This window comes from Heptranchias perlo, chromosome 19, assembly GCF_035084215.1.
Source record: "Heptranchias perlo isolate sHepPer1 chromosome 19, sHepPer1.hap1, whole genome shotgun sequence".
NCBI classification, from domain to species: Eukaryota; Metazoa; Chordata; class Chondrichthyes; order Hexanchiformes; family Hexanchidae; genus Heptranchias; species Heptranchias perlo.
Window position 1 is genome coordinate 30,419,972 of NC_090343.1, and position 128,204 is coordinate 30,548,175.

General features: G+C 43.4%; 1 protein-coding gene across 1 annotated transcript; it reads right to left on the reverse strand.

Annotated features, from left to right (window-relative positions):
* Window positions 1–24,675: 24,675 nt before the first annotated feature.
* On the reverse strand, window positions 24,676–96,724 carry LOC137335348 (cadherin-like protein 26). The gene is made up of 20 exons (XM_068000681.1): window positions 96,676–96,724; window positions 91,453–91,535; window positions 83,753–83,875; window positions 81,226–81,384; window positions 78,323–78,470; window positions 76,128–76,294; window positions 71,669–71,797; window positions 70,144–70,329; window positions 68,560–68,828; window positions 62,270–62,412; window positions 56,823–57,056; window positions 56,096–56,317; window positions 52,545–52,669; window positions 47,848–47,922; window positions 47,137–47,208; window positions 44,903–44,992; window positions 43,472–43,543; window positions 36,748–36,837; window positions 35,320–35,409; window positions 24,676–26,061 (listed from the first exon to the last, which is right to left on the reverse strand). The coding sequence occupies exons 1-20, from the start codon at window positions 96,722–96,724 to the stop codon at window positions 25,870–25,872; spliced, it is 2,718 nt and encodes a 905-aa protein (XP_067856782.1). The 3' UTR covers window positions 24,676–25,869.
* Window positions 96,725–128,204: the final 31,480 nt, after the last annotated feature.

Below are 128,204 nucleotides of genomic sequence, written 5' to 3' on the forward strand. Positions count from 1 at the left end.
GACTAAACACCCACGAGCTTTTGGACGGGATTGGGAGACATGTATGCACGTTCAGCACAGGATACTGGATAGCATTCACAGGTGGGAACAGTGGCCAATATCTCACTTCTGATCGATATCCAATGACTGTACATGCATGAGGTTAAAGTTCAGCTGTGATCTGTTAAGTTATCTGTTGACTTACCTGTTGACACTGTCTGTTTCAGCTCACATGTGATCAATAGGCACTTGAGTGAGCTACCAGAACTGCATGTGAAACCATAGCACAACAGGGAGAAATGGGAAAAAGCAGTTTAAACCATAGCAAAAACACTCTTTGGACACACTGGGGGAGATTTTCCTGTCCATAATAGTTAGTTCATGGGGCGTTACAGAAAAGAGAAAGGAGACCCATAATGCTGCAAGTGACGTGTATTTCCTGCAGACCAAAGGAACGGGTGCAGGAAGTTCCATTTAAAACAGGTGGGAATTTCATTATTATATGCTAATGATGTGGAGGTGTTGTTATGACAGGCCTGTGTCTTTTTGCGGTCTGTATGCTGGGCCACTTCTACAGGATGCCCAAATAAATGGGCCTCTTGGGTTGCCAGGCATTGGGGAGTACATGGAGGGTAAGTTTAAAATGCCAGAAACATGAGTAATTGAGCAATTTTGAGGCTGTTTCATGTCCATTTTTTCTCTCTCATGCCTCTTAGATTCACATAAGCTTTTGTGCTAATTGATTTTTATAAAATTCTCACCAGCACCATTGCGTAAATCAATTGATTTCCCATTGGGAATCCCCATACCCGAGGTGCTTGGAATAAGACAAGGATCATCAAAGGGATGCCAAGCAGGTTGGGCTGCACTAGTGGTGCTCTGTGTCCACCCACTGGTACCTGCATGCCTGCCTTTGCAAACAGAGGTGGCCAGACCTCACTTTGGCAGATGATTAGTGTATGTGGAGACTCCAACTCTGAGGGTAGGTTATGCAGCAGACCCAAGGGCAGAGATACTTGTGATGGTCTGACTAATTGTTATGCGAGATGGTTTTTCAGAAGCAGCTCAATCACAGGATGTCATGTTTTATGTGATACTGCATGAAAGAAGGCATGTCAAGTTAATCACCAGTCAGCAAAGTCTGATTGACAGCACCCAACACCTGCCAAGCTGCCACTAACCGCATTTGCAGCTATTGTCGGGCGGGGTGGGCGGCCATTCCTCCACCGCCTGATTAAGGCCCCTTGCTGAGGTGGAAAGTTTTGCCCATAATTTACAGCAGTAGACAAAAATCCACCCCATTACCTCTGAGGCACAAGAGTCCAAAGTGGGCAACTGAATATACTCCTTTGTGATGTTTGATTTATGAAACTGATAAAGTTAGTGTTTTTTCTCTGCTTCCTCAATTTTACTTCAAGATATATTGATAGAATCTGGCATCTAAAGTGCATCAGCAGGAGGGGACAGAAGGTACTGAAGTGGGAACTGCAAAATTTTTATTTAGATTTAAAATCATATTCCAAATTAAATCATCTACATTTATTTTTTCGATTCTGATTTCAAAGTAATATTGAATTAGCCTTTGATTCAAAAAACTGATACTCTCTAACGTCTTCCAGTGCTGATGAGTGTTTCCAGCATTTTCAGTTTTTATTACATGCTTCTATTCTACTGTGCCTGTGTACATTAGTCTCTTTCAACAATGTGTGATATACATTCTATTTGTATAACAATGCCTCCTCTATAAAAAGCCAACAGTTCCTAATATATCAAGGTAATTATACATAAACCATGTGCTTTCCAGTTTTACATATTTCTAATTCACTGAGTCACAAACAGAACACCCTCCTAAATTAAACAGCAAACTGCAGATAAATGCTAGAAATATTAGCTTCTATGCTAAACAATTTTAAATGGATTATCAATCACTCAAAGTAACTAATAACAAATAACTATTTAGCTATAATCAGTTTTTTATGATAACAACACTTCCTCAAAACTTTGACCACGAAATTCCCTGAAGTAAAACATATATCTTAATTTTTAGAATCAAGCAAACTCAAGGCTGCCTGCTTTCACTGTGATGCAGTCAAGCATGCAGTGACATTAGGAAGGGCCTCTTTAATCTAATTCAAGTATTAAATGCTGCAGGTGGAAAGAGATTGCACCCACTATTTAATAACCCATGGTGTATAGTTTGTGGGACAGTAATGTTTGATTAATCCCCTTCTTTGCTGCAGGTGATTATTCTTATTTGACAGGTGAGGCTGGTTAGGTGTCAGCCTTGGTTCAATGGTAGCATTCTCACTTCTGAGTTAGAAGGTTGTGTGTTCAAGCCCCACTCCTGAGACTTATGCATATAATTCAGGCTGATAGTTCAGTGTAGTACTGAGGGAGTGCTGCAGTGTTGGAGGTGCTGACTTCTGGATGAGATGTTAAACTGACGCCTCATCTGCCCTCTCAGGTGGATTTAAAAGATCCCATGGCACCATTCGAGGGAGGTGTCCTGGCCAATATTTATCCCTCAACCAACATCACTAAAACGATTATCTGGTCATGTATATCATTGCTGTTTCTGGGACTTTGCCGTGCGCTAATTGGCTGCTGTATTTCCCTACATTATAACAGTGGCTACACTTCAAAAAAAAGTATTTAATTAGCTGTAAAGCACTTTGGAATGTCCTGAGGTTGTGAAAGGCACTATATAAATGCAAGTCCTTTCTTTTGGGTAGAAGACATGGATTGAGCCTGCGAGTAGGAGTAAGAATAATTATTCTTTAATGGCTGGCTGTTTCCAATTACAGGCTTATATTGGGCTACCTATACTGAGCTCATCAGTCAATCTGTAGTCAACAGAAAAACAGGGCTGGGTGTGATTTGCACTGTTGCAGTGATGCATTATGTTGAGTTGCCTGGTGGTATTACTCAAGAAATGTGAATGAAACCCATTTTGGTTTCAGTGGACTTGTCAGGGTCTACTAAGTCTAACTGGAAGGCACGTATTTTATACTTTTATTCTTGATGTTGAAAGGAATAGGCTTGTAAGATGCACATCCATTTGGGTCTTTGTCTTCATTGCATAACAATGTGATTGTGGCTAATTTGAAGGATTTAGTAGGGTATATCTCAAGCACATGGTGAAGGAGAATCACTACCAGTTGTGTGTGTTTAGGGAATAACACTTTGTAGAATTCAGCAGTGTTTCACCATGTAAGAAGTGATCATTTGCTATTAAGGCTTAAAGTATGCTGAGAGCTAACTCAGAGAGAAGTATTGTTATTGTTTTGATGTATAGCGAGGTAGTCAGGTTTTTAATTACTGTTTTGCGCTGAATACTTTTCATGTACCTGTTCCATGTTAAATATATTATCTGTTGGTTTATATCCTGACTCTCGATCTCATAGAGTGTATATTAAATAACACTACTGAAGATGAGGAGAATCATGTAGCAGGACATGATACATTCTAGTATGTCGGTGTACAATACCAAAGGTACTCTGTTCAATCCCTGAGTCTCACAATCATTTACCTGGATATTAGATCCATTTATAGGAATGGTTGGTGACAGTGAATGAGAATAGAATTTCTAGCACAAAACCAAAACATGTAACAGATAGCCAGCCACCTGTAAAAGCCGAGGTGCAAATTTCATAGATTGAGGTTGCTGAGGGAGGGAGTGCATTCACCCCCACCCACTGAAGCTGGGAGCAACTGAGGGAAAACTTTCAGTACCATCAGAAGTGCCAAGATGAGTATAGGCACCATTGTATAAATGTATACTCTTCCTTCATATAAAGCATGGACCGATTGTATGCATTTTTGTCTGCTGCATGCGCAAGGAGATGACCTGTGAAGCAAGCACACAGCATTGACCTTTTTTGCAACAAACCTTCTTTCCACAGATGTGTATTTTCAGTGGTGGACAAAAGTACCATGTACATAGCCCTTCACAGTGGTGATCAATAGTGCCATGTACATAACCCTTCACAGTAGTGATCAATAGAACCATGTACATGGTCCTTTACAGTGGTGGACAGTAGTACCATGTACATAACCCTTTACAGTGATGGACAGTAATACCATGTACATAACTCTTTACAGTGATGGACAGTAGTACCACATGTGCAAGGAGATAACCTGCGAAGCAAGCACACACCTCTTCAGCAAAAGTGTGCTGGCAGAAAAGTTCTATGCAAGGTCACGTGAGAAGGCCTGGCACAGGGAGGGAGCTGGTTGGGTTGCTCAGGCATTTTATAAACATTTTCATAAACATGTGCTACTCACTACCATTGCATGAGCACCGGGAGTTGTTGAGAGCTGAAGCAGCTAACAGAGCTAGAACAGAGTTGTTAGTTTATGCAAGCTTTGCTAACAGTGATTGTGTAAATGAATAAGATGGTGAGTGAAGGAATGATAAGTGATGTGCTAACCCTTAGCTGGAGCATTCCTTCTGCTGCTGCAAGTCTCATCCCCGGACTTGGAGGGCCTGTTCCTCGAGCAGGTTCAGAGGATGCAATGTGACTGGACCTCATCCTATAGACATCCTCTCCCTCTTGTTATTTGCTGCTTTCTCCTACAAAAGCATTAGCATGCACTGATTAGCGGACGTTGACAGTGTGGAATCTCCCTAAACCCATGTGTCGGGATGATCTCCACCAGTGCAGAAATGTGCAATATGCAATTGCTGGTCCTGGAAGGAGTTTACAGTTGGTTAACCTGTGCAGCCTTTTACTGAAGGAGTAGATGCTGGGCAAGACAGGGAAGTGCACAATGCAGTAATTCACCCCCTGGAAATGCAAAAACAAAGTGAAGGAAAGCATAGGTAAGAGAGCAATTCATGATAGTAATACTTGATGCAGTGTATAAAATTTGATGATGCAGTCCCCTACCATGTGCCTCCTGACGAGGTCATTGAATTTCTTATGACGCTGCAGCCACAAACTCTGCATAATGCTTTTGCATTGCCACCTCCTGCCCCACAGTCTTGCTGACCTGATATCCATCTCAGAGCAACAGATGGTCCCTCCTGAGCTGCATGTACTGCAGCAAGATTTCTGTGGTCTCGTTATTAAAGTAGGATGCACTGTTTCTCTATACATTGTTACCAGTTATGTTTTCAGCTACACAGCTTGCTTATGCAGTCAATATTGTAAAGTTCCATTCCCTCTTTATGAATTCTTCCTTCCCTCTATTGGGCAAGAACCTAAATTCAGGCACTAGGCCCATCTGGTACTCCACCCACAATGGGCAGGCAGGTTCTAGTTGGTTGAAATCAGAAGGGTTCCAGCAGCACACTGCTCAAATTGTGCTGCGACATGCCTCTTTGGCAACAAACTGTGGAGAAACCAGTTCCTCTGGTGTCTCTAGGTAAAGGGCAAGCATAAGAAATAAAAACAAAAAATGCTGGGAACGCTTAGCATGTCAGACAGCATCTGTGGAGAGAGAAAGAGTTAATGATTCAGGTCGATAACCTTTCATCAGAACTGGAAGAAGTTAGAGATTTAATAGTTTATAAGCAAGTACAGAGCCAGGGAAAAGTGTGTGGGGGTGGGGTGGGGGTGGGGGTGGGGAGGAAAGAACAAAGGGGAAGGTCTGTGATAGGGTGGAGGGTAGGAGTGATTAAATGTCAAAAGGGATGATGGTGCAAGACAAAAGGGGGTGGTAATGGAACAATACCCTAATTGATGAACTGTTTTTATTGTTTTTAAAAAATTATTTAACTGTTATCCTGTGTGATATTGCTAGATGTGATTAAGATGTGTGGTCATTTTAACAGAACTGTTCATTCCTTCCCCCTCCCCTCACCCCTTTTCCCTGGCTCTGTACTTGCTTATAAACATTTAAATCTCTAACTTCTTCCAGTTCTGATGAAAGGTCATTGACTGAAACGTTGGAGGTGCTGCACTTTGCACAAGAAGGCAGAACCTGATACTGACACATTCCAGTACAACTACGATGATTAAACAAGCAAAATCACCACAAATGTTCAAAATTTTTAAGAACAGTATTCATGCTCTCCGATATTCTACACAGCTGCAAACATATCAATTGCACTCAACATTAACTCCTTATCCACCTCAAATTATTGAGTCCTTGCATGGGTGAGAAATTCAAAAGTGCCAATTTTTTTAGATGTGATAATCTCATGTCCAGAATTATAGAGACTTTCATATAGTTTACAATAACCAGAATTTCATTGTGGCCTAATAAAGGTCTGGTTTTCACAATTTAATAGGATAGTTTACCTCAATAACTCTAATTTAATTCAGACCAATACCTTAAACTAAACACAATCCAGAACAGATAAAATTAACAAAATGGCACGTACCTACAAAAACCTAGTAAATTACATTATCTTTCTTTTTGATCCTTCTTCAGGCGCTTTTCCAAATGACTGTATAAATACTTAATGGGCCGGAAATTGCTTTTAAAATAACGGTGAGCTTACCAGCGCTCACCGTTATTAATGGCAAAATCGAAGAGCAAGTTCCGGTGACCGCACATGCGCAGTTAAATACGAAAATCCTGAACCTGATCTCCCTGGTTCGCCGACGATCTGAAAGCTTTGCATTAAAGGGACCTCGCCGGCTGCAATCAATGGGCCAGCATCAACTTGCTCCAAAAAATACTTTTTTTACTTTGTTTTCCTGCCTCTTTTATCTCAGTCTTTTAATTTTATCCTCTCTATTTCACTTTCTCTATCGGATTTTATAGTACATTTACTAATCTTGTCTGGCACTTCCTGGTTCTTAGTCTGTGCAGTTTGTGAATGAGCTTCACTTCCTGGTTCTCACAGCGTGGCTTGCTTCAAGCTGATTGGTGGAGGGGACAGAGAGATCCTTTCCTCCTCTCACAGCTCAGAGAAGCCCGGGACCTTCTTGCAGCTCTCAATTAAAGCAAATTGACGCCCAGAAGAGTGCAAAAAAGTTTGTGGGTGAGTTTGTTACTTGCCAGTGGCGGGCAACGTGTATTCGCGCTCGGAGTAATTTCCAGCCCATTATAATTGAAGAGAAAGTTATCCTTCACAGTTAAAGGAAATCTTTGTAACATTCTTACACCAAGGGGAAAAAGAGGGCAAAGCCACAACAGTGGCACTGAAACATTCACACAGGCTTTTTCAAGAGATAGTATGCTGAAAACAAAAGAACTTCTGTATTTTGTAACTAGAAAAGAGATAGGATCTTCCTGTTTCTCCTTCTTTATTCCATCATAGAATAATTTATCCTTTTTCACTTAAACCAATTTTCAATTTCTGATATTTCCTACTTAACCCCATTCTGTACTGATTCAACGCCTTAAGCTCACGGCTCGTGTATTTCCCTCCAGTCCCTCCAAACTGTCTAACCACATTCACCATACCGCGATGTGACTTAAGCTGTTGTCTAAGTTTCTGGATTTATTTGTGGCATTTATCATGGTTACGTCCCTTTTGACTGTCCTCTCTCGCCTTTTTCGTAAAGTCAGCCTTCTAGCGGCCGCCATCAGTTCATTTATTTTAGTTTTTGTTTATTCCTATTTATATCTAAACTCCTCCGTTTCTGCCCTCTTTTCTATGGCTTTATGAATCTTGCTCACAATTTGTGTCTGCAGGTATGCCACTGAACTGTGCAACATGTCACTATGTTGTTTACCCTCTGTCTCCTTTTTATTCCTCTTTTCTTCCTTATCTTTCAACCTACCCTTCAGAACTTCAACTTCCTCTGTCAACCACCCTAACTCTTGTAGTTGAAACAACAAGACTCCCGCTTTCCAATCATCCTCTTTAATTTTCTTCTCCATTACCAATTCCATCATCTTGTCCTCAACCTCACACAAAATCTGATAGTTTTTAATCAATAAAGCAAAAGTTCCTAATTTCTCCTGGATATACCTCTTTGTTTTATCCACCAGAGTTTATTGGCTTTCCTCCTATCTTCCCACAACTATTAATCGCATCTGCCCTGGCTAAACACACTGCTTATTTTTAAAATCATGAGTCCACGCGAGGATATAATCTCTCGCCACATTAAACAAGCCATTGGTACCGTCCCTGGACAATTACACAGGTCTCTCACGACCCAAAACTCAGAATGCCAATTTTGCCCATTTAACAGGTACAACAACTTAAATACTTATACTTATACTTATACTTCATTCATAACTACACATCCTGCCCCTTGTGGCGCCAAACGTGAGCAATCTGTTAAAGATTTGGTCCCTTGCACAAAGAGACTAGAGGGTCTTTTGTTCCAAAGTATAAAGCTTTTATTAAGAAGTTACAATACAAGAGTACAATTGTAACATACTAAATAAGACTTTGAGATACAACCTGGCAAAGATGAACACCAACAAGGTTCCGAGGTGACCACTCTCAAAGGTCCTTGTGATAACACTTGAGCCGTCCCGTCTCATTCCGACAACATTCTCACATGTACGCTTTACGTCCCAGTTTATATACACACAATCACACATTAGTTATGGACCTTGAGCCCCCCGCCCCTTGGGCCAGCACATCAATCATTCTCTCTATCTTCGGACTAAGCTTACTCCTATACATTCCACAAGAAGGCAGGACCTGATACAGACTCATTCTTTAAACATTTGTTATTCACATTAATTGACTCCTTATCAGAACTGCTCAGGGTCTGTGTGTACACAAACTCCCTGTATGTTGACATGCCCATATGCTCAATGTTGTCTTTATCTTGTCTGAACAATGTTCGAAACCTGTAATGTAAGAAGCTTTCAGCATCACCTCACTCAGCCTGCCCTTCTGTATTCTGAGTATGTTTTAATATGGCCATTTCATGATCCTTAGCTACTATCCTACAATTCCTAGCTATCTTATGTTTATAAGCTTGTGCTGTTTATGCATTAAGATGCCTAACCTAAACACAAGTGAAACCTGAGACCTTCTGGTTTATATGGCCTCGTATTATACTAGATGTTGCCATCAGACAAGTCCAGCAAGTGCTTAATTCTGATTTAAATACTTAATTATTGTTTACCAGTTGAAGGAGTGGGAGGGAGGACTGATAGATTGAATTGCTTTCTGGATAGAATGGGCTCAATTTTAAAAGTAAAAAAACGGGTGGGTTGGGGGCGGGGGGCATTGAAAATTGCCACCATTTCAGACCTGTCCCCGACCCGCTTCCAACCCATCCATTTCCGGTTTTCACGGGGGCTGGACGAGGGCCGGGTGGCTAACCCAATCCCACAAGGCGAGTAGGGCCTTAAAACCTTTCAAGGAGGCTTCAGGTCTCCATTTTTAACTAATTTCCCATTTCAACCCGGGGGGGTGGGCCAGGATTCCTGGGCCTTCTGTTTTACACCTCGTGTAAGGAGGCGAGAAGTCCCGAGACTGCTGGTAAGTGCCTAGAAAGGCACAGCTTGTGTGCCCAGAGGAGCAGGAGTGCTTGCCCCAGGCCCAACAACCCTACTTGCACCGACCAGCCCCCCGATCGCCACCCTCCACCCCCCCGATTGCGGACCCCCGAATCCCAAACCTCTGACCCAGACCCCGATCCTCCGACCCCAACCCCGACCCTCTGACCCCCTCAAAGATCGCGGACCTTTGCGATGACCCTCAATCCTGCTGCCCCCCCCCCTCTGTGGCTGACCCCTGATCCCATCCCCCATGACTCTTGACCCCTGTGCCCACCTATGCCCACCTGTGGCCTGTGCCCACCCATGCCCCCCCCCCCATCCATGCAAACAAAGACTTACCTGCAGACATCCTCTCCCTGGCTGGTCTCCCATCCGACTGATACCAGCCTGTCAATCAGTCAATTAATCGGACGGGAAACCCTGACGTCAAAATCGTACGTATGTCCGGGAAACCCGTACTAATGGATTTCCCGACCTCAAATTGACCCCCCGCCCCCTTCCCGGCTCCATTAATCTCTCGCCATATTAAACAAGCCACTAGTACCGCTGCTGGACTATTACACGGGTCCCTCACAACCCAAAACTCAGAATGCCAATTTTGCTCATTTAACAGGTACAACAACTCAAGTACTTATTCTTATACTTCATACATCACTACACCTCCTGCCCCTCGTTGCGGTGCCAAACGTGAGTAATCTGTTAAAGGTTCGGACCCTTGCACAAAGAGACTAGAGGGTTTTTTGGTCCAAAGTATAAAGCTTTTATTAAGAAGTTACAATACAAGAGTACAATTGTAACATACTAAATAAGACTTTGAGATACAACCTGGCAAAGATGAACACCAACAAGGTTCCGAGGTGACCACTCTCAAAGGTCCTTGTGATAACACTTGAGCCGTCCCGTCTCACTCCGACAACATTCTCACATGTACGCTTTACGTCCCAGCTTATATACACACAATCACACATTAGTTCTGGACCTTGAGCCCCCCACCCCTTGGGCCAGCACATCAATCATTCTCTCTATCTTCGGGCTATGCTTACTCCTATACATTCCACAAGAAGGCAGGACCTGATACAGACTCATTCTTTAAACATTTGTTATTCACATTAATTGACTCCTTATCAGAACTGCTCAGGGTCTGTGTGTACACAAACTCCCTGTATCTTGACATGCCCATATGCTCAATGTCGTCTTTATCTTGTCTGAACAATGCTTGAAACCTGTAATTTAAGAAGCTTTCAGCATCACCTCACTCAGTCTGTCCTTCTGTATTCTGAGTATGTTTTAATATGGCCATTTCATGATCCTTAGCTACTATCCTACAATTCCTAGCTATCTTATGTTTATAAGCTTGTGCTGTTTATGCATTAAGATGCCTAACCTAAACATATGTAAGGAATCTTACAACACCAGGGTATAGTCCAACAATTTTATTTTTAAATCACAAGCTTTCGGAGATTATCCCCTTCGTCAGGTGAGTGAATTTTGACTGACATGACGAAGGGGATAATCTCCGAAAGTTTGTGATTTTAAAATAAAATTGTTGGACTATAACCTGGTGCTGTAAGATTCCTTACATTTGTCCACCCCAGTCCATCACCGGCATCTCCACATCTAACCTAAACATGAGTGCCTTATATATTCAGCAGAAAGCCTGCAGAATGCTTTTCTTACATTATCTTTTCCCCTTTCTAGCCAGTGGCATTGAGGCCAACTGCAGTATCTGAGATTAGCTAACTCAACACAGACTGGGTGTGAAACCTAAGACCTTCTGGTTTATATGGCCTTGTATTATTCTAGATGTTGCCATCAGACAAGTCCAGCAAGTAGCTTAATTCTGATTTAAATACTTAATTATTGTTTACCAGTTGAAGGAGTGGGAGGGAGGACTAATAGATTGAATTACTTTCTAAATAGAATGGGCTCAATTTTAAAAGTTAAAAAAACGGGTGGGTTGGGGGTGGGGGGCATTGAAAATTGCCACCATTTCAGACCTGGTCCCCAACCCGCTTCCAACCCATCCATTTCCAGTTTTCACGGGGGCGGGACGAGGGCCGGGTGGACAACGCAATCCCACAAGGCGAGTAGGGCCTTAAAATCTTTCAAGGAGGCTTCAGGTCTCCATTTTTAACGAATTTTCCATTTCAACCCGGGGGGGCCAGGATTCCTGGGCCTTCTGTTTTATGCCTCGAGAAAGGAGGCGAGAACGCACGAGACTGCTGGTAAGTGCCTAGAAAAGCACAGCTTGTGGGCCCAGAGGAGTAGGAGTGCTTGCCCCAGGCCCAACAAGCCTACCTGCACCGACCACCTCCACGATTGCGGACCCCCAGCCTCCCGATTGCGGACCCCCGACCCCAATCCTTCCCCCCCAAAACCCGATCCTCCGACCCTTACCTCAATCCTCCATCCCAGACCCTGATCCAACGACCCCGACCCTGATCCTCTGACCCTGATCCTCCGACCCCAACCCCGATCCTCCGACCCCCAACCCTCCCCCTTAACGATTGCGGACCCCTGCAATGATCCCTGATCCAGCCCACACCCGCCCGCCCCCCCCCCCCCCCCCGCCCCGGTGACTGACCCCGGATCCCATCCCCCATGACTCTCGATTCCCGCTGCCCACCCGTGCCCCCGTGCCCATCCAAGGCCACCTCCCATCCATGCAAATAGAGACTTACCTGCAGATATCCTCTCCCTGGCTGGTCTCCCATCCGACTGTCAATCAACTGGTCAATCAGACAGGAAACCGATTTTTAAAAAAATAAAAGACTTCCTTACGTCAAACTCGTAAGGATGTCTGGGAAACCCGTACTAATGGATTTCCCGACCTCAAATTGACCCCCTGACCCGTTCCTGGCTCCGTATCAAAATTGAGCCCAATGTGTGCAATCAGATATCAATTGAAACAAACATTGCTTACTGGCTTTTTTTTATTCGTTCATGGGATGTGGGCGTCGCTGACGAGGCCGCAATTTATTGCCCATCTCTAATTGCCCTTGAGAAGGTGGTGGTGAGCCGCCTTCTTGAACCGCTGCAGTCCGTGTGGTGACGGATCTCCCACAGTGCTGTTAGGAAGGGAGTTCCAGGATTTTGACCCAGCGACGATGAAGGAATGGCGATATATTTCCAAGTCGGGATGGTGTGTGACTTGGAGGGGAACGTGCAGGTTGTGTTGTTCCCATGTGCCTGCTGCTCTTGTCTTTCTAGGTGGTAGAGGTCGCGGGTTTGGGAGGTGCTGTCGAAGAAGCCTTGGCGAGTTGCTGCATTGCATCCTGTGGATGGTACACACTGCAGCCACTGTGCGCCGGTGGTGAAGGGAGTGAATGTTTAGGGTGGTGGATGGGGTGCCAATCAAGTGGGTTGCTTTGTCCTGATGGTGTCGAGCTTCTTGAGTGATGTTGGAGCTGCACTCATCCAGGCAAGTGGAGAGTATTCCATCACACTCCTGACTTGTGCCTTGTAGATAGTGGAAAGGCTTTGGGGAGTCAGGAGGTGAGTCACTCACCACAGAATACCCAGCCTCTGACCTGCTCTTGTAGCCACTGTATTTATGTGGCTGGTCCAGTTAAGTTTCTGGTCAATGGTGACCCCCAGGATGTTGATGGTGGGGGATTCGGCGATGGTAATGCCGTTGAATGTCAAGGGGAGGTGGTTAGACTCTCTCTCTTGTTGGAGATGGTCATTGCCTGGCATTTGTTTGGTGCGAATGTTACTTGCCACTTATGAGCCCAAGCCTGGATGTTGTCCAGGTCTTGCTGCATGCGGGCTCAGACTGCTTCATTATATGAGGGGTTGCAAATGGAACTGAACACTGTGCAATCATCAGCGAACATTCCCATTTCTGACCTTATGATGGAGGGAAGGTCATTGATGAAGCAGCTGAAGATGGTCAGGCCTAGGACACTGCCTTGAGGAACTCCTGCAGCAATGTTCTGTGGCTGAGATGATTGGCCACCAACAACCACTATCATCTTCCTTTGTGCTAGGTATGACTCCAGCCACTGGAGAGTTTTCCCCCTGATTCCCATTGACTTCAATTTTACTAGGGCTCCTTGGTGCCACACCCAGTCAAATGCTGTCTTGATGTCAAGAGCAGTCACTCTCACCTCACCTCTGGAATTCAGCTCTTTTGTCCATGTTTGGTCCAAGGCTGTAATGAGGTCTGGAGCCGAGTGGTCCTGGCGGAACCCAAACTGAGCATCGGTGAGCAGGTTATTGGTGAGTAAGTGCCGCTTGATAGCACTGTCGATGACACCTTCCATCACTTTGCTGATGATTGAGAGTAGACTGATGGGGCGGTAATTGGCCGGATTGGATTTGTCCTGCTTTTTGTGGACAGGACATACCTGGGCAATTTTCCACATTGTCGAGTAGATGCCAGTGTTGTAGCTGTACTGGAACAGCTTGGCTAGAGGCACAGCTAGTTCTGGAGCACAAGCCTTCAGCACTACAGCCGGGATGTTGTCGGGGCCCATAGCCTTTGCTGTATCCAGTGCACTCAGCTGTTTCTTTATATCACATGGGGTGAATCGAATTGGCTGAAGACTGGCTTCTTTGATGGTGGAGATATTGGGAGGCGGCCGAGATGGATCATCCACTCGGCACTTCTGGCTGAAGATGGTTGCAATCGCTTCAGCCTTGTCCTTTGCACTCACGTGCTGGACTCCGCCATCGTTGAGGATGGGGATGTTTACAGAGCCTTCTCCCGTTAGTTGTTTAATTGTCCACCACCATTCATGACTGGATGTGACAGGACTGCAGAGCTTTGATCTGATCCGTTGGTTGTGGAATCGCTTAGCTCTGTTTTATAGCATGTTGCTTCCGCTGTTTAGCATGCACGTAGTCCTGAGTTGTAGCTTCACCAGGTTGGCAACTCATTTTTCGTTACGCCTGGTGCTGCTCCTGGCATGCTTTTCTGCACTCCTCATTGAACCAGGGTTGATCCCCTGGCTTGTTGGTAATGGTAGAGTGAGGAATATGCCGGACCATGAGGTTACAGATTGTGCTGGAATACAATTCTGCTGCTGCTGATGGCCCACAGCGCCTCATGGATGCCCAGTTTTGAGCTGCTAGATCTGTTCTGAATCTATCCCATTGAGCATGGTGGTAGTGCCACACAACACGTTGGATGGTGTCCTCAGTGCGAAGACGGGACTTCATCTCCACGAGGACTGTGCGGTGGTTACTCCTATCAATACTGTCATGGACAGATGCATCTGCGACAGGTCGATTGGTGAGGATGAGGTCAAGTAGGTTTTTCCCTCGTGTTGGTTCGCTCACCACCGGCCGCAGGCCCAGTCTGGCAGCTATGTCCTTCAGGACTCGGCCAGCTCTGTCAGTAGTGGTGCTACCGAGCCACTCTTGGTGATGGACATTGAAGTCCCCCACCCAGAGTACATTCTGTGCCCTTGCTACCCTCAATGCTTCCTCCATGTGGTGTTCAACATGGAGGAGGACTGATTCATCAGCTGAGGGAGGGCAGTAGGTGGTAATCAGCAGGAGATTTCATTACCCATGTTTGACATGATGCCATGAGATTTCATGGGGTCCAGAGTCAAAGTTGAGGACTCCCAGGGCCACTTCCTCCTGACTGTGTATTACTGTACCGCCACCTCTGGTCGGTCTGTCCTGCCGGTGGGACAGGACATACCCAGGGATGGTGATGGAAGAGTCTGGGATGTTGGCTGAAAGGTATGATTCTGTGAGTATGGCTATGTCAGGCTGTTGCTTGACTGGTCTGTGGGACAGCTCTCCCAATTTTGGTACAATTCCCCAGATGTTAGTGAGGAGGACTTTGCAGGGTCGACTGGGCTTGGTTTGCCTTTGTTGTGTCCGGTGCCTAGTGGTCCATCCGGTTTTATTCTTATTATGACTTTTTTTCGTGAGATTTTACAACTGAGTGGCTTGATAGGTCATTTCAGAATCAACCACATTGCTGTGGGTCTGGAGTCACATATAGGCCAGACCGGGTAAGGACGGCAGGTTTCCTTCCCTCAAGGACATTAGTGAACCAGATGGGTTTTTACGACAATCTGGTAGTTTCATAGCCAGCATTACTGATACTAGTATTTTAATTCCAGATTTTAATTAATTGAATTTAAATTCCCCAACTGCCATGGCAGGATTTGAACTTATGACTCCGGATTACTAGTCCAGTAACATAACCACTATGCTACTGTACCCATGTTGTTTTGGGTGGTGCAGATGTTTAAACAATATGTGTTATCAAAGGAGAGGTCGGATTGGCTACTGAGTTGTTAGTTTTAGTGAAACAAAAATAGTTTTGTTGATTTCTACAATTAGTATCATCACAAGATTAAGTATCGGTGATTATAGTAAAAGTAACCTGACGCTTTGGCCAACTTTACAGGCAAGTCCATCCTAACAAATATATCATTATTAGAGGTATTCTGAAAGAGCTAACTAATTAGGCCCACTCCCCTGCTCTTTTCCCATAGCCCTGTAATTTTTTTCCCTTCAATTATTTATCTAATTCCATTTTGAAAGTTACTACTGAACTTGCTTTCACCACCCTTTCAGGCAGGGCATTCCAGATCATTACAACTCACTGCTTAAAAAAATGTTTCCTCATGTCGCCTCTGGCTCTTTTGCTAATCACCGTAAATCTTGTCCTCTGATTACCAACCCTTCTGCAACTTGAAACAGTTTCTCCTTATTTACTCTAACAAAATCGTGCATTATTTTGAACACCTCTACTAAATCTCCCCTTAACCTTTTCTGTTCTAAGGAGAACAACCCCAGCTTCTCCAGTCTCCACATAACTGAAGTCCCTCATCCCTAGTAAATTTCTTCTGCAACTTCTCTAAAGCCTTGATATCCTTCCTAAAGTGTGATGCCCAGAATTGAACACAATACTCCAGCTGACACCTAACCAATGTTTCGTAAAGGTTTAACATAACTTCTTTGCTTTTGTATCCTATGCCTCTATATTAATAAATCCCAGGATCACATCTGCTTTTTAACAGCCTTCTGTGTAATGTGGGGAAATGTGAGGTTATTCACTTTGATAGGAAAAATTGAAAAACAGAATACTTTTTAAATGTTGAGGAACTCTTAAATGTTGGTGTTCAAAGGAATTTGGTTGTCCTTGTACATTAAACACAGAAAGTTAACATGCAGGTACAGCGAGCAATTAGGAAGGCAAATTGTCGGTCGGCCTTTATTACAAGGTGGTTGGAGTACAAGAGTAAGGAAGTTTTGCTGCAATTGTACAGGGCTATCGTGAGACCACACCTGGAGTACTGCGTACAGTTTTGGTCTCCTTACCTAAGGAAGGATATACTTGCTTTAGAAGCAATGCAACAAAGGTTCACTAGATTGATTCCTGGGATGAGAGGGTTGTCCTATGAGGAAAGATTGAGTAGAATGGACCTATACTTTCTGGAGTTTAGAAGAATGCGAGCTGATCTCATTGAAGCATATAAGATTCTAAGGGGGCTTAACAGGTTAGATGCTGAGAGGATGTTTCCCCTGACTGGAGAGTATAGAACTAGGGGACATAGTCTCAAGATAAGGGGTCGGCTATTTAGGACTGAGGTGAGGAGGAATTTCTTCATAGAATCATTAAAAAATTACGGCACAGAAGGAGGACATTTGGCCCAGCGTGTCTGCGCTGGCCGAAAATGAGCCACCCAGCCTAATCCCACTTTCCAGCACTTAGTCTGTAGCCTTTTGGGTTATGGCATTTCAAGTTCATATCCAAGCATTTTTAAAATGTGATGAGGATTTCTACCTCTACCACCCTTTCAGGCAGTGAGTTCGAGACCCCCACCACCCTCTGGGTGAAAAAGGTTTTCCTCAGCATCCCTCTAATCCTTCTACCAATCACTTTAAATCTATGCCCCCTGGTTATTGACCTCTCTGCTAAGGGAAATAGGTCCTTCCTATCCACTCTATCTAGGCCCCTCATAATTTTGTACACCTCAATTAAATCATCCCTCAGCCTCCTCTGTTCCAAAGGAAACAACCCCAACCTATCCAATCTTTCCTCATAGCTAAAATTATCCAGTCCTGGCAACATCCTCGGAAATCTCCTCTGTACCCTTTCTAGTGCAACACATCCTTCCTGTAATGTGGTGACCAGACTGTCCTCAGTTCTCAAGCTGTGGCCTAACTAATGTTTTATACAGTTCTAGAATAACCTCCCTGCACTTATATTCTATGCCTCGGCTAATAAAGGAAAGTATCCTGTATGCCTTGTTAACCACCTTATCGACCTGTCCTGCTACCTTTAGGGCTCTGTGGACATGCACTCCAAGGTCCCTCTGTTCCTCTACGCTGCTCAGTATCCTCCCATTTATTATGTACTCCCTTGCCTTGTTTGCCCTCCCCAAATGCATTACCTCACACTTCTCTGGATTGAATTCCCTTTGCCACTTTTCTGCCCACCTGACCAGTCCATTGATACCTTCCTGTAGACTACAGCTTTCCTCCTTACTATCAACCCCATGGCCAATTTTTGTATCATCTGCAAACTTTTTAATCATGCCCCCTTCATTTAAGTCCAACTGATTTATATATACCACAAAAAGCAAAGGACCTAGTACTGAGCTCTGCGGAACCCCAATGGAAACAGCCTTCCAGTCACAAAAACACCCGTCGACCATTACCCTTTGCTTCCTGTCACTGAGCCAATTTTGGATCCAACTTGCCACTTTCCCTTGGATCCCATGGGCTTGTACCTTTTTGACCAATCTGCCAAGTGGGACCTTGTCAAAAGCCTTGCTAAAATCCATGTAGACTACATCAAATGCACTCATCGACCCTCCTTATTACCTCCTCAAAAAATTCAATCAAATTAGTCAGACACGACCTTCCCTTAACAAATCCTTGCTGACTGTCCTCGATTACTCAGTGCCTTTCTAAGTGACGGTTTAACCTGTCCCTCAGAATTGATTCCAATAAGTTGCCCACCACCGAGATTAGAGTGACTGGCCTGTAATTACTCAGTTTATCTCTTTCGCCCTTTTTAAACAACGGTACAATGTTAGCAGTCCTCCAATCCTCCGGCACCACACCTGTATCCAGGGAGGATTGGAAAATGATGGTCAGAGCCTCCGCCTGGTTACAGCCTGGGATACGTTTCATCTGGGCCTGGTAATTTATCTACTTTCAAAGATGCTAATATTTCATACTCCTCCTTCTTAATTACAATGTCCGTATCGTCCCTCTCTTTTGTGAAGACAGACGCAAAGTATTCATTAAGAACCATACCAACTGTCCCAAATTCACTGAGGGTTGTGAATATTTGGAATTCTCTACCCCAGAGGGTTGTAGATGCTCAGTCGTTGAGTTTACTTAAGACTGAGATGGATAGATTTTTAGACTCTAAGGGAATCAAGGGATATGGGGATCGGGTGGGAAAGTGGAGTTGAGATAGAAGATCAGCCATGATCTTATTGAATGGCGGAGCAGGCTCAAGGGGCCGTAGGGCCCACTCTTGTTCCTATTTCTTATGTTCTCTACTAAATGCATTGTTAAAGGGACATTAACTTCATGAAAAGATTATTTTTATAAAATTTGACTTGTTTACTGACACATAATCCATTGATAAATCCTATCAATCTGCATCACTAAGTCATTGCCTGTAAGAATGGATAAGCATTGCTACCATGAGTTTCAGGAGATGGAGAAGGGTGTGGAAGCTTGTGACTGTGTGCTTTTACAGTGTAGTTGTTATTATAACCCAATCCATCCAGAGGGAACGGCCCATGCCTGGGTACTTATCACACCATTCCCTAACTTCGTCTTAACTGATGATTTTTCACATTTGGGATAGGTGCCTGTCCTAGACAAGCGGGGGCCTCATTAACATTGAAAATTTGCATTCCGATGACACCATCGGGACTCTGACACGATTTTAACTGAAAATCGTGGAAGCCCTGCCCAGTGCCATACCTGACGATAAAACCTGGCGGGATTGGTGTGAGAGCTACTGCAGATGTATAAAAAGGGACTCTCAGCTGCAGCTCACGAGACTGTCTGGTTTGCCAGGAGACTTTCCAGCTTCCAGAGTGCCATTTTCACTTTTTTTTTTGCCTCACTACCCTTAGTAAGCTTTCTGTCCTTATTATCAATTCAATTATTGCCACTTTATTTTGGATGGAGGAAGAATGGAATAATGAACAGCAGCAGCAGCCTCAGTAACCTCAGCAAGCAAAATCTGCTATAGCTGGGCCTCTCAGAAGATACCAGGTGAGGGGGGCTACTCGCAGGAAGCCATACCCAGCACACTGGGTGTACAGGGCAAGAATCACCTTATTGAACCTAACTGAAGAGCAGTGCAGGAGGAGGCTGCAGGCCTCCAAACAGGCTGTTGCAGACCTCTGCAGCTTCCCGCAACCGGACCTGCTGCAGGAGGTCAGGCTTTGCCAGTGGCCCTCTAAGCCATCACAGCCCTGAATTTCTTCGCCACTGGATCCTTTCAGGCTGCTACGGGGGATATTGGCTGCATATCACAGTCTGCAGTACAGAAGCTGCATTAAGCAAGTCACTGTCATCTGTGTTCTCCAGGGTTGAGCAGTACATCACCACCTCCGTTAATCTCAGCAGTCAAGACGAGAGAGCTCGGGGCTTTGCAACAGTGGCTGGGGGCTTCCCCCGCGTGCAGGGCATCATAGAGGGGAATTTTAACCCCCAAGAATGGGTGGGTTGGGGGCTGGTGGGTAGTTAAAATAATTGATTTTTGCAGCACGACCGCAGCCCGGCTCCAACGCGTCCACTTATGGGTTCAACCGAGGCGTGTTTGGATGCATGTGAGTAAACTGCTCGCTGGAGGTGGGACTGTAATTATCTAAGCAGGCAGGTAGTTAATGGACTAATTAATATGATTATGAGGTATTTAAGTAGGTGCTTTTAAGTTGAATTTAAGACACCATCGAATTTGACGCCTCCAGCATGGGTTTTCTGGGCTGCGGGAATCACGGCAGGTAAAAGGAGGCAAGAAGAGCTGGATCCTTGAGGTAAGTGCCTTTATTGCACTGTTTTTTTCTTATTTGTTCATGAGATGTGGGCGTCGCTGGCAAGGCCAGCATTTATTGCCCATCCCTAATTGCCCTTGAGAAGGTAGTGGTGAGCTGCCTTCTTGAACCGCTGCAGTCCGTGTGGTGAAGGTTCTCCCACAGTGCTGTTAGGAAGGGAGTTCCAGGATTGTGACCCAGCGACAATGAGGGAACGGCAATGTATTTCCAAGTCAGGATGGTGTGTGACTTGGAGGGGAACTTGCAGGTGGTGTTGTTCCCATGTGCCTGCTGTTCTTGTCCTTCTAGGTGGTAGATGTCGCAGGTTTGGGAGGTGCTGTCGAAGAAGCCTTGGCTAATTGCTGTAGTGCATCCTGTGGATGGTGCACACTGCAGCCACTGTGCGCCGGTGGTGAAGGGATTGAATGTTTAGGGTGGTGGATGAGGTGCCAATCAAGCGGGCTGCTTTATCTTGGATGGTGTTGAGCTTCTTGAGTGTTGTTGGAGCTGCACTCATCCAGGCAAGTGGAGAGTATTCCATCACACTCCTGACTTGTGCCTTGTAGATGGTGGAAAGGCTTTGGGGAGTCAGGAGGTGAGTCACTCGCCGCAGAATACCCAGCCTCTGGCCTGCTCTTGTAGCCACAGTATTTATATGGCTGGTCCAGTTAAGTTTCTGGTCAATGGTGACTCCCAGGATGTTGATGGTGGGGGATTCGGTGATGGTAATGCTGTTGAATGTCAAGGGGTGGTGGTTAGACTCTCTCTTGTTGGAGATGGTCATTGCCTGGCACTTGTCTGGCGCGAATGTTACTTGCCACTTATGAGCCCAAGCCTGGATGTTGTCCAGGTCTTGCTGCATGCGGGCTCGGACTGCTTCATTATTTGAGGGGTTGCGAATGGAACTGAACACTGTGCAATCATCAGCTAACATCCCCATTTCTGACCTTATGATGGAGGGAAGGTCATTGATGAAGCAGCTGAAGATCGTTGGGCCTAGGGCACTGCCCTGAGGAACGCCTGCAGCAATGTCCTGGGGCTGAGATGATTGGCCTCCAACAACCAGTACCATCTTCCTTTGTGCTAGGTATGACTCCAGTCACTGGAGAGTTTTCCCCCTGATTCCCATTGACTTCAATTTTACTAGGGCTCCTTGGTGCCACACTCGGTCAAATGCTGCCTTGATGTCAAGAGCAGTCACTCTCACCTCACTTCTGGAATTCAGCTCTTTTGTCTATGTTTGGACCAAGTCTGTAATGAGGTCTGGAGCCGAGTGGTCCTGACGGAACCCAAACTGAGCATCGGTGAGCAGGTTATTGGTGAGTAAGTGCTGCTCGATAGCACTGTCGATGACACCTTCCATCACTTTGCTGATGATTGAGATAGACTGATGGGGCGGTAATTGGCCGGATTGGATTTGTCCTGCTTTTTGTGGACAGGACATACCTGGGCAATTTTCCATATTGTCGGGCAGATGCCAGTGTTGTAGCTGTACTGGAACAGCTTGGCTAGAGGCGCAGCTAGTTCTGGAGCACAAGTCTGGGATGTTGTCGGGGCCCATAGCCTTTGCTGTATCCAGAGCACTCAGCCGTTTCTTGATATCACGTGGAGTGAATCGAATTGGCTGAAGACTGGCCTCTGTGATGGTGGGGATATCGGGAGGAGGCCGGAATGGATCATTCACTGTTCGTGGGCCAGGAGAAGCAGGAGTGCTTCCCTGCGGCTCACCAAGCTTACCTGTTGCAATCGGATCCCCGCGATCGGCCGATCCCTCTCCCCGCTGACCACCCCCCTCCCTACCTCCGATGCCCGACTCTCCTCGCGACCTCCGATGCCCGACTCTCCTCGCGACCTCCGATGCCCGACTCTCCTCGCGACCTCCGATGCCCGACTCTCCTCGCGACCTCCGATGCCCGACTCTCCTCGCGACCTCCGATGCCCGACTCTCCTCGCGACCTCCGATGCCCGACTCTCCTCGCGACCTCCGATGCCCGACTCTCCTCGCGACCTCCGATGCCCGACTCTCCTCGCCAATCTCCTTCCGGCATCAGACCACCCCCCCATCTCCACCTCCCGGCCTGCGATCTTCTCCTCAACACACCCCCGCCCCCCATGTACTCCACATCCCACAGTCTCTCCCTCTCTCACTCCTATCCTCCTCTCCAAACCTTGGCTGGACAACCAGCCAGCCTCTCAATCTGACTGGCTGCAGGTGGGAAACCGATTTGAAAAATTTAAAACAGGTCCTATCAATAAATTCAACAGGATCTGTGGGAAAATCTTACTTCCAGGTTTCCCGTTCGCAGCAGCAACCCACGCCCCCCCTCCCCCCCCCACCGGTCACTTCCTGGCTCCAAGTTAAAATCCAGGCCATTGACTCCACTGAATAGAAAAGGCTACCCTTCCATCAATGTGCCACTAGTGACTGATCACAGAAACACCATCATGCAAGTCTGTGCAAGATACCCGGGGAGCTGCCCTGATTCTTATATCCTGAGATAATCCACCAAACCCCCCAATATTCAACCTTGAGAGGAATGTGAGAAGAATGTGCTGCTGGGGGACAAGGGTTGCCCCCTACAGACATGCCAGTCCTGGACAACCCCATTATGCCCAAGCAGCACAGCTATAACCAAAGCCAGGGACCATCAGGATCTTTACGGAACATACCATTGGGATATGGAAGCAGAGGTTCAGGTGTCTCGACCAGTCGGTGGGGGCTTCCTACAATATGCCCAGACAGAGTCTTCTGCATTGTGGGGGTGTGATGCATACTGAATAACCTCGCATTATAGAGAGGCCTGCATTTGGAGGAGGTGGAAGAGTAGCAACAACAAAATTGGGTGGAGATCCAACTTTTCCAATAAAGTGTTGGCAATCTAAGGTGTCTTACATTTTGATCAAAAGTAACTTCTGTTTTAAAATGGTGTACCACTGCTGTTCTGTACCTTTAGTAAATAACCAGCAGAACTCAGGACTTTAAAGAACATATAGTATGTTTTATATTCCACCATATTCATGTAAATAATGTCCATAATTTGTAAACAAATATTAAGTCAGAAATGTTTTCAAAGTTACGAACTTAAAAACCAAAGCCAAAATAACCAATTCTTAAAATGTAGCTATTTTTCAAAAGAATTGTTCTTCAAAATAGCTAAAGATGTATCATCGTATCTTGTACATTGTCTTCTAACCACCTCATTTATGAGAATCGTTACACACAGCATTTACATACAAACAGCAATTACAGTTTATCCAATGCACAATCCCTAGAATCTACCATTTTATACCCTGATTCAAGCTTAGCAAAGAAATTCTGGGCTGGGTTTCTTTCTTGTTGGTGGAGTAATGACGGGGTGGGACTTCCACCCGCCACTTTGACCTTGCCATAATCCCAATTTATTTTCTTGGCTTGGAACTCATCATGCAGGTTGGGCACCTGGTAGGATCCCTCTCACCAAGGGAGAGCTCAATACTACCGGAAAGGAAAATTCTGGTGGTGAAGTGATGGGACCATTTAACGGGGCAGAGGAGGTCTGACGATCCAGGAGGAATTTAGAGTTTTTAGGCATTTGACTGTGCAGAGGCCTAGAAAGGTATGGATCCAAGGCATAATGAAAGGGAGAGGTTCCCATTACTGTGCCCTTTCCCTCCTAAAGGGGCATCAGTCTGCCGCCCCAGGGAGTAATAGTACCCCTCTCCTGGTGGTCCCCAAGATTAGCATTGGTAGGGGTGAAGGGTAGGGAAATTGAGTGGCTTCGCAAGCCCACCTGCCCTGCTGTAATTTACATCCAGTGAGCATGCAAGGAGTGACTAGCAGCTGTCCTGGCGGGGTCTGGGTGGGAGGGAATTGTGGTCAGAGCAGGAACGGATGGTTGGCATCTCTACCCGGTTTTGCCCTGTTTTTCACTGCCATCCTGTCTGATGGCAAAGGAAAATCTAGCCCTCTTTTCAATGCTGCAGATTCTCTGAAGGAAAAAATAGGTTTTAACATAATTGAATGTTCTTTTATATTACAAAAGACTTTCAAAGTAATGCTTCTTATTGCTAAATCTCTGCATTTTTTCACCTGTCCACAGCTTTCACCTTGCTTTACTAAAATGTTTTCAGCCAGTTAAAGCAGTTTGGTGATATGTTTGTATTCTTATTTCATTTGAATAATAATGGACTGAACTCAATAAAGCTATAAAATAACATAATTGTCCTCAGGAGCTTTAAAAAAATTATGAAACACTTGTTATTTGCATATTCTTAACGAAATGCACAACACTGGGTCTTTATTTTGATTTATAAAAAAAGAGAATTGTGGAGTTGAATTTCCATGGGGATTCTCTTGATTGTTTGCTGTAGCTGCAGCAGAAAATCCACAAAAATCCTGGAGAAACGAAGTAAACATTAATTATGCTGTTTCTCCGGGGTTTCCTTGGATCTTGCGTCAAAGTTATGCTGGACAATTGAGAAAACTCTAATGGAAATTCAACCCCTGTATTTTTTGGCTATTCCACTTAAGTATATGATATAAGGCAAACCATTTATATAGAAATCAGAAGGGAATAACAATAGTTACATCGAAACAACAACACAGAAACAGGCCATTTGGTCCAACTGTTCTATGCTGGCAATCATGCTGCACATGAACTTCCTCCCTCCCTACTTAATCTAACCCTATCAGCATACACTTCTATTCCTTTCTCTCTCGTGTTTATTTAGCTTCCCCTTAAATGCATCTATGCTAGTCGCCTCAACTACTCCTTGTGGTAGCGAGTTCCACATTCTTACCACTCTTTGGGAAAAGAATTTTCTCCTGAATTTCCTATTGGATTTATTAGCAACTATTTTATATTGATGACCCCCACAAGTGGAAACAGTTTATCTACATCTACCCTAACAAACCCTTTCATTATCTTAAAGACCTCTATCTTTTTCAGCCTTCTCTTTTCTAGAGAAAAGAGCCCCAAGCCTGTTTAATCTTTCCTGATAAGTGTATCCTCTCAGTTCTGGTATCATCCTTGTGAATCTTTTTTGCGCCCTCTCCAATGCCTCTATATCCTTCTATAATATGGAGACCAGAACTGTGCACAGTACTCCAAGTATGGTTTAACCAAGGTTCTATACTGGTTGAACATAACTTCTCTGCTTTTCAATTCTATCCCTCAAGAAATGAACCCCATTGCTTGATTTGCCTTTTTTTATGGCCTTATAAACCTGTGTCGTTGCTTTTAGTGATTTTTGTATCTGTACCCCTAGATCCCTTTGCTCCTCTATCCCATTTACATTCTTATTATTAGGGTGATTTTTTTCTACAGTTTAACATGCAACACCAATGTCCGGGCTTTTTTTTAAACTTAAAGCTCTCTTACTGATGTTACTAATTTAGTTACAACATAATTATTTCATAAATGAGTTATGCCTAATATCAAACTTTGGGAAAATAGATGTATCCATTATGCAAATGTCACAATTAGAAAGTATCAAAGATAATTTGGGCAATATGTAAACAGCTGTCATTAATGTTCATAGTCACTTTCCATTACCGTTGACCTTACTGTGGATAGTTCTGCTGACAAACTCTTGCTAGTGGTATAAACTTTGGCCCCAAGTCATTCAAGTAGTCAGAATCAGTGCCATCTTCATGTATGCTGATGGGATCAAGAGATGATGCACACAGCTCTTCTCCTTCATAGCTATATACATGAGGCTTATTACTAACTTCTACATCATCTGTATCCAGTCCCTGAAAATACAAGTTGAAGCAATAATGATCAACATAGATATGCTGTTATTCATAGTTTGACCTGACATTCTATTAAAATGACAGCCAAACATCAATCAGTTTCAGTTGTTCAGTTAAAATCTAAACGTCATTTTGTTCCAATTTTTGCAACCTAATTCCCAGATAAATGTCATACAGCCAGTATTTTAAAAGTAAGAAATATAGGAGAAATGATCGTATATTTGACAATAATCACTGACCTGCTGACCTGAAGAGACACTGGGGGTTTGTCCTCTGCGGGGCAGAGTTCTTTCGGGCCAATGCAACCAAGGAAATGCCACTGCAGCACCATAAAGAGTGGTGTGAAAACTTAAAGGGGCAGGTGTCCCAAAGCTTTGAATCAAGGCTGCCACTGAAGGCCTTCAGCTGGGCCTGACTTGGACGGCAAAGCCCTCCACTTCCATTGTGGAAACTCGAGGCCTTTACCGCAGCTTCCTAGGGCCTATTGCCACATCTTACACGGTCGTGACCAAGGCAGATGTGGGGGAAATCCATCAGCGACCCGGACACCACCCCTCACCATCATTTGCATGCGGTGGGTGAGGAAGGTGCAGCCAATGGTGGGCGGGGGGAGGGAAATCCTAGTCGGGGAGGTGAGGTGGAGGTAAAAGTAAGCCTCACAACTCAAATTTTCCCTCATTCTCTGCTGCGATCCAGACCAGTTTTGAGCAGGGTCCTGGAAGAAAATTCACTCCACTGTGTAGAAGAAGACAGAGGCCTTTGTAAGGTTAAGCCTTTTACATGATATTTTTCCAGTATATAAAACTTATGTTTTGTATGGGTGTTTTTAACATATAAAACATATAAACCATTCACTTTTGGATTAGGCATTCTAATATATATAGCCAGCTTGGGCTTATAGAAATTAGTTTAAGCATTAACACATTAACAGTTAAAAAGACAAAAATGGTCAAATTAAACTATCCATATGGAAGAAGGATTTTGCTAACAAAGGATGCTTCTGAAACTTGTTTTTATAGCAGTCTGTTCCAAGGATGAGAAACAAGGCTTCAAGAGAATTTGGACACTGATAAAGGAGGCCTAAGCATTCCACAGTCTGGAACAAAAGAGATAAAAGACATGCAGCTGTGGACAACCCACTCAAGTGTACATAGAGTCATAGAAAGGTTACAGCATGGAAGAAGGCCATTTGGCCCATCAAGTTTGTGCCGGCTCTATACAAGAGCAATCCAGCTAGTCTCACACCCCTGCCTTATCCCCATAGCCAAGCAATTTTTTTCCTTTCAAGTACTTATTCAGTTCCCTTTTGAAAGCCATGATTGAATCTGACTCCGCCACCCACTCTGGCAGTGCATTCCAGATCCTAACCACTCATAGCAACATAGGAAAAGGAGTAGGCCATTCAGCCCCTCGAGCCCACTCCGCCATTTGATAAGATCATGGCTGATCTGTGATCTAACTCAATATACCTGCCTTTGGCCCATATCCCTTAATACCTTTGATTGGCAAAAAGCTATCTATCTCAGATTTAAAATTAGCAATTGAGCTAGCATCAATTGCCATTTGCGGAAGAGAGTTCAGAACTTCTATCACCCTTTGTGTGTAGAAGTGTTTTCTAATCTCACTCCTGAAAGGTCTGGCTCTAATTTTTAGACTGTGCCCCCTAGTCCTAGAATCCCCAACCAGCGGAAATAGTTTCCCTCTATCCACCCTATCTGTCCCCCTTAATATCTTATAAACTTCGATCAGATCACCCCTTAACCTTAAAAACTCCAGAGAATACAACCCCAATTTGTGTAATCCCTCCTCGTAACTTAACCCTTGAAGTCTGGGATCTAATAAACCTACGCTGCACTCCCTCCAAGGCCAATATGTCCTTCCGAAGGTGCGGTGCCCAGAACTGCTCACAGTACTCCAGGTACGGTCTAACCAGGGTTATGTATAGCTGCAGCATAACTTCTGCCCTCTTGTACTCTTGTCCTCCAGATATAAAGGTCAGCATTCTATTAGCCTTACTGATTATTTTCTGCACCTGTTCATGACACTTCAATGATCTATGTACCTAAGTCCCTTTGGGCATCCACTGTTTTTAACTTTTTACCATTTAGAAAGTACCCTGTTCTATCCTTTTTTGGTCCAAAGTGGATGACCTCACATTTGCCTACATTGAATTCCATTTACCACAGTTTTGCCCATTCACCTAATCTATCAATATCCCTTTGTAATTTTATGTTTTCATCTACACTGCTTACAATGCCACCAATCTTTGTGTCATCGGCAAACTTAGATATGAGACTTTCTATGCCTTCATCTAAGTCGTTAATAAATATTGTGAATAATTGAGGCCCCAAGACAGATCCCTGTGGGACTCCATTAGTCACATCCTGCCAATGTGAGTACCTACCCATTATCCCTACTCTCTGTCGCCTTTCGCTCAGCTAACTTCCTAAGCAAGTCCGTACTTTTCCCTCGATTCCATGGGCTTCTATCTTAGCTAACAGTCTTTTATGTGGGACTTTATCAAATGCCTTCTGGAAGTCCATATAAATAACATCCATTGACATTCCCCTGTCCACTACTTTAGTCACCTCTTCAAAAAATTCAATCAGGTTTGTCAGGCACGACCTACCTTTTACAAATCCATGCTGGCTCTCTCTGATTAACTGAAAATTTTCGAGGTGTTCAGTCACCCTATCCTTAATTATAGACTCCAGCATTTTCCCCACAACAGATGTTAGGCTAACTGGTCTATAATTCCCTGGTTTCCCTCTCTCTCCTTTCATAAAAAGAGGAGTGACATGTGCAATTTTCCAATCTAGAGGAACAGTTCCTGAATCTAGAGAACTTTGAAAGATTATAATTAGGGCATTTGCAATGTGCTCACCTACTTCCTTTAAAACCCTGGGATGGAAACTATCTGGTCCTGGGGATTTGTCACTCTTTAGTGCTATTATTTTCTTCATTACTGTTGTTTTACTTATGTTAATTTTATTGAGTCCCTGTCCCCGATTCAATATTAGTTTTCTTGGGATTTCCAGCATGCTATCCTCTTTTTCGACTGTAAATACTGACGCAAAGTAATTGTTCAACATGTCCGCCATTTCCTCATTGTCAATGACAATATCTCCATTTTCAGTTTTTAAGGGGCCAACACTGCTCCTGACCACCCTCTTTTTCCTAATATAACTATAAAAGTTCTTTGTATTGTTTTTGATATCACTTGCAAGTTTCTTTTCATACTCTCTTTTTGTAGCTCTTACTGTCTGTATGTGACCCTTTGTTGATCTTTGTATCTTTCCCATTCGCCAGTATCTGTGCCATTTTTTGCCTTTTTGTATGCCCTTTCCTTATGTCTTATACTGTCCCTTATCTCTTTAGATGTCCAGGGCTGTTTTTTTTTGGCAAGTAGAGTTCTTGCCCCTCAGGGGTATAAACCGGTTCTGTATCACTCGCTGTGTAAAAAAGTTTTTCCACATGTTGCCTTTGGTTCTTTTCCCAATCACCTTAAATCTATGTCTTCTGGTTCTTGACCCTTCTACCAATGGGAACTGTTTCTCTTTACCTACTCTGTCTGGACCCTTCATGATTTTGAATACCTCTATCAAATCTCCTCTCAACCTTCTCTGTTCCAAGGAGAACAACTCCAGTTTCTCCAGTCTATCCACGTAACTGAAGTCCCTCATCCCTGGAATCATTCTAGTAAATCTCTTTTGCACCTTCTCTAAGGCCTTCACATCTTTCCTAAAGTGCGGTGCCCAGAACTGAACACAATACTCCAGTTGTGGCTGAACCAATGTTTTATAAAGGTTCATCATGACTTCCTTGCTTTTGTACTCTATGCCTCTATTTATAAAGCCTTGGATCCCATATGCTTTTTTAACCGCTTTCTCAACCTGCCCTACCACCTTCAATGATTTGTGCACATACACCCCCAGATCTCTCTGTTTCTGTACCCCTTTTAGAATTGTGTCCTTCAGTTTATATTGCCTCTCCTCATTCTTCCTACCGAAATGTATCACTTCGCATGTTTCCGTGTTAAATTATATCAGCCAAGTGTCCGCCCATGCCTCCAGCCTGCTTATATCCTCTTGAAGTCTATCACTATCCTCCTCACTGTTCACTACACTTCCAAGTTTTGTGTCATCTGTAAATTTTGAAATTGAGCCCTGTACACCCAAGTCCAAGTATTTAACATATATCAAGAAAAGCAGTGGTCCTAGTACCGACCCCTGGGGCACACCACTGTATACCTTCCTCCAGTCCGAAGAACAACCGTTCACCACGACTCTCTGTTTCCTGTTACTTAGCCAATTCTGTATTCATGCTGCTACTGCCCCATTTATTCCATGGGCATCAATTTTGATGACAAGCTTATTATGCAGCACTTTATCAAATGCCTTTTGAAAGTCCATGTACACCACATCAACTGCATTGCCCTCATCAACCCTTTCTGTTACCTCATTAAAAAACTCAATCAAATTAGTTAAACACGATTTGCCTTTAACAAATCCGTGCTGACTTTCCCTAATCAATCCACACTTGTCCAAGTGACTGCTAATTCTCTCCCGGATTATCTTTTCTAAAGGTTTCCCCACCACCGAAGTTAAACTGACTGGCTTGTTGTTGCTGGGTTTATCCTTATACCCTTTTTTGAACAAGGGTGTAACATTTGCAATTCTCCACTCCTCTGGCACCACCCCCGTATCTAAGGCTGATTAGAAGATTATGGCCACTACCTCCGCAATTTCCACCCTTACTTCCCTCAGCAACCTAGGATGCATCCCAGCCGGACCGGGTGACTTATCTACTTTAAGTACAGCTATCCTTTCTAGTACATCCTCTTGATCAATTTTTAGCCCATCCAGTAGCTCAACTACATCTTCCTTTACTGAGACTCTGGGAGCATCTTCTTCCTTGGTAAAGACAGATGCAAAGTATTCATTTAGTACCTTGGCCATCCCCTCGGTCTCCATGAGTAGATCTGCTTTTTGGTCCCTAATTGGCCCCAGTCCTCCTCTTACTATCCATTTACTGTTTACAAGCCTATAGAAGACTTTTGGATTCCCTTTTATGTTGGCCGCCAGTTTATTCTCATATTCTCTCTTATTTCCTTTTTCACTTTCCCTCTGAACTTTCTATATTCAGCCTGGTTCTCACTTGTGATATCAACCTGACATCTGCCATACACCCCTTTTTTCTGCTTCATCTTACTCTCTATTTTTTGTCATCCAGGAAGCTCTGGCTTTAGTTGCCCTACCTTTCTCCCTCGTAAGAATGTACCTAGACTGTACCCGAACCATCTTCTCGTTAAAGGCCGCCCCCCATTATTCAATTACAATTTTGCCTGCCAATCTTTGACAGGCTTATTATGAGACAGTGTGTTTTAAAACTCTAAAATTCTTGTAGAGACCCCAGATGTGAATCCATGAGGAGAACAGGGTAATGTTGGCCCAGAAATTGCTTCTAAAATAATGGTGAGCTCAACAGCGCTCATCGTTAATAGTGGCGAAATTGAAGAGCAAGTTCTGGTATCTGCAAATGCGCAGTCAATCACGGAAATACGGAACTTGCTCTCCCTGGCTCGCCGCGATATGCCAGACTCGCGTGAAAGGGATATCGCCAGCTGGAATCACTGGAATCAATGGACCAACGCCAAATTGCTCTCCTGCTCAGCTGGAAACTAAGTAATATCATCACAAGAAAGCTACGCTCAAAAATATCAGCTCTAAACTAAGATTTTATGGTGTGGTATGTCTTAAAGACTGCCAAACAACCTCTCTGACACTGAAAATTAAATCTAAAAAATATGGAGTCTCATTAATTGTGATTTTAAGAGTTGTTGGACAGTTAAAAAGAAATTGTTTCAATATTTTTACTTTATCTTTCTGTCTCTTTTATCTCTATCCTTTAATTCAATATTTCTTACCCTCTCTTTATTTCGCGGTCTCTAACTGTTTTTACAATGTTTTTCATTTTTTACCTTTCACTTCCTGGTTTTGACTCACTGACTCTTCACGGCTCCTCTCATCACTTGCATGGTCTCTTTGGAGTTAACACTGGACTCTTTACAGCTTTGAATTAGAGGAACTTCACACAGTAAAGACACGCAGTGAGTTTGTGGGTGAGAATAAATCTATGGACCGGCGAGCGCCGTTCGGAACAATTTCTGGACCATTGCTTCTTTCTTTATTATACTATTATTGGAATAGATCAATGTTAAGACTCGTTCTCACATAATAAACAGACCTGTTGCAACCATTTGGTGTCAGATTCGAATTCTCTTACAATTGGTGTCTGGTGGCAGAATCTGACGAGCGACATTCCTGCTTGTACCTGGGTGGATCGGGACGAGTTTGTTTAGGAAGGAAACCGATTTGGCGGGGGTGCGCGGTTAATTCCCTCCAACAATAATAGTAACCGTTAATACAGTAACAAAAGCTTTAGACGAGAAGCAGAACAATGTAGTCGGTATAAAGGAGCTGATCCCTGAGATAATCGAGATGATTCGCAATGGCGAGATCCTACATAGAGAAGTTGGTAGATGACAAAAAAATGAAAATGAAACTTGCAAGACGGTTGTTACAGTATGCGGCTTACTTCTGTGCACAGAGAAGTGAGGCCAAAGTGAGTGATCCAGGAAAAGCACACCCACTCTTTTCAGAAACCACATTAAGGTAAGTAAAAAAACAAAAACTGTTCTTCATGTGGCCTCCAGCAGCCCCTTTTAAGGACCTTTGCTTACTGGTTAGACTGCTGTAGACCCGGAAAACCTAAGTGGAGCATATGCGGTGCATGCTCCGGCCAGTTTTTGCTTAAGCGTCCTAAAACATGACCCTGATTAGCATTTACAAGGGGCTTAATGCTTGTTTTAGGAGGGGGCCCTGAGTTCTTGGAAGGTGCAGGCTGTTGATTTGGCACTTCCAGGGTGGATCGCACTTGGAAATTGGTCCCACCAACTCCTATTTTTCGCTGAGAAACTAGACACAACGGAGACTAATTTCTCCTCCTATATAACAGTTTAATATATGTAAGGTGCCAGCCAGATAAAAGGAAAACCAATTTGCCAATGAACCAAAGATTAGGAGTATTGCAGATCACTCGCTGAAGGTGAAACAGGCGCATCACAAGACTTATCAGAAGAAGATGCAGTTCCTTCCTGGTGGTGTGGAATTTCCACCAGACAAACATCTTAAATCATAACTATACAAACTTAAAAGATTTGGAGATAGAATTTCCACGGGATTCCCAAACTGCTGCTATAATTTTGATGGAAGATTGGCAGAAACCTTGGAAAAACAGCATAAACTTAACTTCCTTAGTTTCTGTTCATCACTCAATGATCTAAAACTAGGAATCATAGGAATATAGGAAAATAAGCACAGGAGTGGGCCATTTAGTCCCTCAAGCCTTTTCCACCATTTAATGAGTTCACAGGTGATCTGTGACCCAACTCCATGTACGCGCCTTAGCCCCACATCCCTTAAAACCTTTGGTTAACAGGGTTCAACAGGATAGATGCAAGGAGGATGTTTCCCCTGGCTGGGGAATCTAGAACCAAGGGTTACAGTCTCAGAATAAGGGGTAGGCCATTTAGGACTGAGATGAGGAGAAATTTCTTCACTCAGAGGGTGTTGAATCTTTGGAATTCTCTACCCCAGAGGGCTGTGGAGGCTCAGTCATTGAATACATTCAAAACAGAGATCGATAGATTTCTAGATATTAAAGGCATCAAGGAAATGGGGATGGTGTAGGAAAAAGGCGTTGAGGTAGAAGATCAGCCATGATTTAGTTGAATGGTGGAGCAGGCTCGAGGGGTCGGATGGCTTACTCCTGCTCCTATTTCTTAGATTTTTGTTAAGAACATAAGAACATATCAATCTCAGATTTAAAATTAACAATTGAGCTAGCCTCAACTGCCGTTTGCGGAAGAGAGTTCCAAACTTCTACCACCCTTTACGTGTAGAAGTGTTTCCTAACTTAACTCCTGAAAGTCCTGGTTCTAATTTTTAGGCTATGTCCCCTAGTCCTAGACTCACCAACCAACAGAAATAGTTTCTATCAACCTACCCTATCAGTTCCCCTTAATATCTTGAAATCTTGGATCGAATCACCCCTTAATCTTCTATATTCCAGGAAAAACAACTCTAGTTTGTGTAATCTCTCCTTGTAATATAACCCTTGGAGTCCATGTATCAGTCTAGTAAATCCATGCTGCACTCCCTCCAAGACCAATATATCCTTCCTAAGGTGCAATGTCCTGAACTGAACACGGTACTCCAAGTGTGGTCTAACCAGGGCTTTGTATAGCTGTAGCTTAACTTTGTCCTCCTCGTATTCTAGATATAAAGGCCAGCATTCCATTAGGTTTTTTGATTATTTTATGTACCTGTCCATGACATTTTAATGATTTATGAACCTGGACCCCTGGGTCTCTTTGGACCTCCATTGTTTCGAGCTTTTCACCATTTAGAAAGTACTCTGATCTATCTTTTTTAGGTCCAAAGTGGATGACCTCACACTTGCCTACATTGAAATCCATTTGCCACAGTTTTGCCCATTCACCTAATCTATTAATATTTCTCTGTAATCCTCTTGAATCATCACGGTTACCCTTTTGAATCTTTTCTGCTGCCATTTTTTCTTATGTATGGTGACCTTAGATGCCATAATTCATGAGTTATCTCACTAATGATTTATAAAATATTGGTCATATATCCATAGATTTTTTTTTTTACAATCTACTTACAAAACTCTGGTAACAATCTTCAGAGATGTAACAATGCACTGTGGAGACACTTTCAATGACTGCATGAAGATCTTTTCTTGACTTACTTTATTTAATAATATACACTTCACTTTGTAATTAGATTTGCCATTTTGGGACTAATATGTATTATCTCAGACCAGAAACTTCCTCATAGCTCCGCTGTCGTATCTTCATCGGAAGTGTGGCGCATACCCTGTTTAGATGCGTAAACATACTTCTGGCAAAGCTATGGCAGAGGAGTTGGAGCAGCTCTGAGGACATTCCCGACCTTACAATGCAACAGACAACTTTGCCAGATATAGTTATCTGCTTACGTCATCACTGGCAACTTCTGCTGTATTTTCTGTGTCCTACAGAGAGATGTTGTAGCTCTTGATAAAATATTGTGACGTGTGCATACAGTCAGATCTCCTACCCACCCATAGTGAACAAAATGTCTCTGTGGTAACTGACATTTAATTTCAATATATTTCATTTTCATTTGTTCTTACCAAATAGAGCCTTTTAGCCCAAGCTTTGGAGCCATGCCCTTGTGATGTGTTGATTGGTCTCAATGTGCCACCACCATATGGAAAAATATCCTGAAAAGAGAAATTAATATTCCTCAATGAATTCAACTGCACCAAAAACTAAAAGCAATCAGATTAAATAAAGGACTGCATTTCTGGAGATTTACAAGTTATGATATATCTCTATGGGTAGCTATAATTTTCTGCTATTGTTTTTGCTTCCTGATGTGATTATACCAGTTGTAATTGACAAAGCCAAGAAGAGAGGGAAGGAAGGATTAGCATTTATATAGTGCCTTTACTGACCTCAGGATGTCCCACAGCACTTCACAGCCAATTAAGTACTTGTTTTTTTAAGTGTAGTCACTATTGTAATGTCAGGAAATGTGGTCTGTTTACGCTTGAAAACAGGACAGTAGTGGGACCAAAATCAAGTGGCGGGTAGTGGCGCTGACTTACTGCTGTGTTGATGTGTCTGCCCGTTTTTTGGAGCTCCTGTTGGAAACAGGCGGGAGCCTCCTACATATATGTAAGTCAGGGTCAAATGGTGCAGTTAAGATCACGCTACCATTTTTGTCTCTGCCACGTGTATCACTTCGTGCCCAACCAACCATGGCTGGTAGAAGTCAGGAAGTGGCTATTTCCAGTGATGACTAAAGGATCCTCAGCTGCTGTCAGGAAAAGCTGAATGGAGCTCTTGGTGCATTTTCCAATGTAATGAAGTTGCTGCTGTAGGTTCTGCACACATGTAGCGTGCTGCTCCAAAGTCCTGTTTTGCTGTATTCCTGATGCTGAATACACCTGCTCTTTTAGGTGCTGGTGCAGGCCCTTCACAAGCTGCCACCCCAACGGATTTCCCGCCTCCAGATTGACGAGCTGCCTAATGGGGAGCGTGTTTTGTGCTGGCAGCTCGCCAACCACATTATAATGAGGGCCACGGGCCAAAATCGATTGGGTGCTATGCTAACTCCTCCAGGGTGGCCTCTGTATACGCCCCACTCACCACCCTCCTGATTAATGTACGACGTGAAAATTGGCCCCATTTCCTTAACAATCAGTATCTGACCACTATTCCATTCGTAACCAGTTTGAGGCAGGCTGACCCAGCCAGACCACATAAGATGGAGTTTTCTAGCAAAGGCTGAACTGCCGTATATAATGTTTCTTAATTTAATAAAGTTATTCCCTTTCATTCAATCTTCAATTCTAAAGAATGTATAGCAATATAAACTCATTGAACCGTTTGCCATAATTTTTTAAAAAGCAGTAAAATGCGATGCATACTGAAAGAGTGATGTCTCACCTTTTAGAGGTTATTGTTGAAAAGTTTAGGGTTTTTCTGTCCTACATTAGGGATTCTAGGGTTGAAAGGGATGCTGTAGTTAGTGAAATAAATAGATTTATTCTTACCGAATACTTTCTGGTACCTTGAGTTTTTGAGCCATAATTGCAAAAAGTGTTGTTTGATCTGAATACAACACCTTCATGTGATGAACTTCCCTACAATGAAAATAAGTCATGAATTCTGAATTAATTTAACTGCTCCAAAAACTAAAACCATTCAGATTAAATGAACTGTTACTTTTTCCTAAAAAGCAATAAAATATTCACTGCTTGTAAATATAGTTTATTTCCTCATTACAAATTTCTGTTATACTTTATGTTCCACCAGCCCTCTCTGCATATATTTTTTTTTTTTATTCATTCATGGGATGTGGGCGTCGCTGACGAGGCCAGCATTTATTGCCCATCCCTAATTGCCCTCGAGAAGGTGGTGGTGAGCCGCCTTCTTGAACCGCTGCAGTCCGTGTGGTGACGGTTCTCCCACAGTGCTGTTAGGAAGGGAGTTCCAGGATTTTGACCCAGCGACGATGAAGGAACGGCGATATATTTCCAAGTCGGGATGGTGTGTGACTTGGAGGGGAACGTGCAGGTGGTGTTGTTCCCATGCGCCTGCTGCTCTTGTCCTTCTAGGTGGTAGAGGTCGCGGGTTTGGGAGGTGCTGTCGAAGAAGCCTTGGCGAGTTGCTGCAGTGCATCCTGTGGATGGTGCACACTGCAGCCACAGTGCGCCGGTGGTGAAGGGAGTGAATGTTTAGGGTGGTGGATGGGGTGCCAATCAAGCGGGCTGCTTTATCTTGGATGGTGTCGAGCTTCTTGAGTGTTGTTGGAGCTGCACTCATCCAGGCAAGTGGAGAGTATTCCATCACACTCCTGACTTGTGCCTTGTAGATGGTGGAAAGGCTTTGGGGAGTCAGGAGGTGAGTCACTCGCCGCAGAATACCCAGCCTCTGACCTGCTCTCGTAGCCACTGTATTTATATGGCTGGTCCAGTTCAGTTTCTGGTCAATGGTGACCCCCAGGATGTTGATGGTGGGGGATTCGGCGATGTCAAGGGGAGGTGGTTAGACTCTCTCTTGTTGGAGATGGTCATTGCCTGGCACTTATCTGGCGCGAATGTTACTTGCCACTTATGAGCCCAAGCCTGGATGTTGTCCAGGTCTTGCTGCATGCGGGCTCGGACTGCTTCATTATCTGAGGGGTTGCGAATGGAACTGAACACTGTGCAGTCATCAGCGAACATCCCCATTTCTGACCTTATGATGGAGGGAAGGTCATTGATGAAGCATCTGAAGATGGTTGGGCCTAGGACACTGCCCTGAGGAACTCCTGCAGCAATGCCCTGGGGCTGAGATGCTTGGCCTCCAACAACCACTACCATCTTCCTTTGTGCTAGGTATGACTCCAGCCACTGGAGAGTTTTCCCCCTGATTCCCATGGACTTCAATTTTACTAGGGCTCCTTGGTGCCACACTCGGTCAAATGCTGCCTTGATGTCAAGGGCAGTCACTCTCACCTCACCTCTGGAATTCAGCTCTTTTGTCCATGTTTGGACCAAGGCTGTAATGAGGTCTGGAGCCGAGTGGTCCTGGCGGAACCCAAACTGAGCATCGGTGAGCAGGTTATTGGTGAGTAAGTGCCGCTTGATAGCACTGTCGACAACACCTTCCATCACTTTGCTGATGATTGAGAGTAGACTGATGGGGCGGTAATTGGCCGGATTGGATTTGTCCTGCTTTTTGTGGACAGGACATACCTGGGCAATTTTCCACATTGTCGGTTAGATGCCAGTGTTGTAGCTGTACTGAAACAGCTTGGCTAGAGGCACAGCTAGTTCTGGAGCACAAGTCTTCAGCACTACAGCCGGGATGTTGTCGGGGCCCATAGCCTTTGCTGTATCCAGTGCACTCAGCCGTTTCTTGATATCACGTGGAGTGAATCGAATTGGCCGAAGACTGGCTTCCGTGATGGTGGGGATATCGGGAGGAGGCTGAGATGGATCATCCACTCGGCACTTCTGGCTGAAGATGGTTGCAAACGCTTCAGCCTTGTCTTTTGCACTCACGTGCTGGACTCCGCCATCATTGAGAATGGGGATGTTTGCAGAGCCTCCTCCTCCCGTTAGTTGTTTAATTGTCCACCACCATTCACGACTGGATGTGGCAGGACTGCAGAGCTTTGATCTGATCCGTTGGTTGTGGAATCGCTTAGCTCTGTCTATAGCATGTTGCTTCCGCTGTTTAGCGTGCATGTAGTCCTGAGTTGTAGCTTCACCAGGTTGGTACCTCATTTTTAGGTACGCCTGGTGCTGCTCCTGGCATGCTCTTCTACACTCCTCATTGAACCAGGGTTGATCCCCTGGCTTGTTGGTAATGGTAGAATGAGGAATATGCCGGGCCATGAGGTTACAGATTGTGGTGGAATACAATTCTGCTGCTGCTGATGGCCCACAGCGCCTCATGGATGCCCAGTTTTGTGCTGCTAGATCTGTTCTGAATCTATCCCATTTAGCACGGTGGTAGTGCCACACAACACGTTGGATGGTGTCCTCAGTGCGAAAACAGACTTCATCTCCACAAGGACTGTGCGGTGGTCACTCCTACCAATACTGTCATGGACAGATGCATCTGCGACAGGTAGATTGGTGAGGACGAGGTCAATAAGTTTTTCCCTCGTGTTGGTTCGCTCACCACCTGCCACAGGCCCAGTCTGGCAGCTATGTCCTTCAGGACTCAGCCAGCTCGGTCAGTAGTGGTGCTACCGAGCCACTCTTGGTGATGAACATTGAAGTCCCCCACCCAGAGTACATTTTGTGCCCTTGCTACCCTCAGTGCTTCCTCCAAGTGGTGCTCAACATGGAGGAGGACTGATTCATCAGCTGAGAGAGCACGGTACGTGGTAATCAGCAGGAGGTTTCCTTGCCCATGTTTTACCTGATGCCATGAGATTTCATGGGGTCCAGAGTCAATGTTGAGGACTCCCAGGGCCACTCCCTCCTGACTGTATATCACTGTACCACCACCTCTGGTGGGTCTGTCCTGCCGGTGGGACAGGACATACCCAGGGATGGTGATGGAAGAGTCTGGGACGTTGGCTGAAAGATATGATTCTGTGAGTATGGCTATGTCATGCTGTTGCTTGACTAGTCTGTGGGACAGCTCTCCCAATTTTGGCACAAGTCCCCAGATGTTGGTAAGGAGGACCTTGCAGGGTCGACTGGGCTTGGTGTTTTTTTGCCGTTGTCGTGTCCAGTGCATAGTGGTCCGATGCCGGGTGGTCCGTCCGGTTTTATTCTTATTATGACTTTTCGTAGCGAGATTTTACAACTGAGTGGCTTGCTAGGCCATTTCAGAGGGCAATTAAGAATCAACCACATTGCTGTGGGTCTTGAGTCACATATAGGCCAGACCGGGTAAGGACGGCAGGTTTCCTTCCCTGAAGGACATTAGTGAACCAGATGGGTTTTTACGACAATCCGGTAGTTTCATGGCCACCATTACTGATACTAGTATTTTAATTCCAGATTTTTATTTAATTAATTGAATTTAATTAATTAATTGAATTTAAATTTGCCAGCTGCCGTGGCGGGATTTGAACTCATGACTCTGGATTACTAGTCCAGTAACATAACCACTATGCTACCATTGCTATCTGTTGACTTGTGAACAAGGCCTTTGCTATCCGCAACCTTATTATGGATGATTGCATTGACATCATGACTTTGACTGAACCTTGGCTCACGGGTGGTGACACCTTATCCCTCACTGAAGCCTCCCTGCCTGGCTATACTTTCCTCCACCAGCCTCGCCCAAACGGTCACCATGGTGATGTGACCTCTACACCTTGGTCTCTCCCCCTCCTCCTCTAGCACCAGCTTCTCCTTCAAGCACCCCACCTTGTTCCATCTCTCTCACCTCTCCTATAAAATTTTCATTCTCTACCACTCCCCTGAAGTCCCATCCAGAGTTTCTCTACAAGATATCCTCCCTCTTTTCCTCCCTTAGCCTCTGCATGGAGCAGCTTCTCATCCTCAGTGATTTAATTCTCCATCTCAATTCACCTTGCCATCTCTCCCCTGTCCTCCCATAACCTCTCCCTCCTTATAAACTCTCTTACTCATATTGACAGCCACCCCTTCTCCCCTGCCCCCTCCACCTTCACCTCCAACAACAAATGCAAGGACCTCTTTGTCACTATGATTGAAACCACCCATTCTTCTGTCTCTGCTACTTTGCCTTGCCCACCAAGCTGAACCTCCCCCAAGGCTCCCCCTTGCCCTAGCCCCGATCCCAGATATTTCTTTAGTTTCTCTCCTATCTTCTCTGAGCTCATCTTGTCCGCAAGACTCACTTTCTGGTTCCTTGACTCCGTTCGCACTAAACTGTTGGCAAACGGAATATTGGCCTTTATTTCTAGGGGGATGGAGTATAAAAGCAGGGAAGTCATGTTACAACTGTGCAGGGTGCTGGTGAGACCACACCTGGAGTACTGCCTACAGCTCTGGTGCCCTTATTTAAGGAAGGACATACTTGCATTGGAGGCAGTTCAGAAAAGGTTCACTAGGTTGATTCCGGGTATGGAAGGGTTGTCTTATGAGGAAAGATTGAACAGGTTGGTTCTATACTCATTGGAGTTTAGAAAAATGAGAGGAGATCTTACAGAAACATACAAGATTCTGAGGGGACTCGATAGGGTAGATGCTGAGAGGATGTTACCCCTCATGGGGGAATCTAAAACTAGAGGACATAGTCTCAGAATAAGGGGTTTCCCATTTAAGATGGAAATTAGGAGGAATTTCTTCTCCCAGAGGCTCGTGAATCATTGGAATTCTTTACCCCAAAAAGCTGTGGAGGCTGAGTCATTGAATACATTCAAGGCTGAGTTAGACAAATTTTTGATCAGCAACGGAGTCAAAGGATATGGGGAAAAGGCGGGAAAGTGGAGTTGAGGTAAAAATCAGATCAGCCATGATCTCATTAAATGGCGGAGCAGGCTCGAGGGGCCGAATGGCCTACTCCTGCTCCTATCTCTTATGGTTTTATGGTTATAGTCATTCAACTTTCCTTTCTGGTCCCCATGCTAAGGGGTGATTTGATTGAGGTTTTTAGGATTTTGAAAAGAATTGATAGGGTAGATAGAGATACACTTTTTCTGCTGATGGGGGAGTCTAAGACAAAGGGACATTACCCTAAAAGCAGAGCCAGGCCATTCAGGAGAGAAGTTAGGAAGCAGTTTTTCACACAAGGGGTAGTAGAAGTGTGGAACTCTCTCACACAAAAAGCAGCAGATGCTAGCTCAATTAATAATTTTAAATCTGAGATCAACAGATTTTTGCTAGCTAAGGGTATTAAGGGATATGGAGCCAAGGTGGGTGGATGGAGTTAGGATACAGATCAGCCATTGAATGGCAGAACAGGCTAGAGAGGCTGAATGGCCTACTCCTTTTCCTATGTTCCTAGCTGACATTGTAAATGGTTCCCTCTCCTTAAGTATTATCACCTTCCCTTTCAAAACAACCAACATCACCACCCTCCTCAAAAAACCCACCATTAACCCCCCTGTCCCTGTAAACTACCACCTCATGTTCAACCTCCCTTTTCTCTCCAAAGTCCTTTGTTGTTGCCTTCCAAATCCATGCCCATCTTTCCCACAACTCCATGTTTGAATCTCTCAAATCAGATTTCCGCCCTGAAACTGCCCTCATCAAAGTCACAAATTATATCCTCTGAGACTAGTGCATTTTCCCTCCTTGTCCGCCTCAAACTCTCTGCAGTCTTTGACATAGTTGACCACAGGAACCTCATCCAATGCCTCTCCTCCATTGTCCAGCTCAGCGAGACTGCCCTTGCTTGTTTCCACTCTTAGCTATCCAATTGTCGCCAAAGCATCTCCAGCAATGGCTTCTCTTTTCACTCCCACACCATTATCTCTGGAGTACCCTAAGGATGTATCCTTGGTCCTATCCTCTTCCTCATATAGATTCTGTCCCTTGGCGACATTACTTGAAGACATGGGGTCAACTTCCACAGAAGAAAATAACCCATGAAAATAATCCATGGCCCTTCCAATGTATTCCTACTTGGTAGGAGTCAGTCGGAAGGGTTGGAAAATAGATTGACCCCTGGATACGCATAACATTGAACTTTCCAGGTTGGCCTTTTTGGGATAGTGGCCTCTGTCATTGGTATAGGATGGGTTGGGGCTTCCTTACATTAGGAGTTCGTCTATCCTGGGTCCTTGATAGGACTCAGCAAAGTATTAGCAGAGGTACAACAGTTGTGGTGATCACCTGTGGTTCCAGGTCAGGATTGTGGCCTGGACCCACCCCAAAGAAAAAGGACACAATATATTGAAGATTTAAAAGTGATAAACCCTACCACACAGGGTGGTGGTGGGGGGTGGAGGGTGAGGAGACAAAGAATGATTCTTTCCAGTGGGCGCCCGGCATTTCCTCCCTGAACCAGGCACCATTTGGCTGGACTTTCCTGTCTCTTCAGTAGGTGGGCACCTTAGGTGTGCCTAGGGTGGATTTTCAGGCCCGCAATATCTAACATATTGGTAATAGTGCTTTAATGTTCTGGAATTGTTCCATCCTGTCAAAGAGGTAATCTGTGTGTTATGTTTAAGTATATGACCAGTGGGAACAATTTCAAACCAAGTGCTCAGTACATGTAGAAAGGCAGAGAGTAAAAGGCACATTCTTTGCAGCTCGCAGCCTCTGTGTAATATACTAACATGTCTCCATAAAAGACACATGCTCAGAGACATTAGAATATACAGTGATCTGTTCTTACCAAATAGTGACTTTTAGCCAAAGCTTTTGAGCCATATCCTTGTGACGTGCCACTTCCATATGGCAAAGTCTCCTAAAGTGAAAAGAGAAATAATAATTCTAAATAAATTCAACTGCATCAAAAACTAAAAGCAATCAGATTAAATAAAGGACTGCATTTCTGGAGATTTACAAGTTATGATATATCTCTATGGGTAGCTATAATTTTCTGCTATTGTTTTTGCTTCCTGATGTGATTATACCAGTTGTAATTAACAAAGCCAAGAAGAGAGGGAAGGAAGGATTAGCATTTATATAGTGCCTTTACTGACCTCAGGATGTCCCACAGCACTTCACAGCCAATTAAGTACTTGTTTTTTTAAGTGTAGTCACTATTGTAATGTCAGGAAATGTGGTCTGTTTACGCTTGAAAACAGGACAGTAGTGGGACCAAAATCAAGTGGCGGGTAGTGGCGCTGACTTACTGCTGTGTTGATGTGTCTGCCCATTTTTTGGAGCTCCTGTTGGAAACAGGCAGGAGCCTCCTACATATATGTAAGTCAGGGTCAAATGGTGCAGTTAAGATCACGCTACCATTTTTGTCTCTGCCACGTGTATCACTTCGTGCCCAACCAAACATGGCTGGTAGAAGTCAGGAAGTGGCTATTTCCAGTGATGACTAAAGGATCTTCAGCTGCTGTCAGGAAAAGCTGGATGGAGTTTTTGCAGACACTGGTGCATTTTCCAATGTAATGAAGTTGCTGCTGTAGGTTCTGCACACACGTAGCGTGCTGCTCCAAAGTCCTGTTTTGCCGTATTCCTGATGCTAAATACACCTGCTCTTTTAGGTGCTGGTGCAGGCCCTTCACAAGCTGCCACCCCAACGGATTTCCCGCCTCCAGATTGGCGAGCTGCCTAATGGGGAGCGTGTTTTGTGCTGGCAGCTCGCCAACCACATTATAATAAGGGCCACGGGCCAAAATCGATTGGGTGCCATGCTAACTCCTCCAGGGTGGCCTCTGTATACGCCCCACTCACCACCCTCCTGGTTAATGTGCGACATTAAAATTAGCCCCATTTCCTTAACAATCAGTATCTGACCACTATTCCATTCGTAACCAGTTTGAGGCAGGCTGACCCAGCCAGACCACATAAGATGGAGTTTTCTAGCAAAGGCTGAACTACTATATATAATGTTTCTTAATTTAATAAAGTTATTCCCTTTCATTCAATCTTCAATTCTAAAGAATGTATAGCAATATAAACTCATTGAACCGTTTGCCATAATTTTTTTAAGTGCTGTAAAATGCTATGCATACTGAAAGAGTGATGTCCCACCTTTTAGAGGTTATTGGTTACTGTTGAACAGTTTAGGGTTTTTCTGTCTTACATTAGGATATTCCAGGGTTGAAAGGAATGCTTTAGTTAGTGACATAAAGAGATTTGTTCTTACCGAATACTTTCTGGTACCCTGAGCTTTTGAGCCATAACTGCAAAAATTGTTGCTTGATCCGAAAACACCACCTACATGTGATGAACTTCCCTACAATGAAAATAAGTCATGAATTCTGAATTAATTTAACTGCTCCAAAAACTAAAACCATTCAGATTAAATGAACTGCTACTTTTTCCTGAAAAGCAATAAAATATTTACAGCTTGTAAATATAGTTTATTTCCTCATTACAAATTTCTGTTCTACTTTTTGTTTCACCAGCCCTCTCTGTAACTATCCCCCCTCTCCGCATATCCCTCCAGAATGTCTGTTCACTTGTGAACAAGGCCTTTGCTATCCGCGACCTTATTATGGATGATTGCATTGACATCATGGCTTTGACTGAACCTTGGCTCACGGGTGGTGACACCTTATCCCTCACTGAAGCCTCCCCGTCTGGCTATACTTTCCTCAACCAGCCTTGCCCAAACCGTCACCATGGCGATGTGACCCCTACACTTTTGGTCTCTCCCCCTCCTCCTCTAGCACCAGCTTCTCCTTCAAGCACCCCACCTTGTTCCATCTCTCTCACCTCTCCTATAAAATTTTCATTCTCTACCACTCCCCTGAAGTCCCATCCAGAGTTTCTCTACAAGATATCCTCCTTCTTTTCCTCCCTCAGCCTCTGCACTGAGCAGCTTCTCATCCTCAGTGATTTCATTCTCCATCTCAATTCACCTTGCCATCTCTCCCCTGATTACACAGCTACCCTGTCATCCCATAACCTCTCCCTCCTTATAAATTCTCTTACTCATATTGACAGCCACCCCTTCTCCCCTGCCCCCTCTACCTTCACCTCTAACAACAAATATGAGGACCTCTTTGTCACTATGATTGAGACCACCCATTCATCTGTCTCTGCTACTTTGCCTTGCCCACCAAGCCAAACCTCCCCCCAGGCTCCTCCCTGCCCTGGACCCGATCCCACATATTTCTTTAGTTTGTCTTCTATTTTCCCTCATGCCTTCTCTGAGCTCACCTTGTCCATGAGATCACTTTCTGGTTCCTTGACTCTCTTCACACTAAACTGATGAGCACTCATCTTTCCTTTCTGGTCCCCATGCTAACGGGTGATTTGATTGAGGTTTTTAGGATTTTGAAAAGAATTGATAGGGTAGATAGAGAGACAAGTTTTCTGCTGATGGGGGATTTTTGCTAGTCAAGGGTATTAAGGGATCTGTATCCTAACTCCATCCACCCACCTTGGCTCCATATCCCTTAATACCCTTAGCTAGCAAAAATCTATTGATCTCATATTTAAAATTATTAATTGAGCTAGCATCTACTGCTTTTTGTGTGAGAGAGTTCCACACTTCTACTATCCCTTGTGTGAAGAAGTGCTTCCTAACTTCTCTCCTGAATGGTCCGGTTCTGCTTTTAAGATTATGTCCCTTTGTCATCATTTGACAACTTCCACAGAAGAAAATAACCTATGGAGACCCCTAAAATCCATGGCCCTTCCAATGTACTCCTGCTGTAACTTGGTAGGAGTCAGTCGGAAGGGTTGGCAAATAGACTGACCTGGATACGCATAGTATTCAACTTTCCAAGTTGTCCTTTTTCGGATAGTGGCCTCTGTCATTGGTATAGAAAGGGATAGGGGTTCCTTACGTTAGGAGTTCCCCTATCCCAGATCCCTGATAATACTCAGCAAAGTATTAGCAGAGGTAGAACAGTTGTGGTGATCATCTGTGGTTCCAGGTCAGGATTGTGGCCTGGACCCCAAAGAAAAAGGACACAATATTTTGAAGATTTAAAAGTGATACACCCCAATGGTGGGGGGGGGGAGGGGGCACGAGGAGACAAGGAATGATGATTCTTTCCGCTGGGTACCCGGCATTTCCTCCCTGGACCGGGCACCATTTGGCTGGACTTTCCTGCCTCTTCAGTAGGTGGGCACCTTAGGTGTGCCTAGGGTGGATTTTCAGGGCCACAATATCTAACATATTGGTAATATTACTTTAATGTTCTGGAATTGTTCCATCCTGGGCAGTTGTCAAAGAGGTAATCTGTGTGTTTTGTTTAAGTATATGACCAGTGGGAACAATTTCAAACCAAGTGCTCAGTACATGTAGAAAGGCAGAGAGTAAAAGGCACATTCTTTGCAGCTCGCAGCCTCTGTGTAATATACTAACATGTCTCCATAAAAGACACATGCTCAGAGACATTAGAATATACAGTGATCTGTTCTTACCAAATAGTGACTTTTAGCCAAAGCTTTTGAGCCATATCCTTGTGACGTGCCACTTCCATATGGCAAAGTCTCCTAAAGTGAAAAGAGAAATAATAATTCTAAATAAATTCAACTGCATCAAAAACTAAAAGCAATCAGATTAAATAAAGGACTTTTAAAAAAAATTAAGAAAATATTAATTGGTTCCAAATGTAGCTTATTTCCTCACTACAATTTTCTGCTATAATTTTTGATTCCTGATGATTTTTTGTATTTGTTCATGGGATGTGGGCGTCACTGGCAAGGCCAGCATTTATTGCCCATCCCTAATTGCCCTTGAGAAGGTGGTGGTGAGCCGCCTTCTTGAACTGCTGCAGTCCGTGTGGTGAAGGTTCTCCCACAATGCTGTTAGGAAGGGAATTCCAGGATGTGCCTATACCAGTGGTAATTCACAAAGCCAAGAAGAGTTGCTTACATTTTATGGTTGTTTTATAACTTGTCTCAATAACCAGTGTGTCACAAGCACATGTTTTAACACCACTTTTAAACCCATTTCAAATAAAAGGATTACCAGGTCATTAAAATAAAGCTGATCGTCGAATCTCGGCTCGAGAGTCACCTCAATTTTATTTTGTTTTATAACTTATTTTGAGACCTGCAAATATGTATAGTTTCTATCCAACTAAAATGAAAAGAAAATGTCATGTTAGTGAATTACATATTTGTACTTACTGGATAGTTCCTTTTAGCCCAACTGTATGAGCCATCGATTGACCTCAATATGCCATCAACGTCTGTTAACATCCCCTGGAGTGAGAAAGGCAAAATAGTAAGGTAAATAAATCTATTCTTAGAAATACACTTTAATACAATAGAAAGCTTTATAGACATAAAGACAAATTCTAGAACATTCTCAATTCAACAGATCTTGCCATTGTGGGTGGAAGGATTGCTCCAGTGACCGTGTAGCGACATTGTAACGCATTCCTGAAGTTTCTTCCGGTCGGTATTGTGAAATCATCAAATATCGTTTTCATAAAGTAAGTCTAGTATTGTTGTAAACTAATGGAGGTGAATGACCATTTGGAACTGTCTGCAGTTAAAAAATAATGGGCACCTGTGCCAGAATGGCTGCACCTCAGGTATTGCAAACACCTGTGCTACATTTTAATTGATCTCATCTGATAAAGATCATTATCTGCAGTCAGCTCATTTAATATTTATGTGGCGTTCAGCACATGATGTGCTGGGCATGGCATGGAAGTTGAAGACTGCATTTTTGGATGGCGGCAGCTATTATAGGACTTAGGGCTGCCATTAAAGTGGTTCCATTTCATTTGGAAATTTTAATGTGTTGAGCAACTAATACCCTTTTCAAAGATTGGCTGTTGGAGGCCAAGGAAAAGCTGAGCCAGTAACAATAACTCAGGTGTAAGATTTTTTAATTCTTAACATGGGCCTCCCTTGAAGCCATCACTGGAAATGTGCTTTCAGCACCTGGAGTGCTGCTCACTTGCCCAGCTATATTAGAGGGAAGCCCCTTAATCTGCATGAAACATGGAGCCTTGATGAGCCTTGTACACAGTCAGTGTTAGGTGCTTGGTGCCGACATTTCCTTGCACTCATTGAATCTGGCGTGGATTAAGCTTCAGGTGTCTGTGCCCAGTTATAGGAGGCCTTGATGCCAGAAGTGCTGCAGCAGTTTGAGCACAACCTACTGCATTATCGACTCTTACACATACATATTTCACATAAATCCTGATTATACAGCTTGGAAAATTAGTACAATATGGAGTTCAATGATTTTATAGAAGTAAATTTACCTTAGGTTATTACCTGTAACAGACGTTCTCACAAGTAAAACATTACACAAAATTTACTGCTACCCACAAATTTGTTTACATAAGAGAATGTCTCAAAAGACCTGAGGCAGATTGTACATACAAACAAGTTATTCCAAAGCTGTAGCACAATAGAATAAAAATAAGTAAAGAGACTTACGTTAGCAAGGGTTTGGACTGGTTACACTCTTCAACAAGAACGAATTAAAAAATATATTTATAAGCAAGGATTTTTTTTTTGTCTAGCCTTAGCGACAATAGTAATAGTAGTGTCCATTATTTGCCTCTGTGAAGCACCATGGTTTAACTGCGCATTAAAGCCTCCATGCTCTTATTTTAATCTGTCCCTACGATATGACCAGTCAAACAGAGGTAGAGTAGCCCATAAACTACAGTATAATCACAAAGGTCCCAAAAATTAGTATAAATAAGGGAGGTTATTTGGCCCATCTAGCTCATCCTTCCCCCACATAATATTTTGGATTAAAGTATGAGTAATTTGAGACATGACAAATGGTAAGTGTAGCATGCTTGGAAGGAATTGGTTCACAAAGCTTTCCACTACTGAGGTTTTCCCTTGTATCATGTCTGGGTCTATTGTAGACTAATTGATAAAGATTGATTGTTATCATTAGTCAATAACTCCATTATTACTGTATCATGTGATTACCAGGATGGTAGAAGTCAAATTAGATGGACCTTGGTCTTTTTCATCTAGCAATTCCCATGTTCCTATAATAGCATCTAACTTCCTCTTATATGACTCCAGAATTTTTGCCTGCACTGCCCTACCCGGAAAACCACTTGAGGTATTGATCGATCACTCTTTTTGTGAAGAAGTGCTTCCTAACATCATCCCTGAATGTGCCTATGTCATCTTATCATCAGTCACAGTTTAACTTTGCAAAAGCAATCAGGATTAACCTTTTCTATTCTACTTGGTAACTTATATATTTTTATAAGGTCCTTGTCATTTACCTCCTTACAAGACTGAAGAATCCAAGTAGTTCTAACTTTTCTCAGAACACAGTCACAGTATAATAGCAGATACAGCACAGGAGGAGGCCATTCGGCCCATCGTGCCTGTGCCGGATCGTTAAAAGAGCTATCCAATTAGTCTCATTCCCCGCTCTTTCCCCATAGCCCATCAAGTATTTATCTAATTTGTTTTGAAAGTTACCATTGAATCTGCTATCACCACCCTTTCAGGCAGTGCATTCCAGATCATTACAACTCGCTGCATAAAAAAATGTTTCTTCTTGTCGCCTCTGGCTCTTTTGCTCTTAACTCTGTGTCCTTCTGCCATTGGGAACAGTTTCTCCTTATTTACTCTATCAAAATCATTCATGATTTTGAACACCTCTATCAAATCTCCCCTCAACCTTCTCTGTTCTAAGGAGAACAAGCCCAGCTTCTCCAGTCTCTCCACATGACTGAAGTCCCTCATCCCTGGTACCATTCTAGTAAATCTCTTCTGCACCCTCTCTAAGGCCTTGACATCCTTCCTAAAGTGTGGTGCCCAGAATTGAACACAATACTCCAGCGGAGGCCTATCCAGTGTTTTATAAAGGTTTAGCATAACTTCCTTGTTTTTGTACTATATGCATCTATTAATAAAGCCCTGGATCCCATGTGCTTTTTTATCAGCCCTCTCAACTTGTCCTGCCACCTTCAAAGATTTGTGTATATACACCCCCAAGTCTCCCTGTTCTTGCAACCCCTTTAAAATTGTACCATTTAGATTCTACTGCCTCTCCCCATTCTTCCTATCAAAATGCATCACTTCACACTTCTCTGCGTTAAATTTCATCTGCCACGTGTCTGCCCATTTCACCAGTTTGTCTATGTCCTTCTGAACTACATTTCCTAGTTTTGTGTCATCAGCAAACTTTGAAATTATACCCTCTATACCTGGTCTAGGTCATTAATATATATCTCTGCATTGAGCAGAATTTTAACTCCCTCCATCCACCAGAAACTTGGTTGGGGGGTGGGGGCAGTTAAAAAGGAGCAGGTCAACAGTCATCTCTGTTCCTGCTCCATGGGGATTTTAACGCCACGGATTGGAGTGGTAGATGAGGCGCACACCTAAATCAGGTGAGAGGCTCAAACGTTTATGCAAATCAAGGTCCTATTATGTCAAGAGAGTTGGCCTTTTAACTGCGGCATGTCGCGGCCACCCTGCTCAGTGAAAGCTGCTCTGAAGACTGAAGGGCCTCAAAAGGTAAGTGTTAAACTATTCTTTCTGGGGCCAGGAAGGGCAGGAGTACTCCTCCAGGCCCCACAAGACAAGCCTTGGCCCCTGCTGCCCGAGCTCCCCCCACCCCCAACTTCCCACCCATGAGACCCCGCTGATCCCCTTTCCCCACCACTTACCTTCTAGCCAGCAGGCGGGCCTCCAGCCGGCTGCCTGTTTCAGATGAATGGCTGACCGGCAAGATAGAAATGAAGCCCGGGAATTAAAATAGCCCAGGCCTCAAATTGATGCTGTTGGGATGGGAGGGAGGAGTTGACGTTGCCCTGCACCTCGCTCACAGTTAAAATCCCCCTCGGAAATCAGCCTTCTGCCCCTTTTGAACATTACTACATTAAATATGTACCCCATTTTTTCTTCCAATGTGCAAGATCTTGCATTATCTGTATTGAATTTCATCTGCCATACTTCACCCAAATATTGTCTAGATCCTTTTATAACTCCTTGGCTGCCTCTTCAGCATACACTACCACCTCACCCACCCCACTGGTATCACCGGGTCATTAGAAAGTTTATGTATGTTCTGAGTGTGTTCTCCACAGCAAGTTGGAAAATTCTGAAATATTCTTCAAAATGTTTTTGAACATGTTTACTATTTTGCAGGAAATCTTTATGAATATATTTACAGTGTCATACTACATAGTGACCAAAACAATTCTTTCCCAATAGCGTGCAGAAAGTACATGCACCACTCTTCAGGATTAATTTTTAATGTTTCACGCAAAAGTGTGCAAATCAAAAAATGACATTCTAAATAAAAACTAAATGCACCTAAAAAAGACATCAACTTGTATTAAATCAAGTTAGAATGGAAGGAACGATTGCTTACTTCCTTTCGGTACATTACTTGAGCATATTTTTGCAAATTAGAATTGCTTGACAATTTTGGTCCGGCACCCAATCCAGTATTGTTGTAAACTATTCGAGGTGAATGAACAATTGGAGCCGCTTGTAGTAGAGAAAAATACATACACACGTTTCAAATAAATCCTAATTGCACAGTTTGGGGAATTAAAACATGATGGAACTTAGCGAACTGCTAATGATTTTATGAAAGTGAATGAATTTTAACCTATTCACTGTAACACTCTCACAAGCAAAACCTTACACAAAACTGAATGCTACCCATGGACTATTTATTGTACGAGAATGATGCATGAGATCTTAAATTCAAATATTATGCTCCAGGTTTGTGTGTAACAAATGTGACAATGATTTTCACTCAGTAATCAAAAAAATTATACTCTAACAGAATGAAGTTAATTAAAGGAACTTGTGTTGGCAAGTGGAATTGTAACGTATACAGAGATTTCAAGCTCAGTGAAGTCACTTACCGGATTTTTTGCATTACCTCCTTCTTCATTGTATGCAATCAAAGTCCATGTAGGTTCATTAAAAGGTGATGGATTCTGAGCCTTCTTTTTTGTAAATATACAAAACAGAAGTAAACAAAAACCCACTGCAAAGTTTTAAAAGAAATGAATGAAATTAGTTAATCAATTAATGCCCATTTGAGAATTAGCTTAATCACTATTGGTTAGTAAAATGATTAGAGGTCCTTTATCTTTCTTTTTAACAATGGAATAACAATAGTTTGGCAGTTGAGACATTCTAATAGTGTAAGTGTTAAGATATCACTAATATTTTATTTAGTGAATAAACTTGGGAATAATAGAAATGGTTTTGCAGTTGGAAAGATATGCTAATGTGATCATGAGTATTTTATACTGAAATAAGGAACTGGGGATTCCTTGATATACAAGGAACAATGAGTATTTTATTCAGTGCAAGGTCTCCTATTTCACCATAAAGCACACTTCAATATTTATTAGAACCACTGGTGGATAAAGGTTATTTCAGGAAGGGCATCTAACTTTTTAAATGTTTCTTCAATAAATATTAAATCTATTTCTTGAGCTTCAGTAGCCTATATCACTCCACAACAGGCTTGGCAAAAATATATATTTTACTCAGCATCTAAGGTCCAATGCTAAACTAGCAGCATAATTCCAGAGCTCAGTGCCCAATTTTACTCCAGAGTGAAGTGCAGTGAGAGTCCCTGGAGTTGTTAGTCTCCCACTGCTCCTGTTTAACATCACATGAAATGTAAATCCAATACAATGTCAAATCTGGTTTGCAAAGCTGCCTCACCTTAATTTAAATATTTAGAGAGCAGAAATTCTTCCCTTTAAATTTCAGACTTTTGGCAGAAATTTCTGTGTATTGTTGTATTCAAGCATGAACATAGCTCTCCTAAACAGGACAACTCAAGTTCCAGCAAGGCAGGACCCAAGCAATATAAACAGGGTTCTGCTTTGTTGGAATCCAAAATGTAGCTATGGGTGTAAATGTTCTCCCCCTCCCCCCCGCCCCCCCAACTCCAATGTATTTATTTAGCCAAAGGGATGCCAGACAGAAATATTACCTTTGAGGTTGAAGCTTTAAATTCATAACTTACAAAAAATAAAAAGGATGTGTTACAAGATTTGGCCTGTTTACCACAAAAAATACAACCCAGTACTTTGTATTTATAAAAAGGTCAACTTCCAAATTTCTTAAGCCAACGTGCTCATTTCAGTTGGGAGCCAATGGTTCCTGTTTGATAAATGAATCTCTGGGCCACGAATGTGGGCTTTTACCATGTAATATTTTGCACTTTGGACAATTGAAATTTCATTTTTTCTAGCAATACTGAATAAGTAGCAGATCCTTGACTAAATGTTATCAGAAAGTCTGTTGAAAATATAATAGTACTTTATTCAAATTTTTTGATTGTCGAAGTGTGGTCAGTTTGCATAGCTTCTGTGCACCTCCAAGTGAAAGAACTCCAAAAAATACGACTGATAATCAATCATTAATTGAGTAATCATCATCAGAAAAGTCATTAAACAATGAACTATTACATTGGTACAGTTGAAGGTGCTGTGAGTTTTTTTGGACTGTGTACCAGATGTTCTAAATTGCATCTATATTAATCCTAACTCAAGAGTAGTTGATGTTGATAGTCAGTGCTGAGGGAAAATGTTCTATTCTCCACAATTATCAGTGTTCACCTTAGCAAATACGATGGTCAGCAAAATCCCCCCCAAAATATAGCCTCATATGACCCATCTTTTAATCACTTCCAGGATTATGGGAAAAATTACCCATTCTCCAACATGCGGTGTGTATAGGTTCGCTGGAAGGCTTCTGTGACCGGTGGGCACTGCATGGCACTTTTATTTTTATTTCTCCTAATTTTACCTCTTTGATTTGAGTTTGTTATTTCTGTTAAACTTTTTTTTGTTTCAATCTAGCTTGGATGAGTTACACCACCACCACCACCACCACAACTCACATTTATGTAGTGCTTTTAATCTAGTAAAACGTAGTAAAATGTTACAAGACGCTTCAAAAGAGTGTTATCAGACAAAATTTGACACTGAGCCACAGAGGGAGATATTAAGACAGATGACCAAAAGCTTGGTCAAAGAGGTAGGTTTCAGGTGCTGAGGCAGCTGAAGGCACAGCTGCCTAAGGTGGGGCAAAGGAAATCGGAGACGCACAAGAGGTCAGAATTGGAGGAATGCATAGTTCTCGGAGGGTTATTGCTGGAGGAGGTTACAGAGTTAGGGAGGGGTGAGGCCATGGAGGGATTTGAACACAAGAATGTGAATTTTAAATCTGAAGCGTTGCTGGACCGGGAACCAATGTAGGTCAACGAGCACAAGGATGATGGGTGAAACATGACTTGGTGCAAGTTAGGATACAGGCAGCAGAGTTATGGATGAGCTCAAGTTTACAGAGGATGGAAGATGGGAGGCCAGCCAGGACATTTCCTCCATGTTGTCCCTTTAAATGGAGGCACTTGTTGCATCCCAGTGGGGTTGGACTATCTTAAAATAAAGCAGTTGCCCATTGTGCTTCTGGCATAAACTGCAAAATGTACTATTGTAATATGAATATGATAATCCTGTGCTGTATGCTTAAATATGAACTATGAACTCACCAGTTGTATCTAAATGTAGTTTTGAATCTCTGCTGTTCAGTAATTGTCAATTGTGATTATTTCTTAAAAACTGAACAATATTGTCCAGCCATCAAAGGATTCAAAGTTTCAATCATTAAAGAACGTATTTTGTTTTAAGCTGGTTGTTTCTTTTAATAGATGCCTATGGTGAAAATTAAGATTTTTTTTTACCTACTGTATATCCCTACTGTATTTTTTAAAATCAGCTACAGGGCTTAATTATTGCTGAAAATGTATTCAATGAATCATATGTTCATAGGTTAACGGACTTTATTCACTACCATTTCAACTTTATATGCAGCATGTATCAGGTTTTGCTACACATACAGTAAAATTGAATAGCATAAAATGCTTGAATCTCAGAAGTGTATGATTGATTCACTGAATACATTTCCAACTTACTTGATCTTGACTTGGGTCAGAAATAGTTGGAGCAGATAGGCAGTTCAGAAAATAATATGATAATTTATTTTTAAGAATAAAGAGAAATTGAAAATTTAAAATATTAATATCTAAAATATGTTAATATCATTTTCAAAGGAATTTCAGACGAATGTGTTAACATGTTCACATTCTGATATCACTCTGCGTGATTTTAGCATGTGTCTTTTTTTTGGGACCCAAAGCTTCCAATACTCAGTATTTATACAAGTTAAAGTAGCTTTTAATGATGGAATGAATATATGCGTCAAAATATATTTTAACAACATATACGCTTTAGAATGTAAAATTAAATCCTACTACTTTAGCTTTGAAGGTATTAAATCTTCAAATAAAGGAAGGTAGTTGGAAACTCCTTAAAGGACATACACCTTTTTCAACTGAATGTAAAAATATTTCACATGAGATTCTAACTTTGTATCAGTGTGTACTTACAGAGCAAAAGTAATAAACTAGCAAAGAGAATTCCAATTGCAGCTCCACCTAAGATAGCTGTTCCAGCCTTTGGAGTAGGGCACGTTCTCCCATTAAGACAATAACAGACGTGCAGATTCAGTGAACTTTCCTGGGTAATTCCCTGCCTATCTCGGATTTTGAAAGGCACATTGTAGTTTCCAATGGGAATTTTCTTTTCCCTCACAAGCTGAACAGTGCTATCTGACACAACAAAGTACCAAATAAAAATAATGTTAGGGTACAGACAAGATAATATTTTTCTGCACTATAGTTTCTCCAGAATAATTACTCACAACTTCAAATAATAAAGAAAAGGATAAATTAATTGCAAACTTATTGAGAAGTGATACAAAATACACTGATTATATGTATCATCTTACTTCTGCATTGCTTTCTCACTGATTACTAGCATCAATTTTGTGGGGACTGACCTTGGCTATGAAAGTTAACTTTACTTGATTAAATATCATCAGTGTATTGCCAAAAGATGTGACAAAGCCTCATTGCACCAGATCTGTTCTGCTTTTCATTTGATGCCAACTCAAAAATATTTCATCCAAAAGCAAAATACTGCAGATGCTGGAAATCCAAAATGTTAATTTGTCAGTTCTCTCCACACCTGCTGAGCATTTCCAGCATTTTCTGTTTTTCTTTCGTTATTCCATCCATCTCATTTTAAGAAAATTATTTCTTTTAATATATATACCTGTTGCTTTGCCTAATTTCCACTTGTCCTTTATATGTTGTTCATTGTCTAACAGTTCAAATGTAAAAGGACCACTGAAGGGATCCAGGTCATCATCTCCTGCTTCAACAGTTATAAATGGGACTTCTCCATCATCACACATCTCTTGGTGTGTAGTGGCAAGATATGGTAGATTGTCATTGACATCAGACAGAAAAATAGACATTGTGCCAGTTCCTGTACTAGGAATCTCACCTGGAGTAAACAAGAGATGATATCAATACAGAAATGAAGTGACCTCACTTGCACAAATTTCTTTGGAGAGTGATTTCTTTGTAACTATTTAGCTGGGTTAGGAGATTGTAATCCATTTGGCAACTTCTAAAACTTAAAGTTAATTAAAGAGAATTACTCAACAGAGCTATAATTTGAACTACTGCAAAACAGCTGGTAACAAATCAATGTTTTGCTTAAGGCATATTTCAAACTTCAAAAGAGATTACATGTGGGAAAAATGTCAATTGCATACCTGTGGGGGCCATTTTCATCTCACTGATGCCCCTTCTTTCAGTATGAACATGGTGGCAGTGAGACAAAAGTACATTAAAAAACCTACCGCTCATTTGCCACCCGAGGCCTGCTGATTTGATTTTGGAGCGGGCCACAATTTAGGTGGCCAGTGCTCCTGCCCCAAATAGGCAAGAGCCTCATTAAAATATTTAAGACTTCTTTAGGACCCCGATGCAGAGCCCAGTGGAACTGAGCATTGAGTGGCCAAAACAGCAGTCCTTAAAGAGACCACTGCAGGCTTCTCCAAAAAGGGAAATAACAGCATTTCCAATGATTTTTGTATTTTTAATTCCCACTGCCAGTCCATACGTGGCCTCTTTCGAGATTGCCTCTCCCCTCTTAATGATGCCTTTCTGCATAGGAACCGTCAGATTTACTGACACTATCTACAGGACTCTTCCCAACTCCTCAAGATACAATGCAAGCCAATTCCATTAGCAATATTCTTCTGTAACACAGACTGGGCACTAAATTGGGCCGTGTAGCACCCGTTGTTTCAGCATTACATGGCCTCTCGAGGTGCCAAGGTGGCACCTCCAGCGTGATGTGTGCCAGACGCCATCTTGGTATAGGAGTTAGCGCAGGCGCAAATACCGATCGCCAGCTGCATGTAAAGTAAGGAGAAAATGGATACAATCAGTGTACAATGCTGATTTAAAGTGATAAAGACTACATTGGCACTTAATGCTCAACTCAGCACACAGTCTTAACCACGATCATCTGAACGTGTCTCAGAATGCATGGAGGACCCCAGTCAGCACTATTTAAAGGGATTTACAGGTTAGTGGCTGGATTATTGTTTCTGGCTGCCGAGACATTTGTACCTGTTTTTGGAGGTTTCCTATACTTGAATACTAGGGCTAGGTGACATAGTCTAATATTTAGAGCCAGGACATGCAGGATTGAAGTTAGGAAATGCTTCTACACGCAAAGGGTGGGAGAAGTTTGGAATGCTCTTCAGCAGACAGCAGTTGATGCTAGCTCAATTGTGAATTCTCAATCTGAGATTGATAGATTTCTGTGAACCAAGGGTATTAAGGGATATGGGGCTAAGGCAGGTATTTAGAGTTAGGTCACAGGTCCACTGTGATCTCATTGTATGGCGGATCAGGCTTGAGGGGTTAAATGATGTTGCCACTTGCTGCCTCTTGATAAGCACCACCTTCTCCAGCAAGTAAGCGAGACGTGTGTCTGGTGATGTGCCTGTCATGGTTGAATAGCTGCCAATGTGTGTGGCCTGAGTGTTGGGGGTGGGCGGCTAGCAACAGTGGTAATGTTGCTGTAGTGCTGAAGACTTGTGCTCCAGAACTAGCTGTGCCTCTAGCCAAGCTGTTCCAGTACAGCTACAACACTGGCATCTACCTGACTATGTGGAAAATTGCCCAGGTATGTCCTGTCCATAAAAAGCAGGACAAATCCAATCGGGCCAATTACCGCCCCATCAGTCTACTCTCAATCATTAGCAAAGTGATGGAAGGTGTCGTCGACAGTGCTATCGAGCGACACTTACTCACCAATAACCTGCTCACCGATGCTCAGTTTAGGTTCCGCCAGGACCACTCGGCTCCAGACCTCATTACAGCCTTGGTCCAAACATGGACAAAAAAGCTGAATTCCAGTGGTGAGGTGAGAGTGACTGCCCTTGACATCAAAGCAGCATTTGACCGAGTGTGGCACCAAGGAGCCCTAGTAAAATTGAAGTCAATGGGAATCAGGGGGAAAACTCTCCAGTGGCTGGAGTGATACCGAGCACAAAGGAAGATGCTAGTGGTTGTGGGAGGCCAATCATCTCAGCCCCAGGACATTTCTGCAGGAGTTCCTCAGGGCAGTGTCCTAGGCCCAACCATCTTCAGTGCTTCATCAATGACCTTCCCTCCATCATAAGGTCAGAAATGGGGATGTTCGCTGATGATTGCACGGTGTTCAGTTCCATTCGCAACCCCTCAAATAATGAAGCAGTCCGAGCCCGCATGCAGCAAGACCTGGACAACATTCAGGCTTGGGCTCATAAATGGCACGTAACATTCGCGCCAGATAAGTGCCAGGCAATGACCATCTCCAACAAGAGAGAGTCTAACCACCACCCCTTGACATTCAACGGCATTACCATCGCCGAATCCCCCACCATCAACATCCTGGGGGTCACCATTGATCAGAAACTTAACTGGACCAGCCTTATAAATACTGAGGCTACGAGAGCAGGTCAGAGGCTGGATATTCTGCGGCGAGTGACTCACCTCCTGACTCCCCAAAGCCTTTCCACCATCTACAAGGCACATGTCAGAAGTGTGATGGAATACTCTCCACTTGCTTGGATGAGTGCAGCTCCAACAACACTCACGAAGCTCGACACCATCCAAGATAAAGCAGCCCGTTTGATTGGCACCCCATCCACCGCCCTAAACATTCACTCCCTTCACCACCGGCGCACAGTGGCTGCAGTGTGTACCATCCACATGATGCACTGCAGCAACTCGCCAAGGCTTCTTCGACAGCACCTCCCAAACCCGCGACCTCTACCACCTCGAAGGACAAGAGCAGCAGGCACATGGGAACAACACCACCTGCACGTTCCCCTCCAAGTCACACACCATCCCGACTTGGAAATATATCGCCGTTCCTTCATCGTCGCTGGGTCAAAATCCTGGAACTCCCTTCCTAAAAGCACTGTGGGAGAACCGTCACCACACGGACTGCAGCGGTTCAAGAAGGCGGCTCACCACCACCTTCTCAAGGGCAATTAGGAATGGGCAATAAATGCCGGCCTCGCCAGCGACGCCCACATCCCATGAACGAATAAAAAAAAAGGGTGAGAGGAAGCATCTGATTGGAAAGAGTTTGTTGGTATGTGAGTGATGGGGGTTGTAGTGTGTGGAGCAGTGGATGCGGCTAGTGGTGTAGTTGGTAGGAGACGCCATTTGACAGATGACCTCACTCATCTTGACCACTCATGTCAAAGCATTGAACTTCTTCCTGCACTGCATCCATGTTCATGATGCTGTGCGCCTGGCATTGACTTCGTACGCCGCTGCCTCCCACTGCCGTTTGGGCAAATGTCTGGAGGGCCTCTTGCACTGCCCCCCACCCCGGCGGATATAGGATGTCCCTCCTTCTGTCCACCTCTTGCACCAAGGTCTCTAGTGCATCAGTAGAGAACCTTGGTGCATGCATGCTCACAGGCCTGGTACCACCTCAGGTCAGGCACATTGGTAAGGTCTGGCATGCAGATTGGAGGATGTGGGATTTAGTAGTGCGCAACCTTTATTCAATGTTTTAACAGAACTCATCAGTTTGTAAACATAGAGACAGAAGCTGCATCTGTGTTTTACATGTGTGATGTCTGATCTCCGTTCAGAGTCCATGCAGACAGCAGACTGTTATTTTCAGCAGATAACAGGTATCTTAGAATCATAGAAAGTTACGGCACAGAAGGAGGCCATTCGGCCCATCGTGTCCGTGCTAGAGCTATCCAGATTAATCCCACTTTCCAGCACTTGTTCCATAGCCCTGTAGGTTATGGCACTTCAAGTGCACATCCAAGTACTTTATAAATGAGTTGAGGGTGTCTCTCTCTACTCCCTTTCAGGCAATGAGTTCCAGACCCATTCCACCCTCAGGGTGAAAAGATTTCTCCTCAGCTCCCGTCTAATCCTTCTACCAATTACTTTAAATCTATGCCCCCTGGCCACTGACCCCTCTGCTAAGAGAAATAGGTTCTCCCTATCCGCTCTATCTAGTCCCATCATAATTTTATATACCTCAATTAAATCTCCCCTTCCTCCTCTGTTCCAAATAAAACAATCCCAGTCTATCCAATCGTTTTTCATAGCTAAAATTCTCCAGCCCTGGCAACATCCTCAGAAATCTCCTCTGTACCCCCTCTAGTGCAATCACATCTTTCCTGTAATGTGACGACCAGAACTGTATGCAGTACTCAAGCTGTGGCCTAACCAATGTTTTACACAGTTCTAGGAGGATTCGAAAATGGTGGTCAGAGCCTCCATTATTTCCTCCCTTGCTTCTCTTAACAGACTGGGATACATTTCGTCCGAGCCTGACAATTTATCTACTTTCAAAGATTCTAAACGCTTTAATACTTCCTCATTTTTATCCCATCCAATATTTCACACTCCTCCACCTTAACTACAATCTCTGCATTGTCACCGTCTTTTGTGAAGGCAGAAGCAAAGTATTCATTAAGAACCATACCCCCATCTTCAGCCTCCACGCATAGGTTACCTTTTTGGTCTCTAATAGGCCCTACTCTTTCCTTAGTTATCCTCTTGCTCTTTATGTATTTATAAAACATTTTTGAGTTTTTCTTAATTTTACTTGCCAGTACTTTTTCATGCTCTCCCTTTGCTTTACCAGCTACCTTTAAGAGATTTCTGAGAAACATAAGAGATTGGGGATCCCTCTGTTGAGGCAAGTACGAACAGTTCTTTCATCCAATCACAACATCCTTATCAAAGAATCAATGCTGCTCCCTATGCAAATCCTTCCATGAAACTCTATCATCAATAACATCAACATTGAAGTCATAAAAAAGAATCTTCCTTTTCATAAAGCTTCACAATCTTTTAACAAAAATGTTGTAAGATTTTCCATTATGCCTGCTTTGATCTGTCTCAGCATGCTTGCTCATTTTTTGACCACATATCCATTATCGTCCATCTCTTTGATATTTTTTTAAACAGAGCCAAAATAATCTTTTAATTGTTATTAAATCTGAATTTACCAAGAAATTGATTGATTCAACATTAAATCAGCACTTCCAAATAATAGGAGATAATGAGAAAGGTAAAACAGAATTGTATGCTTGCTTTGGAAATACATTTAGATCAAATGCACATCTAAGCAATTAAGTTGTAAATTAATATTTGCGGAAGAAAACTTACCATCTTCAATTCCATAAACAGTAAATGTATAAACACTGTTATTCACATAAGGTGATTCCCGGTCCAATACTTTCACTGTTGAGACAACACCGGTCTCTGAATCTACAGTAACCCATTCAGCTGGTTCAAATCCTCGCTCATATCTTTCAAAAAAAAGACATATGATGGGTTATTCAAGAATTTGGATCGCTGATGAATCACCAGTTTTGGTACATATTACAACTAGAGAAGTTAAGTAAAAGTTTAATATCACTCTCTGTAGAAAAACAATCATATTTCTGACAGGGTACACTGATTCTTTGGATACATAGTTGCAAGTAATACTTAGCATTGTAGAACAGGAATATAATCTCTGAAAGAGAGGAAGAAATCTTAACTCTTCTGAAAACTGTGTGAGTCTACCCTATCTTTGGGGTATTAAGGGAGGGAATTTATGCAGAAAAAATATATAAAATGTTCATACTGCTCAGTCAGGAAAATTTCCCCTTCCATCATATATTCCCTTGTAGTTCATGTCGTAATTTATAAGCTTTCCTGATGGGATTCCTGTATGGCAGTAATTTTTTCTCCATATATAATATACACTTACACATAACATGCTTTTCCCATCTGTAGTAATATTTTTACATAGATTCCATGCTTTCTTGTAATGCACAGTTGTGTTTTTTATTATTTGTTCTCTGGGTGTGAATGACACAAGCAAGACCGTATTTATTGCCAATCTCTAGTTCCCCTGAGATGGTGATGGGCCTTCTCCTTGAATTGTTGGAGTCCTTGTGCTGATGGAGCTCCCAGATGGTGTTAGGTAGGGTATTCCAGGATTTTGACCCAGCGATGATGAAGAAACGGTATTAAATGTCTAAGTCAGGATGGTACGTGACTTGAAGAGGAATCCAGAAGTGATATCACATGATATTGCTACTCTTATATTTCTTGGTGGTAAAGGTTGAAGGGGCTGGGACATGCAGTTGAAGTAAGCTTGGTGAGTTGCTGCAGTGCATCTTCTGAATAGTACATAATGCAGCCACCATATGTTGGTGATGGAGGGGGTGAACATAGAGTCCAGTGGCATGGGCATCAATCAAGTGCACTGCTCTGTTCTGGATGGTGTTGAGCTTCTTGAGTGTTGTTATGGCAAGTGGTGACTATTCCATCACGCTCCTGATAAGCCTTGTAGATGGTGAAGAGGCTTTCAGGGGTCAGGAAGCAAGCCACTAATCACAGAGTACCAAACCTCTGCCCTGCTCTTGTAGCTCAGTTAAACCTCTGGTTAATGGTAACCCCAGGATGTGGGGAGTGGGAGGTAGTTTGGCTTTTTCTTGTTGGAGGTGGCCATTATGTGATGCTTATATAGCACAAATGTTAACTGCCACTTGTCAGCCCAAACCTGGTGCCATACATGCTCATATGCTGCCTTGATGTTGAGAGCAGATACTCTCACCTCTCCTTTGGCATTCAACTGTAGCACTCATGTTTGGATCAAGGCTGTGACAAGGTCTGGAGCCAAATGATTCTGGCAGAACCCAAATTTAGCATCAGCAAGCAAATTATTGGTGAATAGATGTCGTTTGATAGCTCTCCTAATGATTCCTTCCATTACTTTGTTGATGAATGGGAAGTAGCTGATAGCATAGTAATTAGCTGGGTTAGATTTATCCTATCTTTTTTGTAGGCAGGACATCCTTGGGCACATGCTCAGGCAGATGCCAGTGTCACAGATGCACCAGAATAGCTTGACTAGGGGAGCAACTAGTTCTAGTGTGGTCCTCAACAATATAATGAGGGTACGGTAGCATAGTGCTTATGTTACTGGACCAGTAATCCGGAGTCATGAATTCAAATCCCGCCACGGCAGCTGGGGAATTTAAATTCAATTAAATAAAATCTGTAATTAAAGAAAACTAGTATCAGTAATGGTGGCCATGAAACTACCGGATTGTCGTAAAAACCCAACTGGTTCACTAATGTCATTTAGGGAAGGAAACCTGCCGTCCTTACCCGATCTGGGCTATATGTGACTCCAGACCCACAGCAATGTGGTTGATTCTTAATCGCTCTCTGAAATGGCCTAGCAAGCCATTCAGTTGTACAATCTCGCTAAAAAAAGTCATAATAAGAATAAAACAGGATGGACCATCTGGCCTCAGACCACTAGGCACCGGAGACCGCAAAGGCAAACTAAGCCCAGTCGACCCTGCAATGTCCTCCTCACTAACATCTGGGGACTTGTGCCAAAATTGGGAGAGCTGTCCCATAGACTAGTCAAGCAACAGCCGGACATAGCCATACTCACAGAAACATACCTTTCAGCCAACGTCCCAGACTCTTCCATCACCATCCCTAGGTATGTCCCACCGGCAGGACAGACCGACCAGAGGTGGCAGTACAGTGATATACAGTCAGGAGGGAGTGGCCCTGGGAGTCCTCAACATTGACTCTGGATCCCATGAAATCTCATGGCATCAGGTCAAACTTGGGCAAGGAAACCTCCTGCTGATTACCACCTTCCGTCCTCCCTCAGCTGATGAATCAGTCCTCCTCCATGTTGAGCACCACATGGAGGAAGCACTGAGGATAGCAAGGGCACAGAATGTACTCTGGTTGGGGGACTTCAATGTCCACCAGCAAGAATGGCTCAGTAGCACCACTACTGACCGAGCTGGCCCAATCCTGAAGGACATAGCTGCCAGACTGGGCCTGCAGCAGGTGGTGAGCGAACCAACACGAGGGAAAAACCAATTTGACCTCGTCCTCACCAATCTACCTGTCGCAGATGCATCTGTCCATGACAGTATTGGTAGGAGTGACCACCGCACTATCCTTGTGGAGACGAAGTCCAGTCTTTGCACTGAGGCCATCATCCAACACGTTGTGTGGCACTATCACCGTGCTAAATGGGATAGATTCAGAACAGATTTAGCAGCTCAAAATTGGGCATCCATGAGGTACTGTGGGCCATCAGCAGCAGAATTGTATTCCAGCATAATCTGTAATCTCAAGGCCCGGCATATTCCTCACTCTACCATTACCAACAAGCCAGGGGATCAACCCTGGTTCAATGAGGAGTGTAGAAGAGCATGCCAGGAGCAGCACCAGGCGTACCTAAAAATGAGGTGCCAACCTGGTGAAGCTACTACTCAGGACTACATGCATGCTAAACAGCGGAAGCAACATGCTATGGACAGAGCTAAGCGATTCCACAACCAATGGATCAGATCAAAGCTCTGCAGTCCTGCCACATCTGGTTGTGAATGGTGGTGGACAATGAACCAACTAACAGGAGGAGGAGGCTCTGTAAAAATCCCCATCCTCAATGGTGGCGGAGTCCAGCACGTGAGTGCAAAAGACAAGGCTGAACCGTTTTGCAACGATCTTCAGCCAGAAGTGCCGAGTGGATGATCCATCTCGACCTCCTCCCGATATCCCCACCATCACAGAAGCCAGTCTTCAGCCAATTCGATTCACTCAACGTGATATCAAGAAACGGCTGAGTGCCCTAGATACAGCAAAGGCTATGGGCCCCGATAACATCCCGGCTGTGTTCCAGTACAGCTACAACACTGGCATCTACCTGACTATGTGGAAAATTGCCCAGGTATGTCCTGTCCACAAAAAGCAGGACAAATCCAATCTGGCCAATTACCGCCCCATCAGTCTACTCTTAATCATCAGCAAAGTGATGGAAGGTTACGTCGACAGTGCTATCCAGAGGCAGTTACTCACCAATAACCTGCTCACTGATGTTCTGTTTGGGTTCCTCCAGGACCACTCGCCTCCATACCTCATTACCAAAGCCTTGATCCAAACATGGACAAAAGAGCTGAATTCCAGAGGTGAGGTGAGAGTGACTGCCCTTGACATCAAAGCAGCATTTGACCGAGTGTGGCACCAAGGAGCCCTAGTAAAATTGAAGTCAATGGGAATCAGGGGGAAAACTCTCCAGTGGCTGGAGTCATACCTAGCACAAAAGAAGATGGTGGTGGTGGTTGTTGGAGGCCAATCATCTCAGCCCCAGGACATTGCTGCAGGAGTTCCTCAAGGCGGTGTCCTAGGCCCAACCATCTTCAGCTGCTTCATCAATGACCTTCCCTCCATCATAAGGTCAGAAATGGGGATGTTCGCTGAAGATTGCAGTGTTCAGTTCCATTCGCAACCCCTCAGATAATGAAGCAGTCCATGCCCGCATGCAGCAAGACCTGGACAACATCCAGGCTTGGGCTGATAAGTGGCAAGCAACATTCGCACCAGACAAGTGCCAGGCAATGACCATCTCCAACAAGAGAGAGCCTAACCACCTCCCCTTGACATTCAATGGCATTACCATCGCCAAATCCCACACTATCAACATCCTGGGGGTCACCATTGACCAGAAACTTAACTGGATCAGCCATATTAATACTGTGACTACAAGAGCAGGTCAGAGGCTGGGTATTCTGTGGCAAGTGACTCACCTCCTGACTCCACAAAGCCTTTCCACCATCTACAAGGCACAAGTCAGGAGTGTGAGTGGAATACTCTCCACTTGCCTGGATGAGTGCATCTCCAACAACACTCAAGAAGCTCGACACCATCCAGGAAAAAGCAGCCCGCTTGATTGGCACCCCATCCACCACCCTACATATTCTCTCCCTTCACCACCGGTGCACTGTGGCTGCAGCATGTACCATCCACAGGATGCACTGCAGCAACGCGCCAAGGCTTCTTCGAAAGCACCTGCTAAACCCCCGACATCTACCAACCAGCAATTCAAGGGCAGCAGGTACATGGGAACACCACCTGCACGTTCCCCTCCAAGTCATGCACCATCCCGACTTGAAAAAATACAGTCATTCCTTCATCGTCGCTGGGTCAAAATCCTGGAACTCCCTTCCTAACAGCACTGTGGGAGAACCTTCACCAAACGGATTGCAGTGGTTCAAGAAGGTGGCTCACCACCATCTTCTCAAGGGCAATTAGGGATGGGCAATAAATGCTGGCCTTGCCAGCGACGCCCACATCCCATGAACGAATAAAAAAAAAGTGATGTTGTCGGGGCCCATGGTCTTCTAGTGCACTCCGCCACTTCTTAACCTCACATGGAGTGAACTGAATTGGCTGGACACTGGCACCTACAGTGGTAGGACTGAGTGGGATCATCCACTTGGCACTTTTGGCTGTCTCTTGCACTCGTGTGTTGGGTGTGGCCATATATGAGGATGGGATGTTCATGGAGTCTCCTGCTATTAGTTGCTTGATTGTCCACCACTATTTTCAATGGGGTTGTGGTAGTACAACAGAGCTTTGGTCTGATCCATTGGTTGTGGCACCACTTTGCTCTGTCTATAGCCTGCTACTTTATGTGTTTAGCATACAGGTAGCCCTGTTTTATAGCATCACTCGGCTGTTGCCTTATTCTAAGGTATGCCTGCTGCTGCTCCAGGCACATCCTTCTACACACCACATTGAACCAGAACTAGTCTCCCGGTTTGATGGTGAGAGAAGTATCGAGACATAAGGTTACAGATTGTAGCGGCATACAATTCTGCTTCTGCTGATGGCGTACAGCACTTCATGAATGTTCAGTTTTGGGCAGCTAGGTCTGTCCTTACTCTGTCTCATTTAGCAGGGCAGCAGTGCTTCACTGTGAAGATGAAATGTACATCAATCCTTTGGGTCTATTGATTATTGAAATCAATGGAAAAGAAAATCGGGTGAGGTGTAAGACGCTGCCGACCAGTTAGCGCCCATTTCTCGCTACCGCCAAAGATTAATTTCATCCTATTTTCTTTAATGATTACAGAATGGCAAGTTGTCCAAATTACGTTTGGGCCCAAAAGGCTTTTTTACTCGAGTTATATTCTAATTCCCTTATAAACTAGCAGGTCATTTCGAACTACTTACAAGGCTATTTGTAAGAGGAATTGATGAATGTAATGTACCTTCTTTTCAATATTTCCCAACTTCAAAGCTCTCTGCTAGTTTGCTGTTCACTACAGGGGAGTCTATTGTTTATTGCTAAAAGGATCAGTTCAGATACTGCATTCAATTCACCCATTCTGTTGCAGCCAAGCCACATGGAAAAATTGCCTGGCAGGGCCTACACTGGTAGCTCACCCTATTCCAAAGGCTGGGTTACAGCTCTCCAGTTCAGGCACTAGCAGATGAACCAATGATCTTAAATTGTATCAGATGCAAATGCTATATAATAGTGTTTTGACAAAAAGAGAGAAGAAACAATTGGGATATAAATGTGAAAAGCCACCATTGGCATGGTGTATGTTCACTTATGTTCAACAATCATCACTTTTTACCTGATGGAATGCTTATAGAATTTATCAGTATCAGTAGCATTAAATCTTCCCAGCACTTTTCCAAGCTTCTGACCTTCGATCTCATTAGCAATTAATATTGAAGGGTTGAACACAGGAGGGTCATTCATGTCCTTCACAGTAATAACTGCAGTTATATTTTGTAATACTTCAGAAACTTTGTCTTTCATTCCTGGACATGTAAAAAGTGGTTCTTCATTCTCAACAGTTATCTTAATTTTCCTTACAGGACCACCCTCATAATCCAAAGACTGCAATAGTAAAAACATATAATTAGTTTGAATAATAGTTTAAATAGCTTAGAAAGTTTCTCATTATTGTAATAAAACTGTTAAAGTTGTGTTATTTCTTTACTATTCTTAGTGTATTGAATGAAAATTCTGGGTGTTGTTGATTTGTCAGTTTTTTGGGGGACTGTATCAGTTTTTTTTCAATCTGCTGGTCAATTTGTCATTTTCTCAGGTTTGGATGTATACTGAGTTCTGAAAATGGAAAGTATGCACTGTAACATTCTTCACCTTGGCAAGCACAATAACTCATGAATAAATAAAAGACTCAAGGTCGTAGGAAATAGAACAGATTTCTGATGGGAAGGAGTGATGGAGCATAGACTAGTAGCAAGACAGTGATCTTAGAAGATAGTTAAAGAAATATATTCAAAGTAAGTAATGCTCTTTTCTTAATCCAAAGAATACTATGATTACAAAACAATTCAATTTCATACTTTTCTAACTATACTTCAGTGACACTATTAGAAAATTATTTGTGATGCCATTCTGAATGCTTTCTTAAAAAATGATTAGGACATGGCTTGTAAATCCAAATTTAGCAAAGTTTTGTAAATTGCCTCATTGCGATATGGTTACAATTTGTTGTCCATATGGCCAATTGAAGTGAATAAAGCATTTTACAACACAAATGTAATGCTTCTAAAAGCTAAAGCTTGCTGGAAATCAGTTAGTGCAAAAATTCAAGTCTCCATTTCAGATTCAAAGATCTACAAAATAATCCACCCTCTGGCCTAACTGCATAGTCTACTAACTCATTGGGAGCAGCAAGCTCCAGGTTTGATTCCCAGTTGGTGAATAATTAAGTGATCCAGGAAGCAGCTGAGGCACCACAACTGGCCTTAGCACCCCTGGAATAGGAAGGGAAAACAATTAGGGAGGCTTCCTATTTCTGATTGCTATCCAGTCAACCTTGATGGAAAATGCATGTATGTGGATGTAGAATGAGAACAGGTTTGGACTTAGCTATGATGCCCCTGGAAATGGATTCCAGCATAAGATTTACAAATCTGACCTTAAAAGTTCAAATTCTGATTCCCTAATCACTAAATCCTAGTAGGTGGAAAATTATATTTGATACAATCTTCATGAGACTGTTACATAAATAAGAGAATAAATTAAGGACATAGGAAAACAGTTAAATATACTGCAACAGTGATATAGAAAATGAAATACAAATATTTATGTTTGCAAAGATACAAATAAAGGTCCTTTTTCTCTTAAAGCACAAATAATGCAGTAAAGGTACAAGCAATATTCTCAAATTAAAATACCATACCTTTATTAGAAACAGAATTCCATCATTTGTTTCTGGGTCTGTTTCAAACTTGTAATTTTCATTTTCATTCCCTTCTATTATTTTATACTTTGCTCTCCAGGCTGGCGTATTGGGACTGTCTTTGTCCGTGACACTTAGTCTTAATACAACCACATCTTTGTCAGTCTCATTGATATTACCTGAAGCCTAAAGGAAAGGAAATCAGATAGTAACAGAAAAAAATTGACTTTAGAAAACAAATACCCTGACTATTTTGCTAATGTATAATGGTTTGGATTCATGTACATAAACATAAGATTTTAAAGTCATTCTGTCCTTACTCTTTACATTTCCATTATAAATTCCGTCCCCACCTGCACCCAAATTTCAAGCCTATGTCCTTTGCTCTTTGAGTGAGTATCAGAATTACTTTTTAGATATGGTGATTCATGTCTACATCAGCAATTCATCTGGGTTTTCTGGACTGCTGTATTCATTTAAAAAAAGGAAATCTGCAGCTCTATGCGCTGGAGGCACAGCAACATTAATCCAGAATATCAAAGAAAGCGATTGAAAATGGAGAAGTATTTTTACATCAATATTTTTTATGATATTCAAGCCTAGTTTCAAGTTATATCATTGAAAACAAATTATGCCTACATTGGAATATTATAGGCCAGTTGTACTATACATCTTGCATCGATATAAGTAGTATCAGCTTTGCATTAATACAAAATGTGCAGTATTTAAACTAAATGTCACAATTTTAAAGGGAGTACAGGATCAGAAACACCTTGGGGTTTGGGGGAAAAAAAAATTTACACGGTGAGTTATTATGATCTGGAATGCACTGTCTGGAAGGGTGGTTGAAGCAGATTCAATAGTAATTTTCAAAAGGGAATTGGTTAAATACGTGAAGAGGAGAAAATTGCAGGGCTATGGGGAAAGAACAGGGGAGGGGGACTAGCTTTCTCAAAGCATGATGGGCCGAATGGCCTCCTTCTGTGCTGTAAGATTCCATGATATGTCAAAGTATCCAGGCTGATAGTTCTTAGAGGTATTACCAAACTGCCCCAGTTTTGTACCTGCTGCAGTGCAATTGCAATCAGTTTAAAACTAAATTTTTAACTTTTGCTCTCATCCTTTTTAATGTTGGTGACAAGTTGGCTGTCCTGTCATCTCTTTGATAAAGTTAAAAATGTAAGTGTCATTTGGACACTGTTGAGTGGCCTTCTGCATAGAGTTCTGCTGTACCTGATTAAAGAATGATGCAGAGCCAACAGTATAACCCCACTCCATAGGTCCTGCATTGCTCTAAGCAAATACTGGTCTGTGGATACCAGTAGCACAATTGTACCCTTAAATGTTATTGTCCAAATCTCTGGCAATTTTTTCAGTAATTGTTCAAACATAGAAAGCTGGAAGGATCCTGACAACAATGCATTGCTAAAATAGTAAAGAACTACTAAGAGTTAGGAACATTGTTGAATAATAAAGTATTATATTTCTTTGCTTTTACAGATGATGCATCTGTAAAAATACTTACACTTTTCTGGGTAAAAATAGGAGGATTGTTATTGCCATCTATCACATTAATCTGTACTTCTGCACTGGAGGACAGTACTTTTTCACCATTGTCTCTTGCTTCAATGACTAAAGAGTAGAATTTGATGGCCTAAAACACAAATGACAATCTGATATAAAAGAAGCTCTATGACATTTTATTAAACAAAACATTGCCTTGCCCCAGCAGCAACTTACCAATAAAAAAGGTAATTACAGAACTAACTATTGCATGAATTGGAGTGCATTTGTTTTTTTGGGATAAAGCTAGTAAGTCTTCTTAAACTGCAGCCTACAAAAAAAATAAGTTTTCTGCTAATCGACAATTGACTTAATGCATTTCCACTGTCCAAGTATAATATATACAACATACTAAATTGGATATTCCTCTGCGATCCCTCTCAAAATTGAATGAGATTGTGACAGAAAATGAGTCAAAATGCGACAAGGCCTATTGCTGCTTCCCTGCCTCGAGTTGCATTTCCAACCCTTACCCCTGCTGGGACTGCTGCCAGCTGCCCTTCCTCATTCATCTTATGCAAGCAGGATGGGGTGGGGACTGGCTCTCTGGCCCATTTACCTCCCCTCTGTCCCTATTACTGCTGCTATCGTGGCTCTGGATACCATTGTGGAATGGGGCTTCCAGGGCATCAGAGCAGCCCAGCAATCTGTTCTTCAGCGGATCACAAGAATAGCTGAGGCGCCGCCCTGGGAGATTGGCAATGGCTCCATGGAACAAGAACCTGCTGTCCTCTCTCAGGATGACAGCATTCCTGCTCCCACCCCTGCCACTCCACCACCGCTCTTACCGTTGCCTGTCAGCCAGCCAGCCCAGACTGCTGCGGTCCAAGCTGAGATGGTGCAGTCTGAAGTCGGGCCCTCTAGGCCCAGAGCTGCTCGAGGTCATCCTCCAAGGCCATCTGCAGTCTCCTCAATTGAAGGTCAGCAGCCTTCCATCTCCCATGATCCAGTCACAGGGGAAGCGCCTCGTAGGAACGCTAGGAAAGGTAAAGGCACACGGAAGACAGGCACTAATGGAATGCACAAGGATGATTACTATCATTTTGTATGCATTATTTTATAAGTGAATTGATAAATTTGGATTTGAATTTGCATTTGGTGGTGTTTTTTATTTCTGCGGTGAACTGAGGGAGGAACCAATATGTGTTATCAGAAAGAGGACGATGGGATGGTTAGTGTTAGAGGAAAGGTAAGGATTGTAGGACTGTTGGTGAATGGGGAGGTGTATTTGAGGTTACTGCTATCGCTCATTAATAATCTGATCATCTACAGCCCTGGCAGAAAGGGACTGTCTACATTGTAGCCTCCCTTCCTCTTCCTCCATGTCCTCTTGCAATTCCTCCTCCTTTACTTCCTTCTCTTCTTGCTCCTGGTTCTCAGCTTCTCACCTGATATATGATGGCAAGGGCTGTTCCCTTATAATGGCCAGGTTGTGCAGCATGCAGCATACTACCACAAATCTCGATATCTGCTTAGCTGAGTACTGTAGGACTCCTTCGGAGAGGTCCAGGCAGCAGAAGTGTTACTTGAGGACGCCGATGGTGTGCTGTATAATGTTCCATGTGGCAGCATGGCACTCATTGTAGGCCTGCTGTGCACGTGTGCGTGGGTTCCTGACCAGTGTCATGAGCCATGTCATGAGGGGATAACCCTCATCACCCAATAGTCAGCCTTTGACTTGCCGTGCTGGTTCAAATAGAGGTGGAACAGAAAACTGCCGCAGAATGTAAGAATCATGACTGCTGCCAGGATAGCAGGCATTGACCTGCATGATGCGCTGCGTGTGGTTGCACACCAGTTGTACATTGAGGGAATTGAATCCCTTTCTGTTCATGAATATGGCCAAGTTCAGATGAGGAGCACGCAAGGCAAGGTGCGTGCAGTCAATGGCACCCTGCACCATGGGGAAGCCTGCAAACCATGCAAAACCTCACGCTCACTCTTCCTGCTTGTCTCTGGCAAGAGGAATTGAGATTAATGTGTTTCTCATTGTATAGAGGGCCTCAGTGACCTCTCTTATACAGCAGTGCACTGCAAACTGTGAGATGTTGCTTATTTCTCCAGCAGCAACCTGAAAGGAGCCCAAGGCATAAAAATTAAGAGTCATTGTCACCTTGATAGCCACAGGCAATACTGTCCTTGCTCTGCTTTAATGCTGCAGTTGTGGCTGCAGGAGTTGACAGATTTCAGTCATGACCTCTTTAGTGAACCGAAGACGTCTAATACATTGGTCATCGCTGAAGTTGAGATAAGAGAATTGGTCCCTGAAGACCCTCCTCAGACATGGCATCCTGCTGAGTGCCCTGCTGCCCCTTCTCCTCCTCCCTTTTTTAGCAGCTTGTCCTGCTCTGTGTGACCTCTCTTCATTCTCCCAGTCATGTTTAATTCCCAGAGGAAGCTCTACCAGGCCACACATGTCTGAAAGTAACTTCTTTCAGCACAATATTTTAAATGACAGAAATAGCACTGCTAGTCCAGCCAGACCACTCTCTCGAAAGTAGTTAAACTTCAGCCGAGGATAGGAAACCTTTAAAAACACATACAATTGCACCGGCAGCAGCCAGAATAAATAATCCAGCAACTAACCTGTAAGTACTGCATGACCGCTTTAAATAGCGCATGTTGGGTGTCCTTCATCGGTCATCAGAAGCTGTATCATGGTGGGTTCCACAGGTGTACTGATGGAGATGACCACCCGCTCCATGTGGGAAAGGATGGGCTCCAAGCTCTGTGCAAAGCCCTGTGCCAAGTTAGAGCTTGACCCCTCATGCTCCTTGACATTGTGCACAGGCTTTCCAGTGCACCATGCATTTGGTTGTGTATGCCCATCAGCCTTCTTCTGTAGCCTCGCCCATCAAAGTCATTATCTGACTCCTCTGCAGCAGAACTAGTGAGCGACCTCGTCCTCCGGCGAGTTGGCACCTGCAGTATCCTTTCCCCCCTCCCTGGCTCCTGCGCACTTGTGCCTGGTGTCTCACTGCATGCAGATTCCTCCTCTATCCTTGCCTCTAAACTACGCACAGTGTCTTCCTGTGCCTCCTCTGACTGGGCAGGTTCAGTTCTTGGTTATCTGAAATTACAAAGGGACATGGGTTGAGTTGTGGTGAGGGGAGAGGAGAAAGTAAGACATGCGTGATTACACCATCTACAGCACGAATCAGAAAAGATTGTGGGATGAGGGAGAAGTGGGAAGTGAGAAGGAGGATTAGGTATGCAGAGACCCTCATCATCGATACCTCCAGCACCGCCAGTGGCCATGGCCTCAGCAATGGTCCTTCTAATGATGGCCAGCACTGTCTGCTCCATGGGAGTTAGGACATGAAGGCGAGCCTGCCATCCTCCAGTTCTTTCTTGCTGCCGCCTGTTATGTGCCACCTTCTCCTGCAAAAAAGAGGGAAGTGTGTCAGTGAGTGTCCTGCAAGATGTTTGGGTGATGTGGCTGTCATGGCTGAATAGCTGCCAGTGTGTGTGAGCTGTGAGTTTTGGGTGTGTAGCTTGCAACAGTGGTAATGTGTGAGGGTGAGAGGAAGTATCTGAGTTTAAGGGTTGATTACTGATTGAAAGAGTTTGTTGGTAGATGGGTGATTGGAGGTGTAGTGCATGGAGCAGTGGGTGCGGCTTGTGGTGCAGTTGGTAGGATATGCCACTTGAAATTTGAACTCACTCACCTTGACCACTCGTGTCAAATCACTGAACTTCCTCCTGCACTGCATCCATGTTCATGGTACTATGCTCCTGGCATTGACCCCATCCTCTACTTCCTCCCACTGCCTCTTGAGCGTATGTCTGGAGGAACTCTTGCCCCCCTTTGGATATAGGATACCTCTCCTTCTGTCCACCTCTTGCATCAATTCCTCTAGTACATCATCAGAGATCCTTGGTGCACACTCTCTTGCAGGCGCAGCCATTCTTCCAACTATAGGAGCCCTGGAATCACTTCTCACACCACTTCCTGCAGCCACAGTGCACCCCCCCTTTAAGAGGTACAGGCTGCCTTTAAGTAATGCTAGCCACTCCCGATATTGGGGTCCCCTGCTGATACGTGCAGCCAATCAGCAGTGCTGGTAGTGCTGGCTGCACGCAGCAATCATTGAAATCAACAGGCAGCATGAATGTTACATGTTGCCGACATCGCAACAATGGGCACAGGTTAATTGTGCACCGCGATCCCAGCGCCCATTTTTGGGGGTTATCCAATATAACCCCCAATATTTAAGATATTTGCATTACATTTACTAAAAAGGCTTACAAATTCATTGTAAAACATAATTTATAATTGTCAATTAATTGATTATATTCATTATTCAATTATCAAGAAAGTTATTTTATAATTTGATTTTATTAAATTAAATTTCCATTAGCATAAACAATTCTTTGATTTAAAAAGGTGCTTGTTACTTTTATGGATATGTAATACATACATCATAGTCTAGGCATCTTCGAAGAAGTATGGATCCATTTTCTGAGTTAATTTCAAACATATTTGATGGTACTGCAGGTTTTTGAGAAACAATGGTGTATGAAATTTTTCCATTACCAATCTTTTCATCATCGGGGTCTGTTGCTTTGACTTTGAAGACTTCGTCACCTAAAACATAGAACATGAATTACTCAGAAAACATGCACTATGTAAGTTATGGCTCCAGAAAACAGTGCTACTGTATTCACATCGCATGAAGAGATAGGTCTAGCTAAAACAAAAGATACTGGAAATGCTTGGCAGCTTAGTCAGCATTTGGCAGAGAAGATGCATCACTGTTTGGGGAGTAAGGCTTCATCACATCTTCAGCAAGGTTACACCTGAAATATTAATCTTTCTCGTTCAGATTTTGAAGGAGTTTCTGTACATTTCTAGCATTTTTTGCTTTCATTTCAAATTTCCAGCATGCACCACTTTCCTTTTAATCTTTTTTTATTATTTGTTCATGGGATGTGGGCGTCGCTGGCCATCCCTAATTGCCCTTGAGAAGGTGGTGGTGAGCCGCCTTCTTGAACCGCTGCAGTCCGTGTGGTGACGGTTCTCCCACAGTGCTGTTAGGAAGGGAGTTCCAGGATTTTGACCCAGCGACGATGATGGAACGGCAATATATTTCCAGGTCGGGATGGTGTGTGACTTGGAGGGGAACGTGCAGATGGTGTTGTTCCCATGTGCCTGCTGCTCTTGTCCTTCTAGGTGGTAGAGGTCGCGGGTTTGGGAGGCGCTGTTGAAGAAGCCTTGGCGAGTTGCTGCAGTGCATCCTGTGGATGGTACTCACTGCAGCCACTGTGCGCCAGTGGTGAAGGGAGTGAACCCAAACAGAGCATCGGTGAGCAGGTTATTGGTGAGTAAGTGCCGCTTGATAGCACTGTCGACAACACCTTCCATCACTTTGCTGATGATTGAGAGTAGACTAATAGGGCGGTAATTGGCCGGATTGGATTTGTCCTGCTTTGTGTGGACAGGACATACCTGGGCATTTTTCCACAGTGTAACCAATTGTTTGTTGTGATCATTGCATGTTCAGAAACCAAACACAGTCACAGAAAATACGTATGTGTCACTTTGATTCAGTTGGTGACATTAAGTCAGTGGGTTATGGTTTCAAGCACACTTTAGGACTTGAACGCACTATCTAATCTGATACTTCAGTGAAGATTTGAAGAAGTGCTGCATTGGTGCTGATGCCCCATCTGGCCTGTTTGAAAAAAAATAGAGTTGTACTGGTCTTTCCCTGCTTTGGGATCTTGCTCTGTGCAAATTGGCTATGGTGTTTGCCTATACAACAATAGTGACCGCACATCATAAAGTCATTTGTTTGATCTGAAGTGCTTAGGGTCATCCTAAGAGATGTAATAACGTGCAGTATAAATGCAAATGGAAAAATAAGACACAGTCTTCACAAGCCAGCTGTAAACCTCATACATAAGGGACTTACCCTGCGGAAAACAGATGTATCAAGTTTCAGGATTTTTTGAGCATTTTTACACAGATAAGATTTGGAAATGAGTTACTTTTAATGTTGGGTGATTTTATTATCTGGTTTCAATATGCAGGGGGTTGGTTGGAGGGAGTCATTATGTAGGGATTCAGGGCACTCATTGCTGCACAGAGTTCTGCTCCCCAAAGATCTGTGGCCATTCAGAGGGAGCGCCCAGCAGCAGGTGATAACTGGAGTAGGCAAAGATGAGATTACTGCCTCTCAGTACCTGTAGCTCAACCCCCTCCCCTCAGATGACAGTTGCTGTGCCAGGCAACCAGGCAGCAGCAGATGTGGAAAATAGGATTGCCAAGCCTCCCACTTTGCTCAGAATTCTCCCAGAATGGTCAATTGGTCTCCCGATCTTGCTGTTGCTGGCGACCCAGGAGAAACAGCCCTTGTATGCATGGTTCACACATGCCCTTGTGTGCTACCTGTTGTGGCTTGCAGCCAATCTACATTGTTTGGGCCCTGCTGGTCATCTTTCTCAACAATAGCAGTGATCTTCTCGAAGGATGAAATCAAAGTGTCCTTGCCCAATTCATACCAGAAAAATTGGACTTCTGCCAGCTAATTATAGAAGACTGTCAATAAAGAAACCCATGCCAAAACATTTGTATTCTGAATAAAGGGGAAAGAATGTAAGAACAAATTCCCACCTGGATGTGTATTTTCCGATACATTAAATTTGTATATCTGTTGGCTAAATACAGGGGCGTTGTCGTTGATATCAATCACCACAATTTTATAAAACATTTCCATATCTGCAGGTGTCAAATCGTCGCTCTTCAGGGCATTCACTTGAAACTGAATATGAAAAAAATTGGTAGAATTAATTATCCCAAAAAATAGATTACACATTAAGAAATAATAAGACATTCGATTTTTCTACTGTTTAGATTAACAGAAATTTATACCAAATTCAGAGAGCGGTAGATCGCACATTCATATATTTGACTTTTTAATTTAATTGTCATGAATTTAATTAAAACTAAACTTTTTATCCATCTATTTAGTCAATACACCTGCTCTCCTGTTCATCACTGTGCTTTGTTTTAGGTTTGGAGGCACTTTTCTCACAAAATGTCAGCCCTTGGCTCAGTAATAGCACTCTTACCTCAGAGTCAGATAGGTTCAAGCCCCACACCAGAGACTTGAGCACATAATCTAGGCTGATACTTCAGTGCAGTACCGAGGTTCTGACTTTTGGATGAGATGTTAAACCAAGGTCCTGTCTGCCCTCTTAGGTAGATGTAAATGATCCCATAGTACAATTCGAGTTGGTATCCTGGCTAACATTATCCCTCAACAAACACCACCAAAAAACATTATCTGGTCATTTAACTTATTGCTGTTTGTGAGACCTTGCTGTGCACAAATTGGCAGTGACATTTGCCTACTTTACAATAGTGACTAAATTTCAAAAGTACTTAATTTGTTGTGAAGAACTTTGGGACGTCCTGAGATCATGAAAAGCACTATATAAATGCAAGTTCTTCTAAAGGAGCATTCTGGAACTGGTTAAATTGCTTGGCCAGCACATTTTTGAATATCAATAAAATCTGTGCTGGGAATGGTTAGCTGAAAGATTAAGCCAGCCCACAGCACACTGAGCTGACCTCATGCAATTTTGTGAGGTCAGGTCATTGGAGTAATTAGCACAAGTTCCCAGCACATCCTTGGTCTTGTACTGACAGCTAGCCGAATAGCAATGGGGAAAAATCTAGCTACCAGCTTAAACAGGGTAGCACGAATTCCCACTAGCCCGCCACCAAATTTTCTGCAGATCAAGGTAAGTGGGGTGGTAAAATCACTCTAGGATATGCTCCATCACGATCCCCACTTTGTTGTGTTCCTCCACCATTTCCTGCTCCTAGGCTCAGCCCAGCAGTTGACTATATATATATATATATATGCCTGCTATGTGGGCAGGTATACGCAAAGTCAATGCAAAGGAGGGAAATGCATCCTGTGATGTATTCCCTTCTATTTGTGTCACTACTACTGCTGTTAGTCCCAGGTATCAAGTGTACAAAGGTGGTGGTCGTGGGAGGCTTGTTTGTGTTTTTTAAGCTCTCAGAGCAATGGCTTGCACAAGCCCAAAAGGTATGATCAGTACTTTTTTAAATGTTGAGTACCTTTCACAAGCAGCATGGAGGCTTACCTGCACCTCCTATGCAGTGACAGGATCAGAGGGCTGCTGCAGCAAAACTCTGGGCCCAATTTGATGAGACACCCTGCCAGAAGTCAGGGAGCCTGCCTCCAATATTGAAATGACCCTGAGATAGGATGATCAGCCAGAATCTCTAAAGCGGCCAAAATTTGCGACCAACTGGAAATGTGGCAAAATTCCACCAAACCAGAAATTCTGGGCTGGCTGCATATGGGGGCAAATATTAACTCCAAATTGCAATGTAGATAATTTCAGAGCTGCACCCTTGTGCCAGCAACTGGAGGGCTGACCACGCTGCAAATTTTGAGGCTAGTCCCTCCCAATTGTAACAATCACCTAGCACTTGCAGAATGGATGCTGGGAACTGGACGGAAACCCGGTTGGCTGAGAAGGGAATGGAAATTTTGGGAAGGTAGCAGTTCCCAAAGGACCACTGATTACTTTGAAGAGGAGTGTTTTTTTCTGCATTTAAAAAATATATTTTGGTGCGAGCAACAATGGGACCAAGAAGCAATGTATGGATATCTGCACCTTTTCAGGAAGAGATTTGGAGGTACACTTACAGGAAATGCAGCAAAGGAGAAGGGTAGTTTTTTGAGTGGAAGCAAAGGTCCAAGCTGCATGGATGGAAGTAGCAGAAAGTGTGAATGGAGACTCCCAGATCCATTGACTTTATTCAAAGAAAGAAGCAGTAATATGGAATTAGGAATACAAAGTAAGTGTGCACATCTTTTCACACTTAATATTGGGGTTAATATGTATGGCACAAACTAAAATTATGAGTTGCAGCACCCTCCGGAAGGTACCATGCAAAGCATTCAAACAAACTTTCCCCTCTTCTGTACAATTGCAGAAAAGCTGTAAAACACAAATCTACATGGCTATTCCCACTAATCCCACCTCCAGTGCCCCAATATATTGTACACTTGCAAGAAACAGCCATACAATACTTCACAGCACAAAAGTGGGGCTAGCAGGATTGTTCCAGGCTGGTTTGAAGGCCTGAAATAATCACTCAGGGGTCCTGTGGCAAAGGGTAAGCAGCCTTCCTACAAAAAAATGGACAATTTTTATTATTTACCGACATCTTCAGCCCGCCCTGCCAGCTCTGCTCCCAAGCAGCTGGTCAGTGGGATATTTTAGTGCCCAACCCCCCCCCATCACCAATGGTGCCCCATCTGTGCCAATACTCCCCAGTATTATCCTAATTACCTGACTCCAAGAATTTCAGCACTGTTAAGGTGGTGGAGCAGTGTCATGGGTTTCTAAGTCTTACATATTTACGTAGGTCGACACAGAATAAGAAGGTGTAAGCAGGATCCAACTTATGTGCTTTGAATCATATAGCAAAACTAATGTTAAAGAAACTCGAAAGAAAATAGTTTGTACCACCAATTCTCGTGTTTTTTCACGATCAACTTTGCGATGGATAAATATTTCTCCACTCTTGGGATTAACTGAAAACAAGCCTCTCTCAGGTCCAGTTTCCACACCCTCACCCGAAATTGCAAATAGCAGTGTAGTGTTTTGCGACCTGTCATTGGAAAGCTGCAAAAGAACAAAATTGTTAATTGTAGAAATAATTATACAAGAAAATTATTGTGAGTTGAATGATCTAGTAATAGTATTTCATCAAAATATAAAACTATTTCTCAGGTCTTAACTTTCAAACATGGTACACCTTCATTAAAAACTTTGCCCTTGAATTTACACTCTGAGATAATAGTTATAAATGCTTAAATTGTTATTAAGAAATCCCTCTCTGCTAATTTACCAGAGCCAATAGCCCATTTATTTTTATTTTAGGTGGGTTAATGCCTCCATTTAACAAACAGAGGGAGGAATTTCAAACAAAACCATTGAGGTATTATCCCTCATCGATAACTTTAAAGTCTTTATTCATCAGGAGAACTTAACTTTACTTGTTTGAAAATTTCATGGTGCAGATAAATTACGCTATTTGCCTGACTGAGAATCTTGGCATATCAAAAGTCCCTCTCCAGCACTGTTAAGGTGGCAGAGTGGGATCATAGCACTGAGGGCAGATTCCGCAACTGGGTTCTCCCAGCATGAAATGGCATTCTCATGGAGTACATCTTGGAAAATCGTGAGCCCGCAGTCTGTGATGTTAATTTTCTGTCCATTAATTTTCTGGATGGAAAATCACAGGTTGCAGGTCCACAATTCCCCAGCCTGCACTCCCTGCAAGTGCCACACCATGCTGTGATCACCTGATCGCAGAATCAGTCCTCTGAAGTCTGGAACAGAAAGCTATGGGTTTATTAGAGCTATTATACCATGTGTACCAGTTTAAGGCTAGTATTTGCTTAGATCTGCCAGCTCCACATCACTCTGAGTTATACTGCTGGCTCCATGTCACTGACCTGGCTCCACATCACTGCCTCTGGCTCGCTGCTGAGTTGGAATATGTGAGGACAATTTACCACAGTCTTTGCTAGGTAGGTATACCAAGGCCTGTAGACCTGGTTGGTGGCATCTTGGCAAGTGTTGTCAAACAAGCTATACTGGCTGTTGATTACTCTGGCATCCAGTCTTTCTCGCAGCAGCATTTACAGCACCACATACAATGATTGAGGTACTTCCAAAGAATATCCATTATGTTTAGCCAGATTTGAATATGTCATTTTCATGCATTGGGTCAGCTCTCATAGCTTTTCTTGGGAGCTTCCACCCTGCCAAAGATGCACCAGGATTTCAGAATAGTGAAAAATCCCAGCCTCTGTCTCTTGTTTCTCTCATCGCCTCTTTGTCTCTTGTTTCTCTCTGCCTCACACATTGAGATCCTGTCTTACCTCTTTTTCCTTCTTGGTTTCATCCAAGGTTGAGAAACAGAGAATCAAGTAGCATTGAGCATGTGCATTAAACAAGAGACAAAGAAGGTATGAGAGAGAAAAACAAGAGGGAGAGTTGGACAAACAAGTTATAAAGAGAGTGTGAGGGAAAAGAAGAGAAAGTATGTGCGAGAAAAATCAGAAACTGAAAAAGTGTGCTGCTAAAACAAGACACAGAGTGAGAAAAATAAGAGACCTGGAGGGTATGAAAAAGAAAGACACACACACACACACACACACACACACAGAGGAATATGAGGAGACATACAGAGCAGATACACTCTTGGAATGTTAGAAGTCCAGCAGTTTGTCTGTACTGTAGGGACAGGGACGTCCCATAACAGTTGGCTGTCAAAAGCCAATAAGAATAATGTTAGGCAAGTACACAATATGTTGTAGTTGTCTGGTAGGCAAGAGTTCCAGGTTGCATCCACAAGCTACAATGATTTTGGATCATCTGGCAGAGGGATTGTGATCCATGTTTCAGCTGTAGACAATCCTGGGATCAATGGAATCCAATCACCATGGTGCAGAGTTCAGTTCTTCTGCAGTACTAGCCTGGTGGTGCAAACAGTGCTGTTGAGGAGAGGTGAAGATTTTCAGGAGTTCCAGAATTTGTGGCGCAGTGCAAGGTATTAGAGTACACAGTGCAGGCCTGGACAATGCAGCAGTTTGGGCAAAACAAGGAATGGAAACATGCACTGATTATAAAAGACAGGTTGCTAAATATCTTGAAGAAAGTGACCAGAACCAAATGAATTTAAATAACTGTCTGTCCAGTTAAAAAAAACCCTGCTAATCAAAAATATATTTGAACAAACACACAAGATGTTTGTATGTCTAATGTTTAGATGTGAGGCTACAATGAGCCAGTCATCAGACTTGCTCATGAGACTTTGAACACACAGACACAAAATATATAATTTAGAGAGATAAATAGATATTAAAATTGTACCAACTAGTGACTTTTTGAACGATTTGAATATTTATCATGTTGATCAATGTAAAGCTACCAAAAAAGCATTTTATCCTTCTTTATTTTTTTCTCTTATATCAACACTTACTTGTATAGCCTTTTTAGGGTAAGGTCCTGGATCTTCTTCCACAAGTTTGAATGTAGCAGAAATCCACCTTCTCTTCACACGGCGCAACACCACTGAATTGTGCCCTTCTATTCTGTGCAGGTCCTAAAATTAAGCATTTCAGTATTTAACTCTTAAATATCTAAGATTAACATTTATCACCATGTCAAACAGCTTAATAGATTCAGTAGGCTCCTTTCTGAAGATATGAAATTACTCCAATCCAAGCCTATAAGAGATCCTCATTAGAGTAAAAAATCAGTTTACTTGTTTTACTTGAATCTTGAACTGCACCTATCAAATTCTCACATCTTACATCTTCTTGTTCATGGCAGGATGTCCTTGAATACACCTTAATGCGAAATTTAAATTAGTAACTCCGCATATATTGTTGTAATGTAGAATTATATTGTTATAATGTAGAATTATTAGAAATACTTGTTCAGGTACTTATTGGGGGTAATTTTGACTTTGGGTAATAGTGTAAAACGGGCGATATCGGATCAGTCGCCCTTTATATATCTTCAATGGAAATGAAAATCAGGAGGGATGTATAACGGGCGGCTGATCCCATATTGTCCATTTTACACTGTCGTCCAAAATGAAAAAAATTACCCCCATTGTATGCAAAGCTCTAAATTATTCCACAATATCTAAATATTATTTCTGCATTTGGATACAGAGCTATCAGCCTAAATTTTCCTCTTCTTACTGCCTGGTTTTACGTTGGCATTTGGCCAGGCAGCGGTAGAAAATGGAGAGGAAATCTGTTAAATTGGATCCCACCTACCTTAGAGCACTCCAAATTTCCAACCATCATTTTCAGTGGATGGCAGAAGCACTCATTCTAAAATGGGCACATGTATTTAAATGAAGCGGCAATGATGTAAGAACATCCATACATCTAATTATTTGTAATTTGCAGCTCATTTGCACTCAGTGTCAATCATGCCTATATACAATGACATCCATGGTTGTTAGGTGCTGAGGAAAAGGTAGAAGTACATTTTAAGAGCAGCCAATGTGCATTTCAGTACAATAAGTCCCCCCAACTGGCTGGTAAAGCAATGATCAGAAATATAACTAGTACTGAAAGGGAATTACAATGCCCGAGAAGCAAGCAATACCTTTTGCAAATGGCAACTGCTAGGTAACAGCACAAAGTACGTTTCATGGACAAAGCCATGCAAAACTCATAGCCTTGATAATGCTACTTGGAGCTTACATTTTGTAGGTGGTCAGTCAGGTTACATCACAGGCAGCATCCACACTTAGCCCTTCTATTTGAAGTACTGAAGGACACTGGAAAGAATCTGTTTCATCCAGTTGAAGGCTGTCATGATTCTAGTTGAAGGCTGTCATGATTCTAGTTGCCACTGTAACTGCAGTCTTAATTGCTATTACAGTAGTTGTTGCTGTATTAGGTGGCATACGTCGATGGCATCTTCCCTACTTAGTTTCAAGAAAGTATATTTTCCAATCACCAAAGTTCATGTTTTAACACTTAGTGGGTACCTATTACATACCACAGTGTGTTACTTTAGGCAGGCAGTAACCTGTTTCGTGAGACAACACAATCTAAAGAGTAGAAATCCCTGTCTCAAATCCTGCCTGCAACGGCACCCACCCAGCCAGATCTGATCATTCTTTCTATGGCACAGCAGCTCCATAACTATTCTTCCCAAAGACCCCCTGAGGCCCAAATGGACCAGAAACTTTTTTTTTAAGTTTTCAGCTCCAAGTGGAGCCACTAGATAAGGTGATTGATCCCCTCCAGGATTAATTATCTTATTCTAGTGAAGGTTTTGTGCTATCAGAAGGCCTCAAAGGGACTTGCGCCAAATCTCAATTGTTGCGCGTTCCGCTGAGGCCTTTCAAGGATATAAAGGGAGTAATTCCCGGGGAAGTCCGGAAACTCCCCGTCCACCTCCACACACCCTCTTGTAAGGGGAGTGGGTGTGAGATCTGCTCAGAGTCCCCAAACCAAATTTTAAATGTTCGGGCTAAAAAGTGCAGAATCTCGGCAGTGCTGGGTTCTGGCCCATATTCTGAGGCCCCCAACTGGAAATAAGACTTACATCCACTCCCAACCCACAAATTTTAGGGCCTCGATCTAAAAGTTTAAATTTTGTAATAATTTTTTAATGTAATAAATAAATTCATTATTTCTCTCTGACTACTACTGGTTCCCAGGACTGTAGCCATTTTCTGTGCATTTCTGGGGTTCATTCTCTCTCCCCACACTGGTTCCTGCAACCACTCACTGTCCTTTGCCATTTTCCTGCCATTCCCAGCTCCTGGGTCTTGGGCACGATCACATCCCACCTCACGAGCAGCTCTTTAATTGCCGTGCGTCAACCACACCAGCCCCCCGCTCCCATGATCAGGCCAACCTCCTATCCTTCATTCAACATCTTCTCTTCATCAGTTTCCTGGCTCCAAGCGCAAAACTGGCTGTTCGTATTTAAAAGCATTTATCTCACTTGCAATATATATTTGCTGGACATGAAGGCAGGTGGTGGGTAAGGGAAAGGGAAGAGGCAGAGTGTAGCAGAAGGAAGTGAAGAAGAAAGAGATGACGGTAGGGGAAGGGGGTGGGGTAGGGGTGGGGTGAGTGGAGGGCAGAGAGGTTGAGTGTAAAGAAGGGGATGGGAGGGTAGGATAAGGAGGGGACGGTGGCAGGGAGTGGGGCTCAGGCAGGATGTGGGCTGAAACCTCCACTGTCCTCCACTTCATCCCCCAAAAAAACTGCCAGATCCTCCTGCCTCGATCTCATCTCCCAATATCCCATTTTCCTTCTGCACTTATCCTCCTGCCAATATCCTCCTAACCTGTTCCCCACTGACAGCCACCCGCCTGTATGATGGACAGCCAGCACCAATAAATAGCACAGGAGGCAATGGTGGGACGTCAGAGAGAAGACCAGAGCAGGTAGGGACATCAGATCCAAGGAGAGTGTGCAGAGATCCTTTTTCCAGATTACTGTAAGCAAAGCCACAAGAAATTCGCCAGTGTAAAACAAAATAAGATGCACAGAATATAATTCTGAGGGTCAGTTACAACATTTTTCAATGGATAACCTTCATTAGACATAATTGTAAAAATGATGGCTTGTATATTATGTTGACCATTTGCAACAGTTTTCACTATATAGTATAATGAAGTATGTCTTAAGCTACTAAATTAAATATTATTGAATTCTAAATGATCATAAATGGATGCCGTTTCCTTCTGTACCTTCGGTAAATGCCATCAACTATACACCACTCATAAATTTAACAACACTGTTGGGATTCTAATAGAACCAATTGTTCTGCTAACTGTAATGTACTGTAAGTACCATCCACAACCAAATGGAGCAGAGACCTGTGGCGGTTCTCAACACTGTGAGCAGAATTGCAATCCCCCAGTCCATTCACAACACCTAGGGCTGCTTCTGTCACAGTGATAGATGTGTTGTATCCATCACAAACCTTTTAGCCCCTTGTAATATTTTAAACTCTGCTTTACTTCTATAGCAAAGATTATGCAGGGTAATGTTAACTTTTATCGCTGGACGAATAATGGATGATGGTGAATCAGTGGTCGGTTTTACATCCCGCCAAATTGACTTTTCTTTTCGGGTGGTGTGTAAAATGGGCGGCCGTTTTGCTATAGCTCGTTCTTCGCCTGACGATGAATGTTAAAATTGCCCCTGTGGATCTTGTACCAGGCCAAAGATTTCCAAAGAAACCATACATAATTCATAGACAGCTTTCGTATAATAAATCCTATTTAAGGGAGAAAGCAAGCATAGGTATTGCACTTCTTTTTCAAAGTACTCCCTTTTTTTATACATGAAAATTTCCTCTAAACGTTAATTTTATTGCTGACCTGGAGACCTCCCTCCCTGCGGCCCCACTCCATTATGGACAGCAGCTCTATTATAAACAATAATGTAGTTGATTTTGACTTTTGGGTGACCAAAGCGAAACAGGCGTCCCGATGCAACTCGTCAGATTGAGGCCTACCAATATCGGGCTGCCCCGGCTGCCAGCAAGATAAGTTCAGGGAGAGGAGCATTCCTGTTCCTCTGGATCCCACAAAAATAATTCCAAACTTACCTTTGTTAAGCCTGTTTAGCTCCATCGTCCATAGAACTGATCGGAGCCTGCACGTCGCACGCTCCAACCAGTTCCAATCTAAAATGGCAGTCAGGGTCCCATTTACAACATAGCACCCCGACTTGCATATTAAAAGGGGCATAGCACCTGAAACAGGAAAGCACTTTGGACCTCGGCAGAAGGACCCTTTCAAAGCCAGGCAAAACAAATGAAAATCGACCTGGAAGTGGGGAGATTCTTGTTTCACATTGGACTGAGTATTCATCTAGAGCGGCTCAAGCCCAGAAAACCATCTCCAACAAGAGAGTCTAACTGCCTCCCTTTGACATTCGGCATTATCATCGCCGAATCCCCCACCATCAACATCCTGGCAGTCACCATTGACCAGAAACTTAACTGGACCAGCCATATAAATACTGTGGCGACAAGAGCAGGTCAGAGGCTGGGTATTCTGCGGCGAGTGACTCACCTCCTGACTCCCCAAAGCCTTTCCACCATCTACAAGGCACAAGTCAGGAGTGTGATGGAATACTCTCCACTTGCCTGGATGAGTGCAGCTCCAAAATACTCAAGAAGCTCGACACCATCCAGGACAAAGCAGCCCGCTTGATTGGCACCCCATCCACCACCCTAAACATTCACTCCCTTCACCACAAGCGCACAGTGGCTGCAGTGTGTACCATCCACAGGATGGACTGCAGCAAATCGCCCAGGCTTCTTCAATAGCACCTCCCAAACCCGCGACCTCTACCACCTAGAAGGACAAGGGCAGCAGGCACATGGAATAGCACCACCTACACGTTCCCCTCCAAGTCACACACCATCCCGACTCGGAAATATATTGCCGTTCCTTCATCGTCGTTGGGTCAAAATCCTGGAACTCCCTTCCTAACAGCACTGTGGGAGAGCCTTCACCAAACGGACTGCAGCGGTTCAAGAAGGTGGCTCACCAACACCTTCTCAAGGGCAATCAGGGATGGGCAATAAATGCTGGCCTCGCCAGCGACGCCCACATCCCATGAACGAATAAAAAAAAACACATTCCAAGCTGGGAATGTTAAAATAGCAAACAGAGGAATTTAACTATAAATATTGCACATCAATGTTTCAATCCCACTAAGGATAATTGACACTACAAATATAATCACCTCACAGACAGGAGGATGTAAATAATATATAAAGCATTGTAGATGAGTGAACACTAGAAACTTGCTAGGGCAAAAATCGCTCCCGAAATAATGGAGGAGCTCAACAGCGCTCTCCACTGTTAGTGGCAAAATGGAGGAGCAAGTTCTGGCATTCACACATGCGCAGTGAAATGCGGAAATCCAGAGCTTGCTCCTAAAGGGACATCGCACGCTACAATCAGAGAAATCATTGAAAAAGTGCCAACTTGCTTATCTGCCCAGCTGGAAAGAAACTAATTGCGCCACAAGACAAGTACACTTAAAAATACCAGGTCTAAACTGAGTTTTAACAGTGCGGTAAGTCTTAATGACTGCCAAACAACTAAAAATTAACTTTTAAAAATGTGGAGTCTCATATGACTCCTTATTTTAATAGTTTTTGGTCATTAAAAAAAGTTTAAATTAAAAAATTAAAATCTTTTTTTTACTTTTCCCTTCTACCTCTTTTATTTAATTCAATTATTTCTTTGGCTTTTTATAAAAAAAAAACATTTTTATCTACAATTACATACAGAATACTAACTTTCAATGAATGAAGTCTGCTTGCCTGTTATGTTTTACATTGTTTTAATCAGAATTGGTTTAAACTGTGTGCTCACAAATCCTATCATTTGATAACGTTGGAGAGAGATGAACAGAATTTCAGGGCCAAAGGCATTTTATTATGTAAGGATAGGCATGTATAGATTATTAAATATAATAAGTTCATTGGCATTATATAGAATTATATGATATTGAGCTAGGGTAAAACACACTCGAGAGAACAATGCATACACAGCTGAAAGATACAGGCTTTTATCACAGCAGTGGGAGGAGCGTGAAGAAGTAATTTCCATTGCCAGTGTAGATAAAGATTATGTTTCCTTTGCAATAAAGATTGGAAGGGATAAGACATTAGGGGTGTACACAACAGAGGGTAACAGCTAATAAACTGAATAAGTCCTATGTAATGAAACATATAAGAATACAACATGCTGAAGCTCAGAGTAAGAAAAAAGGGAACTCTTCAATCTACTCATTCTGAGGCTAGTGTAATCAGCATCTCCTGAGGTGTGTGAGTATCATTGGTATTTATATCTCATATATACTGTATGTAAAGGGTTATGTTTTATTAGCTCATTGACTTGATTTAATAAATTATTAATCAGATGTGTTTCAGTGTTTCCCTACTCCTCGAACTTGTATCAAAGGTAAAGGATGAATGACAATATCCTATAATAATACCTCCACATAAGGGCAATAGGGATATATGACAATATCCTATATAAACACAACAACAACTTGTATTAATATCGTGCGAGTTAGGATACGGGCAGCAGAGTTTTGAATGAGCTTAAGTTTATGGTGGGTGGAAGATGGGAGGCCGGCCAGGAGAGCATTGGAATAGTCAAGTCCAGACATAACAAAGGCATAGGTCTAAGTGGGAGAATTTGATAGGAGATCTTTGTATGAGATCTTTCTGTGGGAAAGTTAATATTAGTTGTATAACTCATTTCATAATTAAAATTTAAAAATGCATGGAATATATCATCTCCCCTTATATAAAAAAGCAAAATCTCCTGCGTAAATAAAAATTTCTTGCACTCCTTGTAGGGAGCCATTCCTACAGGTTGTGCATTTGGACTGCACAATGTGCGTAACTTTCCAACCAACAGTCGGAAAATCAAGCAGAGGGCGCACCCTGAGTTTCTAATATGTGCTCCATGTAGGCAAAGCTCACCGACAGAAGTCCGAAGTTGGATAATTTCTCTTAGTTTCTTTCATTTTAAACATTTTGGAGTTTAGGTGTAATTGAATTTTGTAGGAATATTAGCAGATAATTGTGAGGCTAGAGAGAGAACTGTTACAGAACTGATAATTGTACTGAACTAACCAAGATCTCACTGTAAAGATTGAAGAATGTCAAGGGCTGCAATTTAATAAAATTCTTGTGTAACACAAGCAGGTTTGGTTCTGCCTGCCCGCCTACATATCACCCATGACAACGATCAGATATAAAAGTTAAGGCCTGAGTATTATAAAGTTGAATAAATTATTCCTATGTAAACAGTACTTCACTATCATGTTATTTATTAAATAAAATTTGAGTAAAACAGACAATAAAAATGTCAAGATGTGATATCTGGTGTACTGAATTTGCAAAAAATATTTTAACTTGAATGATACAAGATTGAATAGATATGAAGTTGGTGTTTACTTGACGTAGCAGGCCATTAAATTTATAACAGCATGTAATGTTTTTTTATCAATATTAACGGCACATAGCTTAGACTTACAAATTCTGCTTGAAATTCATTAGACCCATTTTAACAAAGCAACAGTGAAGGTAGGTTCAATATTTATTAACCATTCAACATTAAAAAATGAATGAGTAAAGCAAAATAGTACTTACCATTGTTAAGAAAAGCACCAAGGCATAGACTCCTAACCTCATGTTGATGAAGCACCACAGCAGAAATGAAAGACTGTGATTTCCTTTTCAAATCATGGTCACTTATATAATGACGTGTTTTAATAATACGAACAAGTCAAGTTGGAGAGACTTGAAATTCATGTTCCTTAATGACAAGTGCTTTGTCTCTAAATTGCTACCCCTATGCATGACCATATAATTATACAGATTCCATTTTCTGAGAAAAATGCCCCAGGGACTAAAGGGAGTTGTGTTTGGCAGTAAGATATTATTGGCATGTTGCACTTCAACAATAAAGTTAAATGTGCATAAATCTTCCACCATCTTATCTAGAATTCAATTCCAAAAGTATACTTATTGATCAATAATTCTGATAACAAAATATTTCTTATCTTACACAGGAGGTATCTCTTCTCTTTTTGACTCTGGGTTTTCAGTATAAATGATAATCATTATTATATAACTGATTGATTGAGATGTGCTGTGCCCAGCCTGGACCAATTGCCATTCCTGCATGTACAATAAACTGAACAGAAATGTATGATTATATATTAATTTATACGTGGAAACTGAAAACTTACATATCAGATTAAATTCACTGATTCTGCACCCCCGCAGGGAGCTGCACTCGAAGGGAATATGGGCTGGAGAATTGTGGCACAATATTTTAGCTCTATCTCCGACCTACCCAGCATGGCTCCCCACTAGGTGCACAGTATTGGTGAATTAAGTATCAATGTAAAAAAAAAATTAAATGACACTCCATTGAATACACAATAAATATCATTGAAAAGTAAAATAGAAATCAGTAACAAAAACAAAAAATATACAGTCACTTGAAGATAGAAGTACTGCAGCATGTTACAACATGGTTCTTTCTTAATTAATCATCCTTGCTTACATGTAAATCAGGAGTAAATGGTATGGTGTAATGTGTTCGTCCATTTGTCAATATTGAAGCCGGTTTGCCTCAAGTCAACATCATATTGGGAAATGTAGTTAATAGAAAGGAAGAATGCGATAAAACAACTTGACACTAATAAACTTGCAGAATGGGTGTTTAATTAGCAAATGAATTTCAATATAGGTAAGTGTGAGGTGGTGCATTTTGGTAAGAAGAATAAGGAGGGCACATACTGCTTGGATAATAAGAGTCTAAATGGGGTAGAGGAGCAAAGGAATCTAGGGGTACAGATACACAAATCACTAAAAGTAGCAACGCCAATAAGGCCAAAAAAAAGCAAACCAAGCACTGGGATTCGTTTTAGAGGGATAGAATTGAAAAGCAGGGATGTCATGTTAAACTTGAATAGAACCTTGGTTAGACCACACTTGGAGTATTGTGTGCAGTTCTGGTCTCCATATTATAAAAAGAATATAGAGGCATTGGAGAGAGTGCAAAAAAAATTTACAAGGATGATACCAGAACTGAGAAGTTATAACTATTAGGAAAGACTGAACAGGCTGGGGATCTTTTCTCAAAAAAAGAGAAGACTGAGGTTTTTAAGAGAATGAAAGGGTTTATAATGTAGACTTGGAGAAAATGTTTCCACTTGTAGGGGAGACCAAAACTAGAGGTCATAAATATTAGATGGTCACTAATAAATCCAACAAGGAATTCAGGAGAAACTTCTTTACCGAGAGTGGTTAGAATGTGGAGCTCACCACCACGACAAGCAGTTGAGACAAATAGCATAGATGCATTTAAGGGGAAGCTAGATAAGCACACGAGGGAAAAAGGAATAGAAGGGTATGTTGATAGGGTTAGATGAAGAGGGGTGGGAGGAGGTTCACGTGGAGCATAAATGCTAACATAGAACAGTTGGGCCGAATGGCCTGTTCTGCGCTATAGATTCGATGCAATTTGATGTAAGTTATTCAGCGTACCAGCCTCCACAGATACGTCAGAACCATTGGAGCGGGAACTTCATCATAAGGAGTCCTCCTCCCTGGCTCTGCTCCCCGGCGGCATTTGCCTTGTAAGGGGCAGATGGAGGTTTTGCCTCTTATAAGGCAAGTTGAAAGTTCCCGGAAATGGAGAGACCCAGTGCAACCTGGTCTCTACTGTTTTGTAGGGGCTCTGCCAATCCCAGGCCAGAAACCAATGAGGAAATTTGCTGCCTCTGTCTCACACACTTTCTTTGCCAGAGCCTCAAAACTGTGGAACTCCTTGAAAGTAATTTTAATCTAACCTGCCCAGCAGGAAACTGGCAGGATCAGATCAGTCTCCAGCTTTACACCTGTGCCTTAGTTAATTTTTCTTTCAGGCAATTGACAGGCTGGCCTCAGTCGGACAGGAGAAGAGCCAGGAAGTGGAAAGTCTTAGATGGTTGGGGGGAGGGGGTCATGGGGGGGGGGGGGGAGGGGTCGGGGTCAGCGTCCTCAGAGATTGGTCATCGTGAGTCCGTCACCGGGCGGGTCGGGGTTTATCAGGGGGTCGGTCGGGGGAGGGGTGGGTGCTGGAGTTGTGGGGTCAGAGATCTTGGGGGGGGTCAGAGATCTTGTGGGGGTGGTCACTGCAGCTAGGCTTATTGGGCCTGGGGGAAGAACTCTTGCTCCTCCTGGCCCACAAACAGTGCATTAAAGGCTGAGCTGGACCTTTTTGCCTCCTCTCACGTGGTGTGAAGCAGAAGGCCCGGGAATCCCAGCCCCCAGTAGTTAAAAATAAAAAAGCCATAAAAATGGAGGCCTGCAGCCTCCTCAAAAGCTTTTACTGACTGACCCAACTTTTAAGAGCGAGTTGGTCACCCGCCTCCATTAAAACCGGAAGTTGACGGGTTGAAGGCGAGATGGGGACATGTTTTAGGTTTTTTTTACTATTTTTACGTTCCCACCCACCCCCAACTCACCCGTTTGTGGGTTAAAATTTAGGCCATGGAGTTAGTTCACAGGTCAACCATGATCTCATTGAATGGCAGAACAGGCACAAGGGACGAAATGGCCTACTCCTGTTCCTATCTTTCTATGTTCCTATAATAAACTTCAATACTCTACAGGGAGTGGGCTGGCTAACTAACAGGCAACAGCAAGGGCACTGGCAGAGTGGGAGGGGTAGGACAAGAATGCTGTCGTCTTGCAAGAGAACAGCAGGTTCATGTTCCATGGAGCCACTGCCACATGCTGCCTCCTGTTATGTGCCACCTTCTCCTGCAAGAGAGCAATACGTGTGTCGGGGAGTGTCCTGCAGGATATTTGGATGATGCGCCTAACATGGATGAATAGCTGCCAGTATGTGTGACCTGTGAGTTGTGGGCGTGCGGCTTGCAACAGTGGTAATGTGTGAGGGTGAGAGGATGCATCTGATTGGACGAGTTGAGTACTGATTGAAAGAGCTTTTTGGGACGTGGGTGATGGGGAGTGTAGTGTGTGGAGCAGTGGATGTGGCTAGTGGTGCAGTTGGTAGGAGATACTGTAAACATCTCCATCCTTAATGATGGCGGAGTCCAGCACATGAGTGCAAAAGATAAGGCTGAAGCGTTTGCAACCATCTTAAGCCAGAAGTGCCGAGAGGATGATCCATCTCAGCCTCCTCCCGATATCTCCACCATCACAGAAGCCAGTCTTCAGCCAATTCAATTCACTCCACGTGATATCAAGAAACGGCTGAGTGCACTGGATACAGCAAAGGCTATGGGCACCGACAACATCCCGGCTGTAGTGCTGAAGACTTGTGCTCCAGAACTAGCCGCGCCTCGAGCCAAACTGTTCCAGTACAGCTACAACACTGGCATCTACCCAACAATGTGGAAAATTGCCCAGGTATGTCCTGTCCACAAAAAGCAGGACAAATCCAATCCAGCCAATTACCGCCCCATCAGTCTACTCTCAATCATCAGCAAAGTGATGGAAGGTGTCGTCGACAGTGCTATCAAGCGGCACTTACTCACCAATAACCTGCTCACCGATCCTCAGTTTGGGTTCCGCCAGGACCACTCGGCTCCAGACCTCATTACAGCCTTGGTCCAAATAAGAAAAAGAGCTGAATTCCAGAGGTGAGGTGAGAGTGACTGCCCTTGACATCAAGGCAGCATTTGACCGGGTGTGACACCAAGGAGCCCTAGTAAAATTGAAGTCAATGGGAATCAGGGGGAAATCCCTCCAGTGGCTGGAGTCATACCTAGCACAAAGGAAGATGGTAGTGGTTGTTGGAGGCCAATCATCTAAGTCCCAGGACATTGCTGCATGAGTTCCTCAGGGCAATGTCCTAGACCCAACCATCTTCAGCTGCTTCATCAATGACCTTCCCTCCATCATAAGGTCAGAAATGGGGATGTTCGCTGATGATTGCACAAGGTTCAGTTCCATTCACAACCCTCAGATAATGAAGCAGTCCGTGCCCGCATGCAGCAGGACCTGGACAACATCCAGGATTGGGCTGATAAGTGGCAAGTAACATTCACGCCAGACAAGTGCCAGGCAATGACCATCTCCAACAAGAGAAAGTCTAACACCTCCCCTTGACATTCAACGGCATTACCATTGCCGAATCCCCCACCATCAACATCCTGGGGGTCACCATTGACCAGAAACTTAACTGGACCAGCCACATAAATACTGTGGCTACAAGAGCAGGTCAGAGGCTAGGTATTCTGCGGCGAGTGACTCACCTCCTGACTCCCCAAAGCCTTTCCACCATCTACAAGGCACAGGTCAAGAGTATGATGGAATACTCTCCACTTGCCTGGATGAGTGCAGCTGCAACAACAATCAAGAAGCTCAACACCATCTAGGACAAAGCAGCCCGCTTGATTGGCACCCCATTCACCACCCCAAACATTCACTCCCTTCACCACCAGTGCACCGTGGCTGCTGGGTGTGTACCATCCACAGGATGCACTGTAGCAACTCGCCAAGGCTTCTTCGACAGCACCTTCAAAACCCGCGACCTCTACCACCTAGAAGGACAAGGGCAGCAGGCACATGGGAACAACACCACCTGCACATTCCCCTCCAAGTCACACATCATCCCGACTTGGAAATATATCGCCGTTCCTTCATCGTCACTGGGTCAAAATCCTGGAACTCCCTTCCTAATAGCACTGTGGGAGAACCTTCAGCACATGGACTGCAGTGGTTCAAGAAGGCAGCTCACCACCACCTTCTCAAGGGCAATTAGGGATGAGCATTAATTCTGGCCTTGCCAGCGACACCCACATCCCATGAACAAATAAAAAAATACTACTTGACAGTTGCCTCGCCCACCTTGACCACTCGTGTCAAAGCATTGAACTTCTTTATGCACTGCATCCATGTTTGTGGTGCTATGTGCCTGACATTGACTTCATCTCCTGCTGCCTCGGGAGCATATGTCTGGAGAGCCTCTTGTCCCCCCCACTGCGGATATAAGATGTTCCTCCTTCTGTCCACCTTTTGCACCAAGGCCTCTAGTGCATCATCAGAGAACCTTGGTGTACTCTCTCTCGCAAGCCTGGTACAAACTCAAATTGGCAGATTAGTCAGGTCTGGCATGCAGATTGGAGGATGTGGGATTTAGTAGCGTGCAACCTTTATTCAATGTTTTAACATAACTCAACAGTTTGTAAACATAGGGACAGGAGCTGCATCTGTGTTTTACGTATGCGATGTCTGATCTCCATTCAGACTCCTTGGGGACCCGTATCTTATATTTTCAAATAAGAGGTGCAAGCTGCCTTTAAGAGGTGCAGGCTACTTTTAAGTGGTGCTGACCACTCGCCCAATATCAGGGCCCCCCTGCTGGTGAGCAGCCACTAAACAGCGCAACTGGGCCTGGCTGCTCGCAGACATCAGGTAAATGACTAGGCAGCATGAACATAGGAACATAGGAACAGGAGTAGGCCATTCAGCCCCTTGTGCCTGCTCCGCCATTTGATAAGATCATGCTGATCTGTGATCTAACTCCATATACCTGCCTTTGGCCCATATCTTTGGTTGCCAAAAAGCTATCTATCTCAGATTTAAATTTAGCAATTGAGCTAGTATCAATTACCGTTTGCGGAAGAAAGTTCCAAACTTCTACCATCCTTTGTGTGTAGAAATGATTTCTAATCTCGCTCCTGAAAGGTCTGGCTCTAATTTTTAAACTGTGCCCCCTACTCCTAGAATCCCCAACCAGTGGAAATAGTTTCTCTCTATCCACCCTATCTGTTCCCCTTAATATCTTATAAACTTCGATCAGATCACCCCTTAACCTTCGAAACTCGAGAGAATACAACCCCAATTTGTGTAATCTCACCTCGTAACTTAACCCTTGAATCTCACGTGCTGCCTGCATCTCAACGACCGGGCGCGGGTTAATCACGCACCCGGATTCAGGGGTTATTGAATTTAACCCCCAATGACTCAGAGATGTATCTGAGCCATAGGGATGGCCTCTATTATTCATTCCAACTTTGGTCATGTCCTACACTATGAGCCTTGTCCTTTCACCGAGCTTTCTCAAAATATTGGTCAGTATTTATTTTGGCAAAAGCATTGCAAAGCAATGTTTTTTGTTGAACTGGGCGTGAAGGTCTAACATCCTGTTTACCAGATAGTAATGTAATGTTTACTATTATTAAGAAATGCATCAAATAATAAAATTCTATTCCTCTGCAAATACAGATCGCATATCAGACTTGAAACCAAGTTAAACTCAATGCAAATTGGTCCAATCGATGCCAAACCAGGAGATGCAGTTGATTCTGAGGAGACTGCTAAAGAAGTACAAAATGAGTTGAAAAAAATGTGAGTGTGCAACAAGGACAGTGTAAAGTACCGCAAATAGGAAGAAAAAATGGACAACATACATACTCCATGAATGGTGACAAAATAGATAAGGGTAAAATTAAAAGATATCCATGGGTTTTTAGTAAATTGAACAACAAACTGTCAAGCCATGTGAAACAGCAATCAACAAAGCAATAGAATGTTAAACTCTATATCCAAAACAAGAGTGTACAAATCAGAGGAAATCATGCTCAATGTATATAGTGTCTGGTCAGACACCTTCTTGGGGTTAATTTTAACCCCCAAGAACGGGTGGGTTGGGGGCATGTGTGAGGTAAAAAATAACATCTTTTTGAAGCAGGACCGCATCCCGGCTCCAACTCGCCCACTTCTAGGTTTAACCCAGGCAGGTTTGTGTGTGTGTGCACAGCAGACACCAGGAAGCCCCGCCCCCACTTAAAGCCGGTGGGCCAATATTTAAAAGGACAATGTACCTCATTGAAATACTGGAGGTACTTAATTCTTTGTATATTGGAAAATTTAAATGAACCTTCAAATCCCGTTTTCCCATCGCTTCCGATTCACGTCAGGTAAAAGCAGGTGGGAAGGGCCGGATCCATGAGGTGAGTGTCTTTATTGCACTACTTGTGGGCCCAGAGGAGCAGGACTGCTTCTTCCAAGCCCAACAAGCTCACCTGGCCGACAGGAACACTGCAATCTTCACCTCGGCTCTCCAATGTCCTTCCCAGCCCCCCAATGTTCTCCCTGGCTCCCCGATTTTCTCCCCTCTTCCCGATCTTCTCCCCAGACCTCGATGTCTCCACCACCACCCCCCCCCCCCCCCCCCCCCCCACCCCGATCTTCTCCCCGGCCCTCCAATGCCCTCCCCGGCCCATGATCGATCCCTCCCTCCCTCTGATCCCCAGCTGTGGCCTGCTATCATAAGCCTTCCTGTCTGACAGCCAGCCAGCTTGTCGATCTGGCTGGCTGCCAGGCACGAAGCCCAGAAGTAAAATTTGTTGACCTCGTTAAGGTCGCAATCGCGATCGCGACCCACCAACTTGCCTTCCAGGTTTCGCACCTGAAAATCTTTCCCCCACCCGGTCCCTTCCCGGTTCAAGGTCAAAATTCTGCCTCGAGTACTGCATCCACTTCTGATCACTAAAATACAAGGGAGATTTTAGAGCTGATACAGCTACTTCTATAAATATCAAGTTATTTAATGTGTTCATGGGTCCATGGGGATCAAATTGGCTTATTCAGCAAACTAAAAATAATCAAAAGTTGATAAAGAGAAGCAAGGATCAATTGAGTATAAATTTCCTGGCTACTCTTCTATTTTTACAAAATGGAACATCAGCTTGATGTGGATTCGCTCAAAGTCACTTGATTGCTTTATTAGAAGCTGTTTCATATCCTATAGTTCTAGTCATCAGAATAATTTGATAAGTCGTAATTATTCCCCAGTTTTTTGTTGTCAATTCAAGAGCAAAAGACCTTGCATTTATATTGCACCTTTCACAACCCCAGGATATCCCAAAGTGCTTCAGAGCCAGTGAATTCCCTTTTATCTGAAGTGAAATGCAGAAGCCAATTTGTGTACAGCCATGTCTCACAAACAACAAATGATCTAAATGACTAGATAATCTGTTTTAGTGATGTTAGTTGAGGGATAAATGCTGCAAGGACAGCAGAACTCTTCTTTGAATTGTACCATGGAGTCTTTCATACCCACCCGAGAGAGCAGCTTAACATCTCATCTGAAAGACGGCACCTCCGGCAGCGCAGCACTCCCTCAGTACTGTACTGAAGTGTCAGCATAGATCTTTAGCTCAGATTTCTGGAGTGGGGCTGGAACCCCAACCTTCTGAGTCAGGAACGAGCATGATACTATTGAGCCAAGGCTGACATTAGTAAACATAGTAAGAAAACAAAAACTGATATTTCAATACCAGTGTACAGTGCAGCACATCAGGACTAGAAAGTGACATCTTTATTAATAACCACATTGGCATTTCAGATAAATCCAAGGTGAAAAATGGTACAGTTGTATGCACTTTATACATAGAGATTGATATCTGCATGGAGGATATACTGAGGTAGATATTATGAATGCTCATGCCTGGTGCAGAGCTTCATCCATTGGGATCACAAATCATGAATTAAGGTGCAGAGATCAGCAGGACAGAAAATCCTCTGGGGCTTAGTGACCTCTGTGCCCAAATTTATAATATGTGCTCCTGACGGGTGAAGCTGGGAACACATCTACTCCACTATGTTAGTGGATCTGCCACAATTCATTTAACTTGTATCTCAGGTGGGTACAGCAGTTCCATGATTCCTGAGATCATTACACGATTCTTAAGAAAATTAAGAATTGACAGAACAAGCCCTTTAAATTTTGTCAGTTTTACCAGTGATAATTTGGAGACAGATACATAAAGTTAAGCCATCTACTTAAAATTGTACATTAAACAGAAGCAAGTAAAGATAGTGCTAGCTATCTATTATAGCTAAATCACTGATTTACAACGTAAAATAAAAATGATTTAACAAATCCTAAAAAAAAGTTTGCAATCAATGTCCAAAGCAAAATCTCTACATCATTTACAAAATACATAAAAGATGTATAAATAAGTATGCTTTCATTAAAATTCTGATAGGGGGAATACTTAGTTCAGTGAAGTTGCAGATATGAACCTTTCATCATAACTTTTACACAGCCAGTGGCTGCAAATTATTCAGCCAATGACATACACTAAAAACTTGGTAATATTGCTTCATCGGGAATTGATTAGGTACTGATATAAAACACTGCATAAGCTTATCAGCCTTTTTTAAATTTGCAATTGTTCTTGGGCCACAACGCAATGGCATTTGACACATCAAGACCGTTTCAGCAAAAAAGCAGGACTGCTGCACAAGCCCAAATCCCACACCACCAAACCAACGAGTTTAAAAAATGGCTGCTAATATTTTTTTTGAAAGATGGTTAGTGGTAAAAATATCAGAAGTACAGAACAGTGCTAACAAAAACTATGGTACTAAAAAAAGTATCTTAAACACCAAAACAAACATACATACACTTTTAAGAGCATTGTGTCCTTGGGGCTTCCCTTGCTCCCATTCTAAATGGAACATGATGGCCCAGAATTCGCTACAATGGCAATATTGGTGAAGAATGCCATAAGTTTGACCGATGTACTCCTCGATCCTCCAGTGGCAAATTCATGCCACAATTTACTGGAAAAATTATTAGGGTACACCATAGTGAGCATAGTGACAGATCGGGAGCAACACAGCCAATGTCTGATACACATCAAAGGTACCAGGGCCTGACACAGAAAGAACAAGTTATTTAACAGGGACACATTTAGGATCAATGGCTCCGATCTGATAACATGGGGATAGGTCACAGTATGTATGGGCAGAATGGCCATGATGGGTTTAATTTGATTGATGAGTTTGTACTGAAACCGTACAGATACATAAATCAGTATTAAGAAGGGACCCATATGCATAGGATTGTCTCCCGAACTGCGTGTGATCCCTAGCCATATTTTATTACTGGTTGCAATCCATGCTTAGCGCACGAGCTGAATAAATATTCATATAAAAATAATCAGTTGGGGAGAAATCAGAACATGCCTGCCTGTCAAAACATTTATTTTATTATTTAATTAAGTTTGAAGATTTCAGTGAAGTTCCTAGAACAAGTCAGTAAAAATGTTACCCTGAGGCAACCTGCTAAGCGATTGAATAATTTATTGATTATGAGCCCTCCAGTGCCATTCTGGAATGGTCTCAGTGGCTGTGGCGATCACAATAACATTAATTCAGCAAACTCGATCTCACCATTGATTTTAACGGGAGGGCGGAGCTTTGATAATTAGCTGTTCAAATTTTTTCACCAAGGGTCTCAATGGATCAGAACAAATGTCCCAGCAAATTATAGTGTGGCATAAGTAATGGCCTAAGTCATTCACGCCATAATTTCCTGGAATTACTGCATCGTTAGAATGGCGTACGCTATAGATGCAGCATTACTATGACGCAAGTTTTCAGTAAATTCAGGCCCATGGAAAAAAAGAGTAAACCTAACAGAACTACCACTGAATTGTGCTAGGTACTCGTTTAAATATTTTTATATCAAATCTGGAGTCTTAATGTTGTTCTTGCATAAAATGGGTGCAAGCATTCAGCTCCCTAAAATAGAAAAGTGCTGAATTGTAATTAGCGCAGGGGGTACTTTCCTAATTCAGTTCTCTATCTTTGTCATGTGCACCTGCTCTCCTGATACACAAGACCAGAGAATTGGTCCTATGAAGTGCATGGTACAGTGACCATGATACATTGTGGTACTAAGTGAACTTTACTGAGAGATTTGAGCAGTGAATAACCCTGATTGCTCAGATTTATTCCCAACTGTAACACAAAAATGGAAACAAAAATTGAATTTCTTAAAATTGGCATGTAAATTGATTTGTGATATCAGTGTGATATTTGTTGATTTTGAATGCATTTTAATTTGGCGAAGTTCAACTGCAATCCAGTCTTGATTTTTTTTTGTTGACAAATATTTGCTAGTGTAATGAAATCTGTCTCCACGTTATCCAGGTAGCTGAATCCAGCATCACATCCAACCATAGTGATGCAATCAAGAGATACCATTTTGCTTTCTTCACCTTCATACTGATAAACGTGGGGCTGATAATGTCCTTGTTTACCTTCCCTGGCATTGTAAACATTCAGTTTCTGAAAAATTAAACAAGCAAAAACAATGTTAATTAATAGAAGACATTTTAATTATTGCATTTGTGTGATTTACTTTACAATTAACAAAAGAGTACACATTAGGGTAAACTCTTTTCACATCTTTAAAAGAGGAATTGTTTGTGCTAGGTAAACATTATTATGAGCAAGTAGGAACACAGTAGGTTCCTTTTAATGACACTATGCTATCTGCCATTCATGAAGTAAAGCCATCCAATCAGGGCATCTGTAAGAAACAAACTATTCACTAATCCAAATTTGCTGATAAGAAACTTCAAAACTATGGTCCAAAAATTATGCAAAAAGCCTTTTTTCTCTATATGATCTAAACTCTACAGAAAAATATTTAAGACTGTAGTGGGAGTTGTGGTAGGCCCCCTGGTAGCAGCTATGAAGTGGCAGAATGCATAAATGCAGAGATCAGACAAGCGTGTAGCAAAGGCAGAGTGGTTTTAATGGGGGATTTTAACTTTCATATTGGTTGGGATAAACAGGCGAGCTCATGTCAAAAAGGTAGTGAATTTCTTGAGTGTGTTCAGGACAGCTTTCTGCAACAATATGTCCTACAACCAACAAAGCCATATTAGATTTAATAATGAGTGAAGAACCAGGTTTCGTTAACAGCCTAACAGTGCGTAAACATTTATCTAATCGCGATCATAATATGATCGAGTGCAACGTTGTGTTTGAAAGGGAGAAACCCGTATCAGCTACTAAGATTCTAAATGTAAGTAAGGCTGACTTCAACAGGATGAGACAGAGACTGTCCACGGTAAACTGGGCAAATCTGTTAATGGGTAAAACAACAGAAGATCAGTGGGAGGTGTTCAAAAAAGAATTTAACGTGATACAGAACCAATTTATACCCTAAAGGGCAAGAGCTCCACTTGCCAAAAAAAACAGCCATGGACAACAAAAGAGGTAAGGGACAACATAAACTACAAGAAAAAGCATATAAAAATGGAAAAAATAGCACAGATGCTGGCGACTGGGAGAGATACAAAGAACAGCAAAGGGCGACAAAACAGATAGTAAGAGCTAGAAAAAGAGAGTATGAAAAGAAACTTGCAAGGGATATCAAAATCAATACAAACAATTTTTTACAATTATATTAGGAAATAGAGGGTGGTCACGAGCAATGTGGGCCCCTTAAAAACTGATAATGATATTTTAAATGAAAATAAGGAAATGGCGGACATGTTAAATAATTACTTTGCATTAGTATTTACAGTAGAGGAAGAGGATGGCATGCCGGACGCCCCAAGGAAACTAGTTTTGAATCAGGGACGTGGATAATTAACATAAACAAATTAACAGTAATGAAGAAAATAATGGCACTAAAGAGTAACAAATCCCCAGGATCAGATGGTTTCCATCCCAGAGTTTCAAAGGAAGTAGGCGAGAACATTGCAGAAGCCCTAACTACAATCTTCCAAAGTTCTCTCGATTCAGGAACTGTTCCTTTAGATTGGAAAATTGCACGTCACTCCGCTATTTAAGAAAGGTGAGAGAGAGGAACCAGGGAATTTTAGACTTGTTAGCCTAACATCTGTTGTTGGGAAATTACTAGAGTCTGTAATTAAGGATAGAGTGACTGGACACCTTGAAAATTTTCAGCTGACCAGAGAGAGCCAGCATGGATTTGTAAAGGGAAGGTCATGCCTGACAAACCTAATTGAACTTTTTGAAGAGGAAACTAAAGTAGTGGACAGGGGAATGTCTCTGGATGTTGTTTATATGGACTTCCAGAAGGCATTCGATAAAGTCCCTCCTAAGAGACTGTTAGCTAAAGTTAAAGCTCATGGAATTGAGGGCAAATTATTGACCTGGTTAGGAAATCGGCTGAACGGCAGGAGACAGAGAGTAGGGATAATGGGCAGGTGCTCAAATTGGCAGGATGTGATTAGTGGCGTCCCACAGGGGACACCACTAGTTGGGGCCTCAACTAATCACTGTATTTATTAATGACTTAGATGGCGGGATAGGGAGCCATATATCCAAGTTTGCCGATGACACAATGATAGGCAGCATTGTAAGCAGTGTAGATGGAAGCATAAAATTACAGAACGATATTAATAGATTAAGTAAATGGGCAAAACTGTGGCTAATGGATTTCGTTGTAGGCAGGTGTGAGGTCATCCACTTTGGACCTAAAAAGGATAGATCAGAGTACTTGCTAAACGATGAAAGGTCGAAACAGTGGAGTAATGTAATGGATCATTAAAATGTCATGGACAGGTACAGAAAATAATCAAAAAGGCTAATGGAATGCTGGCCTTCATATTTAGAGAACTAGAATACAAGGGGGTAGCATTTATGCTACAGCTATCCAAAGCCCTGGCTAGACCACACCTGGAGTACTATGTTCAGTTCTGGGCACTGCACCTTAGGAAGGATATATTGGCCTTGGAGGGAGTGCAGTGTAGATTTACTGGAAAGATATCTGGACTCCAAGGGTTAAATTACAAGGAGAGATTACACAAACTAGGCTTGTATTCCCTGGAATATAGAAGATCAAGGGGTGATTTGATCGAAGTTTTCAAGACATTAAGGGGAACTGATAGGATAGATAGAGAGAAACTATTTCCGTTGGTTGGGAGTTGATGCTAGCTCAATTGTTAATTTTAAATCTGAGATTGATAGATTTTTGTTAACCAAAAGTATTAAGGGATATGGGGCTAAGGCAGGTATATGCAGTTAGGCCACAGATCAGGCAAGATCTCATTGAATGGTAGAACAGGCTCAAGGAGCTAAGTGGCCCTCTCCTGTTCCTGTGTTCCTATATTGGCAGCCAAGAATAGATCTTGATCAAGAGTTGCTTATGGAACAGTTTTTAAAGGCAGAATATTGGAACTCAAACCATCTATCTCTCCCTGATGTCAAGGAGTTTTGGCCACATATGTTTGAGGCACTCCTTGCCCTAACATTCCACCATTAGAATGTGCCACTGGTTATTTCATCTCTCCCTCTGAACAACATGAAAGCCATCAGTTGGACTACCCAATTTTCATCAACGGTGCTGCTGCCAAAAAGGGAACACAAAAGACACAGCCTGATATATATATATATATATATAAAACTATTGAGGGAGAAGCAGTACAACGATTTCACATGGGCCCCAATTGTTTACGCTGATTTCCGCTTGTTTTACGCCAGTTTTTATATGCTAAGATTCTTGGGTAATTTTGGTGTAATTTGCTGTCGGCAAGGTCGGTGTAAAAACAGGTATAAATTTCGGCATAATTTCAACGTAAGTGTGTTTGAGGAAATTCCGACTCTATATGCACTTTGGGAATATTACCATTTCTCATAAAAAAAGCCAGTAGTTCTTCCCTTCTCTGACACAGGATATCTACTAATTTTTCATAGCGAGTTGAAACACCCTAAAAGAGAGATAATGGGCTTGATGTTACCAGGGCTGCGGGTTCGCGGCGGGGGGGCTATTGTGCACGTGGGTAACGTGCCCGGTGAAATTAGTCAGCCATCCGCGCGATCGCAGCCCAATTGGATCCACTTACCTTGTCTTCCGGGTTCCCCACTGCTGATCTGCGTGTCGGGCAGGCTGCGCATGTGCAGTAAGGTCTGTCAGCTGGAGGAGCTCTATTTAAAGGGGCAGTCCTCCACTGACAGATGCTACAACAAATTGGAAAAATTACAGCATGGAGCAGCCCAGGGGGAAGGCTGCTCTCAGTTTAATGATGCCTCACTCCAAGTATCAATACGTGGGGTGAGGAGGAGGGGGAGGACAGAGATCTTCCCCCCGGCGGGCGGGAGGAAGCGGCCTGCCTCTGCCACCAGGAAGGCCTGGCTCGAGGTGGCAGAGAAGGTCACCTGCACCACCAACATATCATGCACCTGCATACAGTGCAGGAGGCGCTCCAATGACCTCAGTAGGTCAGCCAAAGTGAGTACACTTACTCATTCCCCTACACTCCATCTGCCACATCACCGCTCCCACCCCACATCTCGTTCTGCACTGCCAACACTACTCTGTCACATCACCCCTCATACCCACTCAAACCTCATCCTCATCTTACCTGCACTTACTCACCTCGCCAGTACCCATCCTGCCACTACCACTCAACCCAATCCTCATACAATCTCATGGCTCTATCTCATACTCACCCTCTCGTGCATCTCTTTCACGGTCAGCCTCACTCAACCTGCCACTACCTGTGCTTCAGCCACAGGGCATGCATCACATATGTGCAGTAGGCAGCGTAAGGTAAACATGTCGTGAGCATGAAGGGGATGCACAAGGGTGTTTGAGGGTTTGTCATGGTTGTTACTTATATTGAATTTCTGACCAACTCACATTATATATTATATTGGCACCACTATTGCCACGTCTTTGCGAATCTTGTCTGGTTTGTGCAATAATGCCCTTTCCTGAGGATCACTATGAAGACCCACAACTGATGCCACCCATTGTGTCACTGCAGAGTGGGTGTAGGTGTATTTGCAGGGCTCTTTTGTGCAGACGGCTGAGAGACGTCAGCGATGTCCCCGGTGGCACTCTGAAAGGATGTGGAGGAGAAGTTGTTGAGGGCAGTGGTGACGTTGACAGCGACAGGTAAGAAGATGGTGCTCAGGCCAGCCGGGAGCAGCTTGGCATGAAGGAGGCTGCAGATGTCCACGACTACATGTCGAGTAACTCTGAGCCTCTGTGTGCACTGCTGCTCAGAGAGGTCCAGGAAGCTGAGCCTCGGTCCATGGACCCTGTGGCGAGGGTAGTGCCCTCTGCGATGCATCTCTCTCTGCGGTAGCCCTCCCTCCTGCTGTACAGGTGGATGTGTCACAGCACTCTGTTGTCGAGCTCCACGTGTCAGAGGTGGACGGCGTGGATGGCGAGGCTGGTGAGGCTGGTGATGCTGTTCGCCCTCCGAGGAAGTCATGACTGCAGCTACGGCGACCCCCATCCAGAAGATGTACATCTGAGGGGGTCCGCAAGGTAGGTACATGTCTCTGGACCCTGGGGTAAGTGTGCACGTTGGTGACTTTGATTGTCAGGAGGAGGGTGGTGGAGGCCAAACTTTGTCCCAAGTGACAGAGTGGCCTCCTGCAATGAGTGAGGGTCTCCCCCCCCCCACCTGTCAAATGGACCTTTGCAGCTGCCACAGGCTGACAGCCGCAACAGGTCCATTTGAACTGAGAGTGTTTCCCCCAGTATGGGAAACAGTCCCAGTTTGCTATAAAATCCCACCCCTCCTCACATAATCCCTTAATCAGGTCAGTTAATGACCTGAACAAGCAAAATAAATACTTTCAAGTGGAACCCCGCTGGCTTTAATTGCCGGCGGGATTCCCACCAGCGGGGGCTGCGCGCGCACGCCGGCGCGTCAGTGGAGAACCCGGAAGTGGGCGGGTTGGAGCCGGGCTCCGGTCCCGCTCCGGGATTCTCCGATTTTCGGAGCCCCCCCCGCCAGGAACGCACCCGATAGCGGGTGCTAAAATGATGCCCAATATAACAGATAACTGACTTGGTCAAATATTTCACGTGAATACATTTCAAAATAATTTAAACACAAAATGCTACATGTCTAGGATTCTCCACCCATACACCCTCAATGTTAAAATCCAGATTCATTTAACCATCTTCTACCCTAGATCATTTTTTCCCAGGTCATGAACATCATGGAACTCTGTGCCTCTCTCATCCAAGATACTAGAACTGTCAATTTAAGACTGACTGGCACGTGTTTTTCGAGCACTAATTGGCCTCCTAAGCCATCAATATGGCAGATAGGAAATACACACTCATTACGAGCTGGAGATGTGCCACCTGCCATATTGGTGTAGATAAAACAAATCAGCGTCCAGAGCCCACGCCTGAAACTAGCATTAGGCCCTTTGCATATTCAAATAAGGGGCCTAACACCTGTTTGAAGCCCTCTCTGCAATGTTGGGTTGCCCTGAACCCAGCCGGCGCCAGGAAAACCAGGTCTACAGGCGGTCCTTAAAGGGGCCGCTGCAGGCCGCAACCAACAAGGAAAGTGCTTAAAATATACTTACCTGAATGAGAAGCTGGGAGGAGCGCATAACGTCCTTGAACTCCCCTGATTGCCGCCGCCACCCTACGATCGCCGCTGCCATCCCCTCCGATTGCCACCTCCCACCCCAATCCCAGCTTCTACCCTCCTCGACCACCATTCCCAGCGACGAGGGGCTAAATGATTTCCCTTGTCTACTCTTAACGTGATCTTGTTTCCCACATTATATGATCAAGACCAATAATCTTGGCTAGTTCGTTTTCCCCTTTTGAGCCTAAGAACAGGACGGATAATTGTAATGTCACCACAACTGCCCCAATTGAGATCAGTTAAATGTGTACGGAGCAGGGAACAAGCCTGGAACCTTCTTTGTCTACATGGCTCAGTATCACTCCACAGACTGCATTTACTCACTAAGCCAGTGTTGTCCAATACATTAGCCACAAGCCACACTAATTGGAAATCTAGATGTGCTTAATTGCATTTCTGATTAGTAAGTCAAAAAATGAGTAATAGACACCGTCGCTGGACTTGTGATCTCAATACTCATTTGCATAGCGTGTGCACTATAACCTTTTTGTAGATTTATTGGTAAAATGATAAGACAAAAAGCAGAGTGAGAGTATTTTATGTCTGTGGTGAATACTTTACTTCCTTGGTTACTGAATGCTGGTAGATGTTTAAGTTAATCTACACATGTGGAGTGCATTTACCTGCATTGTGCGAGTGTGTGTAAAACTTTTTATACTAAAATTAATGCATGTGGCTAAAAAGGTATTGCTGTAGCCCCACCTGTGGCTAGTCAGCAAGTTTTATTGGATGACACTGCACTAAATCATCAGGACAACCTATTCATAGTGTTGAGTACTGCTGTTATATGGAATAAATTATTTAATCAGAGAGTGTTAGCCTTATTAATCTTTTAGCAATTTATAAGAGTGCAGCTGTCTCAGTGTTTTTTTAACCCATATATCGTACAATTCACTTTTCCTAATTTTTCTCGGGATGTGCACAACATTGGCAAGACTGAATTTATTGTCCATATGTATTTGACCTAAGAAATGTTTTTTCTCCTCTCCCAGGAGGATGGGATGAACACATATGGGCCACTGTGACAACGGATGAACGGACACCGCACAACAATTGCCAGACAGGAGGGTTCCCTCCCAGTTGGGGAACACTTTAGCAGCCAAGGACATTCAGCCACCGATCTTCGGGTAAGCGTTCTCCAAGGCGGCCTTCGAGACACACGACAACGCAAAATCGTCCAGCAGAAATTGATAGCCAAGTTCCGCACCCATGAGGACGGCTTCAACCGGGATCTTGGGTTCATGTCACGCTACACGTAACCCCACCAGCGAAAAAAGTTATCTGTTTTTAATACAACTGGACATTCTCTTTCTCTCTCTGCCTTTCGGGTCTCTTTCTCTCTCTGTCTTTGAGATCTGGCCGATTGTGTATTCAGTGTACTGGGATGTAATGTTTTCCATGGCTAACCTGTCTGAACACCAACGACACCTTTGATTGCTGTGATCGTCTCCCAGCCGAGGTGTGATGGGGGCAGTTGGAAAGATTATCTGTAATCACCAGGCATTGTTCTCTGACTATATATGCTATGCGTTTTTAGAACCCTTCACTCACCTGACGAAGGAGGAAAGCTCTGAAAGCTTGTGATTTAAAATAAAACTGTTGGACTATAACCTGGTGTTGTGCAAGTCCTTACATGTGTGACAGAGACAGTGAAAGAGAGACAGAGACAGTGAAAGAGAGACAGAAAGAGACCATTGATGCTCTAAGATTGGTGCATACCCATAGAACTGGATCAACAACATATCTTTCATTGTTCATTTACTCCAGAATGCTACCTATTGACACTGAATGAAAACAATCCTTGTTGAGGATTCTTAAGGTACTTGTTACTGACTGACTTCCTGGAGTCTTCCCATTGTTTCAAAGCTTGTATACATAAGCTTGTATAAATAAGCAATGCCTTTGCAGCTATGATGGACCAGCTATAATGTCCTTTATAATTAACACTTCAAATTACCATGTCAACCAGTCTGGTTTCATTCCTGCTGGCTTACTTGTGAGGCAAAATGCTCAATTTAATATTTTGGAAATAGAAATTTTAAAATCCAGTTCCGACAAAACAGGTAAAGACTAAATCATTACAATTGTCGTCGACATATAAACAAACAAACAGAACTTTAGAAACTACTACAACAGGTAATAAAAATTTCAAATCCTTCTTTTCTTTGATTTCAATAGAATATATATAACAGAGAGCAAAAGAGTAAGTAATTATACTTCCATCTTTTTTTCAAGTAACAGGTGCATTTTGAAAATTGCAAACTAACCCATCTTTTTCAGTATCTGGTTTGTTTCTTTGAATCAATGAAGTCATGTTCATTCCTCCAACATTCTTAAAACAAAACAAAAATTAATTATATAAAGTGGAGAGAAGAGTACACACACAGAATAGACATAATTATACAGTACTCTCAAACTAATGTATATATCTGGGATACAGGCAGTTTGAATGATGCCCATTTCCAATTACCTTCCATTTTGATTTATTTTGCTACCTCTAATTTCCTGAGCTCTCCCCTTTGCAAAATAGTTTATTATGAGATATGTCATCAAGTGATTTTAAAACCCAAAAGCATATCTAACAGATTGCCTTTATCTGCAAACTAGGTCATATCCTCCAACAAAATCAATAAATCTGTAAGATATGACCTATCCATACATCCAGTTGACCTTCAGTAATTACAATCATAAATAATTTCAATTTATGTCCTTAAAATGCCATCAAATACTTGCATGGTTGATATCTTTAGATTATTTCTCAATGAATAACAATAATTTCAGTCACTTTTCAGTCCTCATGTAACTCTCTTGTTCTTAATATATTAACATAGAAACATAGAAAATAGGAGCAAGAGTAGGCCATTCGGCCCTGCTCCGCCATTCAAAATGATCATGGCTGATCGTCTAACTCAGTACCCTGTTTCCGCTTTTGCCCCATATCCCTTGATCCCTTTAACGTTAAGAAATATATCTATCTCCTTCTTGAATACATCTAATGACTTGGCCTCCACTGCCTTCTGTAGTAGAGAATTCCACAGGTTCACCACCCTCTGAATGAAGAAATTTCTCCTCATCTTGGTTCTAAATGGCATACCCGTATCCTGAGACTGTGACCCCTGGTTCTGGACTCTCCAGCCATCGGGAACATCCTCCCTGCATCTAATCTGTCTAGTCTTGTTAGAATTTTATACGTTTCGATGAGATCACCTCTCATTCTTCTAAACTCTAGTGAATATAGGCCTAGTCGACCCAATCTCTCCTCATACGTCAGTCCTGCCATCCCCGGAATCAATCTGGCAAACCTTCGTTGCACTCCCTCCATGGCAAGGACATCCTTCCTCAGATAAGGAGACCAAAACAAATATTTGTTTCTTTTAAAATTGCCAATGGACTAGAAGTTCCCATGGTTTGATTTTCAATTTGTCCTGAGTTAACTGATCACAAATTGTGCAGCAGTTGGCGTGCTACAAGTGGGCTCAGTGAGCCTCGGTTAGGGAGGGGAAAAATCAACCAGTCCTGATTAGGAATTGCTGCCAGAAAGTACGTTGGCATTGATTTTGGGTTAGAATAGGATCAGGTTCGGCTGTCATGTCCACACAGAAGAATAACCTGCTGACATTCACACAAGAAGAATGCAGCCTGGGTGATTTATGATTGGATGAAGCATACGTGGGCAAGAGTCAATGCTTTCAGAAAAGAAGGGGAGAAAAAGTGAGACAATCAAATAAAAGATAAAAGTGACATGCTTTGTGTATGTCATCAAACCCTAGTGCTTTATCTTCCTTCAGTCCCCCCACTTTCACAATAGAATGAGGTGGGATTGTCGGCAAGGGTAGGAGGCCTATTTTTCATTTGCAAGATCAGGAACGATAGTAGAATCCTTCGTTATGAAGAGTAGTGAATAACAATTTAACTATATTTTGATCTGCTAAAATTTCAAATAGTGACTCATTTCTGAAATCCCTACTCGCCCCTTATTTTTCATTTGAAGAATTGTGTACGTGTGTTTCACTGTGTATTTGGCCCTATCCCCATTCATATTTTGCTATAATATCTAGAACTCATTTACTTGCATCTGGGATATGCTTTGCCTCATTATTCATGTAAATGTATTTTTACTTTGCAATAGTATGAATTTCAACTGAATGTCTTCTCTGTTCTCCCACATTTGTTATTTTCCTGTGTTTGATTTAACTTTTAATATAAAATCACAAATAATCTTTGAGTTCCTCCCTCATATTAAAAATTGCTTTAGTGTAATTTTACTGTTCTTCTTGCTAGATAGAAAGATCCAACAGCTAATTGCCAATACAGATATCCACATTGGTGTCATATCGCCATTCTTTGGGATAGAGAAGCAGTCAGGGTTTTATTTACTCACTGTGGTTTTTCCATTCTGTTCGCCATTTTGAAAAGTGCCCTATAGCTGATATTCCTCTGCTCACACTCACAAACGTATGATGGGAAGTATATGCCTGCAGTGAACAACAAAAGCTTCTTAAAGTACATCTTTATACATAGTATGCAGAAACTATATACTCAGACATTTTAGGGTCAAGAAATCATGGGCAGCGCAACCCAATTTCTTAATAAGCATGGCCAGCAGGCAAGGTTCCCTGAAGGGGGAACATATTTGTAAACTGTGTGTCCATAATTAATTAGCATCAATTAGGATAAACAAGTTCAGTCTTCCTAGGTGTCAGCTGTGGCACTCTCACCTCTGATTTGGAAGTTTGTAGGTTTAAGTCTTGAGCACAAAATCTAGGTTGACACTCCAGTGTAGCACTGAGGGAGTGCAGCACTGTCGGAGATGCCGTCTTTCGGATGAGATGTTAGACCATCTGTCCTCTCAGGTGGTTGTAAAAGATTCCATGGCACTATTTCAAAGAAGAACAAGGGAGTATCCCAGTGTCTCCTGGCCAATATTTATCTCTCAACCAACATCATTAAAACAGATTATCAGGTTATTATCTCATTGCTGTTTGTGGGACCTTGCTGTGTACAAATTGGCTGCCATGTTTCCTACATTACAACCATGACCACACTTCAAAAATACTTCATGGCTGTAAAGTGCTTTAGGACATCCTGAGGTCGTGAAAGGTGCTTTTTTTTCTTTTTTTTTAACCCACTTCCCATGATGTGATTCCATAGCACAAATTTGCCTATATTTTGGCACAATTAGCTATCTCACACAGGACAGCCATAACAATGGTTGTTGTGAGAATAATATAACGAGTCATTTGCTGGCTTTCTCTGCCTTCCGGATGTTTCTGCCTCTCTCTCTGTTTTTTTTTCTGTTTGTTTTTTTTTGTTGACTGTATATTCGGGGGCTCTGTAGGTAACACCTCTCTGTCTGAACACTGTGATTGCCTTGGCAACGGGCAGTTGCAAAGACTATCTGTAATCACCATGTATTGTTCTGTGATTTATAAATGCGTAGGCTTCGAGGAGTTCCTGACATTTACCTGAGGAAGGAGGAAGCCTCCGAAAGCTAGTAAATTTCAAATAAAATCGTTGGATTATAACTTGGTGTTGTAAAATTGTTTACAATTGTCAACCCCAGTCCATCACCGGCATCTCCACATCGTGAGAATTGGAAACATTCATACTAGTCTAGAAGTGTATACTTGTTTGATGTTTAGGTACAGACACATTGTTGAGGCAGAGTAAATGGAGTTGTACACTGCAGCTGGCTGTGCTATACTTGACCTGGGAATGCTTGACACTAACATGGTCACAAAAATGGACCAGAAGGGGTTCCACTATCATTCATTGTGATAAACAGCTGCAATTCACCGAGACACAATTATTATTAATATGGTGAGTATGCCACAAAGCTAAAGCATCAAACTATCTCAAATTCCTCATACGTGAACTGAAATTAAACCTTAATTGGCTTTGTCCAGATTTATTCAAAAACAAAAGTTACTGTGAAGAACATAAATTTCAATTCTATACCTGGCAGACAAAAAAGCTTTTACAGCTTTAATGGTATGAATCATGGATTGAGTTTAATGACCTGTAATGTACCACACCAAACCAAATATCTTTAAGTACACACAAACATACTATAAATGGCAAGCTTTGTTATTATCTTTTTGTATAGGAAGTAATATGCCAAAGAAAATAGCAAACCTCTTTTCTTGTGCAGGTAGAAATTGTACATAGCCACAAAACCTGTAGATAAGCAGCATGTTTCTCATTGAATATAGTGGGCTGCTCATATCCTTGTATGTTTTTCTTTGAATACTATGCTTCTGTAATATTAAACACTTGTTCTTTTTTGCAACGCAACATTTTGTGCCACGTTGATGCACCACTGGCTGAGGCTGTGTCACCTATGACAAGAGAAAACGTACACAGAGGAAGGATGGGATTGGCAGATTCGAACAACACAGGGAAAACAAGAAACAAGCAGTGACAAAGTGGGTGGATATATTTTAGAAAGGATAGGCAAAATGGAAAAGGAAAGGGGGTAACCCTGATAAAAAAGGATGAGATAAAGGCAATAGTGAGAAAGGATCTTAGCTCAGAAAATCAGAATGTAGAATCAGTATGGGTGGAGCTAAGAAATAACAAGGGACAGAGAACACTGGTGGGACTGGTTTATAGGCCCCCTAACAGTAGTTATAGTGTTGGACAGAGTATAAATCAGGAAATTAGAGGAGCATGTAACAAGGGTAATGCAATAATCATGGGAGACTTTAATCTTCATATAGACTAGGTAAACTGAATTGGCAAAAGTAGTTTGGAGGACGAGTTCATGGGATGCATTCGAGACAGTTTTCCAGAACAATATGTCCAGGAACCAACTAGAGAACAGGCTAGTTTAGATTTAATATTGTGTAATAAGACAGAGTTAATTAGTAATCTTATAGTTAAGGATCTTCTGGGGATAAGTGATCATAATATGATAGAATTTCATATTGAGTTTGAGAGTGATGTAGTTAAGTCCGAAACTAGGGTTTTAAATTTAAACAAAGCCAATTATGTAGGTGTGAGGAGCGAGTTGGCTAAGGTAAATTGGGAAATTAGATTAAAAGATATGACAGTAGATAAGCAATGGTGACCATTTAAAGAAATAATTCATAATTCTCAACGAATATACATTCCCTTGAGGAATAAAAACTCCACGGGAAAGATGATCCAACTGTGGCTAACCAGAGAAGTTAAGGATAGTATTAGATTAAAAGAAAAAGCTTACAATGTTGCCAAAAAGTGTAGTAAACCTGAGGATTGGGAGGGTTTTAGAAATCAGCAAAGGATAACCAAGAAAATGATAAAGGAGAAAATAGAACATGAAATAAAAACCAGCAAGAAATATAAACAGATTGTAAGAGTTTCTACAAGTATGTAAAAAGGAAGAGATTAGCAAAAGTAAATGTGGGTCCCTTAGAGGCAGAGACAGGAAAGATTATAATGAGGAATAAGGAAATGGCAAAGACATTAAATAAATATTTTGTGTCTGTCTTCACAGTAGAAGACACAAAAAAAATCAGAAATACTGGGGAACCAAGGGTCTAATGAAAGTGAGGAAATGAAAGCAATTAAGATGAGTAAAAAAGAAATACTGGAGAAATTAATAGAACTAAAAGCCAACAAATCCCCTGGACCTGATGGCCTACATCCTAGAGTTTTAAAAGAGGTGGCTGCAGAGATAGTGGATGCATTGATTTTGATCTTCCAGAATTCCCTAGATTCTAGAATGGTCCCCGTGGATTGGAAGGTAGCAAATGTAACCCTGCTATTCAAGAAAGGATGGAGAGAGAAAACAGGGAACTGTAGGCCAGTTACAAACATACGAATTAAGAGCAGGAATAGGCCATTCGGTCCCTTGAGCCTGCTCTGCCATTTGATAAGATCATGGCTGATCCGATTGTGACCTACAATCTATCTAAAGGTTATAGTCTACCTACTATAATCTTTGACTCCCTTGTTAGTTAGGAATCTATCAAACTCAGCCTTAAAAATATTCAATGACCCTGCCTCCACCGCTCTCTGGGGAAGGAAGTTCCACAGACGCTCGACCCTCAGAGAAAAAAATTCTCCTCATCTCCATCTTAAATTGAAGACCGCTTATTTTTAAACTGTGGCCCCTAGTTCTAGTCTCTCCCACAAGGGGAAACAGCCTCTCGACATCTACCCCTTCAAGTCCCCTCAGGATCTTATATGTTTCAATAAGATCACCTCTCATTCTTCTAAACTCCAATGCATACAGGCCCAACTTGTCCAACCTTTCCTCATAAGATAACCCCCTCATCCTAGGAATCAGTTGAGTGAACCTTCGCTGAACCTCTTAAATAAGGAGACCAAAATTGCACACAGTATTCTAGATGTGGTCTCACCGATGCCCTGTACAACTTAGCAAAACATCTCTACTTTTATACTCCATTCCCCTTGCAATAAATGACATCATTCCATTTGCCTTCCGAATCACTTGCTGTACCTGCATACTAACTTTTTGTGATTCATGTACTAGGACACCCAGATCCCTCTGTACCTCAGAGTTCTGCAATCTCTCTCCATTTAAATAATATACTGCTTTTCTATTCCTCCTGCCAAAGTAGAAAGTTCACATTTTCCCACATTTTACTCCATCTGCCAAATTTTTGCCCACTCAACCAATCTATATCCCTTTGCAGACTCCTTGGGGGAAAGATTCAATAAGGGTCCGTTTTGGGTGGTGGTAACGTGATGTGCTACCACCCCGCGCCCGATGGACCCCACGCAGGAAGGACGCAAGTTTAGACCCAAGGGAGCACTTACCTGCAATTGCGTTCTTTTCCAGGCCTTGCACGTGGAATCAATGCAATTCGCACTTTCCACCACCAGAGGGAGCGCAATCTCTTAAAGGGAGGATATTTCTTAGAAATCTCTTAATGGTAGCTTGTACCTGTTATTTGCTGAAAATTACAGTCTACTGTCTGCATGGAGTCTGAACAAAGATCAGACATCGCACATGTAGAACAAAGATCAGACATCGCACATGTAAAACACAGATGCAGGTCCCATCACTATATTTACACATTTGTAAACAATTTTACAACACCAAGTTATAGTCCAGCAATTTTATTTTAAATTCACAAGCTTTCGGAGGCTTCCTCCTTCCTCAGGTGAATGTTGTGGAAATGAAATCCTCGAAATGAAATCGCATTTATAAATCACAGAACAATGCTTGGTGATTACAGACAGTCTTTTCAACTGCCCGTTGCCAAGGCAATCAGTGTGCAGACAGACAGGTGTTACCTACAAGGTCTCCAAATATACAAATCACCAAAAAAAAAACAGAGATAGAGAGGTAGAAACATAGAAAAGACAGCAACTGACCCGTTATATGAAAAACAGATAACATTTGTTCGCTGGTGGGGTAACGTGTAGCGTGATATGAACCCAAGATCCCGGTTGAGGCCGTCCTCATGGGTGCAGAACTTGGCTATCAATTTCTGCTCGACGATTTTGCGTTGTCGTGTGTCTCGAAGGCCGCCTTGGAGTACGCTTACCCGAAGGTCAGTGGCTGAATGTCCTTGACTGCTGAAGTGTTCCCCGACTGGGAGGGAACCCTCCTGTTTGGCGATTGTTGCGCGGTGTCCATTCATCCGTTGTCGCAGCGTCTGCATGGTCTCGCCAATGTACCATGCTCTGGGGCATCCTTTCCTGCAATGTATGAGGTAGACAACGTTGGCCGAGTCACAGGAGTATGAACCGTGCACCTGGTGGGTGATGTCATCTCGTGTGATGGTGGTATCTGTGTCGATGATCTGGCATGTCTTGCAGAGGTTACCGTGGCAGGGTTGTGTGGTGTCGTGGACGTGGTTCTCTTGAAGGCTAGGTAACTTGCTGCGAACGATGGTCTGTTTGAGGTTGGGTGGCTGTTTAAAGGCGAGTAGTGGAGGTGTGGGGATGGCCATAGCGAGGTGTTCGTCGTCATTGATGACATGTTGAAGGCTGCGGAGAACAAGGCGTAGTTTCTCCGCTCCGGGGAAGTACTGGACGACAAAGGGTACTCTGTTGGTTGCGTCCCGTGTTAGTCTCCTGAGGAGGTCTATGCGATTTTTCGCTGTGGCCCGTCGGAACTGTCGATCGATGAGTCGAGCGTCATATCCCGTTCTTACTAGGGCGTCTTTCAGCGTCTGTAGGTGTCCATCGCGTTCCTCCTCGTCTGAGCAGACCCTGTGTATTCGCAGGGCCTGTCCATAGGGGACGGCCTCTTGGATGTGGTTAGGGTGGAAGCTGGAAAAGTGGAGCATCGTGAGGTTGTCCGTGGGCTTGCGGTAGAGTGAGGTGCTGAGGTGCCCGTCTTTGATGGAGAGTCGTGTGTCCAAGAAAGAAACTGATTCTGAGGAGTAGTCCATGGTGAGCTTGATGGTGGGATGGAACTTGTTGATGTTATCGTGTAGTCTCTTTAGTGATTCCTCGCCGTGGATCCATGGAAAGAAAGTGTCGTCGATGTATCTGGTGTATAGTGTTGGTTGGAGGTCCTGTGCAGTGAAGAAGTCCTGCTCGAACTTGTGCATGAAAATGTGGCGTATTGGGGTGCGAATTTGGTCTCGATGGCTGTTCCGTGTGTTTGGGTAAAGAACTGGTTATCGAAGGTGAAGACATTGTGATCCAGGATGAAGCGGATGAGTTGTAGGATGGCGTCTGGAGATTGGCTGTTGTTGGTGTTGAGTATTGATGCTGTCGTAGCGATGCCGTCATCGTGGGGGATACTGGTGTAGAGTGCCGAGACGTCCATCGTGGTGAGAAGTGTTCCTGGTTCAACAGGTCCGTGGGTACTGAGTTTTTGTAGGAAGTGTGTAGTGTCGCGACAGAAGCTGGGGGTTCCCTGTACGATGGGTTTCAGGATGCCCTCGATGTATCCAGAGAGGTTCTCACACAGGGTTCCATTGCCTGATACGATAGGACGTCCGGGTGTGTTGGCTTTGTGTATCTTTGGGAGGCAGTAGAAGTCTCCCACGCGGGGAGTACGTGGGATGAGATTGCGTAGGATGCTTTGAAGGTCTGGATAGAAGGTCTTGATCAGTTTGTTGACCTGATGGGTGTGTGCTTTGGTCGGGTCTACGGGTAACCGTCTGTAGTGTTCCTGGTTGTCCAGTTGTCGGTATGCTTCTTTGCAATAGTCCGTTCTGTTCTGTATGACGATGGCTCCTCCTTTGTCCGCTGGTTTGATGACGATGTTGCGGTTGGTCTTGAGAGCGTTGATGGCGTTGCGTTGTGCTCGGGTGACATTCTGGACTGTCTTCTGAGTGCGGCTGATGAATCTGGCATTGATGCATTTCCTGACAGCTTGAGCATACATGTCAAGCTGAGGGCAGCGACCCTCCGGAGGAGTCCAGTGTGACTCTTTCCTCTTCGGTTGCTGTACCACGGATCCCTCTGTCTGCTGTTCCAGATCGTTGATTGTCTCATTGGGTTCGCTGCTGAAATCTTGGGGTTTGTGAAAGTATTCCCGGAGCCTCATTCTCCTGATGAATTCCTCTGTGTCCGCCGCAAGACTAGTGGGGTCCATTTTGGTAGTGGGGCAGAAATTGAGAACCTCGGCTGAGAACTTCGATTTCGTCTGGTTGAAGGGTGTGGTCGGACAAATTGACGATAGACTTCCCTGTGGTTGCAACCGTGGTACCAGGGGAAGCTTGGTCGATGCTGGTGGTGATGCCGAGTTTCTCAAGCTTCCTGCTCTTGGTTTTCATGTAGGCAGCGTAGTTCCGTTGCCTTGTCTGTCTGGCGGTATCTCGTAGCTGGTCTGCTGTGTCCTGAGTACAGGTTGAGAGTATGGACTCTATCTTGGTTTCGGGGTTGCGGCGTCTGCTGTAGAGTTGGTGTATGAGATGATTGCGGAGTGTGCGAGAGGTACGACGGCAGAGTCTCTCAGCGTAATCCGAGTTGTATGTGGACTTGAGTGGGTTCGTGATCTGTAGTCCTTTCGGGATCTTGTCTGCTTTCTTGCAGCTCTGTAAAAACTTGATGTCTCTGTCTATATGCGCGATCTTCTTGGATATCCTTTCCACTGTGAGCTGGCAGTTTGTGGTGTCGATGGTAGCCATGATGTGGAGATGCCGGTGATGGACTGGGGTTGACAATTGTAAGCAATTTTACAACACCAAGTTATAGTCCAGCAATTTTATTTTAAATTTACAAGCTTTCGGAGGCTTCCTCCTTCCTCAGGTGAATGTTGTGGAAATGAAATCCTCGAAATGAAATCGCATTTATAAATCACAGAACAATGCTTGGTGATTACAGACAGTCTTTTCAACTGCCCGTTGCCAAGGCAATCAGTGTGCAGACAGACAGGTGTTACCTACAAGGTCTCCAAATATACAAATCACCAAAAAAAAACACAGAGATAGAGAGGTAGAAACATAGAAAAGACAGCAACTGACCCGTTATATTAAAAACAGATAACATTTGTTCGCTGGTGGGGTAACGTGTAGCGTGACATGAACCCAAGATCCCGGTTGAGGCCGTCCTCATGGGTGCGGAACTTGGCTATCAATTATATTTACACACTGATGAGTTATGTTAAAACATTGAATAAAGATCTCGCACTACTAAATCCCACATCCTCCAATCTGCACACCAGGCCTCGCCAATCTGCCGATCTGAGTTGGTACCACCAGGCCTGCGAGAGTGCATGCACCAAGGTTCTCTGCTGATGCACTAGAGACCCTGGGTGCAAGAGGTAGATAGAAGGAGGGACATCCTATATCCGGGAGGGGTGGGGGGCGTGGGGGGGTGGTGGGCAAGGGGCCCTCCAGACATATACTCAAAAGGAATTGGGAGGCAGCGGGTGACGAAGTCAATGCCAGACGCACAGCATCATGAACATGGATGCAGTGCAGGAAGAAGTTCAATGCTTTGACATGAGTGGGCAAGGTGAGTGAGGTCAACTGTCAAATGGCATCTCCTACCAACTGCACCACGCACTGTACCCACCATCCCCAACATACCAATAAACTCTTTCCATCAGTACTCAACTCTTCCAATCAGATGCTTCCTCTCACCCTTGCACATTACCACTGTTTCAAGCCGCCCACCCACAACTCACAGGCCACACACACTGGCAGCTATTCAACCATGGCAGGCACATCACCCAGACACACGTCCCGCTTTCTTGCAGGAGAAGGTGGCGCATATCAATAGGCAACAAGTGGCCATGGCATTTAGCCCCTCGAGCCTATTCCACCATTCAATGAGATCATGGTGGACCTGTGACCTCACTCCATATACCCGTCTTAGCCCCATATCCCTAATACCCTCGGTTCACAAAAATCTATCAATCTCAGATCTAACATTCACAAGTGAGCTAGCATCAACTGCCGTCTGCAGAAGAGCGTTCCACACGTCTCCCACCCTTTGCGTGTAGAAGAATTTTCAAACTTCACTCCTGCACGTCCTGGCTCTAAATGTTAGGCTATGTCCCCGCGTCCTAGTATTGAAGTTTAGGAGACTTCCAAAAACAGTTACAAATGTCTCGGCAGCCAAAAGCAATAATCCAGCCACTAACCTGTAAATCCTGCATGGTCCCTTTAAATGGCACCGTGGGGGGGGACCTCCAGGCACTCTAAGGCACGTCCAGATGGTCAGGGTTAAGACTATGCGTTGAGTTGAGCGTTAAGTCCCAAAATGGTGTCTATCACTTTAAATCAGCGTTGCACACTGATTGAAGCCATTTTCTCCCTACTTTACATGATTCCAGCATTCGTTATCTGCGCCTGCGCAATCTCCTATACCAAGATTGCGTCTGGCGCACGTCACGCAGGATGCCATCTTGGATGTTGGAGAGGCCTTGAGGCGACGAAACAATGGGCGCTACACGGCCCAATTTAGCGCCCATAATATCCTCTTCACAACTTACTTTCCTACCTACCTTTGTGTCATCAACAAATTTAGCAACCATACATTTGGACCCTTCATCCAAGTCATTGATATAGATTGTAAATAGTTGGGGCCCTTGCACTGATCCCTGTGGCGCTCCACTCATTACATCTTGCTAACCTGAAAATGACCCATTTATGCCTACTCTCTGTTTCCTGTTAGCTAACCAATCCTTTATCAATGCTAATATGTTACTCCCTACACCATGAGCTCTTATTTTGTGTAGTAGACTTTGATGTGGCACCTTGTCAAATCCCTTCTGGAAATCCAAGTACACCACACCCACAGGATCCCCTTTATCCATGTTGCTTGTTACTTCCTCAAAGAACTCTAATAAATTAGTCAAACATGATTTCCCTTTCACAAAGCCGTCTTTACTCAACCTGATTGCATTGAGATTTTCTAAGTGCCCTATTATAACCTCCTTAATAATAGATTCTAGCATTTTTCCTATGGCAGATGTTAAGCTAACTGGCCTGTAGTTTCCTGCTTTCTGTTTCCCTCCTTTCTTGAATAGAGGAGTTACATTCACTATTTTCCAATCTGATGAGACCCTTCCAAAATCTAGGAAATTTTGGCAAATTTGAAAAATCAATTAGCCTGACATCAGTAGTAGGGAAAATGCTAGAATCTATTATTAAAGACGTAATAACAGGGCACTTAGAAAATCTTAGATAATATGATTAGGCAGAGTTAGCATGGTTTTATGAAAGGGAAATCATGTTTGATAAATCTATTAGAGTTGTTTTTGAGGGTTTAACTAGCAGGGTAGATGAGGGGGAACTAGTGGATGTAGTATATTTGGATTTTCAAAAGGCATTCGATGAGGTGTCACACAAGAGGTTGTTACACATGATTAAGGCTCATGGGATTGGGGGTACTATATTAGCATGGATTGAGTATTGGTTAACGGATAGAAAACAGAGAGTAGGAATAAACGGGTCATTTTCAGGTTGGCAGGTTGTAACTAGTGGGGTGCCGCAAGAATCAGTGCTTGGGCCTCAGCTGTTTACAATATATATCAATGACTTAGATGAGGGGACCGAGTGTAATGTATCCAAGTTTGCTGATGATACAAAGCTAGGTGGGAAAATAAGCTGTGAGGAGGACACAAAGAGGCTGCAAAGGGACATAGACAGGTTAAGTGAGTGGGCAAGAAGGTGCCAGATGGAGTATAATGTGGTAGGAATCTTTTGTAGGAAGAATAGAAAAGCAGAATATTTTTTAAAAGGTGAGAGACTAAGAAATATTAATAGTCAGAGGGATTTGGGTGTCTTTGTACATGAATCACAGAAAGTTAACAAGCAGGAGGGAAAACAAATGATATGTTAGCCTTTATTGCAAGGGGGTTGGAGTATGAGAGTAAGGAGGTCTTGCTGCAATTATGTAGGGCACGGGTGAGACCTCACCTGGAGTACGGTGTACAGTTTTGATCTTCTTACCTAAGGAAGGATATACTTGCCTTAGAGGGTGTGCGACAAAGGTTGACTAGACTGATTCCTGGGATGAGAGGGTTGTCCTATGGGGATAGTGTAGCACCAGCGTTCTTGCCATTTTTAGGAATCAAATTTTAAATCCAATACCTCCAAGAAAGAACTGTACTGTTTGGCAAGCTTGTGGGAGTTGCTTAGGGAACAAGATTGACTGGCAGAAGTTTCGAGCCAGGCTAACCTGACTAAGGTGCATTCATATGCAAACGGACATTTCACACTGACAGGCTGGGTGAAAGGGAACCCAGGCCGATTGACGTCATCACCATTTAACATGACTACTGGAAACAATACCCCGAGAGGTAACTCAGAGACACTCAGTCTCCTGATGGAAGGGAGGAGATGGCCGGGCCCTTGTCTTCCAGGAGAGAAGCCAGTTAAGCAAGCAGGCAACGACAGACACCCAGTAATCAGCATCCATTGTCTCTCCAGGTGCAAGGCCTGGGAGCGGGATAACGAAATAGCATTTTTCACAAAGATTTCAAAGGTTAAGAGTCACTCCAGGCCACAGGAGGGTCCAGACAGATCACCTGAGTCAATACATCGTATAGGATCTGCTGGGCTCCACGCTCTGCGCTTTTCTCTCTGCTTCTCGGCATCAATCTACAGCGAATCTCCCGAGTGGGGTTCGGCTCGATTCAATGGAATACCGCCAGAAGCTGAGTGCTGTTCTTCATCCCTCATCAACGGACCTTGACTCAAACTGAAACTTGGATACTGCATCGGCAGTATGGAACCAGGAGCGAGACGTTCAGGAAGAAGCTGTAAGCAGGTCAACGGGCAATCGGGGTGAGCATATTGCCTGTGCCTACACATCCACAAGACCACTTAGCTGTGTAAGGGGGTGATTGTAAGTCCCAACCAAACCTTAGAGGGTTTTAGTTTATTTCATGGGGCGGAGTGGGGGGGGGGTTCTCTTATTAGTCCGTGGTAATTCAGCATAGTAGGGCTTATTGGACAAGCTGTGCATTGTCCAAACTGTTTATCAGAGACGTTCCTGTGCTAAACGCTGTGGCAGCATCATTGAACACCCCTCTCCTCGGTCTCCTCGAACCAACGCGACTTTTCGTAATTAATGTATATAACCCCTCCCGACTCTCATCCCCGTAACTTAGCTCATAAAGCTGGCAGAACATTTCTTTCAACAAGATCTCATTGCAGCCGTGGGGGAAGGATACCGCGGTGTCTCCTCTCTCCATGTGTCCCGGTCCGACCAGAATTATGCGCACGCTCAGTCTTAGGGTTGTCTCCATTTTACTTCTCCGGTTTCTTCTGATTTCTACCATTAAGACAAACAGATAAAGCAACACCATTCTGTGAGAGGTTTTCCCTCCACAGGTCTGGATTTCATTATTTACATATAGTTACAGTTTGTTCCACGTTATCAAGTGCACCCAGTTAAAACCTTTCCAGCTGGGGCCTCTTGCGGCTCGTGGTCGGTGAGTAAGGAGGGGCGTCCACGGCACCCTAGGCCATGGTATCCGACTGCTTCTCCTTACCGCCTCATCGTCCCATACTGTGGGAGGAAGACCCGCATTCACCAGGCTCATTATCATGCCCTGGTTTTTCTTTGCCTTTGTTTTCCCCTCCTCGGGGTTAAACAACTTGCACTGGTTGATGTGATACCATTTTGTGCATTTCGGGAGTCTCACTGCATATACCATGGGGCTCACCTTATCTACGATGTTATAAGACCCTATGTACAGTGGCTCGAATGCCCCTACGCAGGCATAGTTCCTGACCATTACCTGATCTCCCACCTTCCACTCGTGGATTCTCTGGGGCTCTAGCAGCAATTGATTTTTCCGGTGCTGGCCCCCCAGGTTACTGACTGCCTGCCAGTGAATCTGTTTTAAAGTGTCACAGATTCTGGACAAACCTGTCCCGGTTTACCTCCCTGATCTGAGCTTCTGTGAAGACCGGCGCCAACACGTGGGTTGGGGTGCGCATAATCCTCCCGGTCATGAGCTCATGTGGGGAGTACCCTGTGCTTCTGGAGGGGCTGGCCCGGACATCCATTAAGACTAGAGGCACAACCTCGTCCCATCTCTGCGGGAACGGTCTCAGTCTTTCTTTCAGTGTCCGGTTCATGCGCTCCACAATCCCCGATGACTGGGGGTTGTGAGCCACATGCCACTTCCCTTGTACTCCTAGAAGTTTTAAGGTGGCCTGCATCAACTTCCCCGTGAAATGGCTCCCTTAGTCGGACTCCATAACCTGTGGCAGTCCCCATCGGAAGAACACTTCCCTCACTAGGATCCTATCTGTTGCTAGTGCGGTGGCTGCTCGGCATGGGAAGGCCTCTACCCACTTTGCGAATACGTCCACCAGCACAAAGCAGTACTTGTTACCTGCTTTAGTGGTGGGTAGTGATCCGATGAAATTTACCTGCAGGGACCGCCACAGTCCCGCTACCCTTCTGGTATGTCCGATGGGGGCTTTTCTGCGCTGAGGATCGGGGTTGTTAGCCGCACACACCTAACAATTCGCACAGAATTCCTTGACTTCCTCCCTGAGATGGGGCCACCACCCCACCTCCTCTACCCTTTGCCAGGTAGTTTCTGGCCCTGGGTGTCCCGCTTCCGGGCTCCGGTGGGCCAACTGGAGGAACTCCTCCCGGTGCTGTGCTGGAACTATCCAACGATCCCCCTTGAAAAGCATCCCATCCTTAACCGTGATGTCCGCTGCCCCGAACGGACCCTCTACCGGTTCGCCGTTCTCCCTTTTTACAAGGATGGCCTTAAGTACGGGATCCTGCGCTTGGACTTGTGTTAAGTCCAGGGCCCTGTGCACCTCCCTTGTCCCGGATTGCTGCTATCGGACTTGCTCTGTACGGATCCCAGAATACTCCTTCCCTGGCCCCCTGTTTGGCCAGCTCGTCTGCCTTTTGGTTGCCCTCCCACTTGGGCTCTGTCTTTGAATGGGCTTTGACCTTGTGTATGTAGTAATCTCCCCGAGTGCCTGTGACTTCTAAAATTTGGCAATATTGGAACGGTTCAACAATCGCAGCAAGAGTGCTGACAGGATTGCTTCACGCACCTGTCACCAGTGGAACTCTCTGAAGGGCTGGGTCTGTTGGATTCTGTGAGCCCAGCTCATGAATACAAATTAACCATTACCTGTGCTGCCAAGGCCTCATCTGCCTTTTCAGGTGCATGTAAAACATCCCATGGCACTATGTGAAGAAAGGAATTTCCCCTGGTGTTCTGGCCAGCATTTATTCCTCAATCGACATCATAAAACCAAATTAATTGGTTTGAAAATACATCTGTTTGTGGGACCTTTTACACAAATTGGCTGCCATGTTTGCCTACATGACAACATTGAATAAAAACTTGAAGGGAAAAGTTTTACAGGGCTATCAGGAAAGAGCAGGGGAGAGGGACCAAATTGGATAGCTGTACGAAAGAGCCGGTACAGGCACGATGGGCCAAATGGCCTCCTTCTGTGCTGTATCCTACTATGATACTATAACAACAGTGATTACACTTCAAATGCATTAGATTTAAAGCACTTTGGGTTTCCTGAGTATGTGAAAGAGACTATATAAATGTGGGTTACCTTTAAAGGCTAAACTCTCACATTATAGGAGGAAAAGAAACAGAACAGGTGGTAGGCTGCCCTAGAAGAAATTGATATGCTCATTTGTACTCATAAGATTTCCCATCTGTTCTCTTTACAAAGAAAGCAAAACACACTGGTCTTCAGCATGCAGCCACAGAAGAACAGACACTGGGCATCGCACTGCCATCACACACACTTAAATTAAGCAGCTGTGTAGATACAGACAATTCACAACATGGAGCACTGATGAGAAATGGTGAAT

Coding starts and splice junctions, on each gene's coding strand:
- LOC137335348 (XM_068000681.1), bottom strand. CDS start 96,724: ATGGATGCAGTGCATAAAGAAGTTCAATGCTTTGACACGAGTGGTCAA. Junction 36,838..43,471: donor TGGCTAAAAGTCACTATTTG/GTAAGAACAGAT, acceptor TTTTCATTGTAG/GGAAGTTCATCACATGAAGG. Junction 26,062..35,319: donor GGGCTAAAAGGCTCTATTTG/GTAAGAACAAAT, acceptor TTGTATTTTCAG/GGACTGGATACAGATGATGT.